Here is a 114622-nt window from a genome sequence, read left to right on the forward strand (position 1 = left end):
TCTGCGTTTTTGGATTAGTGCATTTTTGGGCAGTCTTTCTATGGAAATTCGAATTTGTTTTTTGGCATTGAAGCATCTTCAAAAATTGTTTCCGGGCATCGGAAACAATCTATTCCTCTCTCTTTGTGTCGTTTTTTTTTTGGGAAGATGAAAACGATGGTGGCAAGAATCGGTGGGGAAGATGAAGACAACGGCATGAAGACAAAGATGAATACAACGGCAAGAATCGTTGGGGAAGATGAAGACAATGGCGGCACAAGAGATATAAAGGGATTAGATTTATTTAATTTGACAATAAGTGTGTGTTGGAGCCTAAAAAATGATGTGAAAAAGTTTATTTGTCATTTTTTAAAAGCATAAATAAAAAAGAACATGTGTCTTATTTTTATTGGGTATGATGTGGCAAAGTAACGGTTTCCGTTAAGTCAATTAACGAAAAATGAGTTTATAGAGTAAAATGTTATTTTGGCCTACCCTAGGGACCTATAAATTATTTTTTAAATTACAATGAGTGATTTGTAAATTAGGCCAACCACAAAGACCAATTTTACATTTATCCCTTTATAATAAAAACAAAACACAAGTAAAAATAAATAAAGGCGTCAAAACTCAACTACCAAAAACCCCTTTAACCCATTGTTTTAAGGAAACGTAGAGCTATATTTTAATAATAATAATAAATAAATAAAATTAATATATGATCGATTTTCATTTTTGTTTGAAGTTTTTTTTTTTTTTTTTTTTTTTCTTCCTTCCATTATCACTTTTTGTGTGGCCATGAACCCCACTACCCTTCTCTCAAAACTTAAACATAAATGTGGTTTAGAGTTGGCTGTTTGCTAACTGCCACATGATTCATAGTTACACCCTCACTGACCCACTCACCGGATAGATAGAAACCGATCGCATAAAAAAGGACTTTCTTGGTTTCCCTGCAACACTTGTTTTGTCCTCTTCTTCCTATGGAGTATGGGATAACAAAGATTCAAACATAGACAGCAAAGTAACTTAGACAAGTTTTCTCAAAGTCCCTACTTTAACACACTTTTCTCTCTCTCTCTCTCTCTCTCTCTCTTTATGATTCTGTCCCTTGAGGAAAAAGTGACATGAACCTTCTTGGTCGTTTACTGCTTATGTGGGTATTAAACACTACTTTTCTTTCGGCCATAATTGATGCCAGATCAGAGCCTGCTGTATCATCCGTTCTTGAGCCTGTTTTTGTTAAGGAGAGACAACCCACTTCTCAATTTTCTCTAAAAATGCAAGCTGAATCTCCAGGTATTTCAACAATGCAGATGATTTTCTGCTTTTGTTCTTTGTTCCCCTCCCCATCATGGACTTTTGTGCTGTGTTCATTGTTTGCTTATATGGGGTAATGGGTTTGCATTGGCTCAAAAATCAAAACTCTAAATTGAAACCCCATCTGAAGTAGATAGATTTTTAGTCTGATATGTTCGTTAGTGGACAGATTTCGATTTGATCTTTTTGGATATGATGTTTGTGCTCTGCCTGGTTGCTGAAATGCAGTAAAAAGGAAGGAGATTAGACTGTGAGTCACTGTTAGTCGTTTGAAAATCCAAAACAAACAAACAAACAAGTTCAGTAAATTATACATCTACCAGGGGATTTTTTTTTTTTTTAAGCTTATGCCCTGTTTGGTTGCTGAGAAAATGTATCAGAATCAAAGAATTAAGATGGTAAAACTTAGCTTGTATACTTGTAATTGTTACAGCAGCCTTGCTTAGTTGGGGTGACTTTGAATATTTTATTTCAAGAAAAAGAAGGAAAGAAAATCAGAACAGAGAATATAATTAATATTGTTGTAAGATGCTAATTACACTGTGTCCTTGGGAACCAAACAGAGACCTAGTACAATTAACTAATGTTGTTCTCTGATTATCCAGTACTTATTTGATGATAGTGAACTATTGGGTTTGGACTTCAATAATACAATTCTCTTCCTTTTTCTGTGTCATAATCTCTATGTTTAATTAAGAAAATTAGCTATACATATTTTATCTTTTTTATTTTTAAAAATGGATTACAACGGATGTGTAAACATTCATATGCTTAACTGATGGTTTTCTTTGTTAATCAGCACATTTAGTCATATTTTTCTTATGTTAAAACAGGAGTGCCAGAGGTTGGAGTAGCGCACCACCAAGATTTGAACAAAAAAATTCTTATAATGCTCATTGTTGCTTCCACTCTTCTTGGTGGAATTTTTCTGTTTCTATTATATTTTTGGTTTTACAGATGCAAAAACTCGAAGAACTCCAAGGAGAAAAGCGAAAAGAGCATAGGTATCTTCTCTTCCTTGAAAATTGCAATCACCCTCTTCTTTTTTTCCCTTGTCTTTCATTGAGATATTTACTTCGTTTTTTTTTTCTAAACCGTCTGTTTTAATATGATCTGAAGAGGCTGGAAAAGGGATGTCTTTGAGTCCAATTATGGTTAGATTTAATTCCTTGAGGATGGTCAATAAGAAAAGTTCTGTAGCTATATTTGATTATCAATCATTGGAAGCCGCAACGAACAATTTCCAAGAAAGTAATGTTTTGGGTGAGGGTGGTTCTGGACGAATCTACAAAGCTCGTTTTGATGAAAAATTCCTTGCAGCAGTGAAGAGAATTGATGGTCTCAGACAAAATGCAGCAAGAGAATTTGAAGTAAATGGTTTCTCTGAAATTGATTTGGATACCCATTTCCTGGTACTTGAATTTCTTGCTTTGTATTTCCTCTTAATTGGTTATATGAAATTTGCAGAATGAGGTGAATTGGTTGAGTAAAATCAGGCATCAGAATATTATTAAACTTTTGGGTTACTGCATTTATGGCGAATCAAGGTTTCTCATTTATGAAATGATGGAGAAAGAGTCTTTGGAAACTCAACTTCATGGTATACATTTTTTTTTTCCTGATTAAAGATTTAAACAAGGATTATATGTCCATTAAAATTGTATTTTTTTTCTCAATGGTTTAGGACCTACCCGAGGATCAGCTTTAACATGGCACCTGAGGATGAAAATAGCTGTTGATGTTGCTAGGTAAGTCCATTATGCTAATTATGTTTTCTACTTTATTCATTTTTTTCCCCATTTCTTATGTTAACATGGTTGGTTTTACTATCAATGGTGCTAGAGCTTTAGAATATCTTCATGAGCACTGCAATCCTCCTGTGGTTCATAGAGACATAAAATCTTCTAACATTCTTCTGGATTCTAATTTCACTGCAAAGGTAAGATCTATACGTGACCTGTGGAAATTGGCATGCACACTATTTTGGTTCTTTTTGATGTTTACCATGACGCTTTCTCCTTTACTGAGATTTTCTTGAATCAGCTATCGGATTTTGGCCTTGCCGTAACTTCTGGCACCGAAAACAAGAACGTAAAGCTTTCAGGAACTTTGGGCTATGCAGCACCAGAGTACCTTTTAGATGGTATGCAAGACATTATATGGCTTCCAAACTGCATATTAATTGACCACTGGTTTGAATGATCCGTATGCTTGTATTTTCTTCCCTCAAGAGCTGTTTCTGCATGAAACCTTTCAAACTTCTCTTAATGTGCTTGAAATGCTCCCTGTTCCAATAAGCATCATTTCTTCAACCTTTTTCTTTAATGTTCTTGTTTTTAGTTTTTTCTGCAAAATTTCTAGAGATGCTCAGATTTTAGTGTGATATTTCAAATATATGCGCCTATTCACTTCTAGTCAAGATTAGTGTAGTTCACAAAGAGAGGCTCATGATCTATGTATGGCACTCATTCGTCGATATATATAGGAACAAATACATATTCTGCAATATGTATACCTTACAAGAAGACAATTCATAGGGACACCTCCACCTTCTAGAATATGGATACTTGTCCCTTTCTTTCTGACACTCCCCCTCAAGCTAAAGCATAGATATCATATAAGCTTCAGCTTGGAACAAAGGAACTATTGTTGACACAAAGACTTTGTACACACAACAGCAAGTTGGTCTTCAGGCTGAAATACAACAACAGATTTTTTTTTTTTTTTTTTCTCTTTTTTCTTTTTTCTTTTTGCCACCACATACAGCCACTGATCACCATATTGATGAGGTCGATGGCGGTGGCAAGGTTCTAAATTTATCCCCATGACACCACCATCAACCTCCACACCGTTATAGATGGGGAGGAAGAAAACAAAGAAGAAAATGACAAAACTTAGGGATGGAGTATTTAAATGTAAAACCTTGGCTCTGATATTATGTCAATATTAACGTATTCTAGAAAAGAGAGGCTCGGAAGCTATATATGGCTCATCATTCATATATCTATTTATATAATGGAACAAATACAATACTACGGAATATGGATACCTCACCATAAGACAACTCATAGAAGACCTCACCAGAGGACAACTTGTATGGGCACTTCACCACGTTCTAGAATAGGGACACTTGTAGACAGACAGAAAGCTGAAAGAAAGCCTGAGGTGCTGACCCGCTGCAAGGCAGGCTCATCTATCCTGATCGGGATGATAAGGACTTGTCCTTACGCTTAGGATGATCAAGTTTATCACAAATATTGCATATAATCTCCGATATATGTAATACAAAGACTGATAACAATTCTTGAATTCAGGTAGATGATTCTTTTAAATTACATAAATTGTGTAACCTTCAAGTCACTCTGATTTGATTTACCTAGAACTGAGTTTATGCCAAACCATCTGTCTTAACAACCAAAGCTCCCATGTCTTTTACATTCAGAATAAGATTAGAAGTCCTTTAGATAGTCTATCCATTTTCCTGTTGGGAATATGGAATTCAGTATGATTTGTGCTTGGAATGTACTCTTTCCTATGATTCTATCTGTTCCAAGGGTAAAGTAATCATGGTATAGGATGCGTCATGTATTACTGTGACTTGATTTTGGTGCTGTTTTACTTCTTTGATTTTAGTTTCATTGAGATGTAAGGAACCCGTGATGGCCTCCCAAGTTGGGGAAGAAAGTGGATGAATTCTATTCCTTCATTTTTCATAGAGTTTGTAAACAAAACATCAATTTTCTGATGCTGATAGTGTTATAATACTTAAATGAGTTGTCCCTTATATCTAGGTTTCTAGCACCAAATAGATCCTATATGCTAAGTAGAGCGGGCTTCTTGCATATAAAATTGTAAGGTTGTATTTGCAGGTAAACTAACTGATAAAAGCGATGTCTATGCTTTTGGAGTTGTCCTTCTAGAACTTCTGATGGGAAGAAAGCCATTGGAGAATGTTTCCCCAGCTCAAATCCAATCTATTGTCACATGGGTAAGTCTTCTTTCCGACCCCACCAAGCTGCTTTTTATGAAGTAAAATTTAAGAAGGGTTCTAAGTTTTGGCTTCTTAATGATGTTTGAATCATCTTTGACTTGCAGGCTATGCCCCAGCTTACAGACAGATCAAAGCTTCCAAACATTGTGGATCCTGTAATAGAAAACACAATGGACCTAAAGCACTTATATCAGGTTTGTAGAATGAAAACACAAATATTTTTGTACTTGTGAGTCGTGTAATTGCTAAATTGTGAATGATATTACCATCAAACAGGTTGCTGCGGTGGCTGTACTATGTGTACAACCGGAGCCAAGTTACCGGCCACTGATAACGGATGTCCTGCACTCGCTCATCCCTCTTGTCCCTTCTGAGCTTAGGGGGTCACTCAGATTTACAGAACCTACCAAGCCAGCCTGCTCTGAATCTTCCAGCTGACTGCAGAAACATTGGTTGAGACTCTTACACATTGCCCTGCTAGAAAGAAAGTTTTTGTTTTTGTTTTTGATTTCTATTTTTGTGATTACAGATGTAAAGTGTAGTAATTTTGAGGGGATTTTTTCATGACAATCTCATAACATTTTACTTTTAGGTTAGACATCCTTTTCCCCCTAGTTGTACAACAGAATTAAAAAGCAACATTAGAATGGAAAGATTCTTCTGTGTGTTAATGCTTCTTCTGTGTCATGGCATTTAAAAATTGGTTTTTCTCTTTTATATGCTTGTAGAGGTCTTGTTGCTAACCTATCATCATTATGCATGGAACTTGTAGAAATCTGAATTAATTCTGCACAGAAAACAAATGAATCTCTTGTCTAGGCCCTACTAGATGGAACAAAAAGAACGAGCTCTAGAAATCCCTTAAAACTATAGGGAATCTTTTGTGGATCACTGCCTAGAGGATTTTAATTTGATTCAAACATTGGGTAAAACTCACCTCTAAAAACCGGCTTGCAAATGAAGGGTGCCCATAATTAAGATTAGAGTTAACCCATGTGGGACATAAGGATCGTAACATAATTCCATCATCTTTAATGCAAATAAAAAAGGTGGCGAGTGCTTTGCATCATCTTACATTGGAGGAATTGGTAATTTCAAGAATAATAATGGCTTGATTGACTACAAAAAAGTTGATCGTTAGCGTCGACCAACCGTCAACGCTAAAAGTCACAAAGTCGACGTTGGTCAACAACATTGACATGTCGACACTAATAAGGTTGACACAATAGCTCCAATGCTGATGGTCAACTGATGCTCATCAGCGTCGACTTTGGACCCAACAGTGTCCACAAATGTCAAAGCTAGTAATATTTCTAATGAACACTAAAGATCAGTTAGAATTGAAACCAAAGTTGATGTTGTTGGTGGACCAACAGCATCCACATGCTGATGGTCCATCGGCGTCAATACAAAGGTAGACGCTGATGGTGGACCATTAGCATCGGCACAAAAGTGGAAGCTCCACCATCAGCGTCGACCCAAGGTGTGGATACCGAGGTTTAGCATCAACATTCACTTTGTCACTACTAATTACTTAACAAGTAAAAAATAAAAATAAAACATTATTAGCATTGACAAATTGACGCTAATAATGTTTTTTTTTTAAAAAAAAAAAAAAAATCGATTTCCTTAAATGAATATGCAAAAGAAAATGGAATAGATTTGAAATTGGTGGAATAATTCCAGCCAATGTATTCATTTCTTTGGTTTTTTTTTTTTTTTTTTTTTTCTAAGCTGCCAATGTATTCATTTCAATATATAAAGAATGTATTTAGAAAAAAATATATGTATATAAAGAATGCAAGTTATATGGTAATCACAAAGTTACAAGAAGATAATAAATTTAACCATACAAAAGTTAAAAACAATTCTAACTCTGCCTATGTACACTTGGCTTGATAACCTTAGAAAAGAAACTATGTTTGCTGATCACAAATTCTAGACGACATTTGTTAAGATAAATCTCATTAATTGGTGTAATCTTCGCTCTTACATAGTGAGGTGACATTAAAATAAAGATACACGAAGTCATGATCGATCAAAGAAATCTTCGTTATACGTTAGTGAGATTAAATAGGTGAAGAGCGAATTTCAAAGGGCAAAGAGAAAGAGTTTTAAAGAGTTCAAAGAAAAAGAGTTTCAAAGAGCAAAGAGAAAGAATCCAAAGAGATTTTTTTTTTTTTTTTAAATAGCTATTTTACACTTAGCATAGTAAGAGTTTTCAAAGAGTAAAGAATTTCAAAGAGAGAGATTTGGTTTGATGAATAACATAGTAAAGAGGTTTTTTTTAAAAAAAAATGTTTGTGATAACTTTTTTATGCAACGAGAAAGTATTGTCATTTATAGAATTGAAGGAACAAATGTTCCAACATTTTAAAAAACGGCTCACTCCACACACTGATTTGAACTGTTGTTTATTTACTAAGTTGTGAACTCGCCTTCTACTTATAAATATTATTTATAGAAAAAAAAAAAAAACAAACAAACAAATAAAAGACGGTTTCGAACAGCACGATAAAGACAAAAAAGAAATAGGAGGCAAAGTTAATGCAATAGTTGTCATGTAATGATTATTGATAAGACAGGTTGTGAAATGTCTATATTTTTACGAAAAATTAGCGCTGATGTATGTGTATTAATCTAATAGGAAGAAGTTTTAAATTTTTCTGCCGCTCCAAATTCATGAATTATTATGTATTGATTTTATTTCCGCTGCAAAATAATAAAATATCATATTTAAAAGTTAAAAGAACAAGGTACGTATAGTAACACACCTACTATAATTTTATATAAATTATAATTTGCGGGCCTTACAATATTCATCCATTAAATTGTAGTTAACATTAACAACAGGTGTAGAGGAAAAAGAAGTCTATAAGGCGCCAACAATATTGTGACCATTAATGACGAATTAAGGAGATTTGTCACATGCACTAAGCTTCATCGATCACGATTTCTGCACTTTATACCTCCCAATTATGGATGGGTAATTACATACAATTTAGAACTATTAAGGGTGTTGATTCAATGGGTAATTACATACAATTTTTAAGTGGTCATAGAATGTACTAAGGCGTGAATTTGAATTTTCGCAATAGAGATTCTCCACATATACCTAATTAGTATTAATGGCCTTAGATTTTCATTGATGTCATGGTGGTGCTGAGTTAGATTATGACTCAATTAGACTTGAATGAGCGTTTGCGATTCCCACCGTCTAGGCTCTTCCTGTACTACTATGGTCACGCCCAAGTAAGATAACTACGTACAATTAGTCTCCCCAACCTACCCATTTTTATTAGAAAAAAATTTACAGACATTGGTTGGTTCACGGACAAAGACAAATATAGAAGATAGACAATTTAAAAATACAAATCCTAAATAACAAATTCCTTAACCTTTGTAAATGTCGTGCCGGCTAGCTCCTTGTACTTACGTTGAAGCCAATTAGGCCACATGCAGCAGGTCCCTAATTTATAAAAATCTTCCAATTAAATTTGTCTTAAAAATAAGTTAAATTCCAAACTAAAGTACGATCCACTTTCTTTTTTCTTTTTTTCGTCACTTTTAATCTTTTACTTACTAGTTCTATTATTCTTTATTTCTTCAATATTTTATACATTAAACTTATATTATCAAGGGCGGTTGGTTTTTTTTTTTTTTTTTTAATTAAGGGCGGTTGGTTTTAGTTGGTCATTGTTACGAGTTCGAATATAGTTGAATTCCGATATCGTTGATTTTAGTACATAACTAATTAAATCCAACTTACAAAGAAAGAAAGATTAATTAAACATATTATTCATAATGTTATTATCTATTCAAAATACCATATCAAGAAAGATTAATTAAACATATTTACAGTACTTCAAAAATCTGAAAGAATGATTTTTAAATATTTAATATAAAAATTTATTATATTTTTTTTATGTAAATCTTGTTTAAGACGAAAAGTCCAGACATAATATTAGGTGTCTAACTGAGTCATATATGTGATGCCAAATTGCCAAGAGATGACATCCTTCTTGCAACTTTCAACGATATTATCAATAATGCATCAAAAATAAGAAGCCATGCATGGAGATTTCTCAATATATATATATATAACAACGCCGCCAGGATTGTTGCATGGATATTCTTGAGTCTCGACGATCCCAAGAAAATAACGGTTACTTATCTTCCCCAACAACGAGTACGTACATGTCAATTAATCTCTCTCCCTCTCTCCCTCTCTCTCTGTATGACAGAGAAGCCATGGCCCCTTCAAGCTGGCTGTGCAGTAGCAGCTCCAAGAACATGGTAGTCAAAATCGTTTATCCAGGGGGGCACGTGGAGCTCCATGACAGGCCTGTCAGCGCATCAGAAGTCATGCTCCGGAACCCAAGAAGTTGCGTCGCCCACCCACAAGTTTTCCAGCAGCCGTGGGCAGTTGTTGCACCGGACACGATGCTTATGCCCGGCCAGAAGTTCTACGTAGTACCCATAAAAACCGTACGGAAGCTTCAGAGGCTTTCTCCGAAGCAATCTCCGGCGGCTTCATTGGTGCACGAAATCCGGAGTAGTCAATCTAGCAAAGGAGAGGAGGATGACGAAGAGCATGGCATGGTTTACACGTGTAATTGGTTATTTGTTAATAAGAAAAACAGCACAAAGCGATCTGAAGATAATTGCTTCATATGCTTGCTAATGGGGATCAAGATCAAAGAGAATGCCGGCAATGGCGGCTCAAGCCAAGAAACGAGGACGTCAGGCAACGATATTATCGGTTCTTCAGAGGGCAGAGGAGTTACCAACTTACCAGAAATAGTACTACGGATTTTACAAGAAATAGGATAAGAGGGTCTCCCAAGAGATTTCCATCTATTGATCGATCATTGGCAGCCAAGTCTAGAAAGCGTCAAGGAAGAATAATATTTATAATTAATTATCGATATATATGTTGTTTTAATCGTAAGAAATGTTATTTAGTAGACTGCTATACAATTGTCATATAATTGAAATGATATGACAATAAAAATTACTTTTAATTTTTCTTGTTTACCTGGTTTTGTTGATTCAAAGAGTAATTTTTACTATGTATAACATTCTAATTATATAACAGTCGTATAAGAATATATATGCCAACAAGGATGAATAAGCGGGTAAAGTAGTATAATTCGTTTTCTATAATATTCAAGTCCCTGTAACAGCTTCAGGGTATTTGAATGACAAATTTTGCAGTGGGAATATATATATATATATCACTAGATGACATGTTGTTTATAATAGAAAAAAACAAAACCCTCCTTCCAAAACAAAATCATTGTTCCTTCAATTCAATATAGTTTCATGGTATTTGCATAACCAACTTTATCATTCTGATCATTTGCTGTTTTCTCTCTCTCTATATATAGAGAGAGACAGAACAGCAAATGATCAGAATGATAAAGTTGGTTATGAAAATACCATGAAACTTCTAGACAATCAACATTGTATTGAATTGAAGGAACAATGATTTTGTTTTGGAAGGAGGGTGTTGTGTTTTCTATTATAAACAACATATCATCTAGTGATTGGTGAATAAGTACATATATATATATATATATATATATATATATATATATATATATATCATGCAGGGGCGGAAAACCATGTGTTAGGATTCGTTCCCCCAAAATTTTTACAATTCTTTATAAAATATACATATTTAATGAATTCGTTCCCCAAAAAATTGATATATTTGTCCCCCCAAAATTAACATATTATGTGTTATTTCGTTTGTATTTTTTTTCTTAGCCATTTTCCCGCATCTCGTTTTTCCTTACATTTATTTTTGTTTTTGTTTTTTTTTTTTTTTTTTTGTATTTTTTGTGCAAAAATGTAGAATATGATGAAAATATCTGTTTTTATTTTATTTTTTGAGTGATTATTTGCACTCATTTGAGTTTACAATATTTATTTTCTGTACCATTTTTCTTGAACTCTATACATCGTGTGTTAGTTTATGTTGTTAATTGTTTATATTATTGTGTGTTTGTGATGTCATGACTCATGAGATTAAATTTAAGACTTTTATATTTTTTATTTTATATAAACACACAAAAACACACATGTAGAGAAATTATATGTATTTATGTACTTTTGTATTTATATAAGTCAATGTTCCCAACTTATCAAAAAAAAAAAAAAACAGAAAAGTTCGTCCCCCCTCATCAAAAATCCTGGTTCCGCCCCTATATATATATATATATATAACGCATTATCCTTAAATTAGCACAATTTTTATAAGATAAAAGGCAGTCATTTGATCGTAAGAGTAGAATGCAAATTTTCATTTAATTTGGGAAAATAAAAAAATTTTCCCTTAAATTTTCGTTGGTTAATTTAAGGGAAAATTAAACATTGTAAACTTTATGAGCTCAAACTTTTACCGTCAAAGTGAGTGTCATGTCTAAAAAAATTAAATAAAATAAACTTTATGATCAGCTGAAATAGAAAAATTTGCCATTAAGTAGCCGATAAAAATTTCCCGCATACTGAATTGTCAAAAAAATTTCTCTAATCCCGTCTCTAAAATTATTATGTGTCCTTTAACATGTGAAAAGTACATGTCATATGCTTCTCATATATATGCCTTTGCGATAACATTAATAAATAAATACATGTGCAGATCATGTGCTGTGCTTCTTACATGTCGAAAGGAAAATATGACAATTTTTTAAAAGAAATTGAATCCTCTCTTTTTCAAATGAAATGGATATCGGTTAGAATTTAAAATTGATAAATCTAATGGTGATTATGGTGTATATAATATTAATGTTGACACGTGCTTTAAAATGAATACTATCTATTTCAAATGAAATGGAAATAATTCTTGTCTCCTTTTAGAGACCGGATTAGAGGAATTTTCGCAATCCAGTTTGTAGAAAATTTATCAGTCTCAAAGAAATTCTACAACACGAGGGTAATCTTGACAATTGACATGCAACATGGATATGGTTATTGGTTAGTTCCGTTAGGTAGTTACTCTTCAACCCCCACCCTTGATGATTTCGCTGTATACATTTGTGCCAAGAAAATTACAACCAGAGCACCCAATCTTAGATGGAAAATAATTGCCCACCCTCTGAAAACTTCATTGTTAAATCTCAAACACCTTCCCCCATAGCCCAATCCCAGGTAAATAAAAGCCACCAACCTCTTCTCTCTTGCAATTGGGTATTTGATTTTTTTTTTTTTGGTTGGTTCTTACTCTTTTGGGGTGTTTGTGTATGGTTTTGCAGGTTAGGTTGAAGAAACCCAGAACCAGGCCATTAAGGAAAGCTGTAAAGCGAAGCCCTAAAGAGGGAGCAAAGGTGGTTGAATATGATCAAGAGCCAACCACAAGAGCAGATCAGAACGACACCGTTCAAGCACAGAAATTGATGGTTGAAGATGCTTCTCTTGATCCTAGAGAGTGCAGAGAGAACACCGCCTTTCAGAATGAAGGTACAGATCTAGATTCTAGACCAAAATCACGGAAATCTGGTGCACTTTTCTATTGATGTTTTGTGGTTGTGGGGGCTTCTTTATCATACATACAGAACACAATGTCAGCAGTTGCCCCTTTTAAGGGTATAACAGTCAATCCACGTTTAGGATTTACTCTGTAAAATTATATGCATGCCAGTGAATCATCTTCCATGCTCCAAGGAAGTTGTTTCAACTTAATTAAAAAGCATGAGTTTTCCATATATTATTTAAAGGATCCAGCTATTATGTGGTAGTGAAAACTAACGCATAGCTGCAATCGTTTTGAACACTAAAAAATAATTTTTTTAAAAAAATAAAAAAATAAAAAAAACCCCAAAGGGGTGGCTCCCACCACCCCCCATGGCCTTTGGGGTGGTCCAACTACCCCAAAAAAGCCAAAAAATAAATAAACAAAATTTGAGTTTGGTTTTTGTGGGTGACCGGACCACTCCCAAGGGCCATGCCACCCCCCACGACCGGTATGGGGGTGGCCAAAACCACCCCTAGGCCAAACAGGGGTTGGCTCAGCCTTTGGGGGTGGTTTCGGCCAACCCCATACTGGAGGGGGTGGCTGATGGACCACTTCCAATTTTTTTTTTTTTTTTTTTTTTGGGCTTTTTGGGGTAGCCAAACCACCCCAAAGGCCATGGGGTGGAAGATCCACCCCTAGACCGGCCATGGGAGGTGGCTGGAGCCACTCCTTTGGTCGAAACCACCCCATACTGATCGTAGGGGGTGGCCAAAATCACTCAGGGGTGGCCGATGGCCCTTTCCTAATTTTTTTTTTTCTTTTGGGCTTTTTGGGGGTGGCCGGACCATCTCAAAGGCCACAGGGGTGGAAGATCCACCCCCAGACCGGCCATGGGAGGTGGCTAGAGCCACCCCTTTGGTTTTTTTTTTTAATTAATTTATAATTTTTAATGAATTGTGTAATACTTTTTTTAAAACCCCACTTTTTCAATGCCAAAAAGGGTACCGTTTTGGGCAACTGTAGTTGTGTGGCAGTTTTCACTACCGCACAAAAGCATTCTTATTTAAGAAGTATGTATTTTTCACATGAAAAGTGACACGCGTCATTTTTATAGAATAAAATTGAGAAACTTCTTCCAACCTAAGAAAAGAGAAAGTCTAAACGTCTTTTTCTTATCATTTTCTTATATAATTCATAGAGAAAAATACACATACCTCTTTCAAATTAGAACTATATTGTCAATGTTCCCCACAAACTATCAATTGTGTCAATCTTTCCTCTAAACTACTAATAAAATGTCAATGTCTCCTTAATGACAAAAATACCCTTAATAAAAAAAAATATAAAACTCTAAAAATAAAAATAAAAATTATATAAAAAGAAATAGGGGTGGCTAAACTGTCTCCAACACCTAGGAGTGGTGCCCGAACCACCCTCAGGTATTTGGCATGGATCGGCCACTCCTGAAACTAATGGGGGTGGCTGAGCCAACCTCTAGCATTTTTTGTTGGTGCCTCAGCCACTCCTTATAAGTTTCCGGTCAGCCACCCCCAACAACAAGTAAAGGTGTAGATCTTCCATATCTAATAGCTGATTTTAAAAAAAAATATGTATGGAATAAAGACAGAGGATTGCCTACCTAACTGCCTATTGTCAAATTTATAAATGATATTTAATGAAATAAATTATTTTTAAATTGTTATTTGAGAAGCCACTTCTAGTTTTTAAATTATAAAAAGGAAATAAGAATAGGGGTTTTGTAATTTTTTTTTGGGTATAAAAAGAAAACTTACAAAAGGTTTTAATTTTGATATTCTCTGAAAATAAGTTAATTTCAAGCATAATTCTCTGAAAAAATATCTTTTTCCGTATAACGACTGAAAATAATTTTTGAAAATGTTGTATCGTGCTATCCCATTGTTTTCCATCTTCGTGAATTTAAAAACATAAAACTATTTTTGAAAACAGAAACCAAAGAGGCCTCTGTTTTCCAAAGTTGCTTTAGAAAGAAAACCAAGCAAAATGTAAAGTCTTTTAGACTAGAGTTAATTATCTTTTCAGTATTTAAGTATTCACGTTGTTATTTTTTTCCACCTAAGTTTAAATTCATATCACATATGTCACTTTAGTTATGGGTAACTAAAGAGTTTAGTATCTCCGTCACCATTCTATTAGCCAAACTAACAGACTGCAATGGAAGTTAAAACCACCTCCTGCGGCCAATCTGGGGTAGTCGACCCCCCCCCCCCCCCCTCCAAGGCCTTTGGGTGTGGTTTCGGCTACCTTCTACGGCCCGTATGGGGGTGTCCTAATCACCCCTAAGGGCCTTAGGGGTGGATGACCCAATGGCTAAAAAGGGGCTGCCAAAACCATCCATATGGCAGTACGTTAATTTGGCTGACAGAGGTATTAAATTGGTATTTATCCATAAGTCGAGTACTATTTGTGATATGAATTAAAACTTGTAAAAAAATATAAAAACATAAAAATTTAGGTAATAAAAAGGTAATTAACTCTTTAGAATAATGTTGTCTCCAAGAGGAGCACCCTGTGAATCTGTTTGTTTGATTGGAAAATTTCTTGAGGATTTACTTTATCAATGTAGGTGCTTCAAAGAAGGGATCCGCAAAGTCACATCTATACGAGATCTGTGCTGCAAACTATTGGAAGCCCCCTTTATTTGAATGCTGCAAAGAGGAAGGGCCAAGCCATGCAAAAATGTATGTTCAACATCTACTACTCAAGCACAAAAGTTTTCAACTAATCATCACTTTCGGTATTTGGTGCTACCGAAAATAATTGTCAAATTAAAAATATTTTTCGTTTAAGTAAAAAAGCTTCTTTAATTTCAAAAATGATTTCCTTTTTTTAAAAAAAAAAATTTGTAAACCATTTTTCGAGTTTGAGTTTCTCCTTCTCAAACCGCCAGACCATTGCTAAACAACCGTGATACCTACTTTGGAAGTTGGTGGAAGTCGTTGGTCGTTTTTCGCCACTGCTTATTTTCTATACAAACCAAACGCTGAAAAATATCTTATGGGTTAAAAATGAGTTGGTAAAAAATATTTTCCGACAGAAAACAGTTTACAAGAAGCCTAATTGCATTGAATTTCAATATGATTTACTAGCTGACTCCGTGGAATGATGGATTGTTAGTAACAATTTCATAGTTCTGAACAGGTTCACCTTCAAGGTTATTGTTGAGATACAAGAAGCCTCAACTACTGTTTTGGAGTGCTTTGGGGCTCCCCAATTGAAAAAGAAAAGGGCAGCAGAGCATGCAGCTGAAGGTGCATTATGGTACTTGAAGCATAGTGGTTATTCTCCAAAGGATGACCAAATCATATAGATTAGCACATAATATATGCCTTTGTTTATAATATAGCTATATATATATATATATATATGCCTTTGTTTATTCCCACTATTTCCTTACTGGAAATTATATTTAGGGTTTCGTTGCCCATAAAAGCTTTTGTTCTTTCAGATTCACCTGTGCAGCACATTCATTCACAGTGGCTTAGCCATTTTAGATAGCAATCAACTCGCATCGAAAGCAAAAAAGAAAGGGATTATCATTGAAAAATGAAATGAATGAAAACTATTTCATGCTAAGCTAATTGGATCTTCTCAGACTGTGTTGGACAATCTCATTTGTGGGATTATTCTCAACCTTGACATCTTCCTACCAAATCAGACAAGAAAAGGACAAAGGATAAAACACAGAGCTGAGCTCACTTGCCAAATGATTTCCCAACTCATACAGTGTAGTGTTGCTGAATGGTTTCAATGTCAATTCCCTTCAGTTTCACTACAGATTCAACGTGCCCCTTCAGCGTATGGAGCTCTCTCAACCTGGAAACATAACAAATGGTGCAAAAATCAAGATAACTGATATTTTCCTTTTAACAACATGATTAACATCAGCTTCCCCAAAAAATTACCTGGCGACTTCAGCACGCCTCTTGGCCTGTTCAGCGATTTCAGATGACTCCCCATGGTTGCCCTTATCATTGAAAAGTTCTGATGCTTGTGGAGGATGCAGTCCATGCAGAGTACGTTGAGCTAAAGCCCATTGTGCCTCCCTCTCTCCCCTTCCATAATCCTTCTTTGTTGAGAAAGCAATCTGGATGATAGAGGGTGCAATAAAAGAAGCAGTCAAAGATTGGTTACAAGATGTTTGCACAAATCTCCCCTACTCAAGGAAGATCAGTTACCTTATTCTGGAGCAAATTATCCCAGGCCTTGCCACTCAATGCATATCGGATAATGAATTTAAGGATATCCAAAGGGATGTAGAAGATGATGCTGTAGAGCCAAATTACGCCAGCCCATCCCCACCCAATTCCATGAATCCTTGCAAAGCCCCAATTTGCATACACAGCAATGATGGTGGCCACCTTAATAAATCAATCAGAAAAACAAATCACTAAGCCATTTGTGTGTCATTTGCAAGAGAACAATATCAGCAACCAGAATCCGGATTTTTCCTATTTACTCACCAGCTGTGCTATAAGAAAGGCAAACAGAAGCAAGAGACCAGGGCGTTCGACATAAGACCAGCTTCGGGACCGAGTAACAAAGATAAGCGCCTGGCTTACAATACTCACTTGAAGGTAGACAGCTGCCATAAGCTCTTCATCGCTGTTCCTGATAGATCTTACACCAAATTTATCCTGCCAATGTTATTTTCGTATAATTACATCCGGAATTAGATTGATTTCACAGTAAGGAACAACTAACAGTGAGGAAATATCTCTGAAAGTCCAGACAACAGTGCTAGCTTTATAGCCGGGATATTGATATTTTCTTACCGAGAAGAAGTTGGTTTTGTGAGCAGCCCAGAAGAAAAGAAGAGTCATGACAGCTAGGTAGGTGCCAAGAACAACGCCAGTGGCAAAGATCTCCTTAAGCTTCCATGAGTCTGGAAGAGGAGAAGCCTTCACCCTGTCTTTTGAAATGGTCATGATAGTTCCATCATTGAGTATGGCAATTATCAGAACCATAAAAGGTGAAAAGTCAAATTTCCATATTAGCGCCAGAAGCATAAACCCCAGCACTATACGGATAGTTATAGAAACTGCATAGATCGTGTAGTTCTTCATTCGCTGGAAAATTGCTCTGCTAGTTAAGACAGCACTAATAATCACACTCAATCCTGGCTCTGTCAGAACTATGTCAGATGCACTCTGAGCTGCATCAGTGGCATCAGCTACTGCGATTCCAATATCTGCCTTCTTTAGAGCTGGGGCATCATTAACACCATCTCCAGTCATACCACATATATGTTTCATCTCTTGCAGCCTCTTCACAATTTCATATTTATGCTCTGCACGCTTCCACTTGTTAGTCCCATTTTGACAAATCTTGCAATCATTCAAACTAACCTTTGAATCCATCCCAAGATAACAGCATATTCTTACAGTTTGGAAGAAATAAAATCTCACACTGCTTTTCCTTTCTTTTTAAATTTTAAAAATTGTTTACATATTTTTTCAATTCATTCCCAGATAGAATAGATTTCACAGAATGCTTCAATATAAATGAGTTAGTCCAATTACCAGGGAAGACGCCAGCAAACCCATCAGCCTTCTCAATAAGCTCATCAACAGGCAGGGCAGCAATGGACTCATCCTTGTGGTCCCCAAGGAGGGAGGAAGAAGGATACATATTTGTTCCCATGCCGAGCCTGCGACCAGTCTCCTTCCCAATAGCAAGCTGGTCACCAGTGATCATCTTAACATTGACACCAAGATTGAGTGCACGGCGAATGGTCTCTGCACTATCATGCCTTGGAGGATCAAAGAGAGGCAATAGACCCATAAACTGCCATGGTCCTCCTGCGCTCTCCTTGGTTTTATCTGGCACTATCTGAAAGTAGACAATCAATGACAAATCAAGTTCGTGTAATGATAGCTTCATCACGCAACTAAATCACTGAGGAACATGGAACACAAACTCACTTGTGTAGCAACAGCAAGAGAGCGTAGACCGCGATCAGCAAACTTAGCAATGATTGCATGAGCTTTCTTTTTTACATCTTCCTGGAGGTTGCAGAGCTCAATGATCTGGTAGAGATTTCAGGTACTTAGCTATAAAGATAATGGATAAAAAAATAGTGTGAAGAAAGTTGTAAGGAAAAAAGAAAACCAGTAATGTGATTTGGATAATCTATCACCTGCTCTGGTGCGCCTTTGCTAACTCGGTGCCAGTTGCCTTCAGAGTCTGTATATGTTATGGCTGTACGCTTGTCAACTGGGTTAAAGGGCAAGAAATGGACTTCAGTGATACCTTCTCTGGCCTGCCAGGCATATATGGAAAAACAAGTTATGGAATTGTAATATTCAACTATAACAACTGCACAAACCCTTGAATGTTCAGAAGACCGATTGAACCAATCAGTCTCTCAATATATATATTTTTTTTTATAGGAAAGCATGTTGCCCCAATTGCGTTAAGGGAATATCTAGCTGCAAAATCTGAAAGCGAGCTGAACCCACAATCACTCAAGGTTTGTAACTTTCAAACAAAACGAATAAGGGGGAAATACAGATTACATATTCGGTTACAATGTACCTCCTTGGGGTCACCCAACATGCCAACAATACAAGCATCAATAGCATCCTGATTCTCAACCCTAGAAGCCCTAGCCCCGAGTAAAATCAGAGCATCCTGGTCCACATCCTTCACAAATACCTGTAAATAAACAAAATACTTCCATGAATAAATCACCAAGTTTCATGATTGTTGATTCTCTGAACAAATAGATTATAGACCAAGTTTTTATGTATCAACTTCTTTTACTTCATCACTACTTATCCATATGCTATATACACTCACTAACCTCGATCATGGTCTTGTCTACTGTAAGCTTGTTGAGAGTAAGAGTCCCAGTCTTATCGCTGCAGAGAACATCCATTCCAGCCATCTCTTCGATAGCTGTCATCCTCTTGGTGATAGCACCTTGTTGTGACAGCCGGTGGGAACCAATAGCCATTGTCACAGACAATACTGTTGGCATGGCAATTGGGATACCTCCAATGAGAAGTACCAAGAGATTGTCAATCCCACTCCTGTACTGTCGGTGCTGAATTGGGTACATTACCACTATCTCTACTGCCATCCCCACAGCAATCGAGCAAATGCAGAAGTTTCCAATGGCAGTCAACACCTGACCAAATAATCACCATCCAGTGCACATTAGAGAAAGCAAAAGACAGCATACAATGAGAAGGCCTAATTGTTCAAACTTAGAATGGCACCATTTGAAATGGATTTCAGTAATTTAAAAACATTTCTCAACTTCATTCGGAATTTTGTTGGAGTCTACCCTCCACCAAGCTCATGAAAACCAATTTTGTATCGTAATATTAAGCAGTAATCAGGCTTTTCAGTAATAAGCTCCTGGATTTTCAGAAAAATATATCACAATCCCCCCCTCCTCCATTCATTCGCAATATTTCATACTTGCCCTTAGAGATAGTACCTTTTGGAAATGTCCTGCTTGGTTGGTGCTGTCCACCAGGTGAGCAGCCTTGCCGAAGAAGGTGTGAACCCCAGTGGCAATCACAACGGCCTCAATCTCACCTTGTTTGACAGTGGATCCAGAGAAGACTTCATCACCCGGGCTCCTTGTAACTGGCAAAGACTCACCAGTTAGAGCAGACTGGTCAATCTTGAGTGGGTCTCCCTCTAAGAGACGAGCATCAGCTGGGACGATATCTCCTAACTTGACACTAATAACATCTCCTGGTACCAAGATTTCAGCTTCTTGCTCTGTCCATCTTCCATCTCTCAGAACCTACAATCAACCAAGCAAGCATACTGAATTGACTACTCTAGTCACGGAAAGTGTATAACTTACCAACATTGTTGTAGCCATGTTATCATGCAGAATTACCTTGGTTTTTGGTGCAAGACCTGCCATAAGTGCTGCTGCAGCATTGCCTGCATTGTTTTCTTCTACAAAGCTTATGGTGGAGTTAATTACAAGCAATGCCACTATTCCCACAAAATCCTGCCAGTCTGGTGGCTTGCCCTGCAATTGTTCATTGAAAAAAAAAAAAAAAAAAAAAAAGCATGCCAGTGTGAGATGAAGCATTCTTCATCAAATTATCAAGTTACGTGGGTGTGTGTAGAGAGAGAGAGAGAGAGAGAGAGATGTTACCCCTCCATTTGCCAAAGCTATGGCCATGATAGCGGCAGCCTCCATCACCCAAGATAAAGGATTCCACATAAAACCCAGGAATTTCAGAAACTTATTTTCCTGTTTCAGGAATGATTTTAATTGATCAGTTTATTTATTTTAAAACTAATAATAAATAGAAGAAAATAAACACAAAAGTATTATGGATATTGCCTCCTTTTCTTCTAGCTTGTTTGGGCCAAAGATAATGAGCCTCTTCTGCCCCTCCTCAGTTGACAAACCTTCTTTTGAGCATTGCAATTGTTCAAATACTTCCTGTACTGGTATGTGCTCCTGTATACGCGGTACATCATTGCAAAGTTTTTAAGAAATATATCTCAATAATAATTCAACAACTTAGCACAGTAACAATTCAATTTCAGAAACAAACTTTTTGCTTTTTGTGTGTTGTGTTTTTTGGCCAAAACAAGAGTTTAGAACCGCCCATTACAGCAATCAACGTCAAATTTCAAGCTTATAGTACAAGTATTTAACTCAATATTTGCATACAGCAAGTGCCTCTTCTTCACTAATAGACCACAATCATGATGCCATTAAGGCCAAAAAAAGAAAGACAAATAGTAAAAGCAAGCTCAGTGGCAAGAGGTTCTTCATTTTCCAGGGTCCAACACAAGAATAAAACCATTCCACATTTTGATTCCTTCGATTTTCTGACATTTTCCCAGCTACCAAACAGAGACACAAATGTAACAGACCAGCTTAGAAACAGCTTTTGCACAATGCACAAATAAACAACATTTTGATGATTTAACAAAAATGCCAAAATTCTTATTTCAAGCAAATCTGGCCTCTGAAACAAAAGCATCGAAAACTTCAACAAAAAAAAAACAAACAAACAAACAGTTTAAAAAGGCAGAGAATAGATTTTTAAAGTATTTGAAACCAGAACCTGAATGATCAAAACCAGTTATCAAACACCAAAAAAAAGAAGCAAATTTAGAACATCAATTTGTAACGAAAATGAAAACACGGAAACAGAGCTCTAAAACCAAAGTGTATCAAATAAGCATTTGCACAAACGATCGAGAACAACAACAACAACAAAAGAAAATATTCACGAAAGCACACAATGAGAGGCTTTGATTATCATATCGAACAATCTTCCATTAATTTTATCAAAGCAATATCATATGCAAAGCCTGAAAACAACGATCGCAGACAAAACAAAAAACCGAAACACAAAAACATCATTAATTAAACAAACAAAACAAAACAAAAAGACGAACTTACGAGATCGATATTCTCCTTCTTGATCTCTTCCAAGCTAACACGCCTGTTCTCGGCCATTTTTCTTTTTTTGGTTATCTCACACCAAAAAAGAAGCTCTCACACTCTTACAGCGCTTCCATATACACGTACTGACTTGCGTGCGGCCCTCTAAATCGTTGCGAGAAAATAGAAGACGCTCCATCACTTGCAGATTGCAATCTCATGCTTTTTTTTATTATTATTATTTATTTATTTTTCTTTTTTTATAAATTTCTCACCTAAAATCAAATCTCTCTAGAAAATCAAATCTCTCTCTCTCTCTCTCTCTCTCTGGAAGGAGTAGTAGGATTGTGTGTGGTTTGAAAGAGTGAGGGGCTTATAACGAACCGGGGGATTCGTCTTTTTATGGAATGGCGTGATATGTGAGCGGAGGAGCGGGAGTCTTGGAGCGCCCTTTGGCCCCGGTCATCCGGTTTGAACCTGTTTTTCTATTCTCACTCTGCTTTCTCGTCTTCCGCACGCCAACGGCAACCTTCTAGTTTTCGATCGTCATATGTGGCGGGTTGGTGTTGGGCTGTGAGGGGAATACGGTGTGGAGGGAAAATTTTGAGGATCGGAGGGAATCGACACGTGGATGCACGGGGAGTGAGAATATATATGAAAGGCGTTTAGAATTCCTTCCCCCACCTAGTATGAGCTGGCAAATTCTTTATTATTTTTTTTTTGAAATAACAATTTTTAGAGCTAGAGTATTTAAGAAAATTTGGAAAATTATAATTCTATTCCAATTAAAAAACTTGTCATTTATGTGTTTCCATCGAACAAAAAAATAATCATTTCTATTTTTAAGAATAATCATTTTAGTGTATCAAATATAGTTTAAGGGTCAGTTTGAGATTACGATCTTAAAGTATATGATTTGAAAACGTAATTTTTAAAGGGAAATACTAGATGTTCTCCTGGTGTCCTCCCAACTATGATGTGACTTTTAAAATCACCAATAGATTAAAAGTCAAAAATAATAATCGTAAATTCAACGATGATTTTAAAAGCTACATCACATTTGAGATTACACCAGAAGAACACTAAAAAAAACCTATAATTTCCCATTTTTAAAAATGCACTTTTAAAGCGATTGGCAAAATCATAATTTGGCCTTTAAAATTACAGTTTAACATTTTTAAAATTGTGCGTTTTCAAAAAAGCACCTATTTGCCAAGAATTTGAAAACACATATTTTCTACGTTTTCAAATCACAATGTTTTAAAAATGCAATCCTAAAACAATTAGTTTTCTACGATTTAGTTTAAAATTGCACTTTTTTTGTCTTGAATCGCAATGTCAAACGCACCCTAAAGAATTCAAAAAAGAATAGGATCCATAGGAAAAAAAAAAAAGAGAAGGTGAGATCTTTAATAGTTGCTTGCAAAAGAAATTTACGTACATTTAATTCTTAAAAAGTATAAAAGAAAGGAAGAGAATCAAGATGATTATATTACCAAATCAACTTTAATTATAATAGTTTCTCAAACAAAAAAAAAAATTAATTATAATTTTAATTACAATTATAGTAGTAATTAAATTCATTTATTCCACCACAAATTTTATGGAAATGAGGAAATCCAGGAAATTTAAACCGTTTGGAGAGTTTGTACGCTAATTGAATGGCTACCGTTTTGTTTTTTTCCTCTAAGTTCGTCGATGCCCATTGGACCTATAAGTTCGTCCTTCAAAAAGTTGAGCCCATCTTTACTGAGCCTAATTGGTCTTCTGTGGCCCTTCTAATTCGGCCCATTTGATGTCTCAGTTATTTGACACAAACAATAAAGGAGAGAGTTATGGAGAGAGAGATAACTGTGAGTTTTCTTCGACTCCAAACAAAAAGAAAAAGAAAAAGAATGTTTTCTGGGTGGCGATATTTGCAACTAAGGCTCCGTTTGTTTTGACGACGAAAACATTTTTTTAAAAAAAGATTTCTTGAAAAATATTTTTCAGTATTTTTTTTTTTTTTCTGAGCGCGATCCCGACGGGGTCTCGTGGAGTCCCAACAGTGGTCCAAGTGTAATACCCAAGGAAAAGCGCTACCTACATTTACGCTATTACCTCAAAATGACTAGTCAATTTGAAGCTTTTCTAGAATTCATTATAAAGCTCAATTTCACCTAGTAATTAGGTAATGTGTAGCACACATAATTATCTTTATAAACCATCTACTCTATTTAAGCTTCTTCTCATCTTCTCAATATGGGACCAGTATGTTACACCAACTGATTGAGTTTCGGCGGTGTCCCGGTAAAGCCTTTGCGGTGGCCCGACCATGACCCCGCGAAGTCCGAGCAGTGGCCTAGTGACTTCCAACTAGGTCTCGGCAGGTCCCAGTGAAGTCCTGGCAGAGTCCTGACAATGTCTCGATTGGGTTTGTTGATTTGAAACGAGACGCTCAAACTCGGAAAATAGTTTACGATTTTCAAAAATATAAACCATTTTCTGAAAATTAAATAGGCATTTTCGGTCAAACCGAAAATATTTTTCCGTTAACTATTATTTTCAATCACACCAATCACCCAAAAATACGAAAAATATTTTTTAAAAATCATTTTATGCTGACCTATTGTTAAACATTAGTCCTTTCACATTATCATTATTTATACATTATCCCATCCATCCACTTCTAGGTTACACTTTCTCATACCATAGCATCATTTTATTTATTGAAAATAATACTTGAAATTTCTACAAGATTTTGCTTAATTATTTGATGTTGGGTGACTATTTAATTAACACCTATGACATCTTGCTTCTATTTTAGAATTAGATCTAAGCCCGGCTAAATTATCACTTAATGCAGAATTATCACCTATGACATTCATTCTCGCATATGAATTCAAACTCTCCTTTAAGTAATAGATGAGATCCAACATGTTGAATATTTAATTGAAATACGAGGTAAATGATGAAAACAAAGTTTGAATGATCACCACTTATCCTAAAAGTTTAAATTGATAAAAATAAATTAATTTAATAATCTCATTTATATTTTAATAAGTCCCATGTTTTTTAATGAGTAGTTGCACAATTTCTTCGTGCAGAATTTGATAATTAATGCAATCAAATTCAATTGGTAGACAACAACTGCCTCTGCTTTGTGGTTGTTGTCTTTGTTTATAAATGTACCTAGTCATCATAAACATTCACATTGCAATTGAAGAACACAAAGACAAATGTCAAACGATCGATCGAGATGCATCGAATTGCTTGGAAGTGAAATTTGGATCCAAAATTTCAAAAATCACTCTAGTTAAGGATATTTTTGAGTGCTTAAAAATCTGCATATGAATTTGCACTAAAAACAAAAACTATCATCACATGGCGATGGTGAAGGGGGGGATGAAGGGGGATGATAAAAAGATAGTCAAAAGAAAATGAAGGGATAGCCAGCTAATTAAAGAGGACCCTTCTTTTTATTCATGCCTGCCTGCCGTGGACGGTGGCTAACCATGTGGGCCGGGGCTCACTGTTTGAGATATAACATCGTTTGTCTTTGTCATGTCCATGTGAAGGGATGGGGGAAGGAGAAGAAAAATGGAAAATGCATGTTACATGCATGCATATCATTTCTTCTGCGTCCTTGTATATCTTTGCCTCTAGAGATAGAAAATTAAGTTCGTGTCTTGTCTACAGTCGCTCTAATGATATTAAGCGTTTTCAAAGGTAAGTTGTACCTAAGATTTGTATTATTGAGTATCACTGCAACAAATTGTTTCTTTTCTCGGCGTTTGTTTAAAACATCTAAGGGATAAATGTAAAATTGGTCTTTGTGGTTGGCCTAAATTACAAATCACTCCATGTAGTATAAAAAATAATTTATATGTCTCTATAATTGGCTTAAATTACAAATTACTCCCTGTATTATAAAAAATAATTTATAGGTCCTCAATGTATGCCAAAATAACAATTTACTCCATGAAATCAATTAATTTTTGTTAAGTAAACTAACAAAATCTGTCACTTTGCCACGTCATACTCAATAAAAACGCTGCACGTGTTATTATTAATTTGACTTTCAAAAATGACAATTGGAATTTTACACATCATTTTACGACGCTAGCTAAGATTCACACTTTAGCCCTCACTCCACGTCGTACAATTATAGTAAATTAACCTAATATCTTATATCCTCAAAATTTTACCCCGTATATAACCCTCCCTCATCTTCATCTTCCTCAGCTGCTTCACAAAATATGACCGTCAAATTATCGCAAAATGCTCACAGTCGTGACGAGCTAGGAAGATGAAAATGAGGGAAGGTTACCCACATGGAGTAAAATTTTGAAGATAGAAGAGATTATGTTAATTTACTGTAGCAGTATGATGTGACAAAGTAATGGATTATGTTAAGTTACTTAACGTAAATTAATTTTAGGGAGTAAACTGTTATTTTAACCTACCCTAAGGACCTATAAATTATTTTTTATACCACAGGGAGTGATTTGTAATTTAGGCCAACTATATGGATGTATAAATTATTTGTTATATCACATGGAGTGATTTGTCATTTAAGCCAACCACAGGGTCTAATTTTACATGTATCCCAATTCCCAAACATCAAATGCACCAACAAATAAACACCCAGAAATCAACCGATTCCCGGTGTTTAAAAAATGCTAGAAATCACCCCCATTTTTTCTTTTTTATTTATTTATTTATTTATTTATTTTGGCCCTTAATGGGTAATGTTGCAAGCAATTTTGTGATCAAGTCACAGAGGGTGCAAGTTATGGGTTGGACTAAAATATCTTGGTATAGTATTAAGGGTACATTTGGCATTGCAATTTCATAGACAAAATGAGCGATTTTAAACTAAATTGTAAAAAAATAGATTGTTTATGATTGCGTTTTTAAAATTTTGCAATTTGAAAATGTAGGAAATCTGCATTTTCAATCGCATGTAAGGAGCTGTTTTTTTGAAAACACACAATGATAAAAGCTAAATTGTGATTTTAAAGGTTAAACTATGATTTTGCCAAATGCTTAACTACGTTTTTAAAAATCACATTTTCAAATCGTACTTCTTGAAATCACAAGTACAAACAAACCTTAAATCAATGAATATTAATAAATGAATGAAATCGTCAAAAGAAACAAAATGACTACCATCAAATTAACGTCATTTTTAAATAAGATGGGATAAAAAGGGTTGTAGCTTTGTGCATGGAAAGTTTAATTCATTTGGCCATGACCAACCTAAAAAAAATAAAAAATAAATAAAAAGGGAAAGCTAGCCTTGTTGAGGATCTTTGCATGAGCTAGTGGCCACTCATGATCTTCTCCTGGTTTCTGATCATCCAATGATGAACAGATCCATGCTCGAGTGTGAGATTGAACCATGCACTTACAAATGCCATATGGATTTGTCCCCCCATGATTTGGAGTTTTGGACATATATAACATTAATATTCTTTCTAGTTATGAGCACTTTTGACCGCCTGGATATATATATATGGTTTCCCAAAGAAATTTCCCAAGTTCAAAGTACCCCAATCATTTCCGCATCTTCTCTTCATTAACTTCTTCGAAGTGGGAAGAACTATGAAGTTCCTATTGAAATTTGTTTGTAAGTGCCGCAAATTATAAGAACATCCATTAATATGGACAAATAGTTTACGATTATATATATATATATTACGAAAAGTAAAGAAAATTTTTCTGTCTAAACCCAAAAATCTTTTCAGTCGTGTGAAACAAGAAAAAAAAAACGTTTTACATGCCTAAACTCATTTGAACTTTAAAAAAGAAAATGGTGTATATGCAAGTACATATCCAGAGCATCTCTAGCAGTGTTTCTAAATTAGTTTTTTAGTTAAATTTAATTATTTTGCTAACTTTTATTGCTCCAACAGATACTATAAAATAGAAGGTTTTTTTTCTATTGCTACAATGAACTTTCATATTTACAAGTTACTGAAACAACTTATAAGTAATATTTTATTATATTTTATCTTTTTTCTATTTTTTTAATCTTTTCTCTCTCATTCTCTCTTTATCTTTTTTATGGGGAAGACAAGAAAATGATAAAAAACTAATAAAATAATACTGAAAAATAATATTTAATTATAGTAGATAGTTAAAATAAATGTTCTCGTTGGAGTGTGTAGTGAAAAATTAGTAGTTAAAATGAAAAAAATTGTATTTTGAGTAATAAAACGAAAACTCTTGCTCAAGATACTTTGAAAAAGTGTAGCTAAAGTTAAAAAAAATAAAAATAAAAATTGATTTAAAGTGACTAAAATAACATCAACGGCTGAAAATGCGCTGAAATTATCAATTTTATAAGGTTTGAAGAAAGTGGGCGGCGGGCCAGGGGACAAAATCAATCAATTCCCATGTACATAAAGAATCATGAGGCATGAGTTTAGAATAGGAGAATTAATGGACCCCACCATCATGTTTTCAAAGAGTGAAAAATAGGTTGTTTTAATAATTTTGGACGTACGAGAAAAAAAGCTGGAGGCAGAAGTACTGCTGCCCATCATCCCTCTCCCCACATCCAAATATTTGACATGAACAAAAGCTAGACACGGAGAACATCTTAGGACAAACAACTCTCTTGTCATATTTGTCTTGTATTGAAATGTTAATGTAACAAATAGATGGTTTCTTTATTACATGTCTTATCTTTATTACATGTCTTATCGAAAACACTCACCTACCTTAAATTTTTTAGGATTACTTATTCACATGTTCATTTTACACTAATTGACGTGATGTACTTTAACTAGTTTTTTTTTTTTTTTTTTGTGTTTTTTTTCCTAAGTGGCTGACAACCTGACATGAGAAGTTACTTAAAACACGTCATTTTTTTTTAAGTGGAGCAAGCAAACCCACATAGCCCACAAGTAGGGGTGGGAGTCGGATAATTTCGTTACAAAAATGGGGTTTTCGCATTTTTCACCGCTATTGTCAGTAAAGTCAAAATTTTCACCGACTTATTCCGCCAACTTTTTGTTTAATTACTAAATGGCGGTTGGTAATGTCGGTAAGCAAAGAAATGGAAAATTGGTCAGCAAAGTCAGTCGATTCGGTTACAAAATTTTATTCTGCCTATCGAATGAGTTTGTCGAAAATAGAAAAAGTCTACCGCCTACCGGCTATCGGTTAAACAGTGTCGGTAGGTATCGGTCGGTTCTTAGTCGGTAGGCGGTTAATTTGCCCACCCTTACCGACAAGTGAGCTTGAAGATGGCTCATAAGATTAATAAAAGGCTTCCATTTGAGGGAGAGTGTATCAATGTAGTGATGGATATATATGTGAGTATAGAAGGATAGAGTCCCATATTGAAAATATGTAAAAAGTGTGAGCGGTTAATATAGTATTGTTAGGCCCAAACTCATAAACTTAAGCTTTGAATTATATGGTGTCTCAACATGCCATGTTATAGGCTTATTAAAAGACTCCTCAATGTATCAATCGCCCTAACAGAAGATGGTGGCAATACCTCCTTCTCAAGAGTCACTCATGGGGAGGCGGTGAAGAACCACAAAAAGGTTCAAAGAAAAACCACACAAGGGTTGAGAGCTTCTCTCTCTTTTTAAGGGAGAGAAAAGCTTGACAATTAGTGACATTTTAGGAGTGTTAAAATTGTAACAAGTGAAACTATTATTTTTGTAATTTAATGTTATTAATTAACTTCAATCCACTAAAAATTAAAAGAGTTATATATGACATATTAGCCTGGACATTGAATTTGGGAATCATAAAAACAAATAGATTAATTAAAATAATTTGTTTGCTATTAAATCTATAGGATAAGCTTTGAATATCAGCAAAAACCGTTTCCATTTGTAGTGGTTGAGCAAAAGTGTGAGAATTTGAATAGGAATAATTAAGTTGAAAGCTAAAGGAACTTTCTTAAGCTCAAATATTCCAATGACAATAAGAAGCATCAACACGAAAGAAAAAATTGTTAAATAATGCTCTAAAAATAATAATATTGCATCCCTAATAACCAAAATTAGAATTAATAACCAAAATTTAACATTTTAAATGGTTTTGGGTGACTGCTTTTTGTTATTTAATATTAGTTTAATTCGATCATTCCTCTATAAACTTTTTTTTTTTTCCTTTTCATTATTATTATTATTTATATTTTTTGCTATTATTTTCTAAGATATTTTCGCAAAAAGATTTTTCAAATTAAATTATAATGTAGTCATTGAAACGAAACATGAGAATCGGGAGAAGAATAGTTAAGTTGGAAGCTAAAGGCGAAACTTTCTTAAGCTCAAATATTCCAATGAAAATAACAATTAAGCATTACCACTATATAAAAAAAATTTGTCAAATAATGTAATAAAAATAATAATATTACATCTCAAATAACCAAAATTTAACATTTTAAATGGTTTTAAGATGTCTAACATAGTTAATTAGGCCAAAACGTATCAACCTTTTTCTTTTGTTATTTAATGTTAGTTTAATTCGATCCACTCAAAACCATCACCGATAGCCAAAAATCAGTAGTGTTTAAAATTAATAGATTCCTCTATAACCCTTCTTTTATTTATTATTATTTTATCTTTTTTTCATTCTTTTCTAAGACGTTTTCGTGTAAAAAATAATAATAAAATGAAAAACCCGCACTTTTTTTTATTTTATATATATATATATATATATATATATATATATATATATATGGGTACGTAAGATAAAATTTCATTGAAACTAAAAAAAAAAATGTATGTAATAAGGGGATGGGAAACCTCAACAAACACCCCAATAAAGTTAATATAATGCTCAAGAAAATCATAAAGAAATATAAATGGATCAAAGAATTGGTCCAATCCAAATTATCCAATATCTTATTGACCCAAAGGCCAAAAAAAGGGTTGTCAAATCGATGGTATTTGAAGCATTGCAAAGTGAGGAGTCATTTTCAGCGTTAAGGGAGCTTGGATGCCACTGCATGCAGGAAAGATTATATTGAGACCGACATAAGTGATAGTGTTGAAGAGGATCGCCATGAGAGGTGTCAAGTGGTTGTTGTACGTGCAGAAGCAAAAAGGGGAAACGTACATCTACTGCAGAGAGACAGCGAAGAGAGTGGAGGAGGAAGGAGATATGCGTAGCAGATGGAGGGCTCAATGGTTGAAGGTGGAGGGTGGAGAGGGATAGATATGACTTCCAAAAAGGGAAAAAAAAAAAAAAAAAACAAAAATTGAAAAATAAAAATGAGAAGAAAAGGGAAAAACGAGAGAAGGAAGGGGGAGGTAGGAAGAGGTAATATTATTATGTTAGACATCCTAGGAAGTATGATTAAATGCCTAGAAGTATATATTATTTGGTAGTTAGTAAATATTAGTAGTGAAGTGTTCGGAAAATTATATCATGGAACATAACTTGGCACATGAGACTGCCAGAAAGTCCCGACAAATATGTCCTTCAAGAAGTCCTAGCATATAATAATTTACCGGATTTATAATTTATTGGCACATTTTGGTGTGGCAGAGAGTGTGGTAGATTCTGACACATAATTGTGTCAAAATTTGCCACACTCTCTGGCATTTTTATGCGCCAGAATCTCCTACTCCCTAGCACATAATGTGTGCCTAAATCTCTCATACTCTCTAGCATTTTCATGCACCTGAATCTCCTACTCTCTATCTCATAATATGTGCTTGAATCTCTCACACTCTCTGGCCTTTTCATGCGCCAAAGTTTCATCTAATTATGCTGCAAAATCAACATGTGTGTCCTCTTGCATCCATACAATTTTTTTTTTTTTTTTCTTAAACATCCCAACAACGTTATTAAAACCACTAGAATGGAATAATTATAAGGTTCAATAATATAATATTAACCTCTTTTAACTAATGTTAAACAGAACACCATCCAAGTTTTAGGGTATACACTTTTTCCAAGTAGATTTTGATTGATGATGATATATAGTACTGAGTAGCAAACAATGTTTGACTGGCTGGATCTCTCCAATCAAACATCCTAATCCATGTAGATATAAGCAGATCTATTTTGCCAGACAATGACATGGCAAAAGGGCTTAACATATATGAACATGTGGGTCCAAAGTGTTGGATCCACTAAGCCTTTTCATGAGCATGATAATAAAAAATTAAAGTAGATTAGCCTCACACTTCAAAAGTGAGAGGGAAAGTTCATTTTCATCATGTGACTAGTAGCATAGCCTCAAAAAGGAAAATGCTTTACTTATAGAAGAATTATACTCCAAAATATCAATTCAAGCATATACCAACAAATATGATGATAGAGATTTCTGTTAATGGTGGGATGGTGCTAATCATTATTGTCTGTAATTATAGTTTAACACGATCGTAATCGATCTTATTATATCGTCACAAATCAGCTAAAAAGATCATACAATTTATGAAGCAAATAATAGTGGCCCTCATTTACATTACACGAAACTACAACACATGTACTATAGTTTTTTTACAACACATGAGCGAGGATTATTGTCTCTGTGTCTGCGGCCGGCGCTTGAGGCAGAGGCCTAGAAGCCCCACACATGCAAGTTGAGCTCAATTTGAGTAGAAGCCTCCAACTGTGAATAATCCACCTATTGATTAGTTGATTAGTGTTGAGAGTTTTTTTTTTAAAAAAAAAAACCCTGTTTATGGAATAAAGGTTAAATAGCTGCATGTGGTATTTTATATTTTATATGCTGCCTAATGGAAACAGGATTGAGAGGGATTTGGTTAAATCATTGACTCATGACAAATCTGTATCCAACAAAGAGGAGGGGAAAAACGACCAAAGAAGTTAAGTAATGTTGTGTAAAATTAAGAAGTCGTTTTTTCCTTGAGTTTGTCTTTTGCTAAGTTGTGGAAAACAAAATGGGTATGACTTAATGGGTAAGTTGTCTGTTATATGACAGACAATAAAAATCAGTCATTGAATCAATACTTTCGTATTTGGATTAATGCGAAACTTTCCCTTAGCGCCTTATCTACTCTTTGCTTCTTCCAATCAATAGTCTAACAAAGAATAAACTACGGTGGAGAAAATCTCATATACTTGTCTTTTCTTCTTGTAATTTATTTATGAAAAATAATAATTAAAAAATGAGTATGAGTATGTGGGTCAAAAGTGATGCTTTCCAAGCAAAGGAGCTAAGGTGGAAGAGATAACAAAGCTGTCAAGTCTAAAATCAGCAGGAAAAAGCAGGTGAGAAAACAATGAAATGGCATCATCATGGGCTCCGTAATTTCCATATTTGGCAGCATCTGAATGAAAACTCATTGTGCAAGACACGTATCGACTCTATGGTTCGAAAAAAAAGTAATAACACTAGATTCCAATTTTTATTTCTTCAATGTTTGCCTCTTATTCTCCCATTCGTATGCCCCAAGGAAGGTATAGACCATAGAGGCTCATATGAGTTTAATAAACTGGATTAGATAAGTTTTTTTCGATCCAATTTGAACAAAAACTTTGTTCAATTAATAATACACAAACTCTAAACATGCTTATACTTAGAGCTGCTAATTTTTGATATTACTCATGAACTCGATACGAATCCAACACAAAATTAGAATGTTATGATTGGAATGTATAATCCATTTAATTAAATGGGTCGGATTATAATTAACCTTTGTATTCTTATACTCTTGCCTTAACATCACCCGACTTTTTGTCACGAGCCGCAAATCCAGCGACCATGAATTACTTGGAGAGTGGCTCTACAAAAAAGAAGCGTAGAACCTAGGAATCAAGAAGTACAGAGGACTTTGGCTGTTTGGCACCTGACATTGCCGGATGCGACTATAATTGCTAAGCAGATTCATGCACGCGAACCGATTTGAATATCACTACAAATAGTAGAAGAAAGATCACCGACATTGTTATTGTCTTGATCACTTTTGTCTTCCAATCTTTTTCCTAGAATAATCCGAGATTGTAAAATCCTATGTTCTTTCCCAACAATTCCACCCTCTGGGGTCCCCAGAATTGTACCTTTTAAATTCTAGCTCTCGCCCACTTCCCGGAGCTTCAAAACTTGGCCTATTTAATCGCACCCACAAAAGGGGAAGGGGGAAAAAGAAAAAAGGAAAAGATTGAGTTGAGCTCTGTCTTTCTCATGATGTTCTTGTTTCGCATGCTCTAGTAGTGGGTTGTATATAACAGAAAATCATCGAACATTATTACATATTTCTCTGGATTAATCTAAATAAACAAAAAGTTGCCTTAGCAAATTTTAGAAGTTTGCCTACATGTTAATAATGTCAGAGCCCTGTGTTGGAACGACATTGCAGAGCTCAATCGAGCCATAATAAAGCAATTCCTCAATCATCTGCTCTATATGGTCGTCTTCAAGAGGCTTATACTGCTGATGATCCATACTCTCAAGTACTTGACCCGCCCCGCAACCCGTTTCGCCGCTGTTTCCGGCAATCCCATTACTGCCCGCCGCGAAATGGGTGTACTCTGCCTCTTGGGGCTCTTTCTTTGCGGATGTTTTGGCCATTATTTTGAGGGATTCCATGTGACATTTGTGTAGCTTGGCTGTCAAAGTTGCAGAAAGAAGCTTGGAGGATGAATTTGATTCAGACTCGTTGGGATTGTATGGGAAATTTGTACGTGCTTTTGGCCCGCACATGAGCCTTGCTGCTTCATCATACGCTCGTGCTGCGTCCTCTGCCGTTTCGAATGTGCCTAGCCATACTCTTGTCTTCCTGAACATGACAAACACACAAACGAAACGTTTCTTCAGTACAAAAAAACTAGAGAATTCACTCCGCAAGATGCATAAATGGGAGCTTCAATTGCTTCTTATAATAAAAACTAAATCATTGAAAATGTATCTGTCAGTCTCACTACCAATTCTCCTTTCTAAAACAAAATATAATCAAGACGTTTCTTTCAGTAGAAAGGAATAGCGTAGAAACGTTGCTTTTGATGCAAAGTAAAAAAGAGAAACATCTCTCAGAGCTGGGAGGGGGAATTACAGTAGAGGGTGGCGAATTTCGGAGACCCAAGAGCCCCAATGCCTCTGACGGACGCCTCGATATCGTTTCTGAGGTCTGGCCATGGTGTTTTCCAAGAGAAACGTTTCGAAAACTTCCCGGAGCTGATTTTTTAAAGAGGTGCTAGCGGTTAGAGAAGTGACTGAAGTGGTATCAGCAAAGGAGTTTATATACGCCTCTTTTGCGGCCTTCTAGCAATCTAGCTAGCAAGCAATTTCACAAAGATGGGCCCCACACGGGTTTTAGTCCTCCTGTTTTTTTCTTGAATGTTTTTTTTTTCAAATTTTTTTTTTTTTTTTTTTCACATGGATAATATATATAGTATCACTAGCTATACTGCAAAGCTGAACATTCTGTTGATATTTTTTATTTTTTATTTTTTATTTTTTTCATATGGTTGATAAAAAAAAAATCTTTTAGAGGGTATTACTAGCTATATATGCTGCAAGCTGAACATTCTTCTTCTTCTAATTCTTCTTCTTTTTTTTTTTTTTTTTTTAAATTGGAGGTGAGAATCTCCAAAAACATCAATATAAATTTTGAGTGTGATTTTTTATTTATTTATTTATTTATATGATGATGTCAAGCTTACAATTCCATTTAGTATATATCCATTCTGCTTGTTTTGTATGCATGCCAAATTCCTAGAGAATGAGGTCATTACATGATATCTATCATAATACAAACTTTAGAGTTATCTCAATTCAATTATAATAAAATTTTTGCAATACACGTATTTTTGTAACAACTTTATATAATTTGAAAAACATTTTTTTTTTGGTGGTTAGTTCGTACGGAAATCAACAATGGTAAGCAACCCACAGCGGCGGATTTTATAGTGAAAATCAGCGACAACGGAAAACTTTCATTCGCATATTCTGCAAACTTTTGGCGATCTTCGAAGGCGGATTTAGGCAACCTCCAATGGCAGTTGGCAAACTTCAATGGCAAATGGTGACCTCCAGCAGTGGCGAAGCTCAAATTTAAAAAATGGTTTATTGTTTTAAAAAATAAAATTCATTTTATAAAAATTAAAGAAAAATTTACTAGTCAACTGAAACTGTTTTCGATTTTACTACAATTTTCGGTCGTATCAAATACTAGAAAATAGGATATATTTTTTTCTAAAATATATTTTATATCGAAATAAACAGAGCTTAAGTTTTAACAAAATTTTCCTTCAAATTCTATCACTACAACATATAATTTTCACTTGCATTTTTTTTTTTTTTTAAATGTTCTAATTAACTCGATTTGAAGAATAATTACATCCCTTTTTGAAGTCTTGGCTAGTTGATAGAATAGAGTAGGAAACTATTATTACTACTAGATTGTGACCAAAGAATGATATGTAGAAATAATTATATATAATTGCAAGACGGCGATGAGTCTGGCAATGACGATTCAAAGGGACAAATTAATACAGCAACCTTTTTTTAAAAAAAAAAATTAATTTTCTACAAACAAGTGGTCTACATACTTCGACTTGTTTACGTATCATGCACGTCTACACGAGTAGTGATGTTGGGTATAATTATTGCTGCAGTTGGCGGACATGGCTACGTGGCTCACATCACAGTTTCTAAACATCGGAAACGGTACCCATATGCATGCCACGATGGCATGTGAAAGACACAATTCCATGATTCATGTAATTTTCAACCCCATCCGACCATCTCTCTGATCGGTAGCGGCTATTTTTGACCGTATATTGCCATAAATGTTGCGCAAGGCAATCCAAGTATGCAAGATAGACAGAAAGATGTTGGCGTCGACCACATCGATCGCCCGAGCGCCAATGAGTATGTCGTGAGTGAAATGCATGTTCCATGTAAGACATGTTACATGTTACATCATGTCTCGTGCGAACGCGCGTGGAATTATGGGTGATTTCTGTGCATTACTCGGCGTCTTCACAAACAGTCAAAGCCCCTCTTCACCATCCTCTAGCGGCGGCAACGCATTACTTGCTTACATTTGATTAGCCACAGTAAACCCCTTTTTGTCATCTTCTGCAATATTCTGTATGTGTAGATTTTTTTTTTTTTGACCTTTTTAATATGTTTAAGTAGATATAGGATTGTAGTCTAACCGAGTTGAGTAAACTTGAATTTGTTCGCAAGTTGTCGAACTAAGTATTGAATGTTCAAGTTATGTTCATTTTATTTTAATTTAAACACAGGTTGAGTTCGCGTTTATTAACGAGCTAGCTAATTAATTTAGGGAAATTGAGTGGTTTGACCATCTTTAAAACCGATTGTTGGGGTATGATGAAACCATCCCAAGGGTTTTGAGACCCAAAAGGTGATGGAAATTGTTTAACAACCCTCAAAATTGACTACTTGGGATGTAGCACCATCCTCAATGGCTTTGGGGATGGGGGTGGTTCGACCACTACCAGAACTTAGCTCTACGGGTGGCCAAACCACCCCTAAAGGCCCCTGAGAGTGGTCAACTAACCCTAGAGCTAAACTCTAAACTAAGTTTTTATTTTTTTATTTTTTATTTTTTATTTTTTCAATAACTTTGTTTGATGGTAAAATTGTAATTTTACACGAACTCTCATTTTGCAAGCCATAGGAGTTTATGAGCTCATTTTGATCTACAAAGATTTATTTGTTACAGGGACCAATTTAATAATTTATAATCAACACAAAAGATTTATTTCTTCCAAATGTCCAGGAAATATGAAAAATAATAAGAAAAATCAAAGTGCCTGTGAAAACAACAAATGCTCAATAACTTTCTAGGCATAAAATATACTTAACTATCCTCATATTATTTATTTATTTATTACATTTAAAGCTAAGAAATCCAAAAGGGTACAAACACTTATACCACCTTTTTTTTTTTTTTTTATTCGATCTTTCATACGTTACTTGTCTCCCTCACTTATCTATCTTTGCATCTTTTTCAAAGATATATATATAGTGTGCTCTCCGCTTAGTGGAAGAAGAGAAATATCAAAAAGATTTTTTCTGCACCACATGGACTTGTCATTTCAACTTAACTGGCAATTAAAGGCTTGTCTATATTTAGGTACTGATAAAATTGACACATTTTAAATGATCATAATATCTAAATAATATAAAGTCTAAATCCTAGAGTTTTGTTCATACTTCCAACTGAATAATTCCTTATTCCAAAATATCTAAATTAGTGTCAATTTTTTTTTTTTTAATATATTTGGTAATTTATAAAGTTAGGAAATCAAAGAAGGTAAAAACATTTTTACTACTGTCTTTCAAAGACCCCATTACATAAATTTCTCGGACTTGGATTTGTATTTTTTTAATGGTCAAGATTTAATTTTACTCTATTTTTCTTATAAAAACTTCGAATTAAATCTGAATAGTTGTGCTTAAGCCAAATCCAAAAGATATTATATGGATGATAATATATATCTAAAAACTATAAGATAATATCTAAATAACTTTTAGATTCTTATTTAGTTATGTGTAGATTTAAGATATTGAAGGGGGCAGATAAATTTTTTTTACTGTCCTTATCTGTATATAGTTATTTTTTAAAAAAAAATTTAATGTGTTGCTTGTCTCCCTAATTTTTCTATGATTAGTGAAAGTAAAATAATTAGAAATTTCCAAAAATTAGGTACGATGAAGTTGTCTAGGTGCCTTGAATCTTAACCTCCAACATTTTCTTCTCCCGATGAAGTACATACAGAGTTAATGTAAATGTTCGCATACTTGTCATAAAACAAGATAAAGAGATCGAGATGTTTTTTTTGGTACAAACTGCTGTAAATTTTTTCACATTTTTCACGTGCACCGCAAAATGGTGTGACCAGCTGTTTTTTAAACAACACTCGGCCAATCCAAACCGCAAACTTTATCGGTGCCCATTAATTGCTACAAAAACAATATATGAGAATTATATATATATATATATATATATATATATTGGTCATGTGGTATTCTCACCTTAAATACAACCTTGCCTCTTAAAAATAGTATCGTCATTTCGCTACAAAAAAAAAAAAAAAAAATCGGTCATTTTGTCGCGCCTAAAAGACAAAATGTTGTCGTTAAAAGTTAAGTAGCCGCCTACGATTGATTAATAGCGGCGATATGTCGACATTAATGATCATCAGTAATCATCAGCTAGTGTCAACTTTAATGACGTATCATTAGCGGCGACTTTAAGCTTGAAAGGTATCATCAAATAATAATTAATTTATAAATTCCATAACCTTTTGTAAAACCAATAAAGAGTATTCTGTACATAATTGTGGGAATAATTAAAGACATTGTTATAACATGTAAATGGCTATGGCAATAATAACTTTGCCAATGTCAACAGCCATCCCATATTTGATCATAAAGTTCTATTATTTTTCTTTTATTTTATTATTAATGATCATAAAGCTGATCTCTTTTCTTTTCTTTTTTTCTTTCTTTCTTTTTTTTTTTTTTTTTTTTTTAAATGCACAAGAGGGGAGAGAGGGATTCGAACTAGCGACCTCCGCTTTAAAGCTAATCTTACTTGTGTAGCTAAATCTCGCAAGTAAATATAAATTATAATTTTCAAAAACCTAGAGATCTAAACATTTAAGTTGGAAATTTTCTGTCAATTCTTTTCTTAAATTACTAGTCCCTTAGAAAAATCAAAATAGATAGTTCTTAATTACTGCTTCTACCTTAATTGCTATCACCTGCAATTTTTTTTTTTTTTTTTGACATGTCCGCAAGAGGCGGGAGAGGGATTCGAACTAATGATTTCCGCTTCATTAGGCGTGGTCCCAGCTGATTGAGCTACCTCTTGGGAATCACCTGCAATGTTTTGAGCACCCCGAAGGGATGGCTAGCTCGCAGCCACCCCAATCTGAGTGACCCAATTTTTTTTTTTTTTTAATTTAATGTTTTGTTTTTTTTTAAAAAAAAAAATTATTATTATTTGAGGGGCATAATTGTACATTTTTACAATTATTTATGATGAAAATGCTGTCAATTAATTCAATTCTTAAATTTATCAAACTGAAAATTGAGATCTTAAAGTCAAAAAACAAAATGCACAAAGGGTTCATAATTTGATTTCTAAAAAATTAATTCAGGACAATAAATGAGCCATAATAAAGGTTATTAGGGAACGAGATACTACACTTGAACAACTAAACTCGAGATTCTGAGTTGATGGGTGACTTATCAAAACCATATCTTACTATAGTCAAGTAGGTATGAGAGTGCCAAATGGCTAGCGGGTCAACAAGCTGATTTTATGACCCAAAGAGATCGAGTCATGCCAAAATAATTAAGGATGATAGTGACATGATGGTATGTAAAACGAGTTCTTATCAACATAGTTGTTAGAACTTTGACATATATGTCAATGCTAATTATCACATCGAAGGCTTGAAGAAGATCATTTTAACACGAATGCTTACTTATCGTCAGAGAAAGAACTACATATAGACCAAGAAGAGCCAAATGGTTAGCGTGGCGACAAACTGACTTTATGACCCAAGAAGAGACATGCCGAAATAGGGATAATAGCGTGTAAAACGAGCTCTTATCAACATAATTGTTTGCAGTATATCTGTATATGTCGATGCTAATTATCACATCAAAGGCTTGAAGAAGATCCATTTTACCTTGGCTCAAGTACAAGCTCATCTCATGCCCAAAACAATTTTGAAACGTTTGTGTTAGAGTAAAAGGAAAAGAAAAGAAAAGAAAAGAAAAGGAAATAATATTTGAATACGATGGTTCAATATTTGAGACTAAATGATGTAGAAATTGAGCAATCAAAAGTCTATTCGTCTGTTGTATGAGGAAAAACTAAACATATATTGGAATGGAACCAGCTTCACCAAGATCAGCCGCATAATATTTAAATTCTAGTCGATTCAACAAGCTAATATTAATTAATATCATGGAAAAAATATAAAAATGACAAAAAAAATTCCAAAAAATTTCCTTCAACTTATTTCAATAGGTGACAAGTGTCATCGATCTCTCACATATTTTTTTTTCAATATGTTTAAAGAGTTATTTATTGTCATTCTACTAACCTAAGAACCTAAACATTTATTTTTTTAGAAACTCAAAGATGTTGAATGACACTTGTCACTTGTTGAAATATGTGTGTCCATATTAGGATTATAAAAAAGCCCTCCCCACTAAAAGTGGGTTTTAAAAAATTCCATGAAGTTTAAAGTGTGCTCAAGTGGTACATCAAACTACCAAAGTGTGACAAAAATGCCACTTTTTTATTATATTTCTATAATAGCCTTATTCTCTTAAAAACTGAAATAAAAAATTATACTGCACTATTTAAAATAAAAAAAGTTTTTTTTTTCTGGATAAATAAAAAATTGGTCACTATAATTGGCTAAAATTACAAATCTTTTGTGTGATATAAAAAATAAGAATAAATGCAAAATCAGACTCTGTGCTTGGCCTAAATTATTAATTGTTCTATGTTGTACGAATGTGAATTCAGAAGTCCTTGGCATATGCCAAAAAAAAAAAAAAAAACTTTATCCCTAGAGTAAAATTCTGTTAAAACATTTGACGAATTGTGTTAGATGTCATGTCAACACCAATAAAACGGTAACACATGTCACTCTTAATAATATATATATATATATATATATATATATATATAACAAAAAAATAATAATTTTCTTTTTATTTATTTTAGTTTTTAAGAGAAAAAGGGTATCATAGGAATATAATAAAAAAATGAAATTTTTGACACACTTTGGTGATTTGATTTACCACTTTAGTACACTTTAAACTTCATAGGACTATTTAAAAAACGATTGTTAATTCATGGGGCTTTTATATATATTTTTTTTCCCGTAATATCATTCAAAATTGACTTGTTGATGATGAATTTGAGCAAGCAATTATTAGATGAATATGTAACCTTCAAATATTTGTTGGTCATTTATTGTTATAAATTTATATAAGAAAGAGTTTGTGATATATTTTTTGTGTGAAACTCATTGGCTCCAAAATGGCTGTGGTCTTGGGACAAATAATTTGGAAGGTTATAAGCCTTGAAAAGCACTACTCAGCCACTTGGAAGGAAAGGTAAGGCTACGCGTGCTTTGATAATCATGTACAAGTCAAAAAAAAACAAAAAGGGCTGCCTTCTTTTTCCTCATTGAAAAATGTATGGTTTTGTGGCATTATATATAATAATGTATATGCTCCTTTCTTGACATTCACTCATTTTATGTTCTCCATTCCCATGCTGTCCAGCCTGAGGTTTTGACTTCATTAATACAAATTTATTCAATCACCATCTAAAACCTAGCAATTTACTTCTTTTTTATTTTTCAAAACCCTTCGGAGCAAAAAAAAAAAAAAAAAAAAAAAAAAAAACTAGAGGATGATATTTCCAACAATAAACCCAAACGGAAAAGACAATACCACCCAAAAAAGGGTTCATATTAATGATCTCAAATATACCATAAACGACCGATCCTGTGTAGGTACTGCATCAAGCTGTAACCGAGGTAAGCAAAGGGTACTTTGTTCTTTCGGTTTTGAATGTTTTCTTCATTAGTTAGGATATGAATTGGTTTAAATCACATGCAGCTCTCTTAGGTTTAGTTTCTTCTTCTGGTGCTAAGTAGAATGTTGAGATAGGGCTTTTATTTATTTTAGTTATTGCTTTATTGGATTTGCTGGGTGTATTTCAAATGAAATGGAGAACATCCTTGTCCCCTTTAAAAGATAGGGACCTTTGGGCGTTTAATGAGGTTTGTGAAGAAATTTATTAACGTAACTCATCTCATAAAACCAGTTTAATAAAATAGGGTTGTCCACTCTTCAACACGCTCCCTTATGTGCAGGCTAGTATTTTTCTTAGCCCTTGTCACAAAATAAGTAGTGTGGATCTCAGTCATCCTATGGTAGGCTCTAATACTATGTAAAATTGTGTGAACAAGAGATATTTGGCTAGGATAAAACCATCTTGTTGGACTTTTGTCATGTATATATATATATATAGCAACTGATATGTATGTACGGTTGTTTGAATGAGAAGATAAATGATAAGTTATACACCGGTAGCTCTACAATTATCAACAAAGCAAAGAAAGATAAATAATAAACAATTAGACTTTAAGTAGACTTTGATACATTTGATAAATATGCTAATGCCTTGGGTTATCTATTGAGTGTTATCTACTAGATTGGCCTTGATATATATCTCAAGTTCTGTGGGGAAGTAAAGTTGAGGTTGCATATCTTGTTGATAGATTTGGTGTTAGACTGCATAGTAACCTCTTCAAACTGTGAGTCATGTTTGTTGTCCTTATCTTGTTGTACTTCAATATTTGATATGAGAGGATGAGATAAGGATGACATTGCAGTAGATACATTAACAGTTTAATATAGAAAATTGTGAATTTATTTATTTATAATATTTTAATATTCTCTCGCACATATAGGCTGAAAATTTTTCTTTAATAAATAAAGCATAATACGTGAAATATTTATCGAGCCTTTTTTGCATTGCGGCACGCATTTCGTGTCACTCCTCACAGCCCAGCTTTGATTTGTCTATGATCTACGCGGGTTTCGAGGGCCTAAAGAGCATATCATCTAAAGCAAATACAATCACTTTTATAAGATATTCCTTTCATTATTCTTCTATGTTTTTTACACAATCGGTTCTATGATTGTTTATCAAAATTCATTTCAGCTCTACTATAGAACCAGACATGAGAGTTTCATCTCATCTATCTCCTCTCCTCACAACGAAGCAATTATAATTCCCCCCTTTTCCCCTCTCTACATTGATTAAAAAACAAAAAGCAGTTATAAAATAATATACATATATTTAATGAATAATATATTGAATCGTGAGATTCTTTTACACTTTATTGAATCTATTTGAGATTTGTGTATATTCTTCTGATAGTTTATATAATTAACTAAATATAGATTCTAATTTTCCATTTATAGCTGTAGATAATTGTTTTATAACTATTTAAAGATAATAGAATTTGATTTTGTTTTAACAAGTCATTATTCTATTGCCTTTTTTATCATCGTATCAACTAAAATATAGAAATCCAATTAAATAAAAAGTTAAGTACTCTTTTGCTCCACGTGGTTTAACAACTTTATTTTTTTTCCATTCGGTTTTGTTTTCTATCACAGTTGGTATATCGATTATAGATAAAGATAGAAACGATACCTCGGTCAAACTTCGGTCCAAAGATTGACGGAAATCCACACCAACGCCCCTAAAAACTCGACACGTGTCTATATACCTAATTAAAAATTATAAAAAAAAAATAAAAAATAAAAAATAAAAATAAAACTTTTTTTTTTTTGGAAAAGGGGTGGCTTCCCGAAAGCCACCCCATTTGGCAAAATGGGGATGGTTGGCCACCCCCGTTTGGCTTGGGGTGGTTTCGGCCACCCCAAACTGGCCGATTTGGAGTAGTCGAATCACTTTGGGGTGATTTCACCCCAAAAGGCCAATGAAAAAAAAAATTAAAAAATTAAAAAAAAAAATAGAGTTGACCCTTAAGGGTGGTTCGGCCACCCCCAGACCAGCCGGTCTAGGGTGGCTGAAACCACTCCAAGGCAAACGAGGGTGGCTCGACCACCCCACAAATGGCCTTTAGCCACCCCTTTTCCCCAAAAAAAAAAAAAAAAATTATTTACTTTATTTTTTTTTAATTTTTTAATCATTTTAATTTTTAAAATTTTTTAAAAATTTTTAATTAGGTATACGAACACGTGTTGAGTTTTCAGGGGAGCTGACGTTGAACAAAAGTTTGACGAAGATATCATTTCCGTCTTTACCCATAACCGAGGTATCTGTTGTGACACAACTTAAATAAAGTTGTTAAACCACAAGGGACAAAAAAATATTTAATCCTTAAATAAAAACCTTTTTGGGCGAATATTTACACTCATGCCACGACCTTCCAAAATAAAAATGGATTGGTCGCAGATTTGTTCCACCAATTAATGAATCATTTCCATTTGTTTTCTTTTTTCTTTGCAAAATGATAGACACAAATTTAACCCAACTTTTCTCTTATGTGGTCATTTTTTAAAAAAAAAACATAATAAATAAATAAATAAAAATTCTGAAATAATAATATCTTATGTGGTCTTTTTTATTTGGTATTTTTTTAAAAAAAATATATGGTTTTTTTCTTTAGAATAATGACCATTTTTCTGAAGAAAAATACCATATAAAAAAATAACCACATAGGATATTATTACTTCAGAAATTTTTTTTAATTTTTTTTTTTTAAAAAAAATGACCACATAAGTAAAAAAGTTGAGCCCAAACTGTGTCTCTATCGTTCCTTTTTTTTTTTTTTTTTTTTTTTTTTTCTTTTCTCTCTAATCATTACCATTTGTTTTTAATATATTCTTATGCATCCAAGTATTCCATCATTTCCATCGCTTCTATGAACAAATTCATCTAATTATAGATTAATCAAATTAGTGTTTAGCCTCAGATAATCATAAAATGTAATCAGGTTCAGGTTAGACTCCGATAATCATAAAATCCCAAATTGATCTCACAAGGATCTTGAGCAAGTAGGCTTAGTTCACAAAAATATTACTCAGATGCACAAAAAAAAAAAAAAAAAAAAAACGATTCTGAATCACTGACAAAACCAAAAAGACAAAAAAGACTGACTAAATTTTTGTACAGCCACTGTAAGTCTAGTAAAGCACCTTCACTTTCTACCAGCTCCAACTCGTGGCTTGCTTTTAACCTCGGCCTCCTGCACCAGAAAAAAGAAAATTGCAGTTTTCATTAGGGTGTTCCAAAGGATAGACAATCATTTTATCAAATAGCTTATCTACACTCTAAACCATACACATGAATATACCTGTGGCAGATGCAGGAAAATGTAGGTCTTCGCTGTTGCTGGATTGTGATTTTCTGCACCCTTACTCCAGTCGTAGCATGTCTACAGACAGTTCAAATAAAAATTTCAGTGCCAAGCAGTATTTTCTTTCGATGTTCTCGTCGCGTGAGTATGGCGTTTTTACAAGAAGTTTTAGTCACAATGTCAACTAAAAACATAGAGTTTGACTTGGCTCTGTAGGTATGGGTTGATGAAATGTGCATATGATATGCAGCAGAGTGTTTGCACTGCACCAAAAGAATGTCATCTAAAAACAAGTAGTTGAGATGGCTACGTAGGCATGGATAACTGAAATAAGCAATGATCTGCAGCCAAGTATTTGCAATGTCACCATTTTCTGCAACATGAGTTGCATAATAGCAAGCATAGAGCAAGGAAATTATTACTTTTTCCCAAACATAATATTCTAACTAACAAGATGCCACAATATGATGATGGCCACTCTACTGATACATCCCCTTTCACATGTTTGCTTGCAAGACCATAAACGTGTGTGTGTGTGTGTGTGTGTGTGTGTGTGTGTGTGAGAGAGAGAGAGAGAGAGAGAAAGAGGACTTACAAGCGAGTGTGTGGATAAGTATATATATATAAGATGTTATGTGAGAAAAAAGAGTGACAAGGCGTGTGGGAGACTAAGAACTGAATCATTATTGGTTGTAAATGGTAAGAGAACTGAAAAGAGGCATACCGCGTATGCAAATAGTGAACCATCGTTGTTGAAAGTACTGCAGGGTATGGGTTGGCTGCACCTTGCCATTGCCTGAAGAAAAAAAAAATTATATATATGTTACAATGTATGTATAGCAGCTAGAAAAGACCACAGCCATAATGACTATAGACAAAAGATATCTTGCATACTGGATTATTTTTTTGGGGAAGTTAAATGCCATTTTATTACATATGGTTTGCAGCGTTATCAAAACCTACCTGAATTTTCAAAAAATGACAATTTTACGGCTTGAGTTTTGTACGCTTATCAAAGTGCTACTTCAATTCAATAACGGTCATAAAACCATATAGTCAAATCATCACATCATCCCCTATAAGATTGTGCCACGTGTACACCACACCATCTCATATTTAATAACTCAACATCATTTGTCATATCAGTCTCATGATATTTAACAACATATTAATCAAGTATTTTTAAGTTACAATTATGACCACATGTTAAAAAATTCCAAAAAAAAAAGGCAAAAAAAAAAAAAAAAACTGGCCATGAAGACCAGACCCTCTGTGTGGGGTGGAGGTCGCAGTGCGTCCTCTACAAGGGTGGGTTGTAGAGGCACCATGATCCCCTCGTGCACAGAGCCTAGCGACCCCCTCAATGAGGGGTACAGGGGGCCTCGGGTGGAGCCTCCGCAACCCATCCCTTGCTAAGGTCTGGGTCGCAGAGGCTCTATAAGGACTGGATGGTGAGGCCTCCACGGAGGAGGCCTTCACGAGAGGATCGCAAGGCCTCAACAACCTCTTCATAGAGGTCACAAAGGTAACCTCTGCCAGTGGGTAGTGAAGACTCCGCAACCCATCACAATAGTGATTGTGTAGGCTTCTGGACCCACCCCTCAGGAGGTCACGAAGGGGTGGTCTACATGGTCGGCGGGGGATCTCAATGGGCAACTTTTTTTTTTTCTTTCTAAACAGGAAGGCATAATTGTAACTTAAAATACTTGATTAATATGTTAAATATCATGAGGGTTAACTAGCAAATAATGTTGACTTGTCAAACATGAGATGATGTAGTATACATGTGGCGATTTGTCCAAGTGACATCATGACCATTCTATTTTTTATGGAAGATTAACGAAAATAGCAATTTGATGAAAGTGCAAAACTCGGGTAGTATAATTGTCATTTTCAAAAACCAGGTAGCTTTTTGATAAACTGCAAACCACAGGTAGTAAAATGAAATTTAACCTTTTTTGAGGGTGCCTAATACTGCAAATTAGATTCATGATTGTATTATAGATCAGCAAGAATGTGTGCCACCTGTACCAAACACATATTTTGATTGTGGAAACACTAGTTGAAAAAAGAAATCGGTATTCAGTTCAGAATTAAGATAAAACCTACAGTCAATGGAAATGCAGTAAAACCAAGACAAATGGCTGAAATATGAATTAAGCTTAAAAAAGAGATCTGGAAAACACCTTAAGTCTCTGTTTACTGTCTTTATCCCAGAAATTAAAAGCACCATCAGATCCTGCAGTTGCAAAAGTGTGCTGCACCTGAAACGGAGGTAGCCAGATAAGCAGCAGCAAATTAATATACAGAAAGTGCCAAACAGTTTACAATCTGAGTAATAACTTGTATCTTCACTGAACTCGAGAAAAAAAAGCTACTACTAGCAAAGATGTAAAAGCACTAGCAGAAGACTCCCTAAACTTACTCTATTCCGTTTCTTAAATGTACAGAAAACTCTCAAAAACCCACCTGCAGTAGACTCTCTTGGTGTTCCCTAAACCAAGGGAAACTGAAGTGATACCCTTTAGCTTCCCTTACCATTGTTTTAAATTAAAAAAATAAAAAATAAAAATAAAAATAAAAGTTCTCACACCTCTCTTGGAGAGCCTGTTGACAATTTAGGTCCTGTAGATACTCGCACAACATCTCCTATTCATAGATCTGCGCCTGCCTTTATACAGTTAGATACAAAATTATCTATTTTTGAAACAGGGATTAAAGTAGTAGATCTTTTAGCTCCTTATCGCCGTGGAGGAAAAATAGGACTATTCGGGGGGGCTGGAGTGGGCAAAACAGTACTCATTATGGAATTGATCAACAACATTGCCAAAGCTCATGGAGGTGTATCCGTATTTGGTGGAGTAGGCGAACGTACTCGGGAAGGAAATGATCTTTACATGGAAATGAAAGAATCTCGAGTAATCAATGAACAAAATATTGCAGAATCAAAAGTGGCTCTAGTATATGATCAGATGAATGAACCGCCTGGAGCTCGTATGAGGGTTAGTTTAACTGCCCTAACTATGGCAGAATATATACACACTCCTTGCCCATCTTCGTTTCCTGCTTCGATTGAGAGAGAGAGAGAGAGAGGCGATACGAGAGAACCGAGAATCAGAGATAGAGAGAGAGAGATAGAGAGGAGGGGAAATCGGCGCTAGGTGGCTCTATGGGAGCTGGGAGGAGGTATTAAAAACCAGCAAATTTTCTTTTGCTTTCTTTCGTCTTCTTAGAGACCAAACCAGCAAATTCAGGAGAATTTAAGAGAGCTGTGCTGTAAAACGTTGAGGATTTGAAGCTGGTAACGAGAGAGAGAGAGAGAGAGAGAGAGAGAGGTTTGTAATTTAGCAAAGATATCAATTTTATAGCTTTCGTGGAGTTAGTCTTCAAGGAATAACTCTTTTTTGTTGTACAGATAACATTTGAAGAGCTCTGAATGGGGTCACCTAGAACGAATTCTAAGTGGATTTGGTTTTGATTTCCATAGTTGATTGCAAAGCTTGGATTCGTTTCATTGAAGATTACATAGAGGTCGAGAATTTCGAGTATTTAGGTTTGCAATTTGAAGCAGAGTTTGATTCCCTAAATTTAAGGAAATGTAAGGGAATCTGCTGGGAGTGCTCTAACTTGTCAGTTAAAGTACAAGACATCAAGCAAATAACTAACAAAGAGATCTAACAGGTAATGGAAATATAGAATCTTACTGGATGGAAATTTAGAGAGTTGACAGAGTAAATCTCATTGTTATCTCTGTGGCATTTGAAAGTAAAGTTTTTACTCTGCTGTGAATCGTCAAGGTGGTGTACACCGACCCTTCCCTCTATCGAGCCAACCTGGATACAAAAGAAACATCAAATTCAATAACCTAACAACCCATTATAGTCAACACCATAAAATAACCTAGCAAATGTAATAAATACAGTTGATCAATAGTAATCGAAGTGGTAAAAGCATAAAAGTATGCCGAGTGCAACAATATATGAAACTTAGAAACAAGATACCAGTAAATGTTGTTGCACAAATCCTGACAATCTCTGTTTTTAATAATTAATTCAATCTTACTAGAAAGGGCAAAGGGGCGTGCAACCCAAATGCACTGAGTGTACATGAGAGCCACCCTACTAGGAGGAAGATGAAGAACACAAATCTAGAAACTCTAGAAATCCTGACAATCTATGGACCATACAAATTTAACCAGCTAATTAAATCACTCGTTTCAAACAGAAAGTAGAAGTTGCAATAATTTTCATATGGATGCATCTACTTCACACGATCAAAGTTAACTACTTTCAACAGATAGTAGATATTTTCGTTTAACATTAACTTCTCAGGAAAAACCTCACATTATGATCATAGAATGTACAATGTAAAAATGGTGGTGTGCTCTAACTTCTCCTTTTAAATGACCCACTAGCTTGAAGTGATCATCAACTTCAAAGTTTCCGAGAGCTAAATCTTCCAACTGCCTATTTCTACCAACTCTCTAGTAAGTTAATCGTGTTAGTAATTATTGATCCAGTGTTCTTCAATATCCATGTAAAACTACCTTCTCCCAATTTAAATTCTCTTTCTTCTACTAGTTTAAGATTGCTGTTTCATCCCTCTGATGTGTGTTAAATTTTTTTGGGAAAATTGCACCCTTAGTTATCACCGTAAAACTTGCCCTCAGAATTCATTCTCTCCCTTCAATTGCTATATTGGCAAGGACCTAGGATGTGGTTGTGCCACCCCTTTAGCTAAAATATTTTAGAACTTGACCCAAGGTCAATTTCTTTTTTGTTTTTTTTAATTAGTGTAATACATATTGAAGAGAGCAAAGAGGTGCAATCCTAATACACAAGAAAAAAAAAGTACAAGAAAATCATTAAAGGAGCTAAGAACGCAGCTATCCGAGTAAAGAGGGAAAAAAAAGAAAAATGACTTGAACTCCTCCGACGTCCTTTCTTGGTTCTCGAAAATTCTATCATTTCGATTCCTCCACAAATTTAAGAAATTTACATGACTACATAGGCATTAATCCACGGAAATCTTCCAGCACCTACCCAGATAAAGAACTTAATTAGAGCTTAAATAATCAAGTCTAAGTTCCCTACCCATTACCTATAAATTTAATGTGCGTTTGAGATTGCGATTTTTCAAGAATAATATGCATTTTTAAAATATATCGCAAAACGTAAGGCGTTTGGCATTGTGATTTAAAAACCTTACTCTAAAATAAGAAAAAAATCCGTAATTTCTATAAGTAGGCTAGGGGGTGCTTATTTGAAAAAAAAAAAAAAAAAAAAAAAAAACACAAATTTAAACCAAAATCACGATTTCACATAACAAATATTTGATAAAAAAGTAATTTTTAATATGTTTTACTAAACGCCTTTACGATTTTAAAAAGTAGCGATTCCAAAAACGCAACTTTTAAAATTCACTTATTGAAACCGCAATCCCAAACAAACCCTTAATATCCTTCACTCAAACGTATGCCATATCAACATTTGTCTATCCATATGGAGCATGGTAAGAAAACTAACATCATTGTTCAACAAATAGATCAACCTGTCATCCTAGACCATATTGAGAAGAAGAGAAAATCACAACCATACAAAGCAATCAAAAAACAGGGCTAGGGACTGAACCACTGAAAGTCAATTATTGGGAGAAAAAAAAAAATAGCAACAACAACAATAATCATAGATAAATTATTTGAAAGGATGTAATAAGAAGCAGGTGCATACCAAGAAACCTTGTTGATCAGGAAAGGCAGAAACACATCTTGTCTGATACTTTAAAGGTGAAGTGATTCTCTTGTACTCAGTCTGTTGGCATTTGGATGATAATTAGACTTCAAAAATCAAAGCAAAAATAAAGGAGGAAGATGAATATCAGAATTCTCAAACTCAATTTACATTTGAAACATTATGGCATCTCCACCATTAGCTCATTATTAAGTAAAATGTAATTCCAAATAACAGCACAAGTACAAAACATGCATAATACTTTTTACATGAAGAGGCATTATCAGCCTATTGCCAAATTTGACTCTTTTATACCCAAACTCAGAGCTTTACTTGTGTGTGTTGAACCTAAATAAGTTACTCACATCATCATGATGCCAACCACAAAATATTTGTGTGGTTGCTGGATAAGGAAACAGTAATAAAAGAAACGAGAACTGCAAAGAAACCTACTCTATTACTAAGAGGGACACACAAAATTAATCAAAGACAACAACCAATATCAGGTATAAGTGTCCATAGCAACATAATATACTAATATTTCCACAATCAACCATGTCCACAGATTAAATGATAACACCACCTATTTGTCAAACTACACAAGCAAACAAAGAAATACAACTAACTAAAAAAATGTATGATCTTTCATCTGAAGACCTCATAAAGACCTTTCATGACAATAAAATGAGGAAGCATTCAAGCTATCAAGCTTCAGTGAATACTATTTAAATCCATAGTTAGATTCTTAACATAAAACTTCTGCTGGTGTTGAAAGGAAAATGCCCTGGCACTTTCCAGGAAGTTAGAATATGGTAACTGAGAAGATAGGTCTCTCAATGACATGGAAAGCATTTTGCTTCAGCACGATTGAACAATGTCCCATTGCCACTTCTAGGTTATTCAGATAAAATAGTAAAGTACACAATCACAACAAAACATTTTGTATATGGTAGTAAACATGTTAATTCACATACAGATAGAATCAGTGTCAAGTTACGAATATAATATTTGAAGCCAGGAGCCCACGCTATCACAAGTTCAAAACACAAGCATACAAAATAAAATATTCACTGCGAAAAATAATATATAATCAGATGCTCAGGAAAGTTGTATGCAAAACTTTTCAAAGCAACAGCAGACCATATTTTAGAGGCTTAGTAAATACCAAAACAAGCCTATCCAACCAGCTAAATATGGATGTAGATCTTGCCTTATATTTCAATTTGCAGATAGCCTTACATGATCACAAGTTAGACACCTAGATTATAACATTAATTCCAATAGCTGAAATAACGAGTTTCTCAAATTTCATCAAAATCTATGGTTGAAACATTACTACCAGACTCTCACAGAATATTGTCATGTAATATTGAAGCATCTGATTGTTGAAAAACTAGAAAATCATTTAGAGAATATATTTCATTCATTTCATTATGTGAGAACATTACCTGTGGATTCTGCAGGTTGAAGACTATCAAATTTCGATCTGCAGTGCCAACAACCATCAGAGGATGCCTCACTGTTAGTGCATAACAGCGGTCAGGGAGTTGTTGAGTATGCACTGGATTTGACTGCCTTGTATCCCAGTACCTATGATATAGTAGGGAACCAATAGAAAAGTTACCAAAAGTATAAAAATCTTAGAAGTCAAGCGCACAAGAACATCTGATAGCAAAAATAATAGATCAACAGCAAGCAAAACAGTATAGGGTGCACAATCAACCATATTTAGATAAGGATGTCTTGAATAGTGAGTGCCCAAATATGAACAAGGATACAAAATAACAAAAGCCACAATAAGCAATAAAATCTGTAGAAATTGGAAATAACAATTTCACGCTTGTCCTCCAAAATAAAAGAAAACTTTGTATTTTAGGAAGGTATTCCTCCACAATGAGACAAAAGTTGTCAAGGTTCATAACCTTATCATAGGCTTCTTAGAGAGCAAAAACTTGTGAAGAAAACATAATCTGTAACATGTTACCCTACAGCAATTGGTCATAATGCACAGGAAAAGAAAAATTATATTCTGCAATGAATCCTCGCATTCTTAGATATATATTTGGGGAAACTTCACTTAACCTCCCTAAACTTTCATCGCTTTTGCAATCTCCCCCTCAAAGTTCAAAAACTCTCAATTTAACATAAACTTTACAAAATTTGCAATCTCACCCCTCCATTAGTATTTTCTATTAAATCTTAATGGAAGGGTGAGAAATTCCCAAAATACCTCTGTATTTTCCCCAGTTTTTTTTTTAAAAATAATTGTAATTTAAGAGTATTTTTGTAATTTCATAAAGTTTACATGGGTATAATGGCCATTTCACCCTTTGACCATCCAATTTTACCCCAAACCCTAACGGGAGGTGAGATTGCAAACTTTTTTTTTTTTTTTGATTTGGCACCAGTTATCCAGAACTTCACTCCGACTAATTTCGGGGGTGCACAAGCCCTCAACAAGGAGTTTCCCGTAAGTGCACCTCGGTTAAGAGCATCTCCAACAAAGTTTTTCATTTTAACTACTCAAAATAAAACTTTTTTTTCATTTTAGCTATTAGATTTTCACTACACACTCCAACAAAACATCTATTTTAACTATCTACTCTAATTAAATATTATTTTTCAGTATTATTTTATTATTTTTTATCATTTCCTTTTCTTCCCCCATAAAGAGAGAGAGAAGATTAAAAAAAAATAGAAAGAAAGAGAAAATATAATAAAATATTACTTAAAAGTTGCTACAGTAAACTTTCATATTACCGTAGCAATTGTTGGGAAAAGTTCTATTTTACAATGACTGTTAGAACAAGAAAATAAGGCATAGCAGCTAAAAAAACTAATTTACAAGGACTGCTGGAGATGCTCTAATTCAAGGGGCGAACCCCCGTCCGATGGCCCCAAGAAGTAGTTTGCACTCAGTAGGTTTCAAACCTAAGACCTTGAGGAGCATACTTTAAGCCCCAGGCTGTCCAACCACTGAGCCAACCCCTTGGGTTAGATTGCAAATTTTTTAAAGTTCGGTGCACTAAATTGAGAATTTTTTAAATTTCAGGACAAGATTGCAAAAGAAATGAAAGTTCTGGGTGGTTAAGTGAAGTTCTCTATATATTTTCAAAAGATCTCCCTAGGTAACTACAGAAAGTTCAAACGTCCCTTTTCCTTTATACCAAGCCAATGCTGTAGATACTAAAGTATATTAGAATGGGGCCCAAATATAAGCCTTCCGTGCAGAAGCGACCACATCTCCACAAGGAGAGGACCATAAGTATGGTTCCACTGAAAAAGTAGTTACAGGACCTCCATATGATCATTTTTCTTGTCAATTGCTATGTTGCATGACTTTCTTTGAAGCAATAAGCATAGTTGCCACTTAGTGCAAAAGTATGATAACTTCCAAAATAGACTCATCAAACCAAAATCTAGCATCAGGCACAAGATTACAAGAACAGATTGACAGTAGCACTACCAGTTCCAGTAAAGTCTTCCAATTGAATTAGCATGCAATTGCCATAAAGAACTAATAATAAAGGTTTCTAAGGAATGTCGAATGCAGAGAGGAATCAATGTTTTACTTTAGGGTTTTGTCCCAACTTCCTGTGACTAAGAGGCTCATCTCTGGGATCCAAGCAATATCTTTGATGGGCGCATCATGCATGGCCACAGTCACTGGCTGACCACCAGACAAAGGCCACATTTTTGCTTGCTTATCACAGCCTCCAGAAAAAACAGCTGTTCCATCATCTTTCCAAGCTGAGCACAAAACCTTACGGAAAAAGAAAAAAAAAAAAATTAACAAAGAGAATGATTATTGTCATTTAAAGATAACAGTGATAAGATTTGTAGAGGTTGTGAACTTCAGTTTTACCGGATGGTCATGAGATATTGAAGCCTTGGGTGTACTGCCTACAGCAGTCCCACTCTGCATTATCTCCCAACATCTTACCTACAAAATTACAACCAACAGAATTGAATAAAGGAGCAAAGAAAGGACAAGTTATCAAGATAATAATGATATTAATATGGTAAAAAAAAAATTAAAAAAAAAATTAAAAATTAAAAAAATAAAATAAAATAATAATAAAAAAAGGAAACCAACAGAACAAACCTGGTTATCCCAGGAAGTAGCAACCAGGTAATTGGCCTTCGGGCTGAAACTGAGGCTTGAAACAGAGTCACTAGGAGGCTGAGCCACCTAAATTTGAAGATTTCAAAGTCAATTCAGCTCAAGGACCCAAAAGAAGAAACCAAAAAAAAAAAAGGCATGAAAGAAAACAGAAACGGAAGCAACTAAGCTCAAAAATCAATAATAATAAAAAAATATGAAAATCTAATGGAAAACAATTAAATTAAGCTCAATTCAAGATTGGCAGAACAGGAGAAATATTTCAATAATACAGATTTCACAAATATCCAGGACTATTCGGCCATATTTAGATATGTGCAGCCGCCACAAATTTTCGCTTGAAAAAATACAGTTGTAAATTCACAAAACAAATCCAAACATTGAGGTTCTAGATTCATGATGAAAGGCTATTTTATATAGAATTGTCTGCAACTCGATATGTTAAAAGCCACCATGAATTTTGCATAAACAAAATCGAGGGAAAATTACTAAATTAAACCTTTTTCTTTTTGTGATAAGTAAGATCCCATCTTATTAAAAGCGTAGAGCACCCTCAAATACACAGAAGTATATAAAAGGAATCACCTAACTAGAAGGAGAAAAACAAACAAGGAAATCATCATAGCTAATCGACAAAGGGGACACATAAGTCATGGTCCAAAGATACAACGTATGGAAAAATGAGGATAAAATATCCTCCAAGTTCCTCTTCTAATCCTCAAAGCTTCTATTATTCATTTTCCTCCATAAACACCAAAAGAGGCAAGTAGACACCATTTTCCACACCGCAACATTCCTTGACCTTCTAGAAAACCACCACCAAGCAAACAAGTCGATAACACATCTAGGCATAACCCACGACATCCCAAAACGACTACATAGAGCACTCTACATAGCGGAAGCTACTTCGCAATTAAGTAGAAGATGGTCCACAGACTCACCATTCCTCTTACACATGCAACATATGTCCATCACTATAACATGCCGCTTCCTTAGATTATCCAAGGTAAGGATCTTGCCTAGGGCCGCCGAAAAAATGCCAGCCTCGAAGGAGCATGAGTCTGCCACACACTCTTCCAAAGGAAGCTACTACCTTCAGAACAACACAAGGAGCAGGAGGAGGACTTGACCTGGAACAAACCTCTTTTGGAGGAAACCCACCACAACATATCTTCACTACCTCTCCTCACTTTGTCTAAGTATAACCCCTGTAGAAAAGAAGTAATGGCATCAACTTTTGAATCATGCGCCTCTCTAGTAAAGCTCACATTCCACTGGTTGAAACCGCCCAAAAACTCCAAATTCGCAGTAAGGCCTCCTTCGCACAAGCAATACCAAATAGGACCAAATAGAACTCGATAAGCTAACCGTATCTCCACACCACAAATCATGCCAAAAGCTAATCCTGGTCTCATCCCCCACCTCAAATCTAGTATAACTTGAAAATTTCTCCCAACCTTTTCTAATATTCTTCCACAACCCCACCCCCAAAGGCTCTCCATCTCCACCAAGCCTCTCTCTCAATTGCATAGCCCCATAACCATTTACCTAACAGTGCACGATTGAACACCATCAAATTCTTGATACCCAACCCTCCCTTAGAGATCAGAGAACATACCTTGGTCTAACTCACCAAGTTATATTTGAACTCTTCACCTAATCAACCCCATAAAAAATTACACTGAACCTTCACCATCAAATTTTTGAACCTTGTCGCGTAGGTGTATCAAAATTCATCCTAAGGTACAGAAATTATCTTATAGCTCCTTATGATAAGCTTTTAGTATCAAATTGATCATTAATTTCGTCCAATTCTATACAATGTCTTTTTTTTCTTCTCAAAGTCCTTATAAAATTACAATTCTACTCCCAGATAAAATAATAAGTAAAAAAAAAAATTACAAAAAGGGGGGGTGGGGGGGCAGCCCCCCTCACATGAGGTGCCTTCTTTTTTTGTATTTATTTTTATTTTTTTAATTTGAGAGTAAAATTGTAATGTTACAAGAATTCTGTCAAAAAATAGAGGAATCAATTTGATACATAGGGCTTCCCACAAGTAGCTTTAACCTAATGTTTGTACCCCATAGATCAATTTGATACAAGCACATAATCTCCTCAAGGAAAACAAAAACTCAAGGATTAAAAAAAATAAAACAAATATAATAGATATTTATATATATGAGATTCAGATACAATATCACCCAAGGGAAAGAAAAAAAAAAGGTTATTTTCATAACAAACATTGAGTGCCTTAACAACTATGCTAAAGTGATACAATACAGCATTAATGCTTGAACCTCGCCTTTCTAAATGTTAAAGTTAACACCACTAACAAAGAAGCATTACAAAAACAATCTATAATGGAACAATGATGAGTTTACAAGCCAAATGATCACCAAAACAATTACCATTAAAAGATTTAATTTTTTTAGAGCGCACCGGCTAATATTTGTTTTTATTGCCTAAAATATTACTGATTTACCTTTTTAAATAATTACTGTGTTGTTTCATATAGTAAAAATACAAAATTCTGTCTAGTAAACATTTTTAAAATTCAGCTCTCTTTTTGCAATTTTTTTTATCTATTCTAATCGGCACAAGGTTATTGAACGATTGATTTGGACCAAAACCAATTCTATTCTAACCTTCCATATAGCACTTTTTAAATTTCTCTTCTACTCTTAAACAATTCTTTTCCTTGAATTTTTTGATATTGGACCTATACCAATTCTAGTCATCACAGTGTATATCAATTGTCTAGACAATATGATAAAAATCAATACAATGTCTAGTTGCTAGCAAAATATAAATAAGAACTTTTATGTTTTATTCATTTCCCCTTAAAATTGGGCTTCTTCTATCAAATTGTCCTTTTTTCCCAATGAATTGTAGCAGATCCTATTGGAAGAGTCTTGTGACTCTCGAGACTCTTGTTTGTAATATACAAACCAAATTTATAATCTACACATACACGTAGCTGATATATATAAACCGAATTATTAAGAAGAAATCATTTTAGACCCAATTAAAGCACAAGAAACAAAGGGGGAAAAAAGTAGCAGTTTATATCCTCAGTTACAACTGAAATTAAGCTCGAGAATCGTAGAAATATAGAGATTATGGATGAGATTCAGAAAACGTAGCAAAAGCATAACATTCAGCCACATAATCTGGATTTTAATCATGCATTTTAAGCTCGAGAATCAAAAGGAAGGCAGAGAAAATTAAAACAAAAGCCTCATATCACAATCTGTACCTCAAAGGATTTGTTCGGATTAGGGTTCGGCGCCGAAGCGGCTCCAAAAGTAGACATTGATAGCACTGTAAAATCCAAAACCAAAAAATATAACAAGAATCAAGTTCGCATAACTGAAAGAAAAATAAAACTATAATTAGAATCAGAATAGGTATACGCTAAAAAGAGAACGGATCAGAGAGACACTTCAAAAAACTACTAGTACCTAAGAGCAAGGGATAGAGATCGAGTGGGAGTTTAGTTCAAAATTAGAGGGAAAGATTGGGCTCGAAGGGCATATGAGTACTTATATATTGTTTGGGACGGGGCCACTAAGTAGCGTTGGAAGGACGGGGCAGCGTGGCGTAGGTTAAGTAAGTAGCCTTGGAAGGACGCTGCCGTTTGAACAGTACATATAATCTATTGCTCATGTATTCCATTTTTACAGAGATAGATACAGAGAGAGAGAGAGAGAGAGAGAGAGAGAGAGTGGTATCGAAGCAACTAACCAATGAGTTGGCTGGAGGTCAGAGCTCGGCAGAGAAGCGGGGGACAGAGCTGGAAGCGGCGCCGGAGTATCCGTGGTGAAACGCTCAACGGCTTCTTTGTGTAAACCCGGAGGGAGAGTATCCGAGAGAAACGATTTAGGAAAAAATATAAAATGGCCCAAATTACTAGTTATTTGCAATTTGGCCTTCTAATTTGGCCTTCTAATGGTCAAAATGTAATAAGGTAGCATCCAAATTATCAGCCAGATGTAATTTGACATCTCCGTTAGCCAGCATGTCAAAATGAATGGAAAATACAAAAAGATGTCCGTTTGTTGAGGTTAAGTTCTTAAAATGCCTTTTTTATAACACAAAAAAAAAAATAAATAAATAAATTTAAAAAAAGCCCACAAACGTTGTGTTGCTTGAAAAAAAAAATCTCGTCCAGCAGCTTCCTCACTTCATCTTCTTCGTTAGTTCACCCTTCCAGTTCGCATAGGTGCGAGAAAGGAGTGCACAAAATTGGAGAACCATGAATGAGTTTTGTCCTTGTGATTTTCATGGTCGCTTTCATCTTCTTCTGAATTGGGGGGTTCACATATCGCCTCATTTTCATATCTAAACCCAAATGCAGAACCCATCATCATACTGTGATTTTCATGGTGGGTTTCTTTAGCAATGGGGATTCGTCTTCTTTTGCAAAATTTGACTGCGATTTGTCCAAACTCCTCTCATGTAGTAGTTGATCCAAACTTCTCTAACCCTACCCCAAATTTCTCAAGTTGATAGCTGTTTTGATTTGCTTGTATGAAAGATGATTTAGTGGTGTGATTTTTGCTGGTTTGATTTAGTGGAGAGGATTTGTGTGAATGAGGATTTGCTGGTATGATTTTTGTGGGACATACCTGAAGAAATTAATAAAGAAATGGGAAAATAAAACACACAAAAAAATTTAATTTTTTTTTTTCAAAATGGGCATTTTAGTAACTTAACCTCAACAAAACGACGTCGTTTTGCATTTTCCATCCATTTTGATGGTATTGACTAACAGAGTGGTTAAATTGTAACTGGCTGATAATTTGGGGGCTACTTTATTACATTTTGAACATTATGAGACAAAATTACAAATGACTAGTAGTTTAGAGGACCAATTTATATTTTTCCCAAGAATTTATTATATTTTGTCTTTGATGTTAGTGGATGGGTTTAAAGAGCCGGCTAAACGGGTTAGTGTGTCGGGTTCGGTTTTAGATTTGGGTTAACTCGATCCGTTATATCAATTTGAATACAACCTACCTAACATGATCTGACTTTTTCTTTTTGGTAAAGTCTAACTACATTTCTTAAACTACCATCAAATTGACGACATTATCTCTCCAAATTATTAAAATAGAGAATAACTTCTATAAAGATTTGGCATAAACTAGTTATTTTGTAACCTCCAATAAAAAAAGTAGACACTTAACCCAAACAACAACCTCTGCAGCAAACTGTCTCTTCATCACACTTCCAATGTATATTTCACCAAGTTTTAAATCTCTCCAAAGAACAAGTTTTCTTCATTTTTTTTAAATCTCCCCCTACCCAGGATTCTGGTTGGCACTCCCAGTATTTATTTTGCCAAAATCTACTCTTCTTATGTTTTGGTAACTACCATCTTTAATACCTTTCCAATTTTTCAAAAGCATATTAGATTTGCTCTGGCGCAAAGTATTTCAAGAAATCCTTGCCCGGCCCGTGGAAACCATATGGAGACAGAGAGAGACAGAAACAGAGAGTTAGAGAAAGTAGAGAGAAAAAGACAACAAATCTAAGAACTTACCGGTGGTGGCAACCGGCAGCGCTCAACGGCGGAAAGGGAGGTGGCAGTGTCGGTGTCGGTGGCTTGGTGGGGTGGGCAGTGCCGCAGTAGGTTCTTTTATCACGACTAAGTGGAAAATAATGGGTTGGACGGACACAAACGTCACAGGATAGGCGGAACAAGGCGGGGAGATGATCAGAGGAGGATCGAAGCAGGCGATGGGGGAGGGAGGGGAACAGATGAGGAATTTTAGGAAAGTATTTACTCACCTTCCAAAAACAACGAGGGAGGATCTTGCGGAGCAAATCAAGAAGGAGGAGCAGGTAATTCCCATGCTGCGTCGAATGTTGATAAAGGAAATAAATTTATGGAGAATAATGGAGTAACAGACAAATTCAAAACAATGCCCAGCTGGAAAGATCGAGTGGATGGGGTGGGATATACGCAAAATCAGATGAATGAAAAAATCCTACCAACTGTAGGGAATGATTGGAGCCAGGTGTCCCCTTTGGGGAATAGGCCAAGGGGAAAGGGAGGCGCTGATGGAGCCCAAAACGTATTGAGGGCTTAGGTGGGTGTGATGACAAAAGTCCTAGTCCTGGAGGAGCGTATATAGGACCAAAATTAACCGACCTTGCAAAAACATTTCAAGAGGCCCAAGCTAGTCACACTAAAAGTGCTACTGTGGGGACTGAACATGTTAGATTGCAACATGGAAACAGAAGGACAGAGAATGGGCAGCTGGGCAGGGAGAGGGAGTGAGTGATGGGAAAAAACTAGGGGATGGAGGGAATGAAGGGAAGGTGAAAATTCAAAGGGTCGTATGACAGCGATAAGTACTAAAATGGCTAATGGTTCGGGATTGGCGGAGGCTAAAATTCAACCCCGCCAACCATAATGATCATTCTCAGTTGGAACTGCCGAAGGCTTGGGAACTTCTGAACAGTTTAGGACCTTTGTCAGATGGTTAAGGAGAAAACCCGCTATGGTTTTTCTTATAGAAACCAAAATGCGTCGGAAAAAAATGGAAAATATTCGCCATAAATTAGGATTTTCAAGTATATTTGTGGCGGATTACTTAGGGTGGAGTGGTGGTTTGGGGCTTTTATGGGGGGAGGATGTGGTGGTGGAAATCCAAAATTATAGTCATCGCCATATTAACTCCGTCATGCAAGGTAGTAATAATGAACAATGAAAGTTTATGGGTTTTTATGGACATCCGGAGGCTCCAAGGAGGCATGAAGCATGGGCACTCCTCAAACATTTGTCCCTTTTTGAACCTCACCCGTGGTTGTGTATTGGCGACTTCAATGAAGTTATTAATGGTACGGAAAAATGGGGAGGCAATGTTAGGCACCGCTGTCAAATGCAAGCATTCCATCAAAACTTGGAGGATTACAAATTGAATGATCTTGGTTATAGGGGTTCCAAATTCACATGGAGATTGTAGAGAAGGTATGAAATTCATTAAAGAGAGACTTGATAGAGGTGTGGCAAATCAAGAATGGCGGAATTTATTTCTGGTGGCAGTAGTAACAGTGGAAGCGGCAACCTCATTGGATCATGCTCATTTACTTTTAAGCCTCAAAATTTTTTTTTTGAAGAGGTAGAAGAAAGAAGCAGTTTCGGTATGAAGCTGGATGGGCAAAGAAGCAAGGTTGCTAGGAAATAATTGCTACGGCTTGGGAAAAACCATTGCTGCAGGCTGGGGGTTGGGCACGTCTGGAAACAAAAATAAATGCATGCATGCATGGGATTAGCCTATGGAAGGAGAAAATGCACGGCCCACAACAGGTTAACATCAAGTCAATGCGGGAGAACATGGCGGAGCTGCAAGGCCGTGAGAGTGCAGTAGATGGCGATGTGATTAATAAGCACAAAAATGATATCCAAGCCCAACTAGAGAAGGAGGATCTTTGGTGGTGTCAGAGAGCCAAAGCGGAGTGGCTCAAGCATGGGATAGAAACACTAAATATTTCCATGCTTGTGCCAATTCCAGGAGGAAAAAAAAAAATGGATTGAAAAAAATTAAAGATGAGAGGGGGGAGTGGTGGGAGTCTCCGGATTAAGTGGGTTTGGTTTTTGTGAAATATTTTGAAGGGTTGTTTACTGCTGCCCGAGAAGAAGAGATGGGTCCATGCTTGCAATATATTGAGCCTGTAGTCACAAGAAGGATGAATGAAAAGTTGGTGATGGCTTTTACAGAGAAAGAAGTCAGGGTCGCATTGCACCAAATGGCACCTCTCAAAACTCCAAGCCCGGACGGATTGAATGCGTATTTTTTCCAGCAAAATTGGGCAGTCATGGGCACGGAGGTGTGTAGAGGTATCATTGATATTTTTAATTCTGAAATTATGCCTCCTAATTTGAATATGGCCCACATTGCTCTTACCCCAAAAAATAAAAACCTGGAGTGTGTAACAGAATTTCACCCCATTAGACTTTACAATGTCTTAGATAAAATTATTTCCAAAGTTCTAGTTAATAAACTGAAAAAGATCATCCCACATATTATTTCCCCTATACAGAGCTCCTTTATTATGGGGAGATTGATAACGGATAATTTACTGGCAGCGTATGAAACTCTTCATACGATGCATACAAGGATGGAGGGAAAAAATGGTTATATGGCTGTTAAGCTAGACATAAGTAAGGCCTATAATAGGATTGAATTGAGGTTTTTGGAGGCGGTGATGCAGAAAATGGGGTTTCAGGATGGGTGAATTAAATTAGTCATGATGTGTGTCTCTTTAGTCAAGTACTCGGTTATTGTTAATGGAGACCCTTGTGGATATATTGTCCCTACTAGGGGTATTAGGACCTTATTTCACCCTATCTTTTTCTCATTTGTGCAGAGGCTCTGAGTTCTATGGTAAATCAAGCAAATAGGAAAGGGCTATTGTCAGGGGTCCCCACTTCCAAACGAGGCCCCAGCATTAGTCATCTCCTTTTTGCAGATGACAATTTATATTTTTTGCAGAACTACTCTTGCACAATGGAGTAGCCTATCGGCGATTCTTCATTCCTATGAGGGAGATTCGGGGCAAAAATTGAATAGCTCCAAGACAACTATTTTTTTCAACAACAATACCCCCACAGTTGTGAAGGAGACTATTTTAGAGTTTGCAGGTATTCCAGCCACAAACAAATATGATAAATATTTGGGTTTGTTCGCTCTAGTGAGACGATCCCGAATGGAAGCCTTTAGGAGTATTGTGGAGAGGGTGAGGAAAAGGCTACAGGATTGGAAATTACGGTTTCTATCCCAAGCTGGAAAAGAAATCTTACTGAAAGCGGTCATCCAAGCTATTTCATCCTATTGTATTTGTGTATGTTTACTTCTGAAGACGCTGTCATCAGAAATAAACTTGCTTATGCAACGATTTTGGTGGGGTCACAAGAAGAACGATCGACAGATCCCTTAGATGAGTTGGAGCAAGATGGGGAGGGCTAAAGTTCATGGAGGAATGGGCCTTCGTGATTTAATTTGTTTTAATAAAGCTCTTTTGGCGAAACAAGTTTGGCAAATGTGGACTATACCGGACAGTTTAATTGCAGATTATGAAGAATAAGTACCATTTGGACTGCTTGATTCTTAACACCACTCTTCGGAACAAACTGTCGTTCGCTTGGAGAAGCATCCAAAGCGCTTGTGAATTAATCAAGGAAGGGTTGGTGTGGAGGATTGGAAATGGGAAAAAAGTAAGAATATGGAAGGATAAATGGTTCCCCCAACCATCAACTTTTTGGGTGCAGTCCTCGCCAAGTGTTTTGGATCCGAATGCTACTGTGAGTCAGCTCTTTGATGAAAGTGGGTATGGTTGGAAGCAGTCTTTGTTGGCTCAACTGTTTTCGGTGGAAGAGCTAAACCTAATAAGATCCATTCCCATTAGTAGTACATATCAAAATGACTGACTTGTATGGAGGGGAACAACAAAAGGCCTCTTCTCTGTCAAGAGTGCATACCATATCCAAAAAGATTGGGAAAATTCGCAGGTGGCAAAGTTTTCTTCTCGGAAGTATAATAGTGAAGTGTGGAAGATTATTTGGAGTTTGAATATCCCGAATACAGAGAAGGTTTTCTTTTGAAGGGCTTGCTAGAATATCTTACCCACACGGGACAACCTTGCTAGAAGGAAGATCATTAGAGACTTAAGCTACCTAGTATGTGGAAGGGAGGATGAAACAATTTTTCATATTATTTGAAATTGTGTCTTGGCACAAGATGTATGGAGCGGAGCTTGTTTAATTTTCCAGAATAGTCATTTTGAGGAGCCTGATTTTCTGAGAGTTGCAGAAGGGATGCTAAGCAAATGTTCTTTGGATGAGTTCCATAATTTTGTGATCCTTGCTCGCAGAATCTGGTTACAGAGGAATGCTTTAATCCATGAAGCACCCTTCGGCCATTGTAGTCAGTGCAGCTGAAGCGATGAGGGAGTTCCAACAAGCGCAAGGAGAACCAAAACCACTGGGGGTGTTGGTGGGACCTTCTTCACCGGGAAAGTGGGGGCTCCTTCTATGGGTTGGCACAAGGTGAATTGGGATGCAGCTCTTGGAAAACATAGTGACAGTATGGGACTGGGTGTTGTCATTCGAGATCATCTATGACATATGGTTGCTGCTAGGAGCGTTACAAGGCCAGGTGGAGCTGAACTCGCAGCTGCTGAGGCCATGGCTGAGGTTTGCTTGGAAGGAGACGTGAAGTCTATTGTTGATGCAGTGAATTCCATAAAGGAGGATTGGAGTCGTATAGGTCATTTGATGGAGGATATTCGTTCAGAGCTTAAGGAGATCCCACATTGGTCTGTGGCTCATGTATGTAGGAAGTTCAACCAAGCTGCTCATGTGTTAACTAGAATGGCAAGGACGAAGGAGATGGATAGGCTATGGCTGCATAGCTCCCCTGAATGTCTTATTGAGATCATTGTATTAGAGCACTATGTCCCACGATTATGATTGATTAATAAGAATAAAACCTCTATTATAATTAAAAAAAAAAAAAAATTATCAATGTCCTCAAGCTAACAAGAAGATAAAAATATTTTTATAAATTTCTCAATAATACAAAAATATTCCAATAAAGTTGAAAAACAAGTTAAAAAATAATTTTTAATTTTTTTTTTTAAAACAAAAAAATTAATTTAAAAAATAGATAAATATAAAATTAGTCAATGTGATTGGCCTAAATTACAAATCGCTTTCTGTGGTATAAAAAATAATTTGGAGATCCTCGAGGTAGGCTAAAATAACAATTTAGTAACCGCAGTCAAATTCCACTTGTCATCATATTATTGGTGACCCCCTCTATTTATTTTTTTTAAAATTAATTTTTCAGTTTTTTAGTTTTATATATTTATATTTTTAATATATTTAAATTTTTTTATTAAGAGTACCATATGTCATCATATTATTGGTGTTGACGTGACACACTAACAATTTATGGAATTTAACTGCAATGGCGAAATTGTTATTTTAGCCTACGTCCAGGACCTCTAAATTATTTTTTCTACTAAATGGAATGATTTGTAATTTAGGCTAACCACATTGACTAATTTTATATTTATTCTTTTTAAAAAAACAAAATTTTTAATTTTTTTTTTAACTAAATCAATATATATTTTTAGAACATATGATTTTATATACTCTATCTATGTTTTTTTAAACCGATTTTATATAATCTATTAAAAATGCATAATTTCTCATGATACATGTCAATTTATTAGATTATAATTTAGAAAAAAAAGAAAGAAAAAAGAACACTTTATCCTATTTGTCTATAATCACATTTAATATGTCTATGAAGCATTGGAGCCCTTTCCCTCCTACAAGTCACCACCGTTGTAGCCTCACCAGACTGGAAGTGCCGGAGAACTAGGCCTAGCAAAACCCAGTCACTCCTTCTTCGGCGACCATGGCGTCTCCTGCTCTGCTCCCGGTTTCTGGTAAGTCCTAAGTCTCTCATCGCCACCTTCAAGTTTTCATTGATTGTGTTTGATTGCTCAGAAAATGCGGGAAAAGAGAAAAAATAAATAAAGAAAGAAAGAAAGAAAGAAAAGAAAATAACTGCCTAGAATTTTAACCTTCTTATTAGTTGAGACCTGAGAACATAAAACGACTAGCTAACTACGCAAGTCTACGTTTGTTTTCTTTGTTTTTCCGCTTTTCACTCTCTCTGTTCTCTGTTTGGTTGCCGAGATGATGTAGAAACAAGAAAAACAAAGTAAAAGCATAACATTGAGAGTTTCATTCCTTTTGCGTTCCTCAATTTTTCTTGGTAATCAAACGGAGGTTCAGGGACTGTCATTTTCAGGTCAGATATACGCAGATCTAGGTTCTATAGGGTTTGTTAATTTCTAGGGCTTGTTGCTTGCTTATGTGTGTCATGTTGAATTTAGGGTTAATTATTCAATGCGGTTGAAGGTGGCTTTTGAATGATAAAAGACAACTTTTATTTGGCTTTTTTCCCCAAGTGGAGGTAAAAGAGTTTGGATTGTCAAAATGATTTCAATTAGAGAAATTCTGGTCGTTCGATTTGGTTGCCTTAAAATTACGATTTATTACTATTTGTATGAGAAGTAGTGTAATACGTGTTATCAATGAACTAATATAGTATTTTATGTTATTAGGGAGTTCCAGTGAACTTCGTGGTACGAGAAACATCTCATTTAGTACTTCATGTGGTATGGACTTTGATGTGGGAACTAGTTCAGAAGTTGTATCTCAGTACAAGAAAAGAAGGATCCCTCAAAAGACCGATTTTCAGTCATGTGAGGTTTTGAGAGACATTGAAGTTATATTACCTAATTTAAGATCAGCTGATTATTATACGAAACCCTGTTTGAAGGAGTTGGCTGCCCGGGAACTTGCAGACCCTGGTTATTGTAGCCGAGTTTTGGATTTCACGATTGGAAGGGTTGGTTATGGATCAGTCAAATATCTTGGGGAGACTGACATTAGACAGTTAGATTTAGATGACATTGTGAAGTTCCATAGGCACGAGGTAGTTGTGTATGAAAATGAAAATGCCAAGCCTGTGGTTGGGCAGGGACTTAACAAGGCTGCTGAGGTGACTTTGGTCCTTCGAGTAAGATCACTAGGTTTCGAAGAGGGGAAACTGGAGATGGTTGGGGATAAATTAAGAATGAGTGCAGAGAAACAAGGGGCTCACTTCATTTCATTTGACCCAGCAAATGGTGAATGGAAATTCTTGGTTCAACATTTCAGCAGATTTGGATTGAGTGACGATGATGAAGAAGATATTGTAATGGATGATGCGACTGCAGCTCAGAATCCTGTGGGGGTGAATGGCGGTGAGATTCCTGATATTGATGAAGAACACGTGGGCCCTAATGGTGTGTTGCTCTCTCACTCTCTTCCAGCTCATCTTGGGCTTGACCCAGTAAGAATGAGAGAAATGAAAATGTTGATGTTTCCTGACGAGGAAGAGGAGGCGGAAGATTTTAAGGAAATACTGACATGTCAGAAGCCATCTTTTGGTAAAGAATACATAAGACCTTTACACTCTGCTCAGAGGATGAGCCATCGATCTAGTCCACCAGTTGCTCGAAAAACCCCTTTAGCATTGCTTGAGTACAACCATGGTAGTTTTGACTCAAACTCTCCTGGAGCTATTCTGATGGTCCCACAAAATAAGGGTATGTCATTGAAGCCAATAAAACCTGAAGGTTCAGGTTTTAAACTGGACCTCAAGCAAGAAACACCAGTAACTGGAAGCCATTCTCGCAACATAGTGGATGCAGGTTTGTTCATGGGTAGGTCATTTCGAGTAGGGTGGGGCCCAAATGGGATCCTTGTTCACACTGGTACACCTGTAGGTAGTAACGATTCTCAAAGGGTGTTATCATCTGTTATCAATTTAGAGAAGGTTGCTATTGATAAAGTGGTTAGAGACGAAAATAACAAAGTCAGAGAGGAACTTATTGGGTTTGCTTTTGATTCTCCATTAAATCTCCACAATGAGATAAATCATGAAACAAAAGTAGTTGAAGTTGGTTCCTTCAAACTGAGGCTTCAAAAACTTGTCTCAGATCGCCTAATGCTTCCAGAGATTTGTAGGAAATACGGAGATATTCTGGAGAGGAGGTTGGATGTTCCCGGGCTAGCTTCCTCTACTCGTGTGGTTTTGTCTCATCAAGTAATGGTCTGGGAATTGATAAAAGTTCTTTTTTCCAATCGGGCAAATAGTTCAAAGTCGAAGTCCTTGGGTGCTGATAATGAGGAAGACATGATGCAGGATATGAAGGAAGCTTCTTCAGATGTTGACCTAGAAGCACTACCTCTTATTCGAAGGGCAGAGTTCAGCTTATGGTTGCAAGAGACTGTTTGCCCTCATGTACAAGATACAATAAGCTCCTTGAATGAGTCCAATTATCTAGAACATGTATTCTTACTCTTGACTGGGCGGCAGCTTGATGCAGCTGTGGAGCTGGCAGCTTCTAAAGGAGATGTGAGATTGGCCTGTTTATTAAGTCAGGCTGGTGGTTCCATGGTTAACCGTGCTGATGTTTTGCGGCAGCTTGATCTTTGGAGAATCAATAGGCTGGATTTCAGTTTCATTGAGAAGGACCGGTTAAGACTTTATGAATTGCTTTCTGGTAATATTCATGGTGCTTTGCATGATGTGAATGTTGATTGGAAGAGGTTTCTAGGGTTATTGATGTGGTATCAACTACCACCTAACACTTCATTGCCTGTTGTTTTCCATGCATATCAACATCTTGTTGATGATGGAAAGGCTCCATATCCTGTTCCAGTGTACATTGATGAAGGACCAGTAGACGAGGTTATTAAATGGGGTACAGAGGAACGTTTTGACTTCTCATATTATCTTATGCTTCTTCATGCCAGTGAAGAGGGAGAGTTTGGCGATTTGAAGACAATGTTCACTGCCTTATGTTCAACAAACGATCCACTTGATTACCATATGATCTGGCATCAGCGTGCAGTGTTGGAAGCAATTGGTGCTATAACTTCTAATGATCTGCATGTTCTGGACATGGGACTTGTCTCGCAGCTGTTGTGTCTGGGGAAATGTCATTGGGCCATCTATGTGATCCTTCATATGCCCTACCGTGAAGATTTTCCATATCTGCATGTGAATCTCATTCGGGAAATCTTGTTCCAGTACTGCGAATTGTGGAGTTCGGAAGAATCACAAAGCCAGTTTATTGAGAACTTGGGCGTTCCAGTTGCGTGGCTTCATGAGGCTATGGTATGTCATTGTTTCTTGAATTTGGTTGACTTTACATATCTCAAACCCTTTCATGATGCCCTTTCTTTGGTTTAGTGTGATTATTATGCATGGTCCGACATTGCTTGGTGAGCTTCTTGCACCTAGCTTTGAAACTCCAGTCTAGCTGGTGGCGGCGTTTAAGACTACTATTAAATTTCAATTTCTAGTGAAGTTTTCGTGAAAGATTATTTTGTCCTGATCTTCTACATGAATAAGATTGTAGTTAATTCCACTGGAGTAGTGTCAGATATTAAAAAGATTTTCTGATTCTTTTGTTGAGTATCTCTGATTGAATTATATTATTCCTGACCAATGCAGGCAGTTTACTTTAGTTACTGTGGGGATTTCTCAAAGGCACTTGAACACTTTCTTCAATGTGCACATTGGCAAAAAGCTCATACTATTTTCATAACGTCGGTTGCTCATAAATTGTTCTTAGCAGGTAAAATCTCATCTATTGCTTAACTAAGTGATTCTTGTGTACTATATGAATTTCATAAAATAAAATTTTTAAAAAAATCTTTACCAGTTGCTAGGAATCTCTAAAGGCAATCAATCAATCATTTGGAGAATTCCTTTGTGATAGCCATACAGTTTTTTGCAGAATTAAGCAATACTAGAACTTGTATAGCTAAATTGAAGATGATGTTTTACTTATCAAAAAGCAAAATGACTTTGCTTCTGTTGGTGATAGTGATGGTGCGGGGTCGGGGGATGGATACTAGTACTGGGACTGATTCCGATGCTAGGAATGCTCCTACCCACGCTGTCTCCTCGTCCATACCTATAGTACCTCTATCTCTTAAAGCTCCGGAGAATCTTCTATTGGAAATGGATGTGGATACGCGCGTGCGCCCATACCAGTAGGGATACTGGCTATATAATCGGAGGGGTTTAACCTTCACATAATTAGATTTAGAGCGTATCCAAAAGTTACTTGGCATGGCCTTTTTGCAATGTGTATGGATGTGTCAAACCTGAGGTGCACCATTTTGTGGCTTTAAAGTAATATAGGTTTACTTTTGAATTATTCTTTGAGGAATGAGAAGATTCTGATCATTATATTATGATATGCCTTTGAATATCATATAAGATATTCATCTATGTAAAGTTCCATTTTAGCTTACATAAGTATCTTATGCTTTTGTGATCTATCATTACGTATTCCATTTAGTGATACTGTTGGCAAACTTTCATTCTCGAGGTTTAACAAAGAGGTTTAAAAATGTGGAATGAGAAGCTTAGTTTAGAAGGTCATCTGAGAATTTCTGTCTTTAAATGCCTTGTTGACTGTCATTGCAAGGAATTCCTAGAATATTTGATGCAAGGGGCAAGACATGAATTTTGCTTTAATTTAGTCTTATTTAATTTCTAGAATATCTAGGTATTTGAATTCAGTTCCAAATCTTGTTATTAGATACAACCTGATGTTCATATGGTTCATAGTATGTCTGGTTCCATTTTTCATGTGGAATAAATTCAGAAGTATTCTTGAATCACAAGCTTGGTCTTCTACTAAGAAAACCACAAGTATATATTCAGGACACTAGTGGTTAATAGTTTCTCCATTCTCATGCAGGCACTAGTATTTCTATTTGTCACTAGAAAAAAGATATCTGGTTTTGAGTAATATTGGATTGTTCTAGATCTAGCAAAGTCATGTGGAAAGGTTCCTGCCTTTAGATATTGTATCTCTGATTGATATAATTGCCGAGTTTTGTTAATATTTCTTACTCCTCCACTAGTAGAGGGAATGAGTGAGCTTGTGTTCTGGACTCCATGTGCTTCAGTTAAGGCCACTGTTTGAACTGTTTTCCCTTTGTTGCAGCCAAACACTCGGAGATATGGAGGCTTGCTACTTCTATGGAGGACCATAAGTCTGAAATTGAAAATTGGGAATTGGGAGCTGGAATTTATATTTCATTCTATCTATTGAGATCTTCATTGCAGGAAGATAACAATACTATGAGTGAACTGGTATGAAAGCTTATCCTAAATATTGAGATTGTTGATTTTAATAGTGTATCTTGTTCTCTGCATTACTCTCTACGTGTAAAGCAGCAACTGCCCAACTGAACTAGATTAAGAGATCAAAGCTTACTTGCTTCAATTGGGTGGTTATACAATTGTAAATTGGTTTGGAGCTTGAACTGTGTTTTTGAACTCATTCCATGCCTAGACTGATGAATGGGCCTTTCTAGGCTTTTGGGTCGAAGAAAAAAAAGGATATTAATGCATGTGTACTATGTAGGCATTGTCATGAATGCGTGGTGATTTTTTGGGACACATGACTTGTATTATTGGACCAGGTGTTCGTTCACTTAGTTGCTCTTCCCCTTGTTGGGCTAGCATTAACATTATCCTAAAGCACAAAACAGCCGTGGCACTGATCTGGCTGCTAGTAGGCTAGCAGAGTGAAAAAGGAGTAGCTGAAAGCTTGTTATGATAAAAAGGATATGGTCAATGATGATTGCATTGATCTTTGGTGGCTTTTATGGTGTATGGATTCAGACAAAGGAGATTGAATGCTTAAACTATTTGCCCAAATTTATGGAATGTACTCAAATGCATTGTAATAATAACTTGTCTTTCACTTACAAAAAAATAAAATAAAATAAATAATTTGTCTTTCTTTCTCTAATGTTCTTTTTCAGGATTCTTTTGAGAGCAAAAATGCTATTTGTAGAGAGTTTCTTGGCCGGTTAAATGAGTCTTTGGCAGTTTTGGGTGGCAGATTTCAAGTTGATGCAAGGTATGAATATCAATCCCTTGGCGCAGTTTCTGCAACCATGATAACATGCATGTAGACACCTTTTTCTTTTTGTGAGACACTTTCTGTGGCCTCTGGTATTATTTTGTTGTACCACTCCTTTGCATTGAACTACCTCATAATTGAAGCCACATATGTTTCATATTTGGGCAAGTACCTAATTTTAATATGCCATCCTATCATCAAAATTTGAAAAGAATTCACATTAATGTGCTTTCATAAGACAAGCATAAAAGAATTAAGAGAAAAAAATAGTTAGAAGAGATTCATATTTCAGAATGTGAGTGTGTGGTGCCTGAGGGCACCAATTTTCCTCAAATGTGGAAGAAACGAAATTTTAAATTTATTTGGAGTCGTGTTTGCAACAAAAACAATTTTGAACAAGCATAGTCCTTTTCATTTAGTTCTTGTTTTTTGTTGTTTGTAATGGGTCTAATAATAGCTGGTGTGGTCTCCAAAATGTAGCTCAATCGGCTGGGACCACGTCTCATGAAGCAGAGGTCACTAGTTCGAATCATTCTCCCATTTTGTGTGGACATGTCAAAAATAATAGCTGGTGTGTTTAGTAGGTGTGCATTTTGTAATTGGATTGTGTGTGTTGTAAATGGGCTGAGATGAATAATGGGCTATGACCCATGTTAGTTGTTAGAATGACTGCAGCCTATTAGTATGCGCACGTAATTGTAGGGGTTGTCCAGAACCTTGATCGGTTGGTGTTTTCTTTTCCTGGAGGCTAGGTTGTCCTCATAACAACCCAATCTGTTTTTCCCAAATTTCCATCAATACAATTTCCTTCAATTCTCATCCATCCATCATTACTCAATTACTCAGAAAATTCCATGAGAAAAATTGTGTTCTTTACAGGGTTTGTATTTATATTCCAACTTGAATTTAAATGCTGTTTACTACCGTGTTTGCAGAGTAGCTTATTCAAAAATGGCTGAGGAGATATGTGGTTTGCTTCTTTCTGACATTGAAGGCTCAACCTGTGATGGTCAGCTAAGCTGCTTTGACACTGTTTTTAGTGCTCCTATTCCTGAAGACCTTCGCTCAAGTTATCTGCAGGGTGCAGTGTCTGTTTTCACGTGCTTTCTTTCAGAGGTGGCTACATAGTTTGTACACCTTTGATGCCGTATCCAATACTCATGGTCGTTGTGTGATGTGAAGTTGAGTCTTTTGTTGTGGTTCTGTATGAAAAGATGATTTCTCGAATATTCACTTGAAAATGATCAAAATAACTTAATGAGATATTCTGCAATTATCTTGGTGAAAAAAACCCAACAATTATGAATCTTCCAGAATGTCTTTAGATTTTAGGATTGTAAGTGTTTTGTTTGAATGTAATACAACTTGCAATTGAAAGTGAGAAAAACAATGGCAGCTGTCTTGAAGGTATGGCATGAGTTCTGGTCAGTCACAAAGGAATTCAGAGATTCGTGATACAAATAGAAGCAAAAATTGGAACTGCATAGGATTACGGAAGGCATTCAACAACTTGTAAAGGAGCATGAACAGTGTAGCTTTCAGCCCTTGCAATGATGGCAGCAACATCGTTCATGAAAACGCAGTGGCCATGCCTGTTGAGGTTTCTTAGTATGGTGATGGCGATTGGAGTATATTTTTGGCTATTTACCTCAATATTTGGTTGCTCTAATGTTTTGTTCTTTTGTTCTTTTGTTCTGTTCTGTCCTGCAATGAAAATACTCAGGTCATTTCAAAGATGATTTAATTAATTTGCCTAGTCAGGATATGCGTCTAGATGATCTAATCATCTGGATTGAAACTCTGTAATTCCTAAGAATTGCAAGGGCCAGCAATTTGCATCGAAAGATTTAGAATGAGTCATATCATCATAAAGAAAGAAGAAGAAAAAAGCAAGAAGAGGTAAAGGCAGGGCAGCAATTTGCATAGAAAGATTCAGAGAGAGTCATATGAAAGAAAATAAAGCAAGAAAAGTTGCAAGGCCAAAAGGGTGGTAAGTTATTCACAAAGGGTGGTTGGAAACTTGCTATGAGGAGCAATGACCAACCACTCCTAACGCAGGATGAGGTGGTCGGACCACCCCAATAACTTTAGGTATGGTCCATTTATTCCTTCATTTTGGGAAGGTACTTTAACCATCTTTAAAAGTGGTCGATCACTCCCAAAAGCATGTGTTTTGGGTGGTTCGGTCATTTTTTATTTGTTATGGAATGATCAGCCAGTAGCTTGTGGTCACCTTCAAACATACCAAAACAGTTGATTGTGTGATTGAATTATCTAAAAATAACTTCTTTTTCATTTATTATTCACATTTGTTGTTTCCAACCGGTTAAGATTGAGAAAATTGCAAAGATCCTGCAATTCTTAAAAATCTCGATCTAAATCCTTCACTATTTTGGCAAACGTTAAGTTATCGAAATGCTATTTTAAGCTAAAAGTAAGATAAACAAAGACTTTAAAAACAACCTTAGACATGGCCATCAATTCTTTACACACCGGCTCTTTCCCATTGGTCATATTCCCCATTTGAGTTGTCTTATTTTTACTTTGGATGATCAATTTAATAGATGGGTTAGAGGTTGAAAAAAATCTTCATCCTTTAAATAATACTACAAACAAAAATAAAAATTTTAGGGGCATTTTAATAATTTCATTTCCCTATAAGAGAAATATAAATAAAATTTAATTATAAAAAATTGTTCCAGTGGTGTTTGACAACCTTGTTTAAAAAATGTTATTTTTTGTATTTTGTTGAAAATGTATTTTGATATGACATAAAAGTAAAAAAATTTAAAATTTTTCGTGAAGAAAGTTATTTGTTAATATTTTGATTTTTTTTTATAGTCATAAAAAAAAGAAAAGATAAATAGGTTAGCGGAAGATTTATATAAGTGGTCAAAATGGTAGTAAAAGTTCCGAGTAAAGATTTGGTAAAGCAATAGTATGTGAGTGCATGGGCAGGTCCTACCTGTTCGAGGAGGTGTCACCTGTTTGAGCAGGTGCCTAAACAACCAAAACAAGTGGGGTTTTAACTACTTGATTACTTGCTTGAGCAAGTAGGGCTCGCTCATACACGTATCCCTACCCTATTGCACTGAGTATTATTACACTAGATCTTAATTCAAAAGTTTACATATGATTCATGACAGAGTAACGCTAAAACTTCGACCAACATAATATAGTAGGGCTGCACAAGCAGTTACAGTTAGCGATTATTGACTATAACCGCAAACCGCTATCGCATTGGACGGTTATCAATTTTTAATAACCACCTAGGCGGTTAATAATTATTTTATAGCCTACGGTTAGTGATTATTCAAACTAATAACCTGCAATTTTATAATTACTTTTTCTATATGAATTTTTGAACTTTTTAAGTGTTTTGAGTCATCATTGAGCCTATTTTTTGAGCGTATTTCCAAAAATATAAAATGAACATGCTATTTTTTGGGTCTAATAATGTTTTTGAATAAGGTTTGGCCCAAAACATCACATACCACATTATATTTCACATACATACTAATATAGTCATACACGGCCAAAACGGCATCGTTTTGAATGTTATATTATAATTATTATTAATATAAAATATATAATATATATTTATATTATTATATATAATGGTAGGTGGTTAGCAGTAATTAACCACTTTTTTCTATCATTAAAACCACTAACCGCAATCGTCATAGGCGATTAGCAGTTTTTTATAATTATCTACCAAAGTGGTTAGTGGTTGGCAGGGCAACCGCCCGTTTGAACACCCCTATAATATAGGGCTATTTTTATCGTAATAGTTTCTTATCTTGCTCATGTAATAATGTTAATCAGTCTTTGAATCAGTCCTACAAAAATATAAAATCTAGAATATGCTTAACACTATCACGAGATCTAGGTAAGATGATACCCTTCATAACAACATTTCCCAGTTTTTTTTTAAGGACGGTTCATTCTTCCTCTATATGAATAACCTAATGTTAAAAACTATTTTTCTTATCATCTTAAAGTTGATGTGATTTTTAAAATATCTATCAGATCAAAATTCATCCCAAATTTAATAATTTTTAGAGGAAAAAATATAAAAAACCACCACAAACTATAGATGTTTGCAATATAACCCCATAATGTTCAAAATGTACTAAAGTAGCCCTCAAACTACAAAAATGTATCAAAAATGCCACTTATTTTTTATATTCTTATAATATCCCTATTCTTTTAACAAATAAAATAATAAAATAATTGTAAAAAAAAAAAAAACCAAAAAATTAGTGAAAAATACTAAAAAACCAATGGGCAAATAAATACGAAAAAAAAATTATTTTTTGGAATAAATAAATAATTAGTCACTGTAATTAGCCTAAATTACAAATTGCTTCATGTCGTATTAAAGTAAAATAAATGGGCGAATAAAAATAATTTTTTAACAGAATTTGATTACAGGGACTAAATTTTTTTTTTTTTTTTTTGGGAATATCTCAAGAACCGTACCTTTGATTTTATTTTAATACGACATGAATAGTCACTATAGTTGAACTAAATTAATCACTGTAGTTGGCCTAAATTATTTATTTATTCCCAAAAAACGTTTTTTTTTGTTTTTGTTTTTGTTTTTTTTTGTATTTATTCGCCCATTGGTTTTTATGTATTGTTAAAAAATTGTTTGGTTTTTTTTTTTTTTTTTTTTTTTTTTTTTAAAAGAATATGGATATTATAGGGATAAAAAAAAAAAAAGTGGTCTTTTTGACATTTTGGTAGTTCGGGGGCTACTTTAGTACCTTTTGAATATTGTGGAGCTATATTACAAACGGCCGGCAGTTTGGGGGGCTTTTTTATATTTTTCCCATTTTTAGAAGTTACATTATTCTTAAAGATTATTAGGGAGTTAAACGGATCGAGGTCCCCTATAATTCCTTTTAAATTTGAGATTCTCAAATTTATAAATCTCAGCCGTTCATCTCATCTTAGCGTCTAAAATAAAGAATAGTATCATCTCCGGTTCATAATGGACTGGAGAATATCCAGTTCATGACTAGGATTTATTCTTAGAAATATTAGAGCCACAAATAGGACATTTGTCCAACTACAAAAAAATAATAAAAAAACAATATTTCTGATTAAAAAAAATAAAAAAAATAAATTAGTAAAAAGATAAGGGGTGGTTGGCCACCCCATATTGGCCATAAGGGGTGGCCAAACCACCCCATTTTAGCTCAAGCCACCCCAATGGCCGGCCAGGGGTGGCTGGACGACCCCATGACCTTTGGGGGTGGTCCGGTCACCCCCCAAACCCAAACTAAAAAAAAATAAAAAAAAAAAATCGTTTGGCCTTGGGGTTGGCCGAACCACCCCCAAGGACCAAACGTTTTTTTTTTTTTTTTTTTTTTTTTTTAGATCTGGCCCTTTAGAGTAACCGGACCACCCCTTAATTTTTTATAATTTTGTTTAATAATTTTTTTTAAAAAATATATAATATTTTTATTTTTATTTTTATTAATGGGACAAATGTCTTATTTATGGCCTTAGGATCTCTTTAAAGACCGTTCCCTAAAATAAGCCTTGTTTCAGCATTTAATGAGGAAACATTACTTATTAAATTCCTTGAGGGTAGCTTTCTCATTAAATGCTGAAATATGGTTTATTTTAGACGTTTAGAACTGCTAACCGCTTTTAAATGTGGTTAGTAAAAATCTCTAACCGTTAACCGTTAACCGCTTTTATATATATATATATATATATATATATATATATATATATAAGTGATCCACAATAATACTTTTTTTTTTTTTTTCCTTATTTGGGGCTGCTCTGTTTGTGATGATGTTGGTTGAAATAGGTTTTTTTGGTTAATTGAATTTTTATGAAAATGTTGAATGTGAGTTTATGAAGTTTTTTGTATTTTATTTGTATGTTGTGTATAAGACTACAAGTGAAGTGATGCTTTTGTTGTAATTTTATTTGTGTTATATGTTGTGTAAAAGGTGACCAACAATTATTTTGATATATAGCAATTTTTAATGCTAAAATGGCCATGAAAAAGAAAAAAAAATGTTTAAAGTGAGCAAAAAAAATGTCTAAAGTGAGCCCAAAATCGGCCCCAAAAAATAGTCTAACAAAAAGGTTCAAAAAAAGTAGTTAGTAAAAAAAGCGGTTAGTAGAATGCAGTTGCAGACTGCTAACCGCTAATTTCAACCGTCTTTTCACCCTTAAAATGAACAGTTAAAATTTATGATTTGAGAATCTCAATTTAAAATAAATTATGTGGGATTTTTATTTTTATTTTTTATGAGTAATTATGTGGGATCTTAATCATGAGATGAGAGTGATTTACGAATACCAATCACTAGATTAGATTCCACTTTACCGTATTTGTACCTTGAATCTAACGAACGACCATACGTTGCACGGTACGCTGCCAACTCAGACGGTTCCCACTACTCACCCCGTCCACGTCATCACCTTCCATCTCTCTTTCACTATTACACGAGACCCAAATCCCAAATTCAGACACGAATTAACAAAATCCATCTCCATCTCTCCATCTCCAACTCCAACTCTCTCTTCCAACCGACGAAAAGCGTCTTCGCTCGCTCGAGGGATTTCTGGAGGCTTTGATTCTCTCTCTCCCTCTCTCGCTGGAATTCCTGAAGATGCGTCGCGCTGCGTCGAGGAAGACGGGTCAACCAAATTCAACACCGTCTGTCAATTCTTCGCCCGTGGATCTCTTCCGCTCCGGTATTCGATCTTTCTTTATCTCTCTCTGATCGCTTTCCTCTCATTCAGCTTTGTTTGTTTCATTTAGATTTAGAATTTTTTATTTTTTATTTTTTGGAATATAATTTTAACTTTCGGTTATTTTCTTTATGAGCTATTGTGATTGGAATTGGAATTATTCTGAGTGTCTGAGTGCTGTTGATGTCATGGGTGATCTGTATTATTGGTGGCAGGTTAACCTTTTTGATTTTGTTTAATGAATTCTTATTGCTTATCAGTACAAAAGGGAAACAAAAGCGCAAGTGGACTTTGTTCATAGAGATGATCTATAATTACCATCAATTTATTTACTTTATTTTTGATTCTTAATGAACTATTTGTCTTAAATTAATGAACACGGAGGGACGGAGGGAAGATAAAGCATTAAGAGTTGGAAAAGTTAGCCATTGAGCTAATAAAATGCCTAAATCGGGTGTTCGGTGGTAAAACAATTGAGCGGTATGATTTATTTACCATCTTTAGCGTTTAACCATTAAGAACTTATTTAGAGCCACTGTCCAAGAAAGAATAAATTTAGAAGGATTTGGAAGACACCAAATACTCATTTGTAGAGTATCCTGTTTACTTAGTACATTGCAACATCTGAAAGAAGGGTTTAGCATTAAAAGGATTAGTGGGTTATGAAACCTCTACTTCCCAAGAAATTTCGGATTTTGAACTTTTTTTCTTTTTTTTGATAATAAGAAGTTTTATTAAAGAAAAAGGAAAGCGTGAGGCGCCCCTAATTGCACATGGAGTATACAAAAGGAAGCCAAAACTAACCCACTGAAGAACATTTTGAACTTTAAACATAATGGAAGAGTTCTCTCTTGCTGAAGGCTAACTATTTCAACTAAAAGGATGTATAATTTATTAGGGAAGACAGCAATTAGAGCAAATAAATGAAAGTAAAACATTGCAATTCTTTCTTTTCTAGTTTTTGGTTGACAAAAGAAAGGGAAATTTGAGAATGTTGACATTTCCTCTTTGCCACCTAAAATTTTCTCTGCAAAATAGATGACATTGGAGAGAATGTTAAGTGTAAGGAAGAAAACCTTCAAACGTTTTTTCTTGTTTTCTATTGTTCTCTCAATCCACTTTTTCTATATAACCGAGCAAAGATACATTTCCATTCTTTTCTTATGTGTTCTTAGGTGTGAGTTGCGAACCAAACAGAGTGATAAGGAATGAAGCTGAACTTGGAGTTTAGTAACAGGCTGGGATGGCTTTTATAGTATCTTAAGTTTTCTATTCTGACCTCATGAACTTGGAAACCAATAAGCATTGGACCAGGTGCACTGAGTTCCCTGCTTTGCATTGCATAAGTTTTGATATTAAGGAAGTCACAAAAAATCTCCAGCATGCGCAACAGTTACTAAATCTCAACCAATCAACTACAATTTTTTTGCTCCTGCTCCAGGTTCAGTTCTGTTTGAAGTGGAGTAGTTTTTTTTGAGATATTGAAAATGTTGTTAAATTATTGCCATATCACTATAATAGTGTTTTTTTTTTGGGAGAGTTATGCAGAAATTGCAGCAAGAAATTGTTTTTAATTTTTGCATGAATGAGAGGGCAGGCAACCAGTTTACTTGTACATGTGAGGACACCTAAATTTTATATGGGTGTGGTCTGTCTTGAGTCATGATTTGTGGATGGGGGATCCATAGAACCCACACCATTTTATTGGCTATAAGGCTTAGTTGAGTTGAGTAACATGCGTTATGCATATGTGGAAATAAAAATTCTAGCTCAGTTATCATGGATATGTGAGTCAATATCTTTTATTTGTTATTTATTGTTTTTGTTAATTACTTAGCTATCACTGCTTATGACGTCATGAATCTCATTTGTTCAGCATCAAGTAAAGCAACTTCAAAAGAGTTGGAACGAATCGATAACCTATTTTATTCATATGCAAATGGATCTTCTGCTATGATCGAGTAAGTCTGCTCTATCACAATACCAACTATAATCTGTGGCTTTAGTGTTTGACTATTTGCCTTTTAAATTACGCAAAACTTCAGTCAGCATTTTATAATTTCGAAGTCAATTGCATTACAGAGGCTTGTATTCCATGTTTAGTTGGCATTGCACATTATATCACATGTAATTATTCAGTTAGTGTTATTAGATCTCAATGCAGATGTATGCTTTATTTTGGCTAGTAGTGTAAGGTATATTTTCCCTTTTTAAATAAATTTCCTTTTTACGTACACTGTATCACCTCTTCTTAGGTTTCAAGCATGACTTTGGGAATCTTCATTGGATTTTCGAGTATTTTGGATTGTGCAATAAGCATGGCATGATAATTCAATTGCCACTTCTATAAACCAGATTTTTTGGAACTCTTTGTACATATATTTTCTGACCTTTTATGAATCTTTGGAGGGAAAGAAATGATATAAGTTTTGAAAATTGCGAGAGAATGGTGGTGGAACTAAAGCATTTCTTCTTCCATACTTTTTACCTCTTTACACTGCAACTTTCCTAATGTGCTCGACTTTCATGCTTTTTTTGATCTATTTTCCTTTCTAGGTGTTTCTCTAATATAGTTCTTGTGTAATTGAGTTGCGCCTTTTTATATTTTTAATGAAGTTTTGATAAAATAAAACTAAAAATTCTTTGGCTTTACTAATCTTAAAAGAAAAAAAGGTAAGGTGGAGACATTTATTTTATAAATTCAATGGTGAGGGGAAGGGAGGGAATCATAATGGTTATTAGTATTTTGACCTCAAGATGCATAGGTGATCCATTTAATCTTTAATCGGATTTCAAAGAAATAAAGAAAGAAAAAAAAAGGTAAGGTGGATACACTTATTTTATAAATTCATTGGTGAGGGGAAGTGAAGGAATTAAAATGGTTAAAGGTACTTTGAGCACAAATTGCATAGGCAATTCATTTAACTTTAATCAGATTTGTTTTTATTTTTATTTTGATAAGTTACTTTAATAGGATTTCAAAAACAATGATTTTTTTTTTTTTTTTTTTAGAAATGTGTAAAATATTGAAGCAAAACCAAAGTTCTTGAGCAACTTAGTGGTTTTTTTTAAGGCTCTTAGAGTGTCTTTTAACTTTTGAATTTCCATGGAAGAATATCTGTTGTGCAAAGGTACCATGGAAAATGGAGAACAGTTTTTGGCAAGATTCTGATGATTGAAAACATGAGAAAAAGGGAAAAATAATTGTGGACATTTGTTGCATGTAAGGATTGTGGTGAGATGGTAGACCATTGTTACATTGTGCTATTGCAAGAGTGTTGTGGTTGTTAGCCTTTCGTTTGTTTTGATTGCCTCGGACTGTTCATGGAAGTGTTTGCTAGCTGGAAGGGAATTTCAGTGTTCATGAGAGTGGTGTGAGTTAGGGGGAAAGTCCAATGTGTGTCGTGTGGACAATTTGGTGTGAGAAGAATACCATACTTTAACAATGCCGAGCTGAATGGGAGCTCGCTGAGAAGCATTTCCCTTCGTTCATTATTTGACTGTCTGCATGCTTTAGGCAGTACATATTGCAATTCTTTCTTGGATTCCATTCCTCTTTCAAATTTTGACTTGTTATCTTGAGCCTGTAGTATATTCAACCTATGTACTTACAATTTTGTCTTCCGAGTAAAAGTTTTGTTAGTTTAGAAAGTAATTGTTAGTTCATAAAAGAAAGCAATTCATTTCTCCCTATTTCTGAGATCAAATCAGATTGTTATCTCAAGAAGTGGCATTTTATTTTTCCTAGGAGAAAAAGGTTATGATTTTTTTTTTAATCACGGTCAACAAATGATTGGATAATAGATATTTGGCGAATTTCATTTTACTTTAATGATAATTAAAAGTTTGTATAAAACTCCTCCTAGTTAATTTTGCTGTGAGAAGCAATTGTTTCTAGTTGGAAATGCAAGTACAATTTAGTATACTAACTATTTTTTTCAACAGCCCAGAGGGAATTGAAAATCTTTGTTCTGATATGGAAGTAGATCATACTGATGCGAGGATCTTGATGCTTGCTTGGTAAGTTTTATTTAGAGTCATTGGATATCTCACTTCTCAAATTTCACCCTCAAGCTCACTTGATAAAATTGATGGCCGCCATACCAGGAAAATGAAAGCGGAAAAACAGGGATATTTTACCCTGGTAAGAAAATTTTATTTACAGTATCTTCTTTCTGTTTCTGTTTCTTCTTTTTCAATTTGATTTTTATTAAGTTATCCTTATATCACCCGTTTGTTCTAGTAGATTTTTTTTTTTTTTTTTTTTTTTTTTTTTTTTTTTTTTTAAATTTGAATTTGTTCTGAAAGTTTTCAAAACTTTGGGTTTTTAAGGTTTCAAAGGGTATAAGACAAGGGGTCTGATTTGAGGTTATAAAAGAAGGAAAAGAGAGAATTTTGTTGTTGTTTTGCATCAGTGCACCAAAGAAGGAGAAGAGAGAAATAGGAGAACACTCTAGGCACTCTTGCCTTGAAACTCAAATTACTCAATATTCCACTAATCAAGTTTATCTTCTTTGAGTACAATGAAGCATATATATGAGACTCTTTGGTTCTTCCTTAATCTATTATGACTAAACTGCTAATTTGACTAGTTTATTAAATACTTAATAAAATTCAAATAAACATTAACTTCGGATCAAAGAAAATAAATCTAAAACACTGAAAGGTCCAAACAATTTTTACACTCAACTCCATTACTAGATTACCCTTAATGTGGGGGAGTTAAAAAAAAAAAAAAATGCCCCTCATTATAAAACTATCGATAAATCGTGAAATAAAGACCCAAATTAAGAACTGATTTGACCCTAGGCTCCTTATGATTTGACAGTTAAAATTAAAGCCATATAAAATTAGGCTCAATCCAATATTACACATGAATCCATCATATAAAAAAGCTTCAAGTTGCCAAAACTGAAATTTACTTAAAATACAGTAAGTAGTTGGCTGCATCAGAGTTGTATAGTTTTATGTTGAGACAACACTGCTCATCTTTCTAAGGGATGTATCTTTCTAAGGGAGCGTCAGATGGTTGGTTGGAAGAGAATGTATCTTTCTAAGGGAGGCCGTTTAACTCTCATTAAGAGTACGTTGTCTAATCTTCCGACTTACTTTTTGTCTCTGTTTCCTATTCCTATGAGTGTAGCAAAAAGGCTTGAGAAAGTCCAAAGAGATTTCTTGTGGGGAGGGATGGGAGATGAGCCTAAGTTGCATCTTGTAAGCTGGAATCAAGTCTGTTGTCCCTTGCGCTCCGGTGGTCTTGGCATTCGAAAGATGCATCAGTTTAACCAAGCTCTCTTGGGGAAATGGCTCTGGAGATATGCGAATGAGAGTGAGACTCTTTGGTACAAGATTATCAAAGCTAAGCATGAAGACCAGGATGGTGGGTGGTGTACAAAGGAGGTTTCGGGCTCTCATGGTGTGGGTTTATGGAAGCATATTCGACAAGGTTGGAACTTCTTTGCCAAAGGTATTCGGTTTGAGGTGGGGGTGGGTTCGAAAGTTCGTTTCTGGCATGATATTTGGTGTGGGGAACAATCTTTGAAGCATGTCTTCCCTTCCCAGTTTAGTATTGCTAGATACAAAGAAGCTTGGGTGAATGATAACTTTACTTGGAGGAATGGGGTTGTCAAGTGGAATGTCATTTTTGTGCGGCCCGTCTAGGATTGGGAGATGGATATGGTCCTTTCTTTCTTCGATCGGTTGTACTCTTGTAAGATCTCCCTTGGTACTGTGGATCATATTCGCCGGTCCTCGTCTAAGAAAGGTAAGTTCGAGGTGAAGTCGTTCTTCAAGGCCTTGTCCAACATCGACTATGAGGCCTTTCCTTGGAAGAGTATTTGGCGTACTATGGTGCCGTTGCGAGTGGCTTTTTTCAGGTGGACTGCGGCCCTCGGCAAAATTTTGACTCACGATAATTTGCGTAAAAGGAACTTTGTGGTAGTGGAATGGTGTTGTATGTGTAAGAAAACCGGAGAGTCAGTCGATCATCTTCTTCTTCACTGTGAGATTGCAAGTGCTCTTTGACATACTATTTTTAGTCGGTTCGGGTTGCTTTGGGTTATGCTTTGCAGGGTAAGGGACTTGTTCGATTGCTGGTGGACGGGAGGGCGTTCTTGAAGTGCGGTGGTGTGGAAGATGATCCCTCTTTGTCTTATGGGGTGTTTATGGAGCGAAAGAAATACTAGATGCTTTGAGAATTCCACTAGAACTTTAGAGGAACTTATTCATTTTTTCTTTTTTACTTTTTACTCTTGTGCCGCTTGGCTAGCTCCTTTAGTGATTAGTTTTTTTGACTTTCTCTTTCATTTTTCTTCCTCTTAGGCGCTCTCTTTTTATACTTCCCGTGTATATGGGTTGCGCTCCTCTGCGCTTTTGTTTTATATCATCATTACTTATAAAAAAAAAAAAAAAACACTGCTCATCTTACAGGAAGAGTGGCGAAGAGGCCTCAAAGCATTGAGAGCTGACACTGTAAATAAATTAAAAAAGGCCCTACCGGAGCTTGAGAAAGAGGTAATAAATATTTGAAATGGCTTCTTTTCTGAAGATTTGCTGGCGTTAGACTGTAAGTTTGCTGATTTTCTATTTTTCAATATGTCCGGAGAAGGTTAAGAGGCCATCAAACTTTGTGGATTTCTATTCCTATGGATTCCGGTATTGCTTAACAGGTATAATGATTTTGTGAGGAACAATGTTCAATCTTGAAACATGATTTTTATTCTTTCCTTATTTTAATTTCATATTTCTCCACTTTGAACCATCTGTATTTATTCTGTCAGAGGAGAAGCAAAAGAGCATTGATATAGAGAGCATATGCGAATTATTGGATCTTGTTTTAGGCTCCCAATTTCGGGTGCAGGTCGACTTGTTTGTCGAGTATTTAAAGGTGAGTGGATGCCTTTATGGTTTTCTTCGATCTTGTTTTTGTTTGTTTGTTTTTTCGCGATTAGAATTGTTCAAGTATCGATTAGAATTGCCCAAGTATGTTATTTTTAATGGTCAGAGTTGATAGACTGCAGCGCAGCTCTCATGTATACTGGTGAGGGGGATAACCACATCAATTTAAGCTGCTAAATTTGTATAGTTGCAGCCCCACTCTAGTTTGCCTGGCTTATAGATCACACTGTTTGGCATTGTTGTACCTATGAATTCCGCCATATTCTGAGAAAAATGTGGAATTGATTTGGTGACTATTGTTTTGCTTTTCTGTTGAGACTGCAGAGATTCATCTTATTCATTGCCTATCTGAAATGATTGTTCTAGAATCACTATTCCTCCATCACGATATCTTTTTTTTCCTCATTCTGATTTTGGTTTTCGTATCATGGATCTTGGTTCGCGTGGTTAACAAACTGATTGATTTGATAGGCATAGACTAGAAAGCAAACAGCCTATCCATATGTGATGCTAATATTTTTTAATTCTTGATCCCATATAACCTTCTCCTTTATCTTCCCCACTCCCCCACCACCCCCACCCCCCAAAAAATGCAAATTAATTATTCCCTTTATGATTGTGTTCCGGATGCAGAGTCAGAATGATTACAAGGTCATAAACATGGATCAGTGGATGGGATTTTATCGGTTTTGCAATGAGGTACTCTTATGTTTACAAAGTCTTGCTTGTGTTTCTCCCTCTTTATTTCTTTGCTATATACTATTAGCATGGCACAGATGGTACAACTCCAAGATCTATATCATTGTAAAATTGTTAACTGAATTCTGTTTATACTGCATTTGCATGTGCATGTACATACACATGGACACTTTATTACTTCGCTACATGAGGGGGAAAGAAAATACCAATGCCTATTGTCCCACGTTTGAAGTTCTACTTTATAGTTACCTCTTGGTTTCACGGTGAAGCTAAAACTGTATATATGATACATAGAATTATCTCTTACACACAAGTCATTGAATTGTCTGGCTTGAAGTTGTTTGCAACTTCCACTTGATATGAATTATAAAATAAAATATCACAATGTTTCTAGAGATCCCTAGCAATTGGGTAGTCAAGCAACACCATTTATGACACCTGTAAATATTCTGATGGTGCCTTGGGTGCTATTCTTTTGACTAATATCTTGTTAGGGTACTGACAGGGGCATCCAATTTTTATTATAGACCTGGCTGGAATTTGGGTTGACTCAATGATTTTTTTTTTTTTTTTTGGGGGAGGTGGGTGTTGTTTCACATAGGCAATGAATTATGAACTGTATCTTAAATTCTTAACTAAATAAATAAATACAAGCAAGCAGTTTGTTAAATTTTCCACATTACCCTTAACATTTACAAGCAAGCAGTTTGTTCTTCTTCAATGGAAACCATATCCTATGTGACATATTGGTGAAATTTCTCACCCCATGGATGTTGGTTTCCCTTGGGACTTTGTACGTCCCACTTGTTAATATCACAAATCATCAACCAAATTTGATATAATTTTCATTCTCATTTGGAGTGTGCTAATTAGAGCTCTACATTTCAAAGTTTAAATCATCTGAAGTCTCCATTCTTTTATGATTTTTACCATTCGACTTGAGGCCAATTCCATAACACTTATTCTTAAAAAGGGGAACTATGGTGGGAATGAATTTGTTAGTCTGAGATAAACTCAATATTGAAATAATTCAAAGTAAATGTCATAGTCAAAGTGCTAATTTGTAGAGAAAAAAAAAAATCTACTTGACCAAAACTCAAAAATTACTATTTTTCTTTAGTTATCGGTTTTTTTTGGGTGGCCCCAAACTGGATTCTGTAGGACTGGTTATTGAACCGAGAGAATACATCTGATGTAGAATGATTTCTATGTCTTTAAAACAATTGGAAGAGTTTAGGCCTTTCAAATGTTGGGAACATTTATAGGAAATTTAGGACTCATTTGGTAACGTGTTTGGAAAGCTTTTCTATATTTAAAGACAAAAACACTTTTTGAAAACAAGTTACCAAACTACTTCTAAACATACATTTCTAAAGAATGGAATGAATCTTAACAGCAGTAGGGTTATTATTTGAAATCAGATGGGTTCTGTTTCTTAAAGAAAAGAAAAGAAAAAGAAAACAAAGGGGTCTGATTGTCAATTGTGTACATCTTCCTCTAGTGTAATTAAGAGTAGCTAAATGTAATTAGTTATTAAGGCATAAAGTCATAAGCTGAGAGGGAAGATAGAAATGGTGATGTTTGCCAATGAGCTCTTGCTCAAATGGCTCCTCTTCCCCCCTTAAGAACCGGGTAGAGGGTGAATCATGGGTTCAAGATCAACCAGGTGCATTTGTAAGAAAGTGAAAGAACGTGTCATAAACAGAGATGAAAAACCTTTGTTGCACATTAGTTTCGCTTAGCAAAAAGATAGCTGATAGATTTAGGTGCATTAAGTTGTAAAAGTGATTCTGAAGCTCATGTTAACTTTAGTTGTAGTAATGGCAAACTTGTTGGAGACTTCTCTCCCTTTGGCTACTTCTGGTTTCAATAATCTATTTTAGATGCGCTCAGGCTCACTCGGGCTGAGCACATTTAGCATCTGGCTCTTTGGCATAGCTGTTCTCTAAACCTTATGATTGTCATGTTATTTAAGTCATACCATTCTGTCTATCAAACTCATGTAGTGAGATCACCCAAAGAGCTCGTCTCCACCACACCCCACTCCCCTCCCCCCTCCAGTGAGCTTATCCTTCCCATGAGTCCCTTTATTTTTTTTTGGTGAGTACGAACACCCCCCCTCTTTTCTTTTTGATCTATCACGTCTCCCTTCCCTCCTCTGCTCACATGCCACCCCTTCACCTTCACCGCTCTTTGCTGTACCTGTTGCTGCCCTCTAGCTCTGTGCCTGTACACCACGCATCTGGCTCGTGGGAGCTGCAAGCGTGGTCACCCATTTTTTGCTCACGTGATAGATCCATGACTTCCCTTCTCCTTCTCCATTGGATCTCTATAGATGGTACCCTTTTTTGGGCCTATGGACCCTCAGATCCAGTTGCATATCCAAATACGGTATCCAAAAAGCCTACTTTGTTGGGTACCTCCCTCGCCGGACATCGTGGCGGTGCTTCTCTTTGTCGGTTCCTGTCTAACCACTACCATTGCTCCCTCCTTATTGTGGATTTCAAGTTTGCTTGTTGCTACAACTTCTTGACACAATAGGTGTTGTTTCAAGCAGATTTGTCTCTGGACTGCTCCTACAAACAGCCGTTTCAAGCAGCCCCTTTCTAAGTCAATGGGTCAATAATGCAATGGGCCAGACCATTCATTTGGTCCATTGCCAGTAGATCTTAGGTTTTTTTTTTTTTTTGCACTGTACTAGTTGTATTGGGGGTTTTGTTGGGCTGCCCCACCCATCTTTTTTGTTTTTTACTTTGGTGTACTTATTTCCCTTTGCTATTCCCTTGTCCTTGTGGAGTGTAAGCTACAAACAATGTGAAAAACATAAATTTTACACAAACGCACCAATTGCTTCACCACCTCCCTTGGCCCATATGGTTGATGGAGATCTAGGTTGTATTAGTACCATGCTAGTCAGAAGTGCTTACAAATTTATTCAATTGCAAAGTTGAAGTGATCAGTTTGTGTTGTTAGCAATCAAGAGTGTTTTAATGTGGCAAGCATTTTCATAAGAATAAAAAGAGAAACAAGAAATGGAGTGGAAAAATGATTTATTTTGTAGGTTGAAAAAAAAGTTTGTAAAATATGAGCTACATCTGACACTATTTAATGCAGATAAGTTTTCCGGATCTTGATAATTATGATCCTGAACTTGCTTGGCCCTTGATCCTGGACAATTTTGTTGAATGGATTCAAGCAAAGCAGAGCTAGTTGATATCTTGTGGTCAGCTTGATTTTCTGCTGTAAACCATGGTTATTGTCGAAGTAAGTATAATTAAAATTCCCTTCCCTAATGTTTTCATGATAATTTTAAAGTGTTTCACTTTTTGATTAAGTTCTCTGTTATTTATCTGTTCGCAGGACCACTCAGACTACACACATCAAATGCCCCAGGATTTTTAATTTTATTTTCTTGATTTTCTTTCAAACATAAAAAGCATGCTCAATGTCCTCACCCTCGGAAGTTACCTGTTTGTGTTGTGGATAATTCTTGGGAAAGTCTTGATATATTTATTGTCCACTGATCTTGCGACTCTCATTAAAAATTTAATACTTTTACTGTCTAACAAACTGCTATATATAAGTTATTTCTACTGATCTTTTATATTGGCTTACATTATTCTCTTTTGCGTCGAGGAGTTGAAAATTAAAAATTATTTTCTTAGATAGCATTTTTAAGCAACTTCAATTATTATGATCGTTTTCTGGTGGTTGTTTCAGTTGAAATTTTATACTAGGGTGTGTTTAGCAAAGGGCTTGAAAAAGGAAGTGGACCGAAACTGTAGCAGATTTGATTGATATGAAAGGAAAAAGTCAGAATGTTTTGTATAAAAAGTGAAAAAATTTGTTTTGTAGTGATTTTTTTTTTTTGCATAATAATAAAAAGTGATTGATGTGATGTAAAAAGTAAAAATGGTATGGTTGATTTTGAGAGGAAGTTTTTGAGTCCGGTGCGACCCACTCCTTTGCCAAACACAGCCGATGATGTTCTTACCTTTCATCTAGACGAGTTTAAATGACCTTCAATGGGTTTTATTCTCTGAACGACTATAGTAGTATTGTTGTTGGTGTGGTGCACTGGGGGTTGATCTTTGTCATCTTCAATCAATTGACAGATCTTTGTTTTGCAGTTCTGGTACAACAGCCTTGTGCAGCCATTATTTTCCTCCCACTGCCTTTTGCTTTTTATCAGGTGCTCAAATATCATTGTGGCTTTTACAGAAAGATAGATCTATCAATTATTGCTACCCCATTATTCTCACCTGTCTTAATCAATGATGCGAGGTGCTACCTTTCCATGTTTTTTCTGAAAGATGTATACCTTTTATTTTATTTTGTCCTAAATATAAGGAATAGAAGTACTTGTTGAATCCTATTCCAGCTTAACGTTCCTATTGGAAACTCTCTCGCGTAGGTGTAAGGCATGAAACTGAGAGTTCTCACAAAAACAGTGTTGAATGAATAAACGAGAGGAGACCTTACATGACATGGTTGAAAGAGTTTAAAGAGGTAAGAGGGAGATTAATAAGGAACCATGTGGTAATAGAAAGGCAATGGATAGTTACTTATAAAAAATAATAATAATAATAAAAAAAAAAACAAAAGAAAAAAGAAAGGCAATGGATAGTTACTTATCAAAAAGAAAAGAAAAAAAGAAAGGCAATGGATAGGTACTTGTCAAAAACAGAAGAAAGAAGAAAGGCAATGGATAGTTGGACTCGGAGATAAAAAGTACAGTGAGAACAGATCTTGTGCATTAAATTGGAGCATCGGGGTAAGGTTGAACAGCAACACCAACCTCTGTTCTTCCCTCCAATGCCCCCTTGCACAGCGCGTGCAGCCCACACTTTGTCACGGCACGCATGGTTTATGCGCACCAATGCCATTTTTTAGTTTCTTACGGCAGATACTTGGCTTTCCTCTACCTCTTCCTCCGAATCTCCTTAATTAGTTCTTCTTTTAACCGATAGAGACTCCCATATCTAGTTGCAATGTCCTTTTAGCATTCTCCACTAGGTAGCTCCCTTGTCGGACATTGTGGTGTTGCTCCTCTTCAACAACTCCAGTCTAGTCATTATCAGTCCTCCCAGTTGTGGCTTCAACCTCCCTTGCAATTGCAGTATGTGTCTCTTTCAGACATCTTATCCATTGGGCTGCCTAAAACCATTGATTCTGGTGGCCTCTTTCTTGGTTGGACTATGTATCAAAAATTTATTGCACCGGGTAATTTATTTGGCACATTCCTAGATATTGTTAGGTTGTACTTCGCACTGTAATGTTTGTACTAGGATCTTTCTTGGGGCGCTCTGCCTCCTTTCGTATTTTTCTTCACATGCCTAGAAAAAAAGAAAAAAGAAAAGAAAAAAGAATACATCTAAAGAAAGGAACACATCATGTTGCTCCAAAATTAGTTGAAAAATGATCTATAGATGGCAACGTATTTGAGATGAAAGCTGAGTTTTGGTTTACTTTTGCCCTTCATAATTTAGATGTCATATGGCATGTGTTGGGCAATAAACTCTTACTATTGACATTATGAACTTTGATTTAATTTAATCATTACTATCAACCAAATAAATGATTCAGTAAGAATTTGGCAATAAATTCTCTGTCCAATAAATGTTGGCAACATTTATTATTAAGTTGTTAAGGTGTCATCACCATTGGCATTATGAACTTGGTAAGGAGTCACTTGCCTCGACCTCTAGCGAGGAATCTTTAAAATCAATGATTGGTTTTTCGATATTACTTCAATCTCCAAGTCTTCCTTCAACGTCATCATTTTAAAAGGACTAAGTTAAAATATATAAGTTTTCTGAGAAATGCTAGGGAGCCAAACAAATGAACTCAAAATTTTTTTCAAATTGATGTGACAAGAGTTTTTAAATTTTTTAAAAAAATGCAATTATCTCTCCATTGTCTGCCACGTCAGTTTGGAAAATTTTTTTTGTTCATTTGTTTGTCTCTCTAATACTCTTCAAGTTTTCTTATTCTTTTCTAGGAACTAGAATGCTGAAATTAAAAATGTAACTTCCTTTATCTTAAACCCTAGTTTAACCCCGTAGGTTAGCCAAAGGCGATGGACTTAAATGTCCAAACTCGATTAATTGGGCCTAAGATAACTTAATATAATGGATGAAAGACCTATAAATGAGTAAGAAAAATTTTAATTCTAATTTTATTTACCAAGACTTGCATGGTTCAATGGTTTACCACGTGACATGTATGGCACGAGTTCAAATCTCTACAAGGTTTAAATTACCTAACTTTGTAACTGTTAAATATATTGTGTAGAGCGGAAGAAAGAGAGAGACGAGGGAGAGAACATAAGCATATAATAGACTACATTGTATTGAGTAGTGTTAATATGAATGAATATAGACGCCTCTATTTATAGAGAGGCTATGAGTGATAGACAAGTAACCCTACACTAATTAAGGTAGGGAATAAACTATAATAGGAAAGACAATAAACCCTAGAACATACAAGGCAACATAATAAACTAGGATAATATAAAATATTCTAACATCCCTTCTTAAACTCAAAGTGCAAGCCTGAGTTTAGGAAAAAGAAAGGGAAATAAAGAGTTTTTTTTTTTTTTTGGTCGTTGGAGTTGGGTGGCCAGTGGTGGTAGACGAAGGGCGACGGCGGCAGCTGGTTGCTGGGGACAGCTAGGCCCAAAATGTTGTGCTTGAACTTGGATGAGAGCCTTATAGGCTGGATTAAATTGGCCGACGTGTAACCCTAGACTAATTAAGGTAGGGAATAAACCATAATAGGAAAGACAATAAATCATAGAATAATATGTAAAATATTCTAATAGTAACAATATCATAGTCTTTTAAGGTGATTTTGTTTTTTGTTTTTCTTAAAGAAAACACCTTCGCCTTTCTTTACCAAATCGGATGCTTGTGTGTCTATATATATATATATATTTTTTTTTTGAAAAATCAATCTGATTTTATTCATAGAAAAGTCAAAAGCACAAAAGCTCTTACAATTAAGATCCAAGCCGAAGCTAAAAGATTATACATCATAGAGGGCAATAACAAATATATCTTATATTGAAGTCCAAACTATGACGCCAAACATTTGCTAATCCATGACTAATCTTCACTTGTAACAGCAGATCTGCTTTAGGCAGATAATCCAATACATAGGTAGCTCTTATTCCTTGACCTTAGGATTAGAAAAAACTCCATGCTGACACTCATCCTCCTTGACCCGAAGGCCAGAATACCGTTCACATCCACAACCCCATGGGTCTGGACCAAATCATAAGGTGAGCAAATCAAAAGAGGACAGAGACTTATTATAAGTAGCATGAAATACAACAAGAAAGCAGCAAGACAACACAACACAATATAACCAAAATACAGGGAAAAGCAAAACAAGAGGAAAAACAAAAAAAGGAGCACACTAGGTGGAAGTCGGGAGTCGGAAGAAAAGCCGATTGCGTGCTTGTCGGACATCGAAGTGAAGGAGGCGTTGGAAGCTCGACGAGGGTGGGGGATGCGTTAAAAGACCCTGCAGAGGATTGTGGATGACAAAGTGGTGCGAAGGAGATCAGTGGCTCACTTAAAAAACTAGGGGGGAAGTTTGAGTGAATCCCTCAAGAGCGTTACCCACAATGTGTGCCAAAACAAACACCTAGCAAGAAAAAGGAAAAAACAAATAGAAAGAAAAACAAACAGAAAAGAAAGACAAATCGGGGAAGAGAGGGGGGAAGGAATCGGGGAAGGGAGGGGGGAAGGACAGTGGCACACTTAAAAAACTAGGGGGGAAGTTTGAGTGAATCCCTCAAGAGCGTCACCCACAATGTGTGCCAAAACAAACACTTAGCAAGAAAAAAGAAAAAATAAATAGAAAGAAAAACAAACAGAAAAGAAAGACAAATCGAGGAAGAGAGGGGGGAAGGAATCGGGGAAGGGAGGGGGGAAACGAATCATAGAAGAGAGAGGGGGGGGGGAGGGGGAGGGGATTTAGTATATTTAAATCAGAAGTTCAATTCTTCCTTTTTAAAGTTCACACATGACTGACCGATTGATACGCTGGAAATTTTGAAATTTTGCTTTCTTCCTGAATCTTGGATATAATCCAAACACTTCTACACGTCCATGTCTCTTCCCCTTAGGTCTCTTGCAGACTTTAAAGATAGTAATCCAAGCTCAAGTAGGGCTCTTTCTTGCCTTTTGCAATTATATCTATAAAATTCTAATAGTTTTACAAGTGAAAAAAGTGAGTCAACAGCTCAACAAATAAAGATTAATCGATCGTTCTTTGTGTGTGACGTTAGCCCTTATTTCCTTACACTTTTTCTCTTTCTTTTGAAAACTGGTTTTCAAGATTAAAGCGTATTTAAAAGCAGATGCATTGTTTTTCATAAAACTTGTATATCAAATCGTCTTAGTAGAAATGACAATATAAACCTAGCCCGATAATTATTAGTGCATGCCCTGTAATATGCCAAATCTAGATCTGGCAGACTAACCCGTTCAACTCTTTTTGGAAGAGTATAACGGTGGATGCCTAGTGGTCACGAGTCCTTTGGGCTCTACTCGATGGTCCTAACAATACTTAATGGATGCGGACTCTTAGCCCTTAGGTGTGTGTCACTAACGATCTCAGACTACACCAAATCAGGAACTGTGAATACCACCTCCTTGTGATTCCTTGGCAACCGCCAAAAAGGAAGAATATACCTTTGATGCTCGTTCCTATAGTCTTCATGTGAAGACTCTCCCTTTTCTCAAATCTTCTTGTGATTTTTCTTTTGAATTTTTTTGTCTAGAAATTGTAATGTTCCCCCTTGAACAATTTAAGATGGCTCTTTTTTTTTTTTTTTTTGGTATTTAAGATGGCTCTTGATCGGGCCAAATCAGGGCTAAAAAGATCCATAATGGCCAAAAGTACAAAACTTCACTTGAATCGGCAGATGGCTTGGCAAACCATGTAGCTCTAGTTTGTGACTCGACTACCGAGTTGGGTCATGCGATCGAGTCAGTCCACAGGTCAAACTTCTATGGAAGTTATCACCTTCCATAGAAATGATTTGGTGTGGAGACAACACACTTGTTATGGTATGATCATCCTTACATCATCAAATTCCACCAAGGCAATGCTTTTTAGCTTTAAGAAAACCAAACCAGACGAGGTCAGCTATGGTAATGTTGCATAGACATTTCATAACTATGCCCCCAAAAAAGAAGAAAAGCATACACCTGTTCAGGTGTTTTGTTGCATATCACAAGAAGATGTTGGCATTATATGACCCCATGAAAAGAATGACCAAAAAAATTAAATTTTGATTTTGCCTCATTTTGTAGAGTTTTTTTTTTTTTTTTTTTTTAAATTAAAAATTGATCTCCAAATATTGACCATCAAGATGAAGAACTGAGAATCAAAGGCGAAGTTGGAGGAAGAGCACGTCTGCTTCTGCTTCTACCCCTGCGGATTGAAGTGCTAGAAGGAGAAGATGATGAAGAGGAAGAAGAGTTAGAAGTGACTCTTTTTGAGTCGCTTGTGATTTTCTTCTTTTCTTCTTCACATGACTTATCTTCGATTCTGTGATGCCCAACTTTAGTTGAATTTAAAGTCACTGGAAGAACACAATTGCAAAGAAATCCTGCAAACGAAATTCCAACTAATTAGAACAATTTAATCAGTTTTGGCTAAAGAATTAAATTCTGCAAACAAGGAAACCTGTTCAATACAACACATTTAGGTTCAAGCATTTTTACTTGGTGACATGTACTTATATTGTCTCACGCAAATGTGTTTCTAGTTTCTAATGGAGCCACTAAGTTCGAGCACTGTCTTGCAAAGATAATAAATGTTAGAATATAAATTAAATTATTAAATTCATCTAATAAGGATTCAAGAAAAATAGTGCATCCAAACAGGGTCTTACCGATTCTAGCAAGCCGATTAACCCAACTTGGGATTGGATTTCCAGTGAGTCTAATGCAAGCATCATTGCAAAAATGGTTGCAGTTTTTGGTAATCAAATTGTATGCATTCCCTCTGTACTCCCCTGCCAGTTCCTCCTCCATGACTGCTCTCACCTCCCCTGGCCCCATATCAGTTTTTCCAATCAAAATTGTCTTCCTAAATGTAAATCCATCACATTGTTTTGGCTCCCCTTCAAAAATCCCAGTCGTTGGATACTCATGAGCTCCAAATGCATACTCAACACCGTGGACTGAAAGATGTACAAAAAGAATGTTCAAAATGTCCCAAAAAAATAAAAGAAATTTCTCATGTTCTGTAGGATTACCCAGAAATTTATAGAAAGGAAAACAAAAGAGAAGTAACTTTATCTACCATTTCATATGTTTATCCCAGTGAAGCAGACATTTTTACTGCGTTCCATGGATCCCCACAACACAAAACATCTAGTAGTGCTCAATACTAGAACACATTTTATTCTCTTGCACTTTCTCATCATCCAAACAAAAAACATAAACTTCTCTAACCCGAACGAATCCCTTCCTCAACAGTTGACAAACAACTAAAATGGGTACCAAGCGATCTGAACTCATAAAGCTAACTGAAGTATAGATCTAAGCAACAGTAACTTCAACAAAGTAGATATTCATGAAAAAAAAAAAAAAAAAAAAAAAAAAAAAAAAAAAACAAGCTCAAACAAGACCAAAACCATGGATGCAAAAAACAGAACAAACACTAACCTTGTACCCCAGAATGGTAAACTCCGAGGCCAACCCAGTAAGCATACCCATTAATTGGTGTGAGATCGTACACATTAAGGTACACCGGCACTGTCCCCGTGTCGTTGTTCCTCGAACCTTTTCTACACAACATGTTTTCAGGATCTTCCTGTATTAACACTCATTTTAGATGCACGCAACTTCTTTCCTCACTTCACATCAAAATCCCATATCTATAATAAGAATATAAGATGGTGAAAGCATAAATCTTTTTTAGCATTTGTTTAAGGAAAAGAAATATGGGATTCTGGGTATCAGAACTTTCTGCTAATGGAAGCACCGGCAGCAGGAAGTGCCGCACCGTGAATATAATTTTAGACCTTGGTTGATATATAAATCTGGGTTACAAAATAAATGGCCTTGTGGGTGTCTTCAAATTACGGAAATGCCTCGGACTTGTTAAATCTGAGCTGGGTCTGTATTCTGAAATCCTATTTAAAAAAATTTGAAAATTTGGGAGAAAGTAACGTTTAGTGGTTTAGTCATTATGGTATCTAGTGGGGTGTCCTATTTATATTGTGATATTTGAGTGATTTGTGGGGTTTTTTTCTTGGTTTTATTTTATTGTTATTTTTTTTAGGAAAGGAATATAATGATTGTATGGGCCCCAGCCAGATGAAGTTGGTTTAATTAGTTTTTTTCTAATTTAATCAAACTAGATTATAATAACGGGTATATAAATTCTAAGTGTGCTGGAGTATTAAAAACTTTTATTATAAGTTTTCTATAGACTAATGTGATTAAATATGTGTCATTTATTGCACTACTAGATACTTAAATTTGATTGTGGTTGTGGCGACCGTGCTAATGGGAATCGGCATATTAATTTGTAAGTTCACATTCTCACATTAGCTCTTACGCAATTAAATTTGATCGTGGCAATGTCGGGTGTTTTGCACATTAGTTTATAACGACTTTATAGTAAACATTGTAATACTCTTAACTACTTTTCAAATTATAATGCGAGTGATGTAGTAGTCTCAACTAATTTTCGAATTAATATTTATTAAAAAAATTAAAAATTAATTGAAATTATCATGTCAATATTATGAGAAATACTATGGTTCTTCCTGGTGATGTTCTCCTGATTCTACGTGGATATTGTATTATAAAAAAATATGAGGGACCAATACGGTAATTTTTTCCTATTTTTTTAGAAAATAATATTCGCATCAGATCAAGAAAATACCCGAAAAATCTACCATTTCTCTTAAAATATTTATAAGATAAAAAATGTAGTATACGTACTAAATCAAATATCAAACGGTTAAGACCGAGTTTTGACTTGAGATTGAGAATGATTTAGTAAAGTGAAGTTGGTCAACATTTTGAATGGTAAGTGCCATGTTTATAGTCAATTATAGATGGAAAATAATGATAAAGGAGATTAACTCTGCTACCTAATAGGGCTACACTAATTACATACACAATTCAATTAGCTACCCCTTTTATCTAAAGATGAAAACTATTTGTTCCGACTGAAAAAAGAAAAATAAAAAAGAAATTTTTTATTTTTATTTTTTTAAATAAGTATGAAAAAGAAAATGAAGTTAATAGTATTTAGTAGGTGCTTTCAGAAGACTGTTCCTACCAGCACTACGGGGAAAAGGTAAACATGTTACTCATGGAGTCAATGATTGATACATACTGTTCAAAGTAAAATAATAATAATAAAAATGTTGAATTAGATTAAGAGTTCTTTGATTTAAATATTTGATACTTTTGTTTGAAAGTTTTAAAAAAAAAACACAAGTTTAATCTAGATAGAAATATTAGACTTGAGAGAATATTCGCAGTTTCTACTGTTTAAGTTATTAATATATGTGCAGTTTTTAGCAAGTAAATGTTATTATATATGGCCACGTCCAAGTAGAGTAGCTATTTCGGTTACCCACTCTTACATTTTTTGATTAGAAATTCATTTAAAGAAAGGACTAAAGAGAAATATAAACATTTTTATTCAATTCAAATTCAAGTATCTATTAGAAATTTCTCTAATTTTTTTTTTTTAATTATCCGATATAATTCTCTCCCTTGATTAAGGTATGCCTTAAAGCTGCCTACCTGATCTTAAACCTCGTATGCAAAGACAAAAATCATTGAGAAATGCTATATATATATATATATATATATATATATATTTTAAATTTCTAGTGATGTGTCACCATCATCCCATGATATGATTGGTGAGATATTTTCTAAATAATAGATCTTATATATGATAATACATTATTTGAGAATCAACTGTTAAGGAAAAAATTTAGTAAGCGTAAGAGCATTTACATCCGACTCAACAAATATTTAGTTAAAATACCACATTTTTATTTATTTATTTTAGCTATCCCTTTTTTTAGAGTACCTACATCCCGTTTAGCATTTTAGCTATTCATTTTCACTATTTCATTTAAATATTATTTCTTTATTCTTTTTTCAACAATCATATTTTGTAAAATTTGTCATTTCCTATTGGCCATATTTTTCTAAATTTATCTTTTTATAATGATCATAGTTTTTTTTTTTTTTTTTTAATAGTCATATATATATTTTAAATTTTGTATTTTTTTCTAATTGTCGTACTTAAGAAAAAAAAAATGAAGCATTTAATACCAAGTTTCTTATTAACCATCATAATGTTCTAAAATAAAGCATTCATTGTTGATCATTCATTCATTGCATGTTGCGGGAAGAGAAAGAGGGAGAAGGAGGAGGCTGATTTTTTATTTTATAGAAGAGAGATGATAAAATCGTTTTTTTATTAGAAGAGAGATAAAAGAAGGATTTATTTATTTATTAATATATGATATACATTGTTAAGCTACATAGCATTGTAATTGCTCAACAATTTGATGGCCATTTTGTTGAGCCAGAGAATGTGCATTTAGTTAATTGACTCAACAAAATAACAAAAATATTATTTTGCTAAAACGGACGTGAATGCTCTAACATCTCTTAGAAACATTATTAGTTAAGCTAACTAATATCTATTATGATGAGATATATTATTTACAGAAACACTTAATAATTTGAATGATATATAGTAGGATTCAACCCACCAAATTCTAAAATAAATAGGATCATATTGTGTATCTAAACATTCGAAGTGAAGGTAGAATTTATTCAAAAGAAATGTTCAACTTTCTGTGTGTTGGTAAGGGTGGTAAACCTAACTCGGGCCCCACTCGTTGATAGTTGAGCCTACTCGATTCAACCTCCAAAGCGCCACAAAAAGCCCCGCCAAATCCCAAACCATTGTTTCATTGCTCTATGGCCTTTTTTTTTTTTTTTTTTTTTTAAACAAAAAAAACTAATAAGGAGCGGGTACAAGAATTAAAACACCAAATAAGAGGTGAGCTTCCAACAATACACCAAAAATGAAATTACAGTGCAAAAAGTACACACATAGTAGGCAATAAGTCATAAATGACTCGGCCTCTCTAGAATGGCTACTAGAAGCGGTTAAATAAGTAAAACACATAAGCACCCGAAGGTACTTCACGAGCAAGCATCGAGCAAGAAGACATTCAAAAGGATGCCGGTGGAAGGAAGGCACTAATAGTTTCCGAGATGCGTCTATTGGAGAAGCAAACTGGTATTTGGCAGCAACAATCCTCACAAACAAGCCCAAAGAGAGCAACACAAGGCATAAATACAAATTAAAAAGTAGAAATAAAAATCCAAACCCAAAAAACAGCAACATTTGCGAAGGTGAAGTCGCACTGGCACGTGATACCCACGCGAAGGTGTGTGGCTGCTAGGAGGAGGAGCGGAAGGCGGCAACGAGGAACAAGAAGGCCGATGAAGACGGATGGGCAGATCTGACAGAGAAAGACAATTTTAGCTTCAAATGAGCCAAAATCGAAACCCAAAATAGATCCAAAAGGAGGTGGCGATTTGGCGGTATAGAGGAGGTGGCATGACGACAATGGAAGTGTAAATGTTACGATTTTGGGAGGATAAGGGACAAATCGCACAAGGCGATGGCAAAAGGGGTTAGAGAAAACTCTAAACCAAGGAGAGAGGGCAGAGCGAGATGTCTAAAAGTCATTGTTGATTGCCTCGTTTGATCACCTATCAACTGAGACAATTTTAGAGAGCTTCGGTCCATAGTCGATCAAATGGTGCGTTTGGGAGTGCGCTTTTAAAAAAATAATCTGCGATTTTAAACCAAATCGCAATTTTAGGGTGTTTGGGATTGCGATTTTAAAAACGAAAATTTTAAAATCGCAAAAAAATCTGCGATTTCAATAAGCTGATTAGAGAGTGCTTATTTGAAAAAGTGCGAATTTAAAACAAAATCACGATTTCTATTAAAAATATATTTGGCGCAATAGTTACCTTTTTTAGAACGAGAATAAAAAAATACCAAGAATACTCACCTAAAATATATTAAAACCCTTCTTTTCTCTTTTTTTTTTTTTTCTTCATATTTCTGTCTTGTTCATCCTTATTGGTAATTTGGTCATGAAACCGCAATTATATACTAATGTTATCAAAACACTCAATTGATAAAAAAAGTACTTTTTAGTATGTTTTACCAAAAGTCTGTGCGATTTTAAAAAGTAGCGATTTTAAAAACGCAATTTTTAAAAACGCTATTTTTAAAATCGCACTTATTAAAATCGCACTCCCAAACGGGCTCAAAATATGTTCAACTGAGCTAAGAGAAAAGTTAGGCCTGAGAGCCCCTGTCCCGATAATTGGTTGAAGACTGTTCGATCGAGAGGTAGAACATAGAGCTCTGATTGCTATATGGTTGGAGCCCGTTTGGCTAGGACTTCCCAAAACATGAAAGTTAAAACTTTTCAGGAAAAAAAGAGGAAGACCAATAGGACTTTAGTAACCATTAAGGTTTTAGGTTGTATGTACTGATTTGGTAATATACATGGTATTGCTTTGCTTGATTATTGCATCTTGTGGGCAAAGTGCTTTGAAGAGGTGGAAAATGTAATGGGTTTAGTAGGTTAGCATGTCCTCTAACAGCTCATGAATAGGATTAGTACTACTGGGCTTTTCTTATAATAGGTCATTTTAATAGGCCCCTTACATTGTAATTCTGGTGGCAATTCTGTTATGGTATTGGGCTTTATTGTAAGCCAATTAAAGAGTTGAGTAGAGTTGTATAAATAAATTGAGGAAAATCAATGGAAGTTTGCAGGACTGGAGGAGTATTATCTTAGAAAATTCTATCTTCTTCCTCATTTCTTGGAGGCTGAGGATCTCGAATTCATTCCATCATTTTAATTACAATTCCAACTCATGTTTAATGTCATCCAACATATTATCCATTCCATACAACCCATCATTCAAACAACACTCAAAATATACAATCAGAAAGACAGAAAGTCAGGACAATTATATTATCTCAAACATGTTGGAAATAAGGCTTGAAAAGAAATAATGTTTGTAACAAAACACACACATATACTCTCACACTCTTCAGCCACCTAAGTAGAGGCTATTTGAATCTCATATTTCCTCATCACAGGAGTATCACATACAAAGCCTCCAGATCCTGTAACCATTTGAGATGAATAGTTCGAATCAAAATTGCTACCAGACTGTAATGGATTGAAAGATGAATTAGGGTCAGGGGTAACATCCAACATGTGCTGGAATGGACATAAAGGTGTTGGAATTTCTACTGCTCCTTCCAACATCTTCACCACAAGACTCATCACTGGCCTAGATTCAGGCCTATACTGAACACACCAGAGAGCTATTTTAACCATTCTTTCTGAGATTTCTCTACGATTCTCCTCTACCCCACAAACAATGGTCAACTCTCCCAGTTCTCCATCTTCAAACTTCTTCCAAACCCACCTTGGGAACCACTGCTGGCTCTCTGGAAGTTGGATATTTAGGTTCCTTCTTCTACCTAAGATTTCAAATAGTAACATCCCAAAGCTGTAAACATCACACTTGTGGGTTATGGGAAATGGCATCCACATTTCTGGTGCAGCATAACCAGGAGTCCCCCTTCCTCCTGTCATACTGATGTGAGTATTTTCTCTGTTACACAGCTTGGCCAAACCAAAATCAGCAACTTTAGGAAAGAAGTTTGAATCCAAGAGAATATTTCCTGGTTTTATATCATAATGGATTATTCTCTGCTGACATTCTTCGTGCAAGTAAGCAATCCCTTTTGCTGTCCCAACTGCAATCTCATGAAGCTTTTCAAATCCTAAGATATTGTTTTCAAGGAATAAGTACTTGTCAAGAGAGCCATTCCCCATGTACTCATAAACAAGTGCTCTCAAGTGCTCATCAAAACAGAAACCGTAAAGACGAACCAGATTGAAATGATGAACTCTTCCAATTGTACTAACTTCCGCCTTGAATTGTTCCTCAATTCTCTTATCAGAGCTCCCATATAGAACCTTCACTGCCACAATGGTTCCATTACTAAAGATCCCCTTATACACCGATCCAAACCCTCCCTTACCCAACAAATTGGTGAAGTTGTCTGTTGCGATCCTGAGCTGCTGAGAGGTAAATCTGATTGGTTTCTCTCTTTCCATATCATTGAGAAATTTATCCATGGTGAGCGTCTGAAATCGTGAGTCCGGAGCAATAGGGCTGCTACCAAATATTCGAGTTATTTTATCCCATACCGAAAACAAAATAGCAATCTTTACCATGATGATTACTGCAAAGTGTTAGAACTCAATAAGAACCGAACCATTGGATGTTCAGAAGTCAGAACTAGTTGTAATAATAAGAATAGTCAACAAAGAGATTAACTAACAAATTAAGCTGGAAAAGAAACTATCAAAAATAATATATTTAAAATCTTACCCACGCTCACTATAACAACAGCTGCTAAGGCACCACCTGGTGCCCCGTGGTCATTTGCATTGGACGTTAACGTATCACCTGGTGACCAATATGGTGCCCCTAGGTCATACGTTAACGTAATACCTGGTGCCATGGCCACTTGGACATTTGCAGTGGACATTAGTCAGGAAATAGAGCTATAGCACACAAAAGAGCTGAGAACTTGCTAAAAAAGATGATACATATGAAGTTTGCAAAAAAGAGAGAACTTCCAAGCAGCAGAGCCGTAAATGGGGTCTTATGCATTGTTTTTTTTTGGAGAAAGACTGATATCATTTATTATAAAGAAAAGCAAGTACAGACTCGTTAATACAAGATAGGAAGTTCACAAGCCATAGGGATCACTGGTCTTATGCATTGACCAGAGATCCCTATACCAAAAGTCTTCCTTCTTTTTTCCTAGCATCTACATTTACTCTTATATTCTCACTTTTAAATGCACTTTTTTCACCAGTAAAAATGAGTGGTATACGTAATTTCATTTATTATTCATTCAATAACAAGCAGGGGCGTGTCTCGAAACCGCGTGGAATTAATGAGGCAATAGTATGAACATAGAATTTAGAGCATTATGAGGTTTTAAAACTGAAGGTATATGGGAAGTGTCGTGTATGACTTGTATTGCAAAAAAGAGAGAACTTCCAAGCAGCAGAGCCGTAAATGGGGTCTTATGCATTTTTTTTTTTTTGAAGAAAGACTGATATCATTTATTATAACGAAACTTGCTCAGCAAGTACAGACTCGTTAATACAAGATAGGAAGTTCTCAAGCCATAGGGATCACTGGTCTTATGCATTGACCAGAGATCCCTATACCAAAAGTCTTCCTTCTTTTTTCCTAGCATCTACATTTACTCTTATATGCTCACTTTTAAATGCACTTTTTTCACCAGTAAAAATGAGTGGTATACGTAATTTCATTTATTATTCATTCAATAACAAGCAGGGGCGTGTCTTGAAACCGCGTGGAATTAATGAGGCAATAGTATGAACATAGAATTTAGAGCATTATGAGGTTTTAAAACTGAAGGTATATGGGAAGTGTCGTGTATATTCCACAAGTCTTATGGTGGGCTCCAACCTTTAATGACTTAGAGTAGTGATATAGAGTATACCAGCGCGTGAATGAACAATATTCATATTGGTGTATTTTATAATAAAAAATAATATTAAAAAATATTGAAACAGTAATATTAAAAAAAATATATATTATAAAGTACACGAATATGAGTACTGTTTACTTACGTTGGTGTGTTTTATATCACTGCTTATTTGTTCTCTCTTTCTCATGGTGAAGTAGTTTCTAGAGCATTTTGAGGTTTTAAAGCTGAAGGTACATGGGAAGTGTAGTGTATGACTTGTATTCCACAAAGTTACGCAGAGCATTACATGAATGTATAAATTTAAAAAAAAAAAAAAAAAAAAAATACTATCAACACTTGATTTTAATTGAGATACACTTGCCCTCATAGAGAGAAGGTAGAAAAAGATGAACAATTTCTTCAACTGCTCTAACCATTCTACGAAACGAGATAATTTGTTTTGAGGCTTTTTCTTTAGGATTTATCTTTGTTTCTTCATTTGTTACATCTACTATTTCAGATACACTCAATAAAAGTAAAAAGAGATTTGATTTAATTTTCTTTAAAATTAAAGTGCATGAAAATAAAATAAAATAAAATAATGAGAGAGAGTGCAGGGTATTGGTTCTCTATCACCCGCATATAGCGCGGGTTATGAGCTAGTACTCATAATACAGAAAACTTCACTAATTTGTTGGGTGTAGGAGGGTTTGCTTATTCTTTAATAAAATAGTTTCTTGTTTATTTATAACATGCATAAAATAACTTTCTGGGATTAAATATGATTAGCCATTGTTGTGCATATAGAGGTAAAGTCAATACCCTGCACTCTCTCTCATCATTTAATTCTATTTTATTTTCATGCACTTTAGTTTTAAAGAAAATCAAATCAAATCTCTTTTTAATTAAATTAATTTTAATATTTCGAATTTTGAAAACAAAACCCCTACAGTTCTTGAGGTTCGACACCCTCAATATAGCCCTATCCTACGGGATTTGTCCTATTGCGAGTGGTAATTTTTATAATTGATATTTTTGGTCACAAAAATACCACATCAATTTATGGCGCTGTTGCCGGGGACTGCTTAACAGTTTAGCTATTAAATTTTAAGGATTAATTTTAACTTAATTTTTATTTTTCTATTTTTCTTTAATTTTGGGTTCTAATTTTAATTTAATTTAATTTTTTTTTTGTGTGTTTTATTTTGGTTTTGTTGAGTTTTTCTCGCACAGGTCCATAGTTGCCAAGCCCTTCCTTGTGACTGCGATCGAGCACAGGTCGAGTACGATCGAGCGCAAGTACGCACTCCAGCACTAATTTAGTCATCTGCGCTCGAGCCCTTCAAGTCTGCACTTGCACCCATCTGTGGTAGTATGCTCGAGTGCACCCTGCCTTGCGATCGAGCGCATAAGCAATAGTCTGCATCCAAAGTTCCGGCACACCTTCGGGCCGTTTGTGAGCTTTGATTTTTGTCTTAGTTTGTTTTTATTTTCTTTTTAGTTTATGTTAGGTCCCCGTTCTTTGTCTTTGCCATTAATTACTTGTGACCTCGAAATTGAATGCACTCTTAAACAATTTTATGCCGAAAGGAATTCTAATTTGCTAGGAGAGCGTCCCATTGAGACCATAGGTGATCCTGTGGCTTTGAGAGACCACTATCTCCCTACCACACACATTGCCCCCACATGTTTCAGGTTCTTGGACATTACGGCAGCCGACTATGAGATTAAGCCTAGCATTATACAAAGTCTACCATCTTTTCTTGGACTTAGCAACGAAAATCCCTATGACTTCCTCAATGAATTCTTAATAATCTGTTCTACCATTAAATTGACTGGATTCATTGAGGATGCTCTAAGGATGCGTCTCTTCCCTTTCTCTCTCAAGGAAAGAGCCAAACATTGGTTTAATTCCTTAGCACCAAACTTCATTGCTTCTTGGGCTGAATTGCAACAAGAATTTCTGAAGAAGTACTTCCACATAAGAAAGACCAATGACATTAGGAGAGCTATGACTACTATCTCCCAATATGAGGGTGAGCAATTCCATGAGACTTGGGAGAGATTGAGGGACCTTCTTAGATCATGCTCACACCACGCTGTTCCGAAATGGTAGCTGGTGCAAAGCTTCTATGATGGCATGACCGAGCCTCATAGACAAATGGTAGATGCATCATGTGGGGGGACATTTATGTTAAAGAGTGAGGATGAAGCATGGGCCCTGTTTGAAAATTTGAGTAGTAATTCTATTCATCATGCTTCCACTAGACGTAGGGCACCCTCACCTAAAGCACGAAAGACAAATGGTCTCTTTGAAGTAGGACATTCTGTTGAAGTAGGACATTCTGCGGATGTAGCTACCCAAGTAGTTGATGCTATCACTAGGAAGTTCGATCAATTGATGGTTGCTAGTCTTGCACCTAATTTTGCTCACATGCACACACAACCTGAACCATGCTCATTTAGTTCTAGTCCTATGCATCATATAAATGACTGCCCTACTGCTAGAAATTATGCTGATGTTTCTAATGAGCAGGTCAATGCAGCATTCTCCCAACCGGGTAATGATCCGTACTCCAATACTTATAACCCGGGGTCGAGAAATCATCCAAATTTCTCATGGAAGGCCCAAGGTCCTGGGCTGCACAATCAAGCTCAATCTAACAGGCATCCCTATCAACCTTCTTCTACATACCAGCCTCCACAGTAGCAATATCAGGCCAGACCAGCCCCTCGGTTGGATTCTGACATTCAAGAGAAGATATGGAACCTTATGAGTGAGACGAGTCAGACTTTGAAAACTCACCAAGAGATAATGAAATCTAAACATTAGATGGTGAACTCACACACTCAAGCAATTTCCAAGTTAGAAGCTCAGACTGCACCACCTCTTATGTCGGTGTCGGACTTTCAAAATATGGTGTTGGAAGCTATAAGTGAAATGAAGACTATGAATCAGAAAGTGAATTCTCACTCTCAAGGGATTGCCAAATTAAAAGCTCAAGTCGGACAACTTGCCAATGCCATTAACAGGAAGGATGAAGGAAAGCTTCTAAGTCAACTAATGACCAACCCTAAGGGACTATACATGGTAGAAGGAAGCACTTCTCATTTGAAGCATGTTCAAGCCGTCACCATATTGCGAAGCAGAAGATTGGTTGACAATCATGCGGAGGAAAAGAAGGATGAGCAACTTGAGCCCACAGAATCTGTATCAGGAAAAGGGTAAACAAGTAAGCATCGAGACATATTCATCATCTACCCCCACTCCTGAGGTACCATATGAGCCTAAGGTCCCATTCTAAGAGCGTCTCAAGGCACCTTCCCACTTCGGGAAATAAGGAGAAAAGATACAAGACATGATAAAAACCTTCAAGCAGGTTAAAATCAACATCCCACTTCTTGATGCCATCAAGCAAATTCAACCTATGCAAAATTTCTCAAAGACTTGTGCACTCAAAAAAAGAAGAATCGGAAGCACATTCCCAAGAAGGTCATTCTCACCAAGCAAGTAAGCTTTCTGATTCAGCATAACACTTCTCCAAAGTTTAAAGACCCTAGAGCGCCTACAATTTCATGTATCATTGGAAGCACCGAGATTGGGAAAGCTCTCCTTGACTTAGGAGCTGGTGTTAATTTGCTTCCATACTCGGTATATCAACAATTGGAACTGACAAGTACTGTCTTGCAATTGGCTGACCGATCTATCAAGAAACCCCGCAGGATTGTGGAAGATGTCATAATCAAGGTGGACAAGTTCTACTATCCAGTTGACTTTATAGTTCTGGACACATAACCGGTTCCGAATCCAGAGAAGCACATTCCGGTCATTTTTGGGCGTCCTTTCCTCGCCACAGCCAATGCATGCATCAATTGCTGGATCGGAATAATGAAGATCTCCTTTGGGAATATGAAGATCAGACTGAACATCTTCAATGCCTTCTAGAATGCACCTGATCGAATACATGTTTCTTCTTGGATAACATTGGAGAAACTGTTGAAGACCCACCTCCTAATCCTCTATGATAGAAGCCCCATCATGGAGCAACCCACCAGAGCCTATGCCTCTCACTTCAAGTATTCCACCACCTGATGACAACCCCACAGGGGACATATTTCATTCAGAAGTTATTGAAGTGGACTTCATTAGGGTGGACAATTTTTTTGCAAGTTCCCTAGCTGCGCCTGTTTTTGAGAACCCCCATAGAGGCAAGAGGTTGATCATGCAACCAGTTCGGGATGAACACCCTGAGTATCGTCATGGGGAGCATCAAGACCTTTTAACTGAGAAAAGCAGTTTTGGGATGTTAAGAGGAATCCTCTTCCTTGTGGAGTGCTACATGATCATAAAGAAGAATGGATGGAAAAACTTGATTGGACTTCTAAAGGATCGAGCGCAAGCCCTGTGTAACGCCCCGATATTTAGACTAACAAATATCGAAGTCGTGACGCTGCAACTTTAGAAAATACAATCTTACAGCGGAGTATGTATATTTTTTTCTTTTTCTATGACCTAGGAATAACTTACACAACACAGTTGAACTAACTGAAATACCTCGAGGTGATATATTATTAAATAAAATAGAAACATAGTTTTCATTACAACATATATACACACTAGGTGTACCAAATATATGTCACAGACGGCACCTAAATTAATATAGTAATATCTATTAAGTTTACACACATCACCATACATAATAAAAGCGATTAACATAAATGAGACTTGCTCCATAGAGTAAGCATAAATCCTGCAGCAGACGGTCTATCAACCATCAAAACCAGTAAAAGGACCATCGTCCTCACTTTCTATCCCTGCATCAAGATCTATGTAAAGATGACGTTATCATATTTACATAGGCAAACAAGTGAGTAATCTATTTTCCTAGATATAAAGACTAAAAAGACTAGTTTGAACAAATAAGATTAAAGACTAAAATATATAATAATGAATGAGTTGTGAATGCAGCGTAATGACAGATTAGTTTGTGTTTTATGATAATCTTTCTTCAAACCTCTTCTCATGAGCTCTCAGCCCGCTTACGTCCGTTATGTCCCTCACACTTTAGAGGTTTACCTGTTTGGTGCTGACAACTACACCGCCCCAGCTTAGTTATATATTAGGCCTGTTGGACGGTTATATACCCCCATCCACTGAGATACCGACAGTTCCTCGCGGCAATCCACCCAGCTTGTTCTTAAGGTGGCTATCTTATCAGCCCATTTTATTAGACACATTATGCAGCAGTTGTATTGCAAAATTATATCAATAAGACAAAATAGGAATTCCTATAACAATAAAACAAAGCTAGTACTCAGTAAGTATATCCATACTTACACTCCTTAGTGTAGTATTTTGCTCCACTTCTGCACATAATACATACATACAAACAATACTTAGTTCATCCTCCAATAATAAAATTGTTTAAAGACCCTCATCTTTTTATATTTATTTATTATCTGTCACTTCATCTTTATTTACTCATTTTATTATATTCATCTAAGATAGTCATTTATAACTAGTTAAATGATTGAATGTAAATGTTAAATGCATATTTCGGGGATGAGATCAAATGGTCCTTACCGCCAGAAATATGAACAGAAATTTAAATGACATAAAAGAAATGACTGAATGTAAATGTTAAATGCATATTTCGGGGATGAGATCAAATGGTCCTTACCGCCAGAAATATGAACAGAAATTTAAATGATATAAAAGAAATGACTGAATGTAAATGTTAAATGCATATTTCGGGGATGAGATCAAATGGTCCTTACCGCCAGAAATATGAACAGAAATTTAAATGACATAAAGGAAATGACTGAATGTAAATGTTAAATGCATATTTCGGGGATGAGATCAAATGGTCCTTACTGCCAGAAATATGAACAGAAATTTAAATGACATAAAGGAAATGACTGAATGTAAATGTTAAATACTGTAAAGTAAATAATATATAGATAATATTATAAGTCCTTAATTGATTTTGTCCACTAGCTCTTTATTATAAATTCACTTGTATCCATTACTTTATTTTACAATATACACTTTATTGGGTCTTTAAACAATTAAATGAGGACAAGTAATAAAAGCAATAAATCAAGATATTTATACATGAAACACGTACCCAATAATCCTTATAAGTAAAACTCCACCAAATCTTCTCTAGGTAGCTAGTTTTAGAAAAACACTTGAACACTACAAGAAAGATCTAGGCTATATGGTATTTGACTAGAACTAAGAAATAAAATGAAAGGAGGAGCAAACAATTTTATTTGTTCTAAGATTGTAAATAAAAAGCAAGTGAAAGTGACTATAGCTTAGGCTCTATTTATAAGAGAATGAATGGTTAGGATTTATTTTTAAACCTTTGATCTAAGGGTTGAGATGTATTTAACCATAAGAATGAACCTAGTCCATATTTCATACTCTATACCAAATAGTATTTTCGTCCAAAATGAGGGCAGTGCATTCCGATCCATTTTTCAATGTCCAAACGTACTCTGATTGACATGAAATTTTGAGAGTAGATAGAGGACTTCGAGACAAACATTTTATATTTTTGGTTCAACTACATCCGAGTTCGTTTGAGTCTATTTTTGGCCTATACAAGGTTTCTAATTCAACTTAGGCTTTAACTATTTGCATTCCCACTTGGCCACTTGCCTTATTAAATCATTATAATCACGATATTTACTATAATCATCATTACTAGAAGACTTTAAGCTTTCAACAAAGGTGGCTAGCCTTGGTATCTTTCTTTAGCAGTTTTAATCCCATTTAGACAATATGAAAATTAAGACACTGCTTTTTAGGCCAAAAACTACAAAGCTTCAAATTAATTTCTAACTTCACTAAACACCAATATAAATCATTTATTTACTAGATTGTGTTTAATTATGCTCATAAACATATTAGTGAAGCTAAATTTTAGAATTGAATGGATATACAAAAGATGTCAAAAATCAATGTAATATACTTGTAACACTAAATAGTTATTCAATATCATTAATCCATATATCATTGATCTAATTTATTCATTTATTCTTTTAATCTATTTAATATTGTTTATATGAGAGTTTTTAAAATCGAGGTCGTTACACCCTGTGTGCTCGACTCCTCACTCCACCAGGGTACATGATCTCCATCCAGGTTTATCTCCATCTAGGTTTATTTTATCCATTGTTGCTTCATTCTTTGATTATATTTTTACAACAATGTATACACTTGATTGGTATTTGGTTGGACTATCACTCTATTTTTCAGGACATGTGTTTTTGCATTCAAGGTTGGGGGTATGATATGCCCACATCTGCTCATTCAAGTATTCCTATACTCTTGATCTTATTCTTTAGTTATATACATATATTGGGGACAATGTATGATTCAAGTTTGGGGGTATGGAAAAACAAAACACGGTCCATTATTGTTGTTATATGCTTAAGCATATGGTTGAGCTTTGATTTTGGTTTAAATTTCATTGGTAGGCTTAAAGTTGTGAACACATGATCATTTGACTTAGGAATTTTGAGTCTTGTTACTTACTTTTGGCAACATGAGATACTTCTTGTTTCAATTTAAAATTTATCTTGAGCACACTAACACATGTCTGTGAGGTATGAATTTTGAGACCAATTATGTTTGTTTTCAATGTCTTGAATTCTGTTGGGTGACGTATTGGATGAATAACCATGGCATGCTAGTAATGATAATAATAATAAAAAAAAAATCAAGTTTGAATTTTTCGCTCAGTAACCGGACCTCTTGCCTCATTAAGCATTGAGTGTTTGCGTCAAAAAGTGGGAAGTTTGGTTTGATTAATAAAATGGCTAGCTTAGCTTCGTAGCCTTTTTTGACTCGAGTTAGTAAGTCCTTAAGGGTGTCTTTACACCTAATGTCTTAAAGCCATTTGGTTTGGGAGTCATTGACTTAACACTCGATACATGTGTCAACTAGAAAAGCTTAAGGGAGTTAAGCATTGCAAAGCCTATAAGTAAAATAATAATAATAATAATAATAATAATAATAATAATAAATAAATAAATAAATAAAAAATGTATGCCATGGTTGTTTCATCTGATAGGAAGTCCAATGAATTCTAAGATGTTGATTCATTTATGTTGGAATTATTTTGAAGCCTCATGATTGTGTGTTAATTTACTTTGCACTAATTGAAACTTGTTGTATGTTAATATGCCATTGGTAAGTTATTTGACTTGTGAATTCCTTGAAATTTGGGAGATGAAGTTTATAATTTTAAGCTTGCTG

The 114622-nt window shown here is 35.3% G+C and overlaps 9 protein-coding genes across 11 annotated transcripts; 4 read left to right on the plus strand and 5 right to left on the minus strand.

Moving 5' to 3' along the window:
* Positions 1–854: 854 nt before the first annotated feature.
* On the plus strand, positions 855–5965 carry LOC132188316 (Protein kinase superfamily protein). The gene is made up of 10 exons (XM_059602740.2): positions 855–1278; positions 2133–2303; positions 2419–2669; positions 2767–2899; positions 2984–3047; positions 3142–3238; positions 3343–3442; positions 5169–5287; positions 5395–5484; positions 5567–5965. Exons 1-10 carry the CDS (start codon positions 1107–1109, stop codon positions 5726–5728), a joined length of 1359 nt encoding a protein of 452 aa, XP_059458723.2. The 5' UTR covers positions 855–1106; the 3' UTR covers positions 5729–5965.
* Positions 5966–12319: 6354 nt separating this feature from the next.
* Positions 12320–16235, plus strand: LOC132187153 (RNAse THREE-like protein 1). Its single transcript, XM_059601353.2, has 4 exons — positions 12320–12445; positions 12550–12754; positions 15355–15469; positions 15930–16235. Exons 1-4 carry the CDS (start codon positions 12371–12373, stop codon positions 16096–16098), a joined length of 564 nt encoding a protein of 187 aa, XP_059457336.2. The 5' UTR covers positions 12320–12370; the 3' UTR covers positions 16099–16235.
* A 78-nt stretch (positions 16236–16313) lies between these two features.
* On the minus strand, positions 16314–22242 carry HA9 (H[+]-ATPase 9). Of its 3 annotated transcripts, none has more exons than XM_059601355.2 (15): positions 22186–22242; positions 21109–21228; positions 20917–21015; positions 20650–20787; positions 20236–20550; positions 19594–19920; positions 19326–19445; positions 18928–19050; positions 18713–18817; positions 18311–18620; positions 17564–18078; positions 17252–17425; positions 16967–17149; positions 16694–16875; positions 16314–16604 (listed from the first exon to the last, which is right to left on the minus strand). In XM_059601355.2, the coding sequence occupies exons 1-15, from the start codon at positions 22240–22242 to the stop codon at positions 16508–16510; spliced, it is 2865 nt and encodes a 954-aa protein (XP_059457338.1). In that variant the 3' UTR covers positions 16314–16507. The 3 variants fall into 3 exon arrangements, with proteins under 3 accessions (XP_059457338.1, XP_088373976.1, XP_088373978.1); XM_088517850.1 differs by having other exon boundaries at positions 17564–18115; positions 18237–18620; XM_088517852.1 differs by lacking the exons at positions 20917–21015; positions 21109–21228; positions 22186–22242 and having other exon boundaries at positions 18713–18789; positions 18900–19050; positions 20650–20705.
* Positions 22243–33978: 11736 nt separating this feature from the next.
* On the minus strand, positions 33979–35287 carry LOC132188230 (ethylene-responsive transcription factor ERF003). Its single transcript, XM_059602642.2, has 2 exons — positions 35145–35287; positions 33979–34871 (listed from the first exon to the last, which is right to left on the minus strand). The coding sequence occupies exons 1-2, from the start codon at positions 35225–35227 to the stop codon at positions 34406–34408; spliced, it is 549 nt and encodes a 182-aa protein (XP_059458625.1). The 5' UTR covers positions 35228–35287; the 3' UTR covers positions 33979–34405.
* Positions 35288–45663: 10376 nt separating this feature from the next.
* RAE1 (Transducin/WD40 repeat-like superfamily protein) lies at positions 45664–59936 on the minus strand. Its single transcript, XM_059601975.2, has 12 exons — positions 59605–59936; positions 59117–59181; positions 55843–55929; positions 55603–55680; positions 55310–55500; positions 53186–53327; positions 51738–51818; positions 49713–49841; positions 48195–48272; positions 46733–46804; positions 46006–46086; positions 45664–45897 (listed from the first exon to the last, which is right to left on the minus strand). The coding sequence occupies exons 2-12, from the start codon at positions 59171–59173 to the stop codon at positions 45850–45852; spliced, it is 1044 nt and encodes a 347-aa protein (XP_059457958.1). The 5' UTR covers positions 59174–59181; positions 59605–59936; the 3' UTR covers positions 45664–45849.
* Positions 59937–67189: 7253 nt separating this feature from the next.
* On the plus strand, positions 67190–75609 carry SAR3 (SUPPRESSOR OF AUXIN RESISTANCE 3). The gene is made up of 6 exons (XM_059600414.2): positions 67190–67326; positions 68011–70616; positions 70956–71079; positions 72466–72614; positions 73292–73389; positions 74328–75609. Exons 1-6 carry the CDS (start codon positions 67296–67298, stop codon positions 74518–74520), a joined length of 3201 nt encoding a protein of 1066 aa, XP_059456397.1. The 5' UTR covers positions 67190–67295; the 3' UTR covers positions 74521–75609.
* A 4264-nt stretch (positions 75610–79873) lies between these two features.
* LOC132187341 (defective in cullin neddylation protein (DUF298)) lies at positions 79874–91245 on the plus strand. The gene is made up of 10 exons (XM_059601629.2): positions 79874–80118; positions 81992–82076; positions 84061–84135; positions 84223–84259; positions 86545–86628; positions 86723–86783; positions 86895–87001; positions 87646–87711; positions 90826–90975; positions 91072–91245. Exons 1-9 carry the CDS (start codon positions 80034–80036, stop codon positions 90919–90921), a joined length of 696 nt encoding a protein of 231 aa, XP_059457612.1. The 5' UTR covers positions 79874–80033; the 3' UTR covers positions 90922–90975; positions 91072–91245.
* Positions 91246–96914: 5669 nt separating this feature from the next.
* On the minus strand, positions 96915–98753 carry LOC132188450 (PPPDE putative thiol peptidase family protein). The gene is made up of 3 exons (XM_059602903.2): positions 98400–98753; positions 97622–97912; positions 96915–97336 (listed from the first exon to the last, which is right to left on the minus strand). Exons 1-3 carry the CDS (start codon positions 98530–98532, stop codon positions 97092–97094), a joined length of 669 nt encoding a protein of 222 aa, XP_059458886.1. The 5' UTR covers positions 98533–98753; the 3' UTR covers positions 96915–97091.
* A 5019-nt stretch (positions 98754–103772) lies between these two features.
* Positions 103773–105502, minus strand: LOC132187497 (G-type lectin S-receptor-like serine/threonine-protein kinase At1g34300). The gene is made up of 2 exons (XM_059601824.2): positions 105234–105502; positions 103773–105084 (listed from the first exon to the last, which is right to left on the minus strand). The coding sequence occupies exons 1-2, from the start codon at positions 105391–105393 to the stop codon at positions 103883–103885; spliced, it is 1362 nt and encodes a 453-aa protein (XP_059457807.2). The 5' UTR covers positions 105394–105502; the 3' UTR covers positions 103773–103882.
* Between the last annotated feature and the right edge of the window lie 9120 nt (positions 105503–114622).

This window comes from Corylus avellana, chromosome 6 (assembly GCF_965113065.1).
Source record: "Corylus avellana chromosome 6, dhCorAvel1.hap1.2, whole genome shotgun sequence".
In the NCBI taxonomy this organism is placed as follows: domain Eukaryota; kingdom Viridiplantae; phylum Streptophyta; class Magnoliopsida; order Fagales; family Betulaceae; genus Corylus; species Corylus avellana.

Coding starts and splice junctions, on each gene's coding strand:
- LOC132188316 (XM_059602740.2), top strand. CDS start 1,107: ATGAACCTTCTTGGTCGTTTACTGCTTATGTGGGTATTAAACACTACT. Junction 2,304..2,418: donor GAAAAGCGAAAAGAGCATAG/GTATCTTCTCTT, acceptor TATGATCTGAAG/AGGCTGGAAAAGGGATGTCT. Junction 5,485..5,566: donor ACCTAAAGCACTTATATCAG/GTTTGTAGAATG, acceptor ACCATCAAACAG/GTTGCTGCGGTGGCTGTACT.
- LOC132187153 (XM_059601353.2), top strand. CDS start 12,371: ATGGAAAATAATTGCCCACCCTCTGAAAACTTCATTGTTAAATCTCAA. Junction 12,446..12,549: donor CCCCCATAGCCCAATCCCAG/GTAAATAAAAGC, acceptor ATGGTTTTGCAG/GTTAGGTTGAAGAAACCCAG. Junction 15,470..15,929: donor GGGCCAAGCCATGCAAAAAT/GTATGTTCAACA, acceptor AGTTCTGAACAG/GTTCACCTTCAAGGTTATTG.
- HA9 (XM_088517850.1), bottom strand. CDS start 22,242: ATGGCCGAGAACAGGCGTGTTAGCTTGGAAGAGATCAAGAAGGAGAAT. Junction 19,921..20,235: donor AAGCAGGACATTTCCAAAAG/GTACTATCTCTA, acceptor TTATTTGGTCAG/GTGTTGACTGCCATTGGAAA. Junction 18,621..18,712: donor CTCTTGCTGTTGCTACACAA/GTGAGTTTGTGT, acceptor GTCTACTTTCAG/ATAGTGCCAGATAAAACCAA.
- LOC132188230 (XM_059602642.2), bottom strand. CDS start 35,227: ATGGCCAGACCTCAGAAACGATATCGAGGCGTCCGTCAGAGGCATTGG. Junction 34,872..35,144: donor GAAATTCGCCACCCTCTACT/GTAATTCCCCCT, acceptor TGTCATGTTCAG/GAAGACAAGAGTATGGCTAG.
- RAE1 (XM_059601975.2), bottom strand. CDS start 59,173: ATGTCTACTTTTGGAGCCGCTTCGGCGCCGAACCCTAATCCGAACAAA. Junction 46,087..46,732: donor GTTCACTATTTGCATACGCG/GTATGCCTCTTT, acceptor AACTGTCTGTAG/ACATGCTACGACTGGAGTAA. Junction 45,898..46,005: donor TTTTCCTGCATCTGCCACAG/GTATATTCATGT, acceptor TTTCTGGTGCAG/GAGGCCGAGGTTAAAAGCAA.
- SAR3 (XM_059600414.2), top strand. CDS start 67,296: ATGGCGTCTCCTGCTCTGCTCCCGGTTTCTG. Junction 70,617..70,955: donor CGTGGCTTCATGAGGCTATG/GTATGTCATTGT, acceptor TGACCAATGCAG/GCAGTTTACTTTAGTTACTG. Junction 72,615..73,291: donor ACAATACTATGAGTGAACTG/GTATGAAAGCTT, acceptor GTTCTTTTTCAG/GATTCTTTTGAGAGCAAAAA.
- LOC132187341 (XM_059601629.2), top strand. CDS start 80,034: ATGCGTCGCGCTGCGTCGAGGAAGACGGGTCAACCAAATTCAACACCG. Junction 80,119..81,991: donor CGTGGATCTCTTCCGCTCCG/GTATTCGATCTT, acceptor TCATTTGTTCAG/CATCAAGTAAAGCAACTTCA. Junction 87,712..90,825: donor TTTATCGGTTTTGCAATGAG/GTACTCTTATGT, acceptor TATTTAATGCAG/ATAAGTTTTCCGGATCTTGA.
- LOC132188450 (XM_059602903.2), bottom strand. CDS start 98,532: ATGTTGTGTAGAAAAGGTTCGAGGAACAACGACACGGGGACAGTGCCG. Junction 97,913..98,399: donor TTACCATTCTGGGGTACAAG/GTTAGTGTTTGT, acceptor TACATCTTTCAG/TCCACGGTGTTGAGTATGCA. Junction 97,337..97,621: donor TAATCGGCTTGCTAGAATCG/GTAAGACCCTGT, acceptor TTTCGTTTGCAG/GATTTCTTTGCAATTGTGTT.
- LOC132187497 (XM_059601824.2), bottom strand. CDS start 105,393: ATGTCCACTGCAAATGTCCAAGTGGCCATGGCACCAGGTATTACGTTA. Junction 105,085..105,233: donor TGTTGTTATAGTGAGCGTGG/GTAAGATTTTAA, acceptor AACACTTTGCAG/TAATCATCATGGTAAAGATT.